The 144,179-nt window shown below is 38.6% G+C and overlaps 3 protein-coding genes across 4 annotated transcripts; 2 read left to right on the top strand and 1 right to left on the bottom strand.

Annotated features, from left to right (window-relative positions):
- Nucleotides 1-27,316: 27,316 nt before the first annotated feature.
- On the top strand, nt 27,317-74,084 carry PALMD (palmdelphin). The gene is made up of 9 exons (XM_088524482.1): nt 27,317-27,508; nt 50,828-50,873; nt 55,799-55,879; nt 58,624-58,754; nt 66,953-67,067; nt 67,950-67,983; nt 68,072-68,182; nt 68,878-69,978; nt 73,973-74,084. The coding sequence occupies exons 1-9, from the start codon at nt 27,465-27,467 to the stop codon at nt 74,014-74,016; spliced, it is 1,707 nt and encodes a 568-aa protein (XP_088380608.1). The 5' UTR covers nt 27,317-27,464; the 3' UTR covers nt 74,017-74,084.
- Nucleotides 74,085-79,518: 5,434 nt separating this feature from the next.
- FRRS1 (ferric chelate reductase 1) lies at nt 79,519-93,468 on the bottom strand. Its single transcript, XM_088524442.1, has 16 exons — nt 93,292-93,468; nt 88,673-88,868; nt 88,299-88,435; nt 87,735-87,829; nt 87,083-87,233; nt 86,009-86,188; nt 85,099-85,197; nt 84,500-84,647; nt 83,907-84,023; nt 83,006-83,121; nt 82,661-82,747; nt 82,045-82,142; nt 81,805-81,863; nt 81,064-81,207; nt 79,947-80,008; nt 79,519-79,849 (listed from the first exon to the last, which is right to left on the bottom strand). The coding sequence occupies exons 1-16, from the start codon at nt 93,334-93,336 to the stop codon at nt 79,757-79,759; spliced, it is 1,827 nt and encodes a 608-aa protein (XP_088380568.1). The 5' UTR covers nt 93,337-93,468; the 3' UTR covers nt 79,519-79,756.
- A 7,204-nt stretch (nt 93,469-100,672) lies between these two features.
- On the top strand, nt 100,673-128,123 carry AGL (amylo-alpha-1,6-glucosidase and 4-alpha-glucanotransferase). Of its 2 annotated transcripts, none has more exons than XM_010213728.2 (33): nt 100,673-100,775; nt 102,306-102,516; nt 103,324-103,490; nt 103,937-104,140; nt 107,582-107,763; nt 107,974-108,085; nt 108,494-108,614; nt 108,807-108,909; nt 109,005-109,102; nt 109,661-109,800; nt 110,466-110,653; nt 111,848-111,971; nt 112,553-112,716; nt 113,257-113,358; nt 113,628-113,780; nt 113,858-114,008; nt 115,206-115,330; nt 115,426-115,538; nt 115,692-115,826; nt 116,299-116,429; nt 117,029-117,165; nt 117,737-117,870; nt 118,840-119,015; nt 120,834-120,936; nt 121,649-121,874; nt 122,357-122,468; nt 122,771-122,906; nt 123,846-123,958; nt 125,130-125,341; nt 125,820-125,917; nt 126,429-126,516; nt 126,607-126,740; nt 127,832-128,123. In XM_010213728.2, the coding sequence occupies exons 1-33, from the start codon at nt 100,694-100,696 to the stop codon at nt 127,947-127,949; spliced, it is 4,593 nt and encodes a 1,530-aa protein (XP_010212030.2). In that variant the 5' UTR covers nt 100,673-100,693; the 3' UTR covers nt 127,950-128,123. The 2 variants fall into 2 exon arrangements, with proteins under 2 accessions (XP_010212030.2, XP_088380633.1); XM_088524507.1 differs by lacking the exon at nt 111,848-111,971 and adding an exon at nt 111,372-111,495.
- The last annotated feature ends 16,056 nt before the right edge of the window (nt 128,124-144,179 follow it).

Genomic DNA, 144,179 nt, shown 5'->3' with positions numbered 1-144,179 from the left:
AAGATGCTATCACTACACGGTCATCTCTTTGCAGATGTAGTTAAAAGCATCCTGAAGTTTTCTTTTCTATAACTAATTCTAAAGGCTCCAAGTCCTTCTGGGTTTAGCTGGGTCATTAGACTGCTACAAGACACACTAGCTATTGCGCACTTCTATATAAAATTAGTATTGCAGATCTGAGCTGAAGGCAATTACACAATTTATCGACACATTTTTCTCCCATTCCCTCAGTGTCAGCCCCAACAACCATAATCTAAGAACATTAAGTCTCTGATTTCCACTGCAAACATACCTGTTTAGCAACTAACGGAGTGCATTCCACTGAAAGAACTGCAAATTTATCACAGAACTGTAATAAAAAGTAGAGCTTTAATTCCCAAAGGACAAGAAAGCAACTAGCACATCCTTGTACCTTCGTTACCTACAATCCCTTCAGCTCAAATTAAGCACTTATCCTCTTTGGCACGTCCTCCTGCCAAAGACCGCCTAATATTTATTTGCTTAGAATTCTTCAATATGCAGTTTGTATCATCTCGCTCCTACGTACAAACTACTGCATTGACACCTTAAAATCCTAGGGAGACACAAGATGATAAAATAACGACTATAAAAACAAGTACCCCTCACAAGTACAGTAAACTGTAGGAGAAGTATCATTTCTTCTCATTCTTGTCTGTAAGGGTTGGCTGGGCAAACACAGGATTAGATGTTTGCTCATAATGGTTCTGCATGAGCTGCTGTGAAACAGGCTCTAGAGAAACCAGAATGAAGCTGAAGTGCTGCAAGAAAATCTCAGGTACTGTATATTTTATGTCTCTGTAGAGCTACCTCCTGGTAATGGCTGGTAAGAAACAGCACACAACTATCAACTCTTTCCTGAATTTTTCATCAGAAATGTCCATCTCAGAGCTATTACTAAATATGGGACAATTGTGTTGAATTCATTTATAAAGTACACTCAGTAAAGAGCATTTCAGAAGACTTACTTTGCCTGGAAAAAGTTAGGGGAAAAAAAAAAAAAAAAGGAAAAAAGTAGAGCACTGTGTAAAACTGTACTACTTGGCTGGAAAGCATGTATATGCTCACCAGTTAAACAAAAAAAAACAACTTACTTTTGTTAGTGTGAAATAAAAGAATGGAAGAGCTCAGGCTCAAGCAATTAGAGAAACCATGAGCTGTATTATACTGCGCTATTGTAGCAAAGGAACACAAGTGGAGACGCTGTACAATTAAAATGAGAGAATATGGACACCATCAAAACAGAACTATTCAATAAGGTTAAAACATTGATTCATTCTTTAGAAAACAGATTGCAGAGCTTCTCTTTGGATAAGTATTTCGGGTTCTGACCACTTATATTCAGTACTCTTGGAGATCAAAAAAATAAACAAGAACTTAGCAATTTCCCACTGCAACCATACCAATGTGAATTTGAGGGCAAAATCCTGCCAAAACCACTATTTTTTTTCTATCTATCTGCTGAAGGAAACAAAGGTTTTCTACCATTCACTGTATAAAGACCTGCAGCAAGAACAATACTGCTGGTTAATGTTCTGCTTAGAATATATTTTTAAGAATCTTTGAAGTGAGCCCTCTTTTACCATGAAATACCGTCACATCACAAAGAGCAGAAAGTAACAAATGAATACTCCAGGAAAAGTGAAGTAGCTCTTCTTGCTGGTTGTGAAGAATAAGATTTGTTTTTATTAGCAGTGTAAAGCTATCAGCACACACCTAAGAACACAAATGAATATGGAGAAGGAACATTAAAGTACTTAAACGCGCCCTGTTTAGGCAGCCATAACGGTGCCTCCGGTGTTTTGTTTGTATTTTCAACAGCCACTATTCCCATCTGTGTAAGATCGGAAGTCTTTAAGAGCTACCTGGTATGGGTCTTCATAACAACATAAATGTGAACAGATGAAATAACTATCTTTGAAGTTCTTACCAGAATTAGGCCTAATATCCAGTCTAGTATAATATGACATCATGGAAAGATATATGGGACTTATTCTCTTTTGTTCTATAGAGAATAGTTAAATACGCTGATCTCCACTTAGCATATGTCTATTGGGAAAGGCTCATGACTTCTGTTGACCTGCACCTTCACTCCATGCCTCAAGGACTGAAGCAGTGTATACATGGTCAGATTTAAGGTATTTCATGGCAATACATATACTTCCTGTACCACTGCAGCCTGACAAAATGTGGAAATTTGGACACATTTTGTAAAAGAAGGGAGCATATGGGCCAGTTTTGTTTTTTCTTTTTTCCAAGAGCATCTCCTAGGGAGAACAGCTTTATGCACACTGCTGTTCTGAACAGTCTGTCCCAGCGAGAAAAGATGAAGCAAGGGAAAACTCATTCACTGCCATATAGAAAAGATTTCAAAGGGAGGCTTTTTAATGTAAGCAATCATAATGAAGAACAGCCAATAAAGATATCCAAACTGACAAAGGCCACAAAACTACTGAATTTAACAGCACATCATTTCTCACAGACTAAAAATGAGTTGGCAGACGTTAAAGGGGAAAAAAAAAAAAAAAAAAAAAAAAGTGATGTGGCATATTGCATCTTGTTTTGACAGATGGTTTCAAATGGATTAATGAGGTGAGTGCTGAATTTCTAGGCTGTGGTTAATGTTTAACCTCCAGCAAGCAGAAACCTCTAGGATTTTTACACCTGAGTAGTAACGAGGTCTTCCTAATTGAACTGCTGGATGCATAGTGCTAATTGGAAGAATCTCCTCCTAAGGAAGAAAACAGATGTTGGGAATTAGAAAAAAAGTAGAGACACTTTGCCACAATATTGGCATGGAACTGTTTTTGTAGATTAACAGATTCTTTAAAGATCAAAAGACATAAATATAGTATTTTGTCTCCTCGGGGGCAGTGGCTGCAAAGGACACAGGCTAGGGGAGCTCATATTATACTGCATCAGTCAAGCGAAGAACGAAAGAAGGACCAGTGAGAGAAAAATAATTTTCTTCATTTCTACATTATTTTAAAATGGAAAAAATACCAAAAAAAAAACCAAAACCAAAAACAACAACAACAACAACAACAACAAAAACACAAGACCCAAAACAAAAGAAGCTTCAGCTGCAATAATTAATCCTGTCAATCCTGACAAATGTCTTTGGAAGGGCAAAGGGACAAGTCTGTTCCCGAGACCTTTAAAGAGTATTACACCTCTGTGTTTCTACCCACCATTTGTTCTACACACTGTATCTGTAAAGATGGTCAGCCTTGGCTAAGTACAGCATTTGCATTTGTTCTTATGAATTGCCTCTTTTTTTTTGTTTGTTTTCAGATAACCTTTGCCAAGATCATCATGGATTCTAACTCCGTCTTCCAACATCCTTGAAGTCTTACCCAACATAATGCTGTCCACAACCTTAAAAAGCATATTAGCTATTACATTTTCCAAATCTGTCCTTCTAATTCTGGTTTAAATGCCAAAGCTATAAATCAAGCGACACATCCCTGGTAGAATGAGAGCAGAATCCATACACCCCTTCAATATCTCCAAATGTTCACAGTTCTTTTGGCTAAGAAGTTACAGAAAAATGTATCGCCTTCCAGGAGGCAGATTTTTTCAGAACAGTTGTGAGAAAGCCCTAAAGTCAGGGCTTGTAATTCACATTGGGTTAATATGTGTAGAGTTGCAGGTTAAACCCTTCACAGTGGCTACTTATTCACTCATTTAGATTTTGAAGTAGCTATTGGAAACACACTGTACAATAATAAATACAAAAAGACAAGATGAATGAGAGTGAACCAAAATAGAAGAAGAAAAAAAAAGGTCTTTATGGAAGTATTTAATATGCTAACAACAACAAAAAAAATCACTTATGAAAAAGTTCATTTCACTATCTTCCTCCTGCATTTAGTCTTTTCCTAGAATACAGATGAAGTAATTCTGAAGTAACTTACTGTAACCTGGCATTTTCTCAAGAGAATGGAGACAACAGTGCTTGATCATGCACTCCTACACCACATTTATCTCCCCAGTTTTATTCATTTGCGTCCCAAAGAACCTGCTTGGGCTATAGGTGACTCCGCAGCATAACCTCTTCTATGAAGGAGTATCAGGAGACATTCACTATTCTGTAACAAAGTAGGGGAAAAGAAATTATGAAACAAATAAGTCTTTCTTCAAAACAGAGTTAACAATGAAAATAAGGCTCTTCAGAGCCCAAATAAATTTGTTAAAATTTAAACTTATCTTTTTCATTATACAGCAACATAAACTTATACTGTGGCAATCGCAGACAGAAAATACACTCATGCAGACCTTGCCTACAGTAAGCTAACTGAAAATATCTGAAATAGCATAAATTGCTCTTGGAAGGACCCATGTCTTCGTCTTACAATTTTCCTAATTATTTGTTTTTAACATGTATTTGATAATTAATAATGACCATACCACCCCTAGATACATTGCCTTTCACATGATTTTCACTACAAGTCAATAAAGGCTCTCAATACTGCAGTCACAATCCTATTCCAGTGCAGTAAGTGGGGGTCCACACCACTGCCTGCCGTGCAGGCTAGGTTACGCATAGCATCAATCAAGTGCCCCTAACGTTTATTTCTCAACTTGAAAAGGTAAGAAACTCATTATACATAATGTCTTTATACATTCATTTCCACAGAAGGTGCTCACAGAATTTTTTGTATATTGTATTTTTGTAACTTCTGAAGACCAAAAAAAAAAAAAAGCATACATATAATGTATGCATAAATGCATAAATATATGCACAAATATATTGTGCATATATTCTTGCTGATTGGCAGTATCTATGGCATTTGCCAGATATGTTTCATGTGCTCCATTCCAGGATTTCCTGGGTAGACATTCATGAGCTAAAATAATTAGCCAAACTGGGATATAAAGTGATTATCCAAATGGTACTTAGAATTCTGCTCTAATAAAAGGTGATGAGATCCTTAATGACTTCAAGCAGTTAAAAGGGGCAGGGGGGAAGAGACTAGAAGCTGTTCTCATTATGAAAACTGACAGCTCTTGGTTCCAGCTTTGTCCCCAGCCGCCACGCAGATTAGCGCGTTTTTCCGAGACGTGGCGTTTTCCTCCGAAAGCGGAGCGGCTCCCTCGGAGGGAGCGGGCTGCTGCCCAGCCGGGCTGCCAGCCGGCTGCAGCGCGGCGGATCTGTGACCTGCACTTCACTCCCTCCAGGCACTAGAAATAATTTCCATGGAAACAGCACTGAAGAGGGTATCTGGAAGCGGAGACGACATCTACCGCACTTCTGTTAGATTTATGTCTTGTCTTTTCTTCCGTCTGTTTTCTCGGATAAACCCACATTAAACATATTTATTTTATAGATTAAACACACAACTGAAGTTATGGAAGAAATAAAAGATACAGGAGCACACAGAGGAGATTCCAAATGCACAACACATATGTATCTATTTATAGATCACGTCCACTTCCTGCAGCCCCATTTCCCCTGAGAAACGAGCACACTGCATCTATCCTGCACTTCTTCCACCCGGGGAAGGCTCGTGCCTCGCTCATCAGCGCCCGGAGCAGGAACTACACGTACGTATGAGGTCTTTAATGAAGAGTGACCTAATTGGTACCTGGAGCCTCACGTGAGTCGCACGTGCTGGCTCTGCGGCTCTTCTGTATCAATCCAGAGCAGAGATGCCTCAGGATCCTGCAGCCTTTCTACTACTAGAACTGACTACCTTGGATACTAACATTTTGCATATTCCTTAATTATCTGTTCCTTTATTTATCACAGTAAAAAAAAAAACCTATCATGTCATAGTTACCAATCTGCCTTCACAGAATCATCAAGAAGGTTAATTAATCAATGGTTGTAAGCACTCTTGAGATTCTCAGATGCAGCACAAATACAAAGGGCTTTGAAGAAAATGTGAATTAATTGTCATAATCACCACTCAAAAGACATATTTTATACTGTTGTTAGTTTCAGATTTTCTTCAGTTTACTATTTATAATATTCTTCCTAAAGTTACCATTTGCTGCAAAGTATCTTCATTAATCCCTTATAATCCCTTATAACGTCTTCCTTTAGGAAGAAAGAGCAAACTGCATCTGCAATACATTCATCACAATTTTATCTAGGCAACATGTGAAGTGAAGCTAGATCACATTTTTGCAATCAGCTCTGTGCAAAGAGATGGTCTCAGCATCTTCCACCTCCTTCTTGCCTGGAGCAGCCACAGGGAGCAAGAGAAAAGGTCTTTTCAAAAGGGTGTGCATAACCATCTCTAACACCAACTAGACACCCCATTTGTACCTGCTTGCTGGAAACAACCACCTGCAATAACAACCACAATAACATATACTTAATTTACCCTGATCTTCCTGTCTCTGTAGTTATGTACCCTAACGTTTAGCCCCTAGTTTTCTCTATCAATCATTTTGAATTAACAACAGAACAGTAACGTAAGCCATTAAAATAATACGGTTCGACTACTAAAAAAAAATCAATAATATGTGGATTAAGTAACAGCAAAAATAGGTATTTTCCCACTAGATTTTGAAAATCAAAGAAAATCTCAGAATCACACTGAGAATTTAAAATTATGAAATTTGATTCATCAGAGATCATAAAATACTAGAAAAAAATATTCTGCCTGGTTTTAAAATTCTGCATAACTGGTATAACATAATAAGCTGCCTTAAAAACAAACAAACAAACAAACCCACACTATTCCAAAATAAATTTCCCAGAAGACTATAATGCAGTTTTGGCCACTGAAATGTTCACCCCTAAGGATGAGCTGCTGCTCTGCAACGTGCATGCATTCAGCCTCCTCCTAATTGTATTTAGGGCCAAGTCTGCGGCAGGTTCTCATCTCTGCTGAATCCAGGGCAACCCTTCAGACTTATTTCACTAACAAGAATCCGATATAACTTTTTATAATTTGGAGGTTAAACTTACCACTATCTAAACATGTTTTAGCCATATTACTATCTTTCATTTTCACTCAACAGAAATTTGTCCAGCATGTAAATATTTACAGGACTCTAGTTCATACACTATGTGATTTAGCTTATTACTTGGCATGGGAATGCAGACAAATTAGAGGGCTTTTGGAATCGTCTTATACTAAAACAGCCTTGCTCTTTGTTCAGTAACCATACCATTTTGAACTCAAATTCTGTGAAAGATTTTGCCAAGAGTCCTTCAATTTATTTTTAACTATTAGCCACTGGCTGCACTTGCTTTGCTTTCTGTAAACAGTTTTAAGCTAGGTTTTTATCTACAAGTATTTTGAGAAAATGCATAGAGCCCTTTGAAACGCAGAAGAAAACCTACTCACAGAAAGAACTGCACAATGCAAACACAAACCTGGGTAAACACTCAGAGACCATTACCATGTCAACATGGGAAATCCATTAAAAAGCCTAAAGCTGCATTTTGGATTACTAATGAAATCTGTTATGAGTTTTATTGTGTTTCATATAGATTCACTTGAGAAAATCCTGACCTATTTGAAAGCATTTTGCATCTCTGTTGCCCACCATCTCAGATATCACTTCTGGCAAAACAAATTTGATATAAATGTTATTATAGATGAATTGCAATCATTTTATTCTTACAAATTTTCCAATTATACTCTTACGTTTGCACAAATGTAAACAACCTTACAAGGCAAAGAGTAGCCTCACAGATCCATACTTGGTTTAATTAATCTAAAAATCTGTAACTTATCACTGAAACAGCTACTCAGCTTATTATAACACATAGTTAACCACTATGAGATTAATTCTTTAGTCCTTGGTAATGAAAGTAAGAGGGGCTGGCTGCTGCCTGTGCTCCTGCAGGCCCCTCTCCCAAACGGACCTTTCTCTGCGCCCACCACGTCCTCCACATTCCTGTATCCTGACCGGCACCTGCATTTTAAACTTGGCTGTTTCAGCCTGGCTATGAAATTTCCCATTAGCCAGTATAAATTCCCACTCACATAAATTCCCAAGTCTATGTGAGGAATTTCCCCCTACATGGCTTTTTTCCCCACTGTTTAGCTCACCCCATACCTTCACCTGCTCCTTGCTAACTGCTCCCCTCTGAAGCGAAGGACTCGATTCCCCCAGGGCCCTTCACTGCAGCCCCTTGACACTGCTGAAGCAGCACAAAAATGCAGAAAAGCCCCAGTTCCCTGAGCCCCAGGTAAGGATGTGGACAAGTACTTTGGGGACAAATCTTAGATGCCACTTTTTAAAATATGTTTTTGGCTTTAGTAGCCACTGAGGAAAGCTTAAAACATGAACAAATGCAACTATAAGCAAAACCAAGGGGAAATAAAAAGAATCTTTATGTTTTTAATCTCATTTTGGGGGGTTGACTCGTGATGTTGACTGAATTCAGGCTGTAATAATAATCTAACTTCTCATTCTCAATCTATTTATAAAACTAGAATATTTTCAGTTCATTAAATCTAAGAGCTAGTTTTCCTCCCTCTTCTATCAGACTAGAGATTTTTGATACAAATGAATACTTGTCTGCTCTCAAATGCAAGTGATTTCTGATGAAGTTTTAATATAGTAATATAAAAATTTCTCAAAGCTCTCTTGACTTGTAAGAAATAAAAATCTATTTATATCTCAGTTTTTAATGACAAGAGATATGAAATAATTTTTAGAAAACTCAATTTTAACTCTATTTTATAGAAGCAAATTGTGACCAAAAAAGAGCTGACCGACTCTTTGAGGGAAAGTGACCATAACCTGAACCATAACCTTGAAGACTCACTTAGATTCTGTTAAAATAGACAGAAAATAACTAGAGATGTTATCACAGTTATAAAAGCACCACAGTCCAGGTGAAAAAAGTGGGCATCTAAGTATTCTCCTCTGTGGCACTAATATAAGCTCTAAGTACAACTTCCCACACATAGCAATTCTGGAGCTTCCCACAATCTGGATTTTTTCCTGTATTTCTTACTTTTTATGAGAAGGAAGCCCAGGGATAAACACGCTGGACATCTCCGTTGGCTTTGGAGGGAAGGGGCAGGTGATCCCCACGACTCGGCGCTGCGGCCCCCCCGTGCACGCGCGTCCTCCAGTGCCACCCGCCAGCGCCGGAGCGCGGCCCCAAGCACGGCCAGTGTGGAAGGCCATCCCACATCTCAGCTCTTAAGGTAACACAGAGATTTTTGCAGGTTACAGCCACTGGTTTCACAGCTCAGCTGTCGATCTGGAGTGGCACAGGGACTAGTTGATACATTTCTGTCTCAGATGATTCATCTCTTTGACAGATATTAAATCCTGTAGTGTAATTACCAAAAAGTCCTTCACGATCTGCATGCGCAGAGATGAGTACTCAGATCATCTGGGACTACGCTGTAAGCAATTAATTATGAACAGTACTCTTTTTACAAGAACAAGTCTAGTTTCTGCAACATTTTTTTTCTACCTAGCAGCTATTTGTCTGATAATTGGGCTAAAGAGTCTGCAGTCAGAGGTCTCCTTTTGTCATTGTAAAAGCAGGTCATTGCCGTGCCTTGGAAAGCAGGTTTCCTTCTGCATTATGCCAAGACACAGGAAACACTTAAGATGTCACAGTCCTCCTGTAATTGGGTACGGCATAAGCCTTAGGCTCCTGTGTTTTCACAAAGGACAATATAATGCTGCAGTCTTGAATTGTAGTATCTAGGACTGAACTTCCCTTTTATTTTCAAATGGTGCTTAGGAAACGTAATAGCTAACATGCTCTAGAGGGGCTCTAAAACAACAGTGCATTTTGCAAAATGGGAAAAACACAAATGTGGATTTGCATAACAACAAAATGCTTGCTCAAATAAATCATGGGGCTTGTGAGTAAGGACATGCAGTATCTTGGATTTACTTCCATATGTAGTGCATATATTCAGGGAAGCCAAAGCCAGTCATTGCTTACAGACAGAAAACAAACAAACAAAACCACCAAAATAAACCATCAAGACCTTACTTTCAATCAGACAAACTGCTGCAACGGCTGCAGTTTTGCAGAAGCTGAAGGAGAAAAACAAAAGCAGGGCTGTTGTTTTCTCCCCCACCATCACTTAATGACTCTCTAATTTTTATCCCGGCCTGCCCCCTTGTGGGAATGCAAACCAGGGCTTTGTTGGCTTCAGAAAAGCAAATTATAAAATGCCACCCAAAACAAACTACATGTCATATACAGCTATTTGTAAGAAATAACGGGCATAATACTTGCTCCAAGGAGGATATAATGAAGTAGTAACGGAAAGAGTACATTAGTATTATGCGGTGAAAGACTCTGTCTGCCAAAAATTAACAGAACACCTGCACGACATTCATCTGCTCTCACTTCGAATCTGCTACCTAAGAAGCAACAATCTTGCTTGCAAAAAACATCCTTTTTATTCCAGATAGACATTTAATATCCATAATTAAATGAGACCATCTAGTAAATATATATATAACTTATATAAATGAACATTAATTTTTCATTGCTGGTGTTTTAGAAAAGGCTTGAAATAGGATTATCTGCAAAGGGATAGAAGGCTTACTTGTTTACTCACAGAGGAGATAAATTCTTCTCTTTCACATGTGAAATGATCAAAGATTACAGATCTTCTAGAGGCTACAGCTTAGTCATGTAAACAGTATTTTACTTGAAAAGGTAGCCAGGACAAAAGCAGACTCAGAGGCCTTTAAAAGGCTAGCATTTGCCATTCATTTAATTGATGCTACTTTGTTCTTACTGAATGGCTCCTCTAAGAGTTATAGAATAAGGCATCACCAACACACTCAAATCCTATTTTTCATCTCTTCAGAGATGTATTCATGTGTATTCAGTCTTGTTTAGATTATCTTTGACATATCTGTAGTGCTAACTCAACTCCTTCAGCCCGTTTCAGCTGAAGACACTTCCACATACTCAGGGGCCCCCCATCTCAGCCACCTGCCACACAGGCAGTTCTCTTGCCCTGAACTTCAGCTGCTACAGCCCCTGCATCCCGCGTGCAGCTCAGTGTTCCTCCCTACACTAGGTCCGCTCTGGGGGTAGGGAAAATCATCCAGCTCCCCTTGGGTCAGTGGAAATACCAGCACTGACGTCTGATCAACCAACTCCACTGGTATTCTCAGGTGTGACAGGGATAGCCAAACAATATAAAAGGGACATTAAATTGGGCAGGGATGGAGCCAAGTGAAAGCGAGATCTGCAGCTGCTGGGGAGCGGTGCTGTGCAGGCTGCTGAGCCCGCTCCTGGCAGACTGCAAGGGGACCGCAGAGATGCTGGTCGAGTCCCAGACCAGCACTCCTCACAATTTCCCTGCACACTGCTGTAGCACTTTCTCAGTATGAACCCTTATCTAGGGAGTGCTAACATACTCTGCAGGAAATTCAGCCTCCAGATGGTCTCAGGACACAACCTCATGCACCAGGCACCTCCAGTGGCAGTAAGAGTGGCAAGGTGAGCATGTTAAACGGAGCTCACTCACCTCCCCACTCTCCAAAAGTGACCAGGACACTCAATGAGCTGGCACAGTCTCAGCAGCAGCAGAGCTCTCTTCACCCTCCTCTCCTCCAGGTGCATCTGCTGTTGTCACCCGTCCAAAAAGCAAATGAATGCTTACAGCCTACCTTGGTTTCCTGCTGTAAATAGCAGGAGTCACTTTCTAACAAATATATATGCAATTTGACAGAAGAGCTCAGTTCTAATCTCTCCTAGATATACAGTTACTATGGACATAAGAAAATACAAAATGCTGAAATACTAGAAAAGAGCAGAAAGGAGGGGTTTTATGATTTCTATACGCACGGTAGCCTGGATTCTCAGCCGGTGTAGATCAGTGTAATTTCCACGGCCTTTAAGTTAACTGCTTTACACTCAGTGAGAACCTACCCATGTGTGACAGCTTTGGGCAAAAGAAGATTAGACATCTTACTGCAGTTACATAACAATTTGCTATGTTGTCAATTTACAAGTTACAATTAGAAAAGCCTATCTTGCAGAAGCAAACCTATGTGAATGTGAAAATGCCCTAGGCTACATGACAGAAAGTTACATAATGTCTCTAACTGATCAAAAATGTCTTAGGAAGAGGTAGGTTGCAGATGAAGATCATCTGCCAGCTGCATATTAAAACAAAAATGTTTAGAGAACAATTTCTTATGGCTCTGAATTAGCACATGGCAATCTTTTCTCTATGTATCAACTCAAGGCAGACTAATTTGTGCTCAGACATTTAGGGATTACATGCTTTTATGAACTGCATGCACTGGGATACAGAGGATTGTGTTTTCAGTGCCATTTGACAGCTTATTTTAATATGTTCTAACCACATAATAAAACCTGATGAGATCTCAGTTTAGTTAAGTTCAGTTAAACTGCCAGGGATACAAGTAGGTGCTATAGGGTCTAATAAATAAATAAACAAATAGCTTTCACTCTGGTTTCATTGTAACAGAAGGATTCTGCTGCATCTCCACTGATTGTAATTGATTTAGTCCCAAATTTATATAAAATTATGCTCTAAATTCAAATGAAGACCTGATTCTGCAACCTCTGCTTGTGTCGAACATACTCGAGCGAATAACAGTATCTATGTTAATATTCTAACTAACCACTGAAAATAACTAAGGAAATAAATGGAAAGAGAGCATCACAAGTGGAGAACACCTCTTATTTTCTGTGATGCTATGGATTATAAAACACTGCCCTATTTAAAATTGTTTGCTTGGGCCATTTGGCTAATAAGCCTCTTTCTTGGCACATCTGGGGAGGGGGTGGATCGAAAAGGCCTGCCCACTCGCAGACCGCCCATGACCGCGGCAGACAGAAGCCCAGCAGAGCAAGGGCAATCTTACTGAAGCAGCCTAGGGGCAACACATCCCTGCCCACCTCCAGACCACAGAAAGGATCCCGCAGGGTTACTTTCTGCTGGACCTAGAATGGAAGAAATTCCACCTAGTGAGCTCTGGGACTTCCAGGGCCTCTGCATTCCACCTCTCCTTACCTGGCAGACTCCCTGGTGTTTTCATGCCCACAAACACCATCAGCAGGAGCCATGGCAGAAAGTCAGCAAAGCCCGTGGGCCCAGCTCCCAGTTAAGCTGCTTCACATCTGTGGTAATGCTGACCAGCTGATCTGACTTCTTTGATCAGACCAAAAGATGCAGCTGGAGAAAGAAACAAGGCTTCAGAGCACAGGGTCCTTAACAGACTTCCTGTGTCCCAAACCTTGTCTTTTTTTCCAATCAACTGACCTGTCTGATGCAAGGTATCACCTCTGCAGGTCAATCTTGCACCTCTACCAAGCAGTTAAAATCATGTAAATGACAGAAAAGTTCGGGCATTAGGAAAGAGATTCTTCCTTTAATGGATAGGGCTGGTCATTACCTGCGTGTCTGGTGGTTGCTGCTGAATGCTGGTGGGTCTCCCTCATCTGAGCAGCAGGCAGCAACTCAGTGAGACACTGGTATCTGTCCCTTTTCACTAACATTGCATCCTAAAGGAGGAAAATGCTCAGTCATCTCAAAAAATGTGTGAAGAACTCCATAGAAAAGATTTCCTCTATATAACCTTTAAATGGCTAAATGTACTCTACAAAAAGATGAGCTGCTTGACATTCCAGTCACCCCACTGTGATACCATTAAAGGGCTTGGTCTATTTGCCCAGAATGCAGGAGTTAGCTAACTCCCAGACAAGGCATTTAAGCTGCTTAAGGGAATGAAGCAAAATAGAGGTTTCAAAAACAGAAAATGGTTATGCATTTTCCTGCAGCATTAAGTTCAGCACAAACCATCAGTGTGTATGTGTGTGCATGTGTGCACATGTGTGGGTACCAGCCGTGTGGATAAAGGGAAAAATAAAACAACTTCTGATTGTACAAATTTAAAAAAATCTATTTGAGCTATAAGTCTGTATCGGACAAAATATGTCACACTGCACAAAGCATATCACAAATATTTGTATTCAGGATATAAAGAAATAAGGCATATCCAAGTATCACGCTTTGATAAAGAAAACAGAGAGCAGGCTGAGGGCTCTCTGCACTTGGCTCAGGAACCAGAAACTGTAACTAAGGAACTTACTTGGTTTCTTGCGCAAGGCACTGATTCTGTTTTGTACTGTGGACTGAGATCTGTGGCAGGGATCCTGCTCTCTACAGCAATTCAGCATCTGGAAGGACTCACTGAAGAGATTGTGCGGCAGTTCTTAAGAGGGCATGGTCAGGTTTTCCATGCCTTTTGACTCCAGTTGAATGCTTTAAGCATTATGACCAAAAATTGTATGACCCAGTTAGAGAATGAAATAGTCATAATTGTGTATTTTCCGTCTCCTAAGCAACTGCATTTGTCAGCTTTCTTGTTTCTGAAGACCTAAAACATAAACACGCACATTAAAATATTAAAGCAAAAAAATGCATTATTATTTCTCTCAGAAAGACATATGCTTCTGGCTACCTGAGGGATTTTTTTTTTTTTAATCATGGCTTATTACTATTAGTTGCTAAAAAGACATTTGTATCATTTCATAAGAGATGGGCAAAAGAACCTGCTGGCTTGTTTTACACAACCCTCATCCCATTCATATTATGTTTTTTTGAGGAGAAAATGCCTTTCACTCTATCTGTTTTTGGTGCCTGATTATTTAACATTTGTTTTCCCTTGACTTTTTCTAAACCTAGAAGACAGTCTTGGAGCCCAAAAGTCTTGAAGAGATCCTCTGGATTTATTGCAGTATAGGAGATCGTGACTGTGGACTGCAAATTCCAACCCGGTTCTCCTAAACCATAATTTTCACCCCAAGAAGGACATGAACTGCTGAGATTTTGTCTTAATTCGGTTTAAAAAAAAAATCTTAAAAAAAAATCATTTGAAAGCTTTCCTGAAGGAAAATTCCCAACCAATAAAAAAGGCCTAGAGGAACCTTTGTAGCACAGAGGTTCATAAATCCTGTCAAGCACCCGGTCTTGACCTAAAGGAGTCAAGCAAGCACTGGATAGCCCAACAGGAGGAGACAGCCTCCTCTCATAGTCTGCTCCACTCAGTAAGCACTCTGACTTACAACAACACCGTTCGCAGCACTACAGAAGCACAGGGTCTTACTGCTGGGAGTCACCCTCTTTCCCGGACAAGGATTACAAGCCGAAACGCTGCTGCCAACAGCGCTGCACATCTGCAGTCCAGCTTCTCACTGCCTGGGGGTAAAGAAACAGCTGCCCCTGCCCAAGTCGAGGTAGCAGACTGGAAACATCACGCTTCAGAAATACACTGACGGCCCCTTTATCCTGGACAAGGGCCCCCGGGGAGCCCACTTTCCCTTTCCTATCTTCACCACGGGTACCACAACTAGTGTTTTTACATTCCTACCAGTCTCATCTTATGTTGCTGTTTGGTACATTTGTGCTTTCATTTGTCATTAGATTTCCACAAGCTATATTACCTGGATATTGGGGCCTTTGCTGTAATAATGAGGCCAATTTTATACCAGTATCCAGCTATTAAAAAAATACAGTTATTTTAAAAAAATAGCTAATAAACCTAGGAATGACAGCAATATTCTTTCATTCCTGAGACACCTCCAAGAGGGAAAAAAAAAAAAGTTAGTTTACTACAGTAATGATTATATACCCCCTGACAGGGGTCTGACTGCTAGGCACAGTAAACACATGAAATAATAAAGTGTCTTCCTGACTCAGAGGTTACACTTTAAGCATACATGACAACAGATGGAGAAAACCCTGGAGTATTAATATTGCATGCACCAGAAGGGATCCTTCTCACAGCACATGAATTACACTGTACACTGTTGCTACTTGTACTAAGAGTCCCTGGTCCAACACCGTATCTTGCAGGACTGGAGGTGGAATTAGATTTTCTTTCAACTTCTGCAGATTGAGTGCTCCTTCCCACACATTTCATTTTACTGCTGTCAAAGTTCATTCTCACTGGTATTGTCATTTTTATTTTGAAAATGTTTTCAGATTTACAAGAGGCTGCAATGGAAAGAATCACTGACGCAAAACCTGGCATGCTTTTCAGCAAGCAGTGGAAGGAAATTGTGCCTGCACTGCAGCCATGGCAATCAGCACAGCTCAGGAAAGATGACTTGTTTCCTTCCTCTGAAGGCAGCACAGAACATGGCTGCAGCAAGAGTCATCAGCCGCGCTGGAGCCTGTGCACCACTGTCAGCAATGGGGGAAAAGGACAGTTTAGCAACATCAAACATGCTGTGCTTGAATATTCAGGGCCTGGAGTGTTTCTGTAGCAAGAGTGTGCCCTGAAAGCCCAGCTGGTTTGTAAGCAGCACCCTTACAAGCATTTGCCATTCAGGTGAGGTCAATTTAAAATCATAGAATGCTTAAGGTTGGAAGGGACCTCTAGAGATCATCTAGTCCAACCCCCTGTACACGCAGGGTCACCTAGAGCACATGGCACAGGACTGCGTCCAATCAGGTTTGGAAGATCTCCAGAAAAAGAGACTCCACAACCTCTCTGGGCAGCTTGTTCCAGTGCTCTGTCACCCTCACGGTCAAGAAATTTTTCCTTAAGTTCCTGTGGAACTTTTGGTGTTTCACTTTCCGGCCGTTTCCTCTAGTTCTGTCGGTGGCCACCACTGAAAAGAGGCCAGCACCATCCTCCTCACTGCCTCCCTTGAGGTACTGACAGGCAGTGATCAGGTCCCCTCTCAGCCTTCTCTTCTCCAGCTGAACAGGCCCAGCTCCCTCAGCCTCTCCTCATAGGGCAGATGGTCCAGGCCCTGATCATCCTTGTGGCCCTGCGCTGGACTCTCTCCAGCAGCTCCACGTCCCTCTTGTACTGTGGAGCCCAGAACTAGACACAATACTCCAGATCACCTCCCTCGACCTGCTGGAGACACTCTTCTTAATGCACCCCAGGCTTTTGCAATACCTCACACACACAGTACAGTGGTTTTCATTTTTGAAAGGTTTTGTTTCTCCTTATTATGTCTAATACATAAGCACTTTTATAGAAGGGCTAATCAAACCAAAGAATACTCTGTCATAGCCTATGTGTGGACCAGATGCACTTCTGTCGATGTTGCTGAGAGATTTCTCCCAGTGGATTTGAATTGGGAAAAGGAACAGGCCATATGGTTGTAAAGATAATTTACATAGCACCTTTTATCACCAAATATCACAAAGCACCTTGCAAATCATCTACTGTATAAGAGGAATTTCACTCAGTACTGAAATGCAAATACCTCTGGGGTAAAACTTGGCAGATACATAATAGCATTCAGTAACACTGAAACAGCTTGGAACTAGTTGAGAAGAATAAAGTCATAGCAAACTGAAACTATGCAAGGAATGTAAGTTGACAAATTACAGGAACAAATGATGCAGTTTTAGTCTGCACAATTTGACTCTGTGTGAAGCAACAATTCATCAAAACTAATTTCTTCATTTTGACACATGCAACTATTGAAGGGATATGCAAACACAGCATTGAAAATAAGACATAAAACTGTGTTACTTCATGTAACATGAAGCTCTGTACTCACTGTGCATAGTGCACTGTGCACTATGAATGCATATACATTATCTTAATCTGAATGTCCCAAAGTTAATAAGCAAACTGGAAACTTAGATTCCTTTAACAGGATTTTGAGATGAAGTTTTCAGAGGGCCCAGGAAGTTCAGCTGCCAGATCCTATCTTTTGAGTTTCTCTTTCTAAGAATTGCTGTCCTTTGCCTGCAGTAATCCAAGCCTGCTAACCCACAGTCACAGCACTCTCAGCATCATGTTTATCCTCATTATCTAAACCTAACCCTGCTGGCCTTTCTCCTCCCAGAAAGGATCAAGATGTATTGACAATGTTACTGATCCTTTGTTAAACGACCAGGCGGCTTGTCCTTGACAGGAGTACCAAGTGCATCAGCTTCCAGCATGAGTAATCTTCTGCAGCCCACACTGCAGCATTTTGAGCATGGCTATGTGACAGCTGCAAAACTTTTCCATATCAAATTAGTTGCTAATTAGGAACAAAGTGTTTTCTTGGAGCTGTTCAAGTGCTTAAAATTGACTGCGACAAGACACAGTCTTAGGGTATTCCTGTTCACTCCAGAGGAATAACAGTTGAGACTATGTACTATGAACACCAACACTTTGCTGTCCTGAAAATCATGGGTCAGAAGAGATGTCAAAGACATCATGAAACCCCATCTCCGAGGGGAAGCCGCGTGCTGGGGTTCTGGTGCTCACGCCGGCCACGCGCCCCGTCAGCACCCTGGGCAAATGCACTAGCAGGATCACTCCACAGTTAGGATGCCCATTTTCATGGTCGTGTTTTGTTCACCCTCCTGACTGTAATTCTTGCAATGAGAGCTGCAGACGAGCACAGATGTGGTGCACTCAATCCCCAGGGGCGATTTGCTTTTTTTTTAACTTTTGAAGTAAAAATCACAAGCACTAAAAGGATGCTAAAAGACTATTATTACACTACCTTTAAAAATGTTTAATGGTACCACATGCTGACTCAAAAATTCCTTTCCTCTAAGCCTATATAAAGTGCAGGGCCTAATTGTGAATGCTTTCATCACTGTATTGGTAAGTGTGCAATATCTTTCATTCTTTTTCAGAAAAAATAATTCTCATAGGCCATTTTTTAATAAAATGTTTTGAAGAGAAAGCTCCAATCTATCTATTTAGAAAAGCAATCCTAGCTTCGGTAGTAAAAATAATAATATTAATAGTACTTACAGTATTTTAGATCTTCCAAGCGCCATATGCATATTAAGCAATTTGTCTCTATAGACAAGATTTGATTTTAATTTGTGCAGGACAATAAATAATAGCAGGATTTCCTTTCTTTTTTTCTTCCATTAAGGTATTTTCCTCTTTCCTGCACAAATGCCAGACAAGGGCTCGGCTTCTCTGGCAACAGGAATTCTGGAGCTCATGCACTGGGGCCACAGCTTGGCTTGAATTGGCTTCCGCCAGCCTGAGGAGCCCACTGACACCTACTGCCTGCAAGGCCTCTTAGGATCAGAAAGGAAAATCCTTCTCCTGGAGCCCGCTCTCTCACCCTAACACTGACCTGTCCTAGGTATAGCTTCACAAGGGAATATCCTAGAGTTCCAGAGCCCTCATCTTTCTGGCTGCAAAGTGCTTAGTTACTGCCAGAACTAAAGGAACAGGAATAAGCCAGAATCCAGCATTAGGGAAACCCATGACGAACACAGTCCCAAGGATTTTTTTTTTTTTTTAAGTGTAATCTAATGAAGCAGGGCCTGACAATTTCTTCTGCACATGGGACACCATTCCCTCTGCAAGTGGCTGGTAATGAAGGTGACATGAGTTAATTCTGCTTCACTCACCAGAGCCAACCCAAAGTAACTGCAGTTTGTAAAGCCAGGGCCTGTCACAGCAGCAGTGAGAGATTCTGCCCCTCCAGAAAACAATTGCACTTAAGTGTCCCACACTCCCACTGCACCCAGAAACTAGGAAGTTGGTACAGTCACTGTTCTTCAATTTCACAGCATCTGCTTTGAAGGGCTTCAGTAACACAAACAGCCCATATTCCTGAAACATCAAACTAAATCATGGAGGTTGAGGGGTCTGCAGAAGTAAGGGACATTAATTATCTCTTTTGGCAGAATAATATGTAATATTCAAGTGTATTACAGACATTCACCTTTTGCTTATCTAGGAAACTTACTTCTGTGAGTTTGCAATTAGACCAGTGCTAAAAGAAATTAAAATAAAACCATCAGGGCAGCCTGGTTTGTAGCACTTCTCCCGCATTTGAGAACTACCAGCAAGCAGATGTATAATCTCACTTCCAAATGCTACCAGATCAGAGGTGAAGCATGTCCAGGGTTCCCAGTGGCTGTGAATGTGCCTGGCCTTATGTTGCTTCACTGTTTCCCCTGTCTCATAACATGTCCTGACACAGCTCAGTTCTGCCAGGATGGTGTGGTTGCCTCTGCAGAAGAAGTTCTGAACTTCTGCAAAACCCTAAGTCCCTGCTGTGGTGGCTGATACAAATATATCCATTATATCCAGTGTGTTCTGAAGTCTGTTTTGGAGGCTGCGCTGTTGCCATTTTGACGGCAAGTTTTGGCAGGGGAGGATTTGTAGAGTCTTGGACTTGTTGCAGGAAACTATATATCTAAGGTCTGAAATAGTTGTGGAAAGTATAAAGCAGAACTATTTATCACAAATGCCACAGAGAAAAGATTTCTGAGCTGATGTATTGCATAGCTCATCAAAGTTCCGCACATGTATGCAGAACAAATTCATTTTTTTCTCTTCCCCAAAGCCAGAAGCCTATGTTTCAAAAGCCTCTGCTGAAGTGTAGGATGAGATAGAAAAGTTGAACTCTAACCCCCTTTCAAGGACAAGCCTCTTGCTACTTAATCCGGGAATTTTTTGTCTTCTGTTGCATTCTATGCTGCCATCCTCTGGCTCTTTTTATAAAATGCAACATTTTCTAAATCTCTTGTCATCTCCAGGCCCATCTGAGTTTTTCCCTGGGTACGAAACTTCAATGCTTTTTGTGAAGATTTTTCACAGTGAGGATTTCCCTTTGCCTGAGCAGCAAGTCTCTCTCTCTCTCTCTCTCTAGCTACCTTCTCCCTGAATATTTTCCCAGACTCTTGGCCAGGCATCCAGCTCCTTTTCCTAGCTTAGCGCTCAAGGTAAAGGAAGGTTGTTGATTTACAAGTCTCCTCATCCACAGACCTACTACTGTAATTCCAAGGTCCGCCAGTCACCTCTCAATGGTTCCCTGATAACAAGCCAGTCAGTTTTGGCCTGCCAGACACCAGAGTCCTGCCAACAGCCCCCAACTCAGGGAATGCAGACATCTCACAGTTGCCTTTCCTCAGTAAGTGGCAGTAAACGGGTGTTGCCAACTCTTCTGGTGATTCACTTAAATATAAACAGGTAATTTATTTACTTTGAGGTAAATTATTTTCTGCCTAGCAGGTCAACGATCAAAGGTGAGAGAATTTTTCCAGTCAGCTTCTACTTATCCAAAGCCACAGAGCTTCCAAGAGATCACAACCTTTACCTCTTTCCCATGTGACTGGCAACCAGTCCTGGGTACAAATTCTGAAACATTGACCTGGCTAGAAAAAAGTTTCCTGTTAGCTGATAAACCTCTCCAGGAGCCATGAAAGCATTTACACTAAAGCAAACATGGGGGAGGGCAACACGTACAGTAACCTTTGCTACATGGGCAGACTGCACAAACCTCTCTGCATCCCCAGTGCAAGGAATACCTTTGATCTCGCAGCGCTTCCAATGCTGCCTTTGTGCTTTGTGTTGGCTCCTGGGGGCTCTGCCCACGCTCCCTGCCTGCTCCTTCAGGTCCATCCGGCGCTCCAAGGAAGCAGCCCGCTCTGCACAACACACTGGCTCCCAGAAAAAGCTCTACTGCTTGTTGGCGCCAGGGGATTCACCCCAACTGTCGTTCAGGGAAGCAGGTGAGGAAGGCAGGTCTGCAGCTGCCCGAGCAGCCCCAGCGGAGCGAGCAGACCAGAGCGGCGCCGCACGCCTCACTCCTGTCACACACGAAGCGCAGGCCCACGCGGCGGCTACGTCTGCACCCAGCGCAGGCCCTGCGGGAACGAGCGCAGCTCTTGAGCAGTCACTCAACCATCGCCATAGGCTGCAACGGGGAGATTTTCCAAAAGGGTTTCCTTCCTTCTCCCTGAAACATTGCCCAGGAGAGTTAGGTTGGAGCTTGGGACACACCTGCTTTGGTGGACACACCCTGCAAAGTTAGAATTAACAGTCTTGTGACAAACCAGATGTGTTTGATGGTGCCAGATATGCAGAAATCAGCATGCCTTCTGCCTGGGCACTAACTTCAGGTCACAATGGGCTGACATTTTCTCCATTCACTATTTATTTTTATACTGACAGCTCAGAGGTGGGAGACAGAGGCTGGAAGCAGCTGAACCAAAGCTTCATTCTGGATTCAAACCTGATTTGGACCTGTATCAGTAAACTCAGGTCCTGAGCAGCACTGTGTGCCTCCTCTAAAAAGCACTGACCGGGATACGAGATGAATCCCACTTGTTCATTCTGCCAGAACTCGGCTGAGATTTTCAAATCCATTTAGGAATTAGTAGAAATGGAACTGGGCTCCCAAGGCTTGAAAGAAGTCTCAGCCTAAAGCAACAGCACAAAGCAAATGCATGGCTATACTCATCTTGGCATAGCTAAATATTACAGGCTTAAGGAAACACCTAAAATACAGGTGTTTGTACCCAAATGAAATGTAGGAAAATCCTTTATTGCTTATATGTATCATCTTTGGCGTTCATTTGTTAAATAGGCAATTTTTCTAGTCTTGACCTGTGTAACTCCTGAGTAAGGAGAACTTGGAAAAGAAATACATAGTACAGAAATCAGTGTGCCACGTGTTCCTCATTTAGTGGCCTTAAAAAACAAAGATGTTTCATTTCATTTTTCAAGCAGTGTCTCTGTGTTTCTGGAGAGGGTTGATGCCCTGTGATATACGTGTAAGATAACGGTAGGACTATACATGCTGTATTCACTATACACCCTGTATTCCTCCTTGCTTTCTTAATAAAAGAATAATGAGCTCAGTTGTGCAGGAGCAACACAACATGCTGCTATGGAGGAGACCTGCTTCACTGGTGTGTATTAAAATTAATGAGTTTCTGTACAGAAGGAGAGAGGTGTCCTTACTTGGGAATGAGATCTATGATCTTTGTATGGTAGCACAACTGCTGAGCAGCATGCAAATCTGCACAGCATAGTCCCAGATAATAAATTGCTGTTATCAAGAGGAAAGTGGGGACAGACTGAAACTACTTACTATTTGTACCGAAAGAGAGGACAGGAGAGCTTTTCATTTGCACCTTAAGCACCTTCCCATTAGTAAAAACTGGATTGCTTCTAGGGCTCGCTTTTTCTCCCCATTTATGGAACTAACAGAGCAAAAAAATGGCTATATTGAATGCCAGCCAGCACCTGAGACTGCTAACTCAGCCAGTACTTAATGGGTCTTAATTATGGAGCCCTCTATTTTTGTGCATGGGAACAAGTATCTAGAGCTCAGCACATTTCATTAATAATTTTAATTAACACATCCTTCACAGTGGTTTTTAGCTTTTCATGCTTCCCAGTTAAAGCAACAGTAAAATTCTGAAGCACCTATTAGCTTAGTACATAATTCAATTTAAAAAAAAAATCAGTTTTATTAAGACTACTTAGTTTTATCCCAAACTCTTCAAGCCTTCGTGCAAATGCGAAGAGGAATTAGTAACACATTGCTACATTGACATCTCTTTAAAGTTTATTTCCTGACTCAAGAGTTCCAGTGCTGCATCAAAAGGACTATTCAAACCAGAATCAGAGATCAGAAGGGACTGGCACCCACCAGATCATTTGCTCACAGTGCAGCAGGAGCTGATGGCTGTTAGAGGACATCCCATCTGCAGCCTGCAGCCTTCTTCCTGAGCACTCCCTCCCCACAGCTTCTCCTGCCTTTGAACATTGACATGGCACACTTTGAAGAAGCCTGACTCCCAAAGGGACCCAGAGGCAGCTCTCAAAAACCAGGAGCTTTTGCTGTGCCACAGTCTGAAGACTTCTAAAGCCTCCTAGACTGAGGCAGATAAAATAAACAGTCATTTCTGGAAAAAAAAAAAAGAAAACTCATGAGTTCAACACGGAGTCTGTCCTGTCTCCATTAAAGCCTGGAGCTCTAGAAAAACAGGTAAGGGCCTTTCAGTTTCAAGTTACAAAAATACCAGGGAAGCTCAATGCAAAACTCAGTCAGAGTTCCCTTGTTTCATACCTGAACAGCGCATCACCGATTTTGTGAGTTCAGCACAAGCTGCTAGCTTGAAGCTCACTTCTAGCTGGAGGATACTTTCACCATAGACACTTCACTTCTTACGTGCACTTACATACACACTAAATTCCCTTGCATAGTTGTATGAAATCTCACAGAAGATCACTTTCTTTTCTTAGATGCCAGAGGCAAATCTATCTCATATAAATCAATGAATGCTAACTCCAACCACAGTATAGAATGGCAAGTACCAAATCACAGTAAAATCAGCAAACAAGCACCGCCTTAAAACTGCCCTGGACAGCAGTCCATAAACAGCAAGCAACCCTGTGCTGCTTAGGTATCTGATCACAAGCTACTCAGATGAGCCATTTCTGCAAATTCTGGTCCAGAGTTCTCTGCCATCTATACAGCATAAATCTAACCAAGCTTTTATATAGAGATAAAAAGAAAAAGAAAGAAAAGCCCTTGGAGAAGCATCAAAACACAATCTGCTAATGCGGGCAGCTTTCCAAATCTGATTGTATTTAGGCTCCTGTGGCTATGATTTATACCTAAAAATCTTTGCTATGCCACTGCTCTTGAACTCAGTGTTTCCACAATAATCTGCCTCAGTCTGCAAACTGCTTCCGCTCTAATTTAATAAAACTCAGCCTATTAATAGTATGATGCAAAGGGCAGTTATTTTGTTTACCTCATTAAAATAAAGAAATTTGCTACATATCCACAGCATTAAATTTCAATCCATCTAGGAATATTCCAGTAGGACAGCATTAATTCATCGTTACATAAATTTTTTTTATTTTGTCTTGCTAGAACTGAGTTCTCACAAAAAGAAGATACTACCTGAATAAAGATGGCATCAGAAGGTCAGCCTCTATTCACTTCATTTTTGGGAAAAGGCTCCTGTGAAGGGAAGGAGAGTGAAAACAAAACCTTTAACATCCTTCTCTGCATCTAGGTTTTGCCACAAAAGGAAACAAAAAACAGAGTGTATTTTGATATGAATAGCTAGAAATAAAGTCTTGTTTTACCGAGACAGAAATGAAATTTAGCTACAAAACTTCAAAATGCAATCTTTACAGCAGTTTAGAAGAAGCTGGAAGACATTAACTACTGTATTTATTTGATTGAAAATCTTTACAACACACTTAAAAAGCAAACAACTAATTAACCCACAGTCCTAATACTGAGAAACAAAATCAAATTCAAAGAGGAACTCCAGAGTTTAAGACAAATATTTGGCAGTTCTTCCCTTAGAAAGGCCAAAGTTCCAATATAAAGGCAAGTTGATGTCGTATGTGGTCTTAATGCATATCTATGTATATTTTTGCATGTCTTCCCAAAACAAAAGCTGTAGAGCACAAAAAAAATGTTTCTGTTTTTGTAACATATAGACACAGGGCATGCTTCCATGAGTAAATAAGAAAATGTTCATAATATAAGGGAAGGGAGATTTTCAAACCATTCACAGCGTGGCAGGTGCCTCTCTCTTTTGTCCATTTTTTTCTAAACATCTGTGTGAATTTGTTACATTCCTATCTGCCTTTGACAGCAATCTTTTTTATCTTTTTTCCCGTGCATCAAAACCATCTCCCTGATGACCTTTGGCTTTACTGTCCTCTTTATTGATTGCTGCTACTGTCCATACAGAGCTGCCCTGGAAATGCGTGACAGCAACCTGGCAGGGCAGAGTTGAGGGCACTTCACTGTGTCCTCTATGTGCTTCTATTTATGCTGCAACTGCCCTCCAATTTCCAAGATTCCAGATACAGGCATTTCCAGCATGGGTATAAGCAGAGATGCAAACTAAGATCCAAATCCTGCTGCCAGTTGCTGCACAGATGTTAGAGAAACACCCATGTTTATTCAGGGAACAGTCTATTCCAGTTTGACCAAATCATGTACAATGTACCAAAAATAAACTCTTGCTACTAATGCTTTAATATGCCACAAAATAAGTCTATATTAAAGATACTACGGAGATGCACACTATTGTAATCTCGTAATTACCCTTCTGACTTTGTAAAGGCTGACAGGCCTTTAGCAAAAAATGACGCAGTATGTGTGTTTTCATAATTATTCAAAAAAGGATACAGAAGTTCAAAAACAAGCAATACTGTTGGAGTAATAGGCATGCACTTTTAAAAAGAATTAGGACTCCTAAGTTGCTCTGAAAACAATTGTCTTAAGGAATTAAGTATATAGCAAATGAGCTCGAGCTTCTCTGCTCCTTTCCTTCGGCTAGTTGCCATTCTGAGGTGCCAAGAAAATAAGCATTTGGGAGAGCCTCTATTTCTGCTATGCGGCAGCAAAGCAGCACTCCTCACTTCTACCTGCTACCCACGGAGCACACGGCCCAGGGCCCAGCAGCTCTGCAGAGCTCGGGGACCCCCGGGGCATCGTGGCCAAGGCCTGGAGGGCAGCGGGCCCTGTGGGCAGAGGGAACCTGCGCCGGTCACCGCAGTACCCGAGAGATCCCGTAAGAGGGAGACTTCATCGCATGAGACACTGTAATGCAGCCTTTAGAAAGTGTTTTGTCAACAATCCTGCTGTAGTCATAAACACTACAGACACCCTCATAAGATGTAAAGTATCTTAAAAGGAAATATTCTGAAAATAACAACACTTGGGTGCCTATGCAATGTAAAAAAGCAAATCCCGCGTAAAGCAGTAGACAAGCTGCAAGTGGGGACTCATTGCAGCAGGAGATACTAAAAAAAAAAAAAAAAGCTTTAATATTGTTGTCTGAGAGAAGAAGCTCAGGGAAGAGGCTTTTAGAGCTCCTCCAGCTGTCTAACATACCACACAGAGCTGCCAGTGCACATTCTTTTGGCCGCATCCTTAGCAGATGCCCACAAAGGAAACGCAGGCTGGATCCTGCACAGTGTGAGACACAGCTCAGAGAGCCACGAACAGGGTCACGTCTCCTTTCATGGGTCACCCACTACATGATCTATAAATCAAGGTGTCGTGAAAGATGGCACAGGAAAATTGAATGGTTGCCATGAAATTATTGCTCACAAAACATTTTTCCATGAACCAAAAACCCTGTATAGCCTTCTCATCCTATCTCTAAGGAAACTGGGATCATGCTGTTCAGATGATGTATTCCTGATCATAGAAGTGCAATTTTAAAATGCATTTGCTGTCATTTTCCTAAAGCTTGTTAATATATTTATTCAATGTACAATAGTTCAAGCGATGGGAGACGTTTTCATTTTTAAAATCGACCTTTACCACCTACCTAATGTTTTCATCATCCTAGAAATTACAGTAAACCACAGTGATCTTTACCTCAGCTGCTAATTTAGTTAGGCTTTGTCCAGAACAAAAGGCGACAGTAAATGCCAACGTTAAGAACTACACCCACTTATAAATCATGCAGCCTCAAGTATCATATTTAGTAAGTTAAATATTTACTAGACTATAACTAGCAAGCAATGCAAATACCTTAGATAACTGGTTTATTAGAGGAAACATCTTTAGCAAGTATTTCTTAGCTCTACCACGGGCATTTCTAAAATATCTTTCTCAATCTACTTTTCTGAGCCCCATGAAAGAAGGTCAAACCTCCGAGGGACGTCTGCATGAATAAAGAACAATAATACACTATCAGTGGGATCTATCATCTCCAGCTGTACTTTTCCTTTCAGCCTCTGCCCTGTTATCATTTGCAACGTGGTGGGGATAAAAGAGATACCAAATGCAGTCTGATGCTCTTGGTTCCGAACACCAAAGACCACAAAGGTAAGACCCCAGCTTCTTAAAGTCTCTCTAGGCTGCGCACTATGCTTAAAATGTGCCTATCAACATTTCTGTTTTTCCATAGTATTTTGATTCTGCACTCCATTCTGATTTTCTATTATTCATTTTAAGGAAAATTTGCCTATCTTATATATCTACAATTATGGTGTGGATGTGGATTAAGAGTTCTTGCAATTTCTGAGATAGAAGAAAAGGATACAGTAATCCAGCATATCATCAATGCTGGGTATGCTGGGTTAATCCAGCATATCATCAATGTCAGTTCACAATAAGAGAGTACTGTTTTCAAAGTCAGAACTATACAAATTTGTAAACTATCTGTATAACTGTAATTGTTCTTGAGAGACAAAAGGAAAGCAGAGAGAGAAGATGGAAAGACAGGTGAAGGAGAGAGGAAAAATGGGTTTTGAAGTGTAGTTAAATTCAATTCGACTGTTCTAAACTTGCTTCTGCCTGTAATTTGGAAAATCAATCTCAGTTTAAAGAAAAATCATTGTGATCACTGGAAGGATGTTACCATCAGTAAAACAGCAAGCACATAATACAGAGACACATAGACCACATGTTTTGGCTTTAATTTGAACTATAATTGTCCACCCTCAGAATTAGAGCTATTTATTTTAACATGACAGTCTAATTAGCCAGCTCTGGTTTGGGCAGGCTGTATAGTCAGGAAAGGCAGCAAAAAGGAAGGGAGGAAAGACATGACTGAGAAAGTGAAAAAGTAAAAATAAAAGTAGACTTCTTTGGGTATCTCCTTAGGGCCTCAGAAACGGGTCCCTTCAGAGTCCCACACATGGGGCTCTGGGTCTCCTGCTTTATGCATCGATTCCATTATCAGAAGTTGCACTCCCACAACCTCATGCTGGACCCAGCTTCAGGCCCCAGCCCTATGGGCTGTAACTTCAGCCCAGCCTGGCTCACTCTCAACACCAGTTATTTCATCCCCAGACACCCTGGCACCTTGCTCTTCTCTAGGCTGCTGAACAGTTGCTCATTAGTCTCAGTCTTTCGATCCTCTCTCTCCGATATCTCTAAATTAAATCCTCAAACCACTCTTTAATTTACATCTCTCCTCAAATTTTCTCTATCATGTTTTCAGTCCACTCCCAATACCACTATCAAATTTCATCTATTTTATCTATCTCATCTATTATTTTTTCTTGAACATACAGGATTTCTTATAAATGCTTGGCAGGGAGGCTCCTTTGCAAGAAAGTGAGTCTCCATTAGCTGCTTTCCTTTTCCTCACATCCCACTTTAATATAGATGTCTGAATTTTCATTTCAAATGAAAGCATTTCAAAATGAACTCTCAGAGGAGTAAATTAACTATAGCTGTATGTGCTATGTTGTGGTATATTATAATCCTGGACATCTACATTTTCAGATTTGTTTTGGTATAGACATTTACCAGCTACACAGAAACAAACAAATGAATTAGAAATTGATTTTAAAAGTACCCAGTTCTTCCCACGCTTTTCTCTCATTCATTTAACTACAGCTGTTAGTGTTCATTACTTTATTTAAATAATAAATATAGCATTATATATTGCCTATTTTTCCTGATATGCTTAGTTAACATTTACTTAGAAGTGTTCCTACATAGACTAGTATGGATTATTATATCTACCTTCAAATGCAGGATCTCAGTTCAATTATCAATAAACATACACTATACACAGCAAAATAAAAAATGAAATGATTACGTGAATGGATCTCATCACATTAGCTGAATGGATAGAATAAGAAAGGAAGATCAAAGTTGATACACTCAAACGTCATTGGGAGGAAAAGGGAGAATTACTACTACACTTGATGAACTCCAAATTAGCTGAATTAGTAGGCATGTTTACCTGGCAGTATTTACTTAATAAAAGGATATAAGCATTATTTTAGACAGATAGTAACAGAGTATGTGCACAACTATAGTGATAAATGCAAAGATGATATCAGAACAAGAAATCATTGGCCTCAATTTGTCTGGAATATTATATGCATTCTATTTGCTGCATCTATGGAAAGGATTTTGGAGAACCAGAAGAGTATGGGGGAAGAGTAAAAAAAAGACATCCCTCCCCAGAAGAAAAGACATCTTTCCCTAGAAAACAGAGACTACTAGGATCATTCTGTCTTAGAAACAACACAGAAAAGAGCAGATGGAAAATAAGGGACATGAGAAACTCCTAATCTATGTGTCTGTTCAAAAGCAAGGAGGCATGCGTAACAGTAAAAAGTGGAAAACCAAGCTTGTACAACACAACACTTCTATACTCCATGTGCAATCAAACTGCATATCTTGCTGTCATAGGAGACTTTCGAAGCCTAGGATTCAATACTAAGAAAGGGATTAGGTAGATATTTCCAAATAGTATAGTTCAGGTACTGGCGATGTAGGAAAAATATTTAATGTTTCCAAATTCAAACCACTCTATCTAATGGAATTGACTGTGAGTACCACAAGAAGGCGGAAGGGTGGCTATTCCCTATCTGCCTGGACCCAGGCAGCCATGGCGATGGGATAACAGTCCAGGTGGTGGCTCTGCTCTGAGATGGCACTTTTATATCCTGCAATTTGACAGTACTCAGTAGCCCAACAGAGCTGACACAACCGAATGCTCATAGGAGGGGAACTGAGAATGTACAGTAATGTGACGACGCAATAAACCTGCCTCTGCTCATATTAAAATGTGGATTTAATACATTTACAAAGTCGGTGGACTTTCATTTCTCACATATTGGAAATATCCTAAACTGAAATTTTACAAGGGACCAAGAACAATGTTTTGCCAAAAGGAAAATAAGCACAGCAGAGAGAGGCTCTGTAATGAGCAGAGGCAGACATGCACTTTTAGAGGGCAACCCATCCATTTTATGTATGGTCAATGTATCCTCTGGATTTGCTCAACTCCAATGATTGCAGAGGGAATCCAGTCCCTATCTTAAATTTGTAGAAAAATTTGTACAATCTCCTAATCAGTATCAGGGTAGAAGTAGCTTATTCTCAAGATACCTGTCTCAAAGTTAGACTTCACTAACTTCCTGCACAAAAAACTAAGCAGATGCCAGTTGATACACACTGAAGGTTTTCACTTACTATGGTTTTAGAAATACCACTCCAAAAAAAAAAAAAAAAAAGGAAATAATTCAGCCTCAGGAACAGTGAAGATTGCAGTCAAAGTCTAGCAGCTTTAGTCCAACAAATTACCACTGATTCCAGTAGCTTTTTTTCTCAAGAAAGGATTTCTGAAGTTTTCCAGGTATCTGCACTGATGCGACATTGTAAATGCCTCTCAGAAATCTAGGGTCTAGATGCATATAAGGCCTTCCAGTTTTTCAGTTGTGCAATAGTGCTGTTCCTCTTCTACTTGGTATCAGAAAAAAAAAAAAAAAAGCCTTTTAGAGATCACCTGCTATTACCTCTCCTGAGTAGCGACAGTCACTGGCAAGCTGTGAGCTCAGTGAAGACTTGTCTCAGACTGGCCCCTCCAGTGAACAGATCCTTGGATAAACCCCAGCACTAAGGAGGACATAGCAAATCAAGCCATAGTATGTTCAGGTCACATAGGACATACTCAGAGGGAATCACAGAGGGAAGATATGACACAACCCAACCTCCAGCAGCAAATCAGAAATGTCTGTAGCCACGAAAAGACTTTAGCAAGACACTCTGGAGGATCTGATTTCACCTTGTAGCTTCCAAGGGGTTCATCGGCTGCTGTCACACCCAAACAGAAACATTTACAGCATCAGGATTGCTGGTGGGGCTGCGGCAGAAGTACACAGAGTGTGGCTATATAGAGCAGAAGTCAGATAGCAAAGAGCAGAGCTGTGATTGCCTAGCACTATCTGTATCACCTTCAGGGTTCAGCCTGGGACTTGCCTAAATCACAACTAACGACACAACTGATAGTGAAGTTTACCTGCACACACAGCAGCAGGAGCCTGTATGATTTCACTAATATAAGTATTTGCAAGCAGCAAAGAAAAGATGTAATAGGTCATGCCATTAAAGTCTGTGAAGCCAGAAGAGTTCAAGAGAGAAGCAGGAGGCTGCGGTGCAGGGGGGAAGTCTGTGCAGACGCAGGGTGACAGTAATAACAGCCTGTTTGGCTATGGGATATCAGTGTGCACAGTTTACAGCAGTGCAGCCTAGCAGGACTCAGCAGCAGTAACCACAGCTCAGCGCCTACCCTGCAGTTTCCACTCAGCACTTTCTGTACAAGTACCAATCAACTTCACATTTCAGTCAGACTATGCTGGTACTTGCAGAACATGCTCATAACTTAGGACTCATGGCGTGAGTTTTTGTATTTGTTTCAGGCTTTGGAACTTCAGAGGGGCTATCGAGAAAGACAGTTCACAGTACAGAAACACAGTCAAGTTTCCCTCCACTGCACATTTCCGTATAGGGCTGTGGACAAACAGCCTAGCGAACACTATAAAGATGTAGTTATAGACCTTGGTATCTACAGCTTTTCACAATGATTCTTCACTTATCCTTTTCAAAAAGTTTCATTTGACATTGTTCTTCTCAATGTCTGTTTCTGCACACCTTAAAATACATCTGGTCATATGGATTACTAACTAGATTACAAGAAACAAGTTTCCCAATTGTTTGTTAGCAAGCAGAGAATATGAAAGGAAAAGCTCTAATGAGTAGCACTTGCATATTAGCCACTAGCTGCGCTGATTCAATAATCATGGCACTTCGCCTGTCGTCTGACAGATTTCAACGGAAAGACAACCCAGATCTGATGAGCAACGCTCCCCGCACAGAAAGGTCTCGTGCTTAATAGATGCTAATCACATTAGTCCAAAACTAAAAGAGCATGGAGCAGTGCAAAGAGGATCAAAAGTATTTGAATATAGAATTACTGTGCCTTAATGAACTAAAATTCAGTTGTGTTAATCATCTAAATCTTAAATTCATATATCATTTTCCACTTTGGACTACACAAATATTGCCTAAAAGGTCAGTGTAGAACTCTGGACAAATTAAATAATGGGACAAGAGGTAATTTTTTTCCCGGTTTCCTTTATAGCACTATACTTACCTTTGGCCTGCGATAAAATCCATGCAATAAGGACAGCAACGCAAGTTCCAGGCAGTTGACACCTGCAGGAAAGGCCCTGGAGGGATCATTGACACAGCAAGCACTTGGGAGGCTTCTTGCTTATTTTCTTATGAAAAATAATACACAGGAGCTACTGCTGGGTTCCTAAATTGCTCAAAATACCTGCTGGGTTCCTGGCCATCAAGTGAAGGGTGACTCGTCATCCGCTATTCCTAAAAACAACCATTTCTAGCATTTACACAGCCTATTTAAATACACAAGTAAAGGAAAAGTAAAGCTAAATAAAGCTTTATGATGGTTTCCTTACTTCTCGTGACATATAACCACAACCAGGATGACAATTCATCCAGTTGATGTTTCATCTCCATTTACTATCCTCATTTCAAGCAAATATGGCCACTTACTTCTATCTGTGGATCTGTTTTCTAAAAAAGGGAGAATGAAGAGAGATTTGCAGCATCATGAAACCCTATCCCAAAAAAACAAATAAGGCCTCTCTTTAAAGTACACTACAGGCATCTGTCATTGCATCCGTAATGCCCGACCACTTCCCATTTACAGAACAGGATCAAACAACTAAAGTTATGCCAGGATATAGGGGTAAGAGTTCCCTGCACTTTAAGAGCTCTACATGGAGGTGGACACGTGGCCCCCATGGCCAGTGCTAAAGTTTCTGCTGATGACTGCAGGGGAATTTGGGCGTGAATCCATTCATATCCCATTTCTCTAGCTAGAATGTGATAAGGCCAAGCCAACAATTCAGGCTATGGTCTGGCTTCTTCCTTAAGTGCCTGCTTTTCCTGGTTGCCATATTTCCTTTTTCAAATGGCCACCTCCTGTGGGAATATTTTGCTCAAGAAGCAAAATAAGAGAACAACCTTTTCCATTTCATGATGAGTCATTTAGAGTATGTGTGTTCCTTCACATTGCCAAATATTTTTCCAGCTCACAGCTATTCCAAAGACATATTTGAGATCGGGGCACAAACAGTGCTTTGCTTCTATATTTATGGCAAGATCTTTCTTCGTATAGGGAGAACACAAATGTTTTCCATTTTCGCATCAATGGCAGTACAACTTCATTCAGAAGAAAGTTTCCATTAGCCTGAAAACAGCTACTGCTGGCAATACTTTGTTGAGGAAACAGCAAGCTGGAAAATACAGCAGCTGTTATACGAAAGAGAAAAAATGGGGAAAACTAATGAAACTTTTGCTTACCAGTTTGGGTTTGCCATCAGTTCAAGTTTAGGTGTGGTGGCCTCCCAAAATCAATATTTGAAGGTAACTACTCGTCTGCTACACACACCAGAATGCCAAGCATTTGTAACTTGCTCCAGCTTGTAAGCTATGTGTGTCAGTCCTACTTAAATCTCTAAAATGTGATGCTAAAGTCATGGTATCAAAATCTACCAGAGGGTAGAAAAGCTAATATCATCCTTCAAAGCAGCTGCCATCCCATATGCAGTGTCCTAGGGAATCACATGGACATTTCTACAACCAACTTCTACCACTTTGTGCATCAGCCCAAGACTTGGACAAAAAAAATCACTCCTTGCTCTGAGGGAGAGGAGAACAGATATCTTTCCTTGCTAGTGATACAGGTTGTAAACTAGGCCTGAAATAGCAAAGATACCTGGCCTATATTTGCTTTTGACATCCCACAGAGGGGATGAAGTCAAGAGAAGACCCTGTTTTCCCATACTGAGCGAGCACTGCCTATATTTGAAATACTCTGTCTATTCTGCAAAAGCAGAATAAACCTCATGAAGTCTTTTGGGCATTTGTACTCTTTGGGCAAGGTAATCATATGCCCCCCTTGGTTAATGCAAGGAATTCAGAGCTCCCAGCTGACTGCAGAATAACCAGACTAACGTGTCTCGGCTGTCAGCTACATGTTCTCAACTACAAACACTTCCTTTTCTGGTGTTCTTTGCCTTCTCAGCCCCTACATAACAAATATCAGCATGCCTGAGGTTGCTCACTGGAGTCCAAAAAAAGCCACCAAATTCAATAAGAGAAATTCCTTACAATGGGACTGAAACATGAGATTTTTTTTTCCTAATTACTCCCTTATATTGCAAGGTGCTCTTTTCACATAGTGAAATGAAAAATAAGCTAAATCTCTCACCAGATTTACCAAAAAAAAAATTACTTAGGAACAAGATTTGGGGAATGCTTGAAGAAATAAGGATGATTGTTATTTTCAAAGATGAACCATGATCCATGTAAGGATATGAGCACAAAGACAGTCCACTCTCCAAATGATATTTTTTGCTGATGTTCAAAAGTTTTCTTTCAAAATAAATAGGTCCTTTCAAAGAGGTTCACAGAACATGTAGAAATTACCTTCTCTGAGGGTAAGAACTCAAGCGCAGTCCCATCACAGAGCAGCTTTCCAAGGGCTCCTGTGCAGAGATAGATCCAGGTTCTTTACAGATAGTATAACTCTACATCTATCAAAGCAACAGACAATGATGCTCAATCTTCCTTATAAATACCACACTAGAGGTATAAAGACTGTGTGACTTTAGAAAGATAATCAGAAGGAAAGCTATTTTAGAAAACTGCCCCCAGGAGCCTATGAATGAGCTAAAAATCTTCTTTTATCTGTCCTGCTGAAAATTACTTCTAGTTTTCCAGTCAATTCTGAACATTACAAGAATAATGTTCTTCTGACTGTCTCCTTTGGTACAAATGAGATAAGCTGTTTAGCCAGCCCTTTCTCCAGCCCAACTTTGGAATATTCCAGGAAATACTACCAAGAAGAGAAATTATATTGCATAGTCAGATGGTCAACAGTGCTCAGAGCTGCTCACCAAGAGCAGGCCTGATTCTCTGCATCATTCACATTCAAATAAACTTTGAGTAACTCTGTCAAGGTTACACATCAGATTTGGAGAGTGTGCTAGATCTATGCTTGTGAACAGATGTAGAGAATCAGGCTCTATATAATGAGATTCAGCTATAATTAAATCCTAGCCACATTAATTTCTTTATACTAATTTCACTACTCTGGAGGATCAGAACCAGGAATCATGAACTATGTGCTAGTGCTCACATGGCTGTCAGAGCCAAGGTACTCAAGCACCTATGAACAATTCCTTGGCAAAACTAGTTATGTCTAAAAATGTTTTCAGCATAAAAATATGCAAAGGGAATCGCTAACAGCTGTCACAGGGAACCACCATCACACCAGTATTCCAGGAGAGGGAGAATTCTCTTACATGAACATCCCAGCTCAGAAACTGTCTCTTTGCTCTGAGTTTCATGCAGCCTGAGGATTGTGCCATCATGTTGTTTCCACGCTAAGACAGTGTGTCATCCCATCCTGACCTGCCAGAACACAATCCAACTCTCCTCAAAGGCAGTACAGATACAGGATCTGATGAAACACGTGCAGTCTCTACCCATCCACTTCAGGCAGCTGACATCTACAAGACCGAGCAGGTTCCACCCTGGAGCAAAGCCAGTTTCTGCATTTCTTTTTTGAAAGTGCTTCCTTTATTCCAGCTGAACCAGTAATACTAGATGTGCTCTCAGTTATCTTTTGTGCACTCTCACTTCTCTTACAAACAGACATCAGTATGGCTTTACTCAATTGTTATTCTTATTAATGCCACAGTAACTCCTGCTCAATGTCCTTCTTGTAACACAATTTATCCGTCAGAATGAGATATCAGCTGACCTAGCCCTGCCTCATTCCTAGCACGGGAACCGAATGGCTCATCAAGGAGCTTTCTAGATTTGTTATTACATACCTGCTGTTGGCCAGTGAAAATGCCAAATTATAAATCACGCTGCTTCTTCAACAACCTACTTTCTCACTTACCGGTCAACTTTTTTCCTAATATTAACCACGATCTCTGATTTTCTTGCTCTCTTCCCTGTTTTCTTGAGGTTACCTTTTCAGCAAGATCTCATCCAGGAGCATGCTCTATTTGAATGTATTCAGAGGTATGGAGACACATTTATAAACTAGTAGTTGACATGAAACAGTGCCAAGAGTAGAATGAAATCAAACTAATTAACAGGAAGGAGCAGGATTCCTGTATGTTTTTCTTTTCTTTTTCTCCTCTGGTTTGCATTTCTCCTTCTGGGACTAATTTTTCCCCCACCTTCTCATACTCTATTCCATTGTCAGTACTTTAGACAAGCCAAATCTCCCACAGTGGGGTATGTTTTTCTGTCAATTCTTAGGATTGCTAATGAAAAAAATCAGTTTTTTCTTATGTTGTGAGTGTTCAGGACCATGACTCCCCATGCCCTACCTTTCCTATTAAGTGCTGTATCCTTTCAGGCAGTGTTCTCTGTCCTTTTCCAATCTGGGGAAGGTAAAAAGCACTTCAAGAACCATAAAACATGCCACAACCTAGAATAAACAGGGACAGCTGAGTTTAAATATGATTTAACTAGTTAAAATTAAAGGAGTGAAAGACTAACTAGGTCCAGCTAATTCTTTATGATCTTTGGTCACACTAAACTTACACTGAATTATGTTATTTATAGGTGTTCTCTAACAGTGTGTACCAGCATAGGTACCCAATATAGCTATGGTCTCTAACACTATCAGGAAGGATTGTTCATAGGAGAGAACATCACCTGCCCAACAGCTAGTGTATCTGGAACACAAAATGCTTCAGCAGCCAGAGAAGCCTCTGTGCAGCCTGTGTTCTGTCAGTGAACAGTTCTTTGCAAGAAAGGGTGCCTGCATATAAGACTATCCAGATGTGTGGATCTTCATAGACCCACACATTCACAGACACACACACTTGGTTGATATGCACAAGCAACTAGAAATAGCTGTCATTTTCTCTTCAGTATTAGACAGTTTGTGCTGCGTATGCATTGTACAACGATTACCACCACTAACTAACACTCATTGAAGTAGAAGGAACTAAATACCACAGTGGAAGCTCAGAAAATGGAATTTTTCAATCACATCTTTCCTTTCTCAAGCCAACAAATAGTCCCTCTGAAAACAAGGAAGCTTGGGCTGCAGCTGCTTGCTGCTCGCAGCAGACACAGCACTGCCGGCAGCGCCAGAGCTGCTCGAGCTCCTCTCTGCTCAGAGCGCATTGCCTGGGGCTTCAGAACACCCTGCCTATGAGCTCCAGAGAGCTGCCCGAATCCTCCTGAAAGCCTGACCCCGGCCACATACACTTAGGCCGATGTGCAAAGCCCTTGCATTTGTAAGGAGCAGTGTTGCCTGGTGCAGCAAGCAAAGACTGAGGGGAGGCAGATACTGCTGCACCTAACAGGGTAGCTGCTTCTGCCAAGCGAGGCAGCGCTATTCTTGCCTTGCTAACTCACATCCTGGCCACAGGGCCGACCCCTACAGGAACCCTGCCCCTGAGGAGACACAAAAGTGAGCAGAAGCCCTGTCTCTTGCTGGCATTTTCTCCTCCATGTCTAACAGGCCAGGAGCCTTGCGCAGGCTGTGACTCAGAAGTACTAGGGCAGCCCCTGGCTCAGCCTCCAGCCTTGCAGAGTGAAAATGCCACCACTCATCACCAAACCAAGCGCTGCTGGCTGCTAACACCTAACATCTGGTTTCCGAAGGGTACCAAAATCAGATCTGAGCTACAGCCCTGACCAAAGCCAGCCAGTCTGCTGTATGCAAGCGGGCTCAGCATGCAGAGAATTGAGAAGTCAGGCAACACTGAGACATTTTTTTGAGCAACACTATATCATAGGACAGAACCTTCCTTTGGCAAACTGACAGGGCCAGGTTGCACTTAGCAAATGCAGCTACTCCTGAAAAAGAATGGTGATATCATAAAAGATTAGCATAGGAGACTCTTCAAGGGCAGATCACATTTGCTAATGATGACTATAGCCTACGACTGGGTCTGCGCCATCCACAATAATTCATCCAAAGTAAGTTAGAGAGACCAGGAGGGCACAGCAGCCTATTGCAACAGAAATAAGATTTGCCATAACAGTTGCACTGATTCCAAAATACTGTTGGAATTCTGTTTAGACCTACTCAGGAATCCTATTTGTATTTCCTAAGATTGCATTAGCCATTCTAGCTACAGGTTTGCCACCAAAGTTAATATTCAGTTGATCGTTCAGTATGATTCTCAACTTCTCCTCAGTACCATTAATTTCCAGGACAGTGAAAACCATCTTACAGTGTTCTTATGCCTTATGAGTTTTTTTGTTCCTAAACATGTAACCCTGCATGTAGGAGCACTGAACTTAATGCTGTTTATGAACATTAATTAATTAAACAACATAATGTTGTTTATCAGTTGGCTAGAGATGCAGATCACCTTATATCGGGGAGCTGTCCCTATTTCCTACCTTTCACAACAAAGGTATCCTTGTGTATCCTTGTGTTGGCTGTATGTAATTTTGGTTTTTAATGAAGATATCAATGAATACATCGACTCTATTACCATCCCCAAAAAAGCATTAAATTTTCCGTTTATTGGTGAGCACTATATCACTTTCCCTTAACGCACTAGTAGGTCCTAGCCAGCACTTGGTCAGGAACTGATGGTGTTAGAGTGGCAAGCCCCAAATTATCTGGGTCATCCATCTACCTCTCAACACCCATGCACATTTCTCTCCAGAATTTTAAACTAGTATATGCTACAGATTAAATCAGTTAGGCTCAAGACTGCAATTCTACTTGCTGTACTAAAGAATGGCTAAGAGGAAATGGTTCCTCTCCATTTAAGAGAAAATGACATCTGCAAAGGATGGAAACCTCATTCAAGGGCTTCAGGTTTTGTGAAAGAGGCTATTACTGTCTTTGACTACCACAGGAGTCCACCTGGAAAGTAACAAGTCGGGAGTCATTAGAAAGTCTGACAAACTCTCTTGTGTAGTAATAGGTGTATGAGCTGCTTCCTGACTGCGGAGCACTAACCATTTTTCACTTATGTAGAACTCTGAATACTTATTCTGAACCCTTATGGTGTCAGGAAAAAGAAAAACAAAACAACAACAACAACAAAATCTCACTTTTCACTTGCATCTTTTAGAAAATGACGTCAATTTATTCCCTGCTTCTCTATCATAATTTTCTCTCACAAAGGGTTTTCCTATGACAGTGAAGATAAATTGCTAGTATTTTTTATTCTCATTTAATATAGCCAAAAAAGAATTTGCAATGATGATCATTCTTCCTGCCAATGTATTAATCCTTAAGCAAGACACGGTCCAACTGAGATAACCATTGCCAACCAAATCCGACCTTTTTAGATTCAGTTCTGTTCAACCAGATCCTATTTTTAAAAACATGTGCCATGGATTAACAAGCTACAGAGCACCATAGAGCTCCTCTTATAATTTGAGTTGCGTAGTCTTCCTATTGCATAATGGCACACAAAAATCTTAGCCACTGTTAATACTGTACCATTACTTTAGTTTTAAGAAAAACTAGTTTTGAATTATAATAATTATAAGCTACTACTGTCATTTACATTATTCCTTTTGTACTGTGAGACTTGAGAAAAACATTAAAATTCCCTTTCTTAGAACTGAAGAACACATATGCAGGAAATATACATATACCTTCTATATGTAGGAAGCCAAAGGAGAACAGAGATATTCAGCTTCTACTGCACAATGCATTACTGTCAATAGATCTTGCAAAACAGAAGTTGAATTAAAAAAAATAAAGCCTGATTAGACAAATCTAATTGTTTTCTAATTAAGCAGATTGGAGGCAGATGCCATTGGTGATTCCCTGTAAATTTCTAAAGTGATGGGATTAACCCAGGCAACTAACGTAGTCCACAGATAATGCATGGCATAGATCTCAAACTGTTTATTCATCACCTTGCATACACATGGAAAAAGATGGCACCTTTTTTAAGAATTGCTGCAAATCTTTTCATTACTCAAACGATTGAATTATTCAGGATGATTAAATGATTAAATAATTGAATAATCAAAGCTGTACAAACCAAAGAATTAAAATAATTCTTATCCCACTTTCAAGTCTGAAAATGAGGATATCTAGGGATTAGAGGTAAGAGTAAACAAACAGAAATATGTTTAAAGAAAAAAAACAAAGTGGATCTGAAAGTGTTGGTTTGCATTAAAGATTTGTATTAGAAAAAGTCTCCAATACATTTGTCTTCCACACCAAATGTCTCTCTCTCTCTCTCTTTTTTTTTTTTTTCCTTTCTTTTTTCTTTCTTTTTTTTTTTTTTTTTTAAACAAGCTATACTACTGGTAGCTTTTATATACAGGAAAAAAAAAAAAAAACCACAAGTGACCCATACTTAAAGGAAAGGTTAACTAGAGAACTTAAAGAAACTTGCTGGAAGAAAAACAAGAAAAAATAAGAGCCAAAAAGTTTTGCTGGGTTGCATTTCCTTTTGAAAGCTTTGCATAACAAGAATAACATTCCAAAAGCTTCATTCATACTCTTATTCTCTTATTATTCATGTCATTTTCAAAACTGGTGTTTAATTTCACCCACTCAGAGAGAGCTCCACAGCCCAGGCAGTTCACAGCCATTACTGAGAATACAATTTAAGGGAAAAGATACTTACAGAAGATTTCAAAGTGCCCTACAAGTGCTTAAAGCTGCTCTGAGGGCTTCCTGGTTACTCAGGTCAGGGATAATTAAACCAGGGGATTCAAGCTGTGGCCAGCAGCCTGTCCATGCAGACTGTGCACACCGCGAGCTGTCTCACCAAACAGACAGATGTAGACAGATTTGCTCAGGGTTTACAGGATTAATGAAGGATAGGAGAAACACTCAGAATTAGGCTAATGTCTACAAGCAGGAGGAGGAAGTGAAAGAGGCTGAGGTTCATAGAAGGTTTTTCTGAAAACAGATGAGTCAGTTTGGAGAAAGTACCAGCCAGCAGCTAGGGTGCTGCTGTCAGCTTTGCTGAAGCTCTCAGAATTCTAAGGCAATTAAGAGAAAAGGCTGCAGTCAACAGAGTTCAGGCTTGGAAGACAAGGTGTTTCCAAGCCCCTCGCAGGAGCCAGGGAGCGGGCCCGTTCCCACGCAGCGTCACAGCTCCGCTTGCCCAGGCTGCGCATCCCCGGCAGCCCCAGCCCAGGCCAGTCACTGCAAACAGGGGATGCTCACACAGAGCAGGGCCCTCAGCCAGCTCTGAGAACGCTCCCACATACACTTCCCACTTGGTTTTCCAGACTGCTGCCCAAGCCACTATCTAATGCAGATAAACTTCTAAGACGTTAGGCAAAAATTGCTTCTTATTTGATCTAGACTGAGCTTAAGAATTCAAGCATTCATCTTTAAAATGTGTTTTAAAGGTCTCTAGTTTCAGAGAATCAATGATCAGCTCTTCCAATAGAGGAAACTAGTTTCTGTAGTCCTCAAATCTTGATAGTTACGAAGCTGCCTCTTGTCAAGGGCCCCAAATCCTTTGATATATCCCTTGAGATATCCTTTAATTGCAGAAGTTGTTCCACTTCCGTGTGGGGGAAATTCTTAAAAAATGCAAATTCATTTTTATTCTATTCAGTCTAATTTGCTATAACTGATATTCTAAAGAGGAGCCTGAACCTATGCTTTATCAATACTTTGAGATATGTAAAGAATTAAAAAAATGTTTGTGGAACTATGTGGAAAATGTGAGATGATCTATATGATTAATAGGCATAAAGTTTTTCAGATACAACTACTATATACAAAATGAAACTTCACCAACCATGATTGATTCCATACACTCTCATTGGTAAAAAGAATCACTCTACAATAATATGACTTTGATGTAGGGCAGGTCCTTCAGCTGTGTTTAAGCCATCATTTCCTTCAGGCTGGTCATTAGGACCCCAAAAGCACATGCCTCTGCTAGCTGGCGGTCTAAACTGATGTTATTAAAGTTGCTTGATAGATCTAACTTCAGCTCTTCAATTTCTGAGCTACTGCATTAAACTACTCAACAATATATCAATGTAACAGTTATTGAGATTTATGGTAAAAATTCCAAGCAATACCAATTTAAGTAGCTGTCTTCCTAAGAGAATCAGGCATCAATATGAACCTACCTGAACATATACTTCATATAATAGGAGAAAGTGTATTTACATAAAGAACATTCTTGAATCTCAGCACAAAAAAATACACATATATAAATAAATGCATTAACTCTCTACTGACACTTGACAAAAAATCTTGCATTACCCAAAATGTGTAAGAGAATGAACCAGCCAAACTAAAGGATTATAGCAGATAAGTACAACTTTTGGAGTGCTCCTGACTTTTCCCTTGAACAGGAAAGCTAACTGCTTCCAAACCAGTCACAAGCAAGAAATGGGGATTGTTTCTAATCCAAATCACAAGAACTGATTTCTTGAAACTTTCTAACTGTATTGACACTGACTATAACGCCTGACAATATCTAACCATCTTATAACAAGCTGTGATAGTACTCTATGAAAAGAGAAAGTACCCGACAAGCCCCTTTTCCAGATTCATACTATGCACCAAAACCCATCTTATAAAGATATTTCACCTACAGGCTAAAAGTAACAGTGATACTACATTTCATTTTTAATTCATAAGAATTAAAAATGCTTTGCTAAAACAACAGCTCATTAAAATGGCTTCCCACACTGTGTTAAACACAGAGTCTCTTTCTTCAGAGGTGAATTTACATATAACAGCCAAGCTTTATTTAACAGCTTCCACCATTTCCTCATCTCCCTACTCATTCATCTGGTTCCCTTGCTCTTTCCTCCTCCTTTGCATTTTCCAGTAACCAGGCAGTTCCACCCTCCACCCTCTCCTTACCACACCTTGCTACTCATCAGACTTTCCTCAGCAACGATTTGAGTTCCTAATTAAGCAATATCCACTTTTTCGCTTGGTTATTTATCTCGCAGTTTAGAGAGCCCATTCAGTGGGCTGATGGCTAAATACAGCTGAATAAGGTATAGGACTGAGGGAGAGAAAGCAGCAGGATGCCCCTCTACAACAGCACACAGTCATTGGAGCAGTCCAAGTTTCCCATGTAATTTCCCTCTAAATGTCTACCACACAAGCAACATAGTGCATTCACATCAGAGGATCCACTCAGATTCAAATGCAACCTAGGAGGAAAATACGACCTTTCCTGTAAGAAAATGTAGCTGTCAAACAAGTCTGAAATCCTGACAGGCAAAAAGAATCTTACAAGGAAATTAAGGGAAACCATATTAAACCAAGCATTCTTTGCCCCTATTTAATCATTACTTCTTTGAGATAGTGGGTTGAGTAAATATATAGTGCTAGGAGAATCAGGAATGAAATAAGTGCAAATCTACTGAATATTCTACGATGACGACATTCTCACAAATAAGCAGCATTCTTAGCGTCCAGTGTTCCTCCTGGCAAGCACCAGCCATTCACTCTGAATGCCCATGTCATTCAGATGACCTATCCAACACTACAAACAAACAGGGAGCAGCTGAACTTAACAGTGGGAATGACTGACAAGTTGAGAGTTATCATCAACCTGTTTAACCACTATTTCCAAATAACAAACTCCTCAGGAAAAAAATAAAAAAGAAAATAGGTCTGAATTTGCAACAAGTGTTATCTGCCATAAATAATCCTATCATCTCTGCTCACCATAAAGTTTTGCATAATCTCATCACATATTTTTTCCATTAATACGTGGAAAGGCTTACGCAAAACAAATTGTATGTGGGATATTTTTTGCCCACCCACAGGGTAGGATACTGAATATCTGAAAGCACAGGAAGGATTGCCAGAGTCTGAAGTCATCATGTTTTCACAGCAGTTTCAAGTTTCAGATAAATAACTATACGCACATGCTTACATGTCGCTGTAAGGTCTCTCGCAGTCGCTGGGTGCTTAGGTAAGGCAAGCCTGAGGCCTGCAGGACAGCTGAGTTCATCTAACCACGCACCACTACCAAGAGAGACAAATTTTCTCCTTCTCTGCACACCTCCCAGGCAAAGCTCGGTTCCTTCTCTCCTGATGCTCACATTGCTCCTCAGAGAGCCTAATCTGCCCACTGACATAGCCAAAGACCTTCACAGAGTTGGGCTTGGGAGGAATTTTTAGACTACTTCCCTGGGAAGCTAGCAAATTAAATTAGTTCACAGAGTAGTTACAGAAAGGAAAGTGGCTAGAAAATGTGGCTAGAAGTACGAGTGGAGGAAATGCAGTTCCCTTTGCTGTGCTGCAAGCTCTCAGAGGAGGTTCATGACTCCCTGCAGAGCTGCCCAGCTCCTCGGGCATTGGGGCCAGAAGAGGCCACATGTGCGGGCTGGTCACAACAGCCCCGTCACGCCTCAACAGGGGAGCAGCCAGGGTGCCTGCCCAGCTTCCGGTCTGGGCAGCCCGCTGACGAGAGATCAGCAAGGAGGGAACTTGCTGAATGGCTTCAACAGGCAGTGCCTTCCCTGCAGCTCCACTGCAGTCTTGTCCCCTCCTCTTGTTCATGTCCCAGCTGCAGAGTAGAAAGGTCTTCGAGGAGCACCAAGGAGCACCTATTTCAGGTGTGCCTCCCAGCACCAGGGACTGCCTGCTCAAGGCCTCCAGCAGCAGCAGAGGAGCAACTCACCTCCTCTGCTGCTCAGGGAAACTACACCTGACATAAGTGCCCACAAAAACACTTCTCCAAGGTCTCACCGCGATTTACTGTTCTCCTTGTGTTCTCCAAGGGCATCTGAGAATGAGAATCGCAAGAGTACATCTTCCAGTCTACATTATTACCATTGGAGCACAGACCTTGTGCAATTCAGACCCCGGTTTTGGCCCTGGTTATAGGGTGCTAGTTTCATTTGAGGGAACATAATTAAACTGCACAACAACTAAAGCCTGGTTCTCAAAGCCCTGCTAAAAATTGCCTGCACAGTTGGCTGGGTAGGATTTAGACCTCCACACTATTCTTAGAAGTGGGTATCTGCAGCACTTGGGAAATGCGAGGCTGCAATCAACACATTCCACTACATGTTTAAGGCTGGGATCCAGAGTACTGCAAACCACCCGCGGTTTTACTTATTTCAGTTTATATTAAGAAATAACCATTCTCATCTACATATCTGAACACATTCTGTTAAGAATCTCACAATTAGTATAACCAGAGTAATTAATTGTAAGTCACTGAGTGAATTTTAACATGTCCTGAATGGCTTAAACAACTGATGGACCACAGCATGGCACATTTTCTTCAGAAAACTTGCCACATTCAGAGTTCCACAAAACGCTTCCAAAATGCATCCGGCCAAGAGCTGGCAAGTGTCTGGCAACGTGCAATAGGCTGCAAGAACATGTTTAGCGGTTTAAAAAATAACTTTGACATAGTCCACCATGTAATTTTAGCAAGTGGGGGAAAGATGATTCATATTTAACACAATAGTTTTATAGATTGACTGCAGTAATAACATGTATCTGCATATAAGATGTCATGGAAAAGCTAGTGGAGCCTGCGATGTCACGAAAACATTATAAGAACTTGTCTGTAATATTGAGAGATACCCAAAAGGCAGATTTAGCATAAAATAAAAATATAACATTTTTAAAACAACTGAAAGCAATGGCCAAGAGCTCTTTCTTCAGTTTGTTTTTCGAGATGTAAAGTATTCATTGTTATGAGTAGAAACAGGAAGGGAGTTGCACCTACAGGAATATAATAGTTCAAAGTTTTTCTTCCCAAAGACTCAGTGCAGTAAAGGAGGCAGAATTTAGGTTCATAAAATTGTACAAATGAAAGCTTTAGATAAGCAAGGGGATGAATGACATCCCACAAGACACACTACTCGTCTCCTAGCCACAGCAACAGAGATGGGCCATCTTCAGTCTTTCAGCCTGGAAACATTTTCAAAGTGGTTAGAAAATGTAATATGCATAAAGTATGCATTTGTATGTGTATAGCTGTTCATTAAGACAACGTAAAATATTTACTAATTGACAATAATTACTTTCATTCCATGGATGACTTTTAATTTCTTTTGTCTCTAGGTTTTCCTCACTCCTTAAAAACTCTTTTTCTCTGCATATTTTAGGCCATTACTGACATGGATATTTTTCAGAAAACACTTTCTGATTTAGCTCAGAATTTGTGACCTGAGAGATACATAAAGTCATACTTAATGTGATGGGTGCTGCTTCTGATTACCAGCCATTCCCTCAAATTAAAGCTTTTCATTTATTGAAGGCTGAGCTTTCCATCACTAAGAGCAGTCCACGCTCTCTTATACCTCTTATACTAAAAGCTAATGCTTATTAGCCAAAAGTAGCACCATACTGAACCCCAGAAGAGTTCTTTAGATGGACACATACTAGATGAAAGCTTCTTTAAAGCACAAGTGACTGAATCGGCTGCAAAACTTTGTAGACTAATGGTGAAAACAGCCTTCAGCTTTGAAGACATAAAACTAGACTTTGAGTGAGACAAGTCTCATTTCTTTTGGGAATGCCGTGAAATAACACAGTCAATGAGTAAATCTGTCCAAAAAGTCCCTTTTCTAAGCAAGCACCCAAAGATTTTAGATGTCTATCCATATGCCTTTCATCTGGAATAAATATTTTTTACATTTTCAATTTTAATTTCTTGATAGCTTATTTTTCACTTTTAAAAATGCAAAATCTAGGTTCTGGCTGTTAAGAAACCACTTGTCAATCAGCTGAGGCATCCCAGCTCCCAGGCTTCTGGTTTAATTGACAGGAGGCTGTGGTAGACATTTGCATTAAGGGACCTTCAATAAAATCTCTCTGCCCTGTCAGAGATTCAAGGCCACATGCAGACAAATGCATAGTGGCAGTGCATTTTCTCACTTTAAGAATACATAATTCACGTTAATACCAAGTGCAAGAAATCCATTTTCTGTTCCAAACACAGCTACAGAAGGCAGCTCACCAACAAGCAAAATAATCAAATTCATTATGATGTATAAAATGGTGAGTCATAAACTCTGAAACAATTCTTACCAGAAAATACTGGCTACCTTTTCAGCTAGTTACAATCTGAACAACCCCACTCCCTTAAGGCTCATTTTTTCAAAGTTTTTTTTTTTTTTTTTTTTTTTTTTTTTTAATGTGAGCATGTCTGGCCTTTTACCTTTCATCAAATATTTGTTCTGAGAAGCAGCTGTTTACTACTATAATAAGCTAATAAATGTGCAATGAATTATAGATTAAGTTACTGACTTGTTCTGAAGAAAGTCAGAGGCTGATGAATAAGTGCAGAATGGAGGATGGTTTTGCTCGCAGACTATGGCAATGACAGCTGCTGCAGTTCTGACACGGCAGAGTATCCCCATGCCAGTATTCAAACTATGTTCTAAAATGGACAACAGAGTCTGTGCTTTCAGTATAAGCATTCTCCTCTGGGCCTACTTGCACATTTTTATTCAGGATGTTCCATTCTCATAAATTCCCACTCACTTCTCTGAGTGATTCAAAACACAGTTCTGCAAGCATTTGCTTTGCATTCTCATTAGGCAATCTGACTCCTGCACTAAGGAACCAACACAAAATGGAAGTGAACAAATGAAGAGGTGAAGCCAAAAAAATACAATCTATATGATAGACCATGAGATACAACGAACATTTTCTGCATAATTCAGACTATCACTTCTACCAAAGGAAAATATACAGTTGGCAAGTACAGATTATACACATTTTAACACGTTTTTCTTCCAAAATACTTTTTCTTCCTTAAACCTGCAGAGTAGGTAAAAAAGTTTCTCTAGATATATTTCTGGCAAGCAGGTTCTGAAAATCTTTTTCCAAGAACCCTGCAGACTAAAAGCACAGCTGTTGGATTTACCAGTCTGACAACATGTAACACGCTGGATGCTGCATCCGCGCTGGTGAAGCAGGCTTAAGGGCAGACAAAATGACAGCTGGGCCATTTCTTCTCTTACATGTAAATCGCATTTAGAATAGGATTAAGTTAACTGGCAAACAATCTACTGACCTAACAGCAAATTCTACCTAGCAAGGGAATAAATGATGCAGATAATTCAAAACATTTAAAGTATACTTTAAATTCTTCCAGAACAATGGTCATTAGAAAAGGGATATAACATTACAGAGATTATCTTCAGGTTATTTCAAATCTGGGGGATAGACTAGGGAAAGACCCATTAAATTTTCTTCAAGCCTGAAAATGGGCAGTTGTCCCCAAGCAATGCTTTTAAAGGCACTAAAATAATTTTTGAGTATAATATTTGGAAAATATTCATACATCATAGAAATTCAATGGAAGGCAAAATCAATCCCATTGATTTGAACTTGAAATACCAGTCTTATTCCTCCATCCCCTGAGAATGGAATCTCACTTATGCTAGAGGATCAATTTTGACCCAAAACACACTTCCTTAGAGGTTATATTATTATTTGCTGGTTTTAATGATACGTGCATTTCTAAACATGCTGGGATTCAGATAAGCCTATAAACCTTAGAATGAGTTCTACAGAATATAAAGATGAAAAATAAATTTTATTGAAAATGTACTAGGCATAGTAGAAGGTAATAAACATTAGTGGAGCTTTAAAGGAAAGCTACATAAACTTATGAAAGATCAAAGGAGGACAGTTTCTTTCTAATAGTTTCTGTAGAAAGAATGCACGTACTTAATTCAGTGGGTTATTTAAACTTCTCAAATCCAAAGCTGAACACACTTAAATTCCCATGTAATTTAGCTCTTGATATACTCTGGTTTATTTACCTTTGAAATTCCCATTTACCTTTCTTGTGACAATGCTTTAATTTTGAGCATTGACCAAATGAAGCACATACTAATATAAAAACAAACAAAAAGAAGCAAACAACAGTTAGCTAGAGAATTGACAGAGGGTCTTTGCAAGTTTGAACTAACCCACCTCAGGGTGGATTTCAACATAAACAAAACCAATGCATCCATAATCAGTGTGGATGGCAACACTGTGCTTGGGTGCACGGGCTAGGAATGTCATGGTAGAAAGGCAGAAATTAAAATAATGATGCATATTTGATTCTGAGGATGTAACCTCACCATCAAGTGTTGAACTCTGTAGCTCTTAGACTTTCCTAGCAATCAACCTGATTTGCCAGCAAGATTCAGGTCATTCAATTCGCATGTAAAGTAAAACCTCTCACTAAATCCCGCTGAGTTGAGTCATCTCAGAGGAGAAAGGAGAGAAAAAAAAAAAAGTGCTGACTGACTCTCATGTTAGTGTCCTTAAAGAGACTAAAGTTACATGATACTGAGGGTACAAAAGGATTCTAGATTCACATTACATTTCAGTGCTGTTTGAATTCAGCTTTATCTTGCTTATCCGCCAGGATTTCTTCCATGACTGGATTTTACTAGAAGCAGCTCCACTTGTTTTGCAAGCTTCCTAGATAGATTGTGGAAGACTGACTCCCACTCATGTAACTGGAAAGGTCAAAACACGCATGCCATCCCTTAAGGAACATAATGCTGTTTCAGGAAAAGTCCACAGCAAAAAAAACCTTCAAGTTGGCTGAACAGAAATCCAGTGCAAGAGCCACTGCATTTTGGATTCACCTAACACAGCACTAGCGTTTTAGACTCATCCTGGTAATGCTGAAGTGGTTATCCCAAAATCCTTACTTAGACAAAGCTTCCACTGAGTCCTGGGTTGCTGAGCAATAATATGCACAGATTAACACTTGCACTTATTGACAGATTGCTTCATTATTATTTCTACTTTATATTAGCGAATCTAAAACATTCTTCCAGCTATGAACATAGAAAATTGATCTAGGAAATTCAGTTCAAAGTGCCATCTCAACAAACGCCAGATATCTGCAGCTCTAACATCACAAGTTAAAACATACAGATAAAATATACCTCTAAGAAAGAGGAATATTTCATGTATTTTTTTTTAACCACAGATACACATGAGGGGAAGAAACAGGAATAGCAACATAATTAAAGTATCCATATGCCATGGTCTTGGAGCATTCTGGTTTGGGCATTTAACAGTTAAAGAGGCTATGGCTCTATGCTAAGCGAGCACACTGAAACAAAGAGTTGGCAGCTTCTGAAGGAAAAGGGCTTGTGCTCCACTGTTCCAACTTGTCAGTCAACTCATGCCAGCGCTCTCCACGTCCGCCTCTTCTACACACCCTCAGTACATGTGTCCGTCTGCACCGATCTGCTCCTCTGCTCAGGGACTCTCTTGATCAGTCAAAAATTCTGCCTTCTGTCTGCTCTGGAAGTGGATCAAATCACCTCTGCGTTTTTGTAGCCCCGCCAAGAGGCTTTTTGCTTATGGTTTCATTCTGTTTTCCTTCACTACCTGTCTGTTTTGATTTCTAGAATGGAGGAAGCTGAATTGCTGAAGGAAAGATTCCAGGCCATAACAGTAAGTGCTTATAGTTATAACTTGCTATTAAAAAAAAAAAAAAAAAAGGCTTAGCAGTAACATATTAATGAGCTACTGCGTGTTTGATGAAGAATCCTTTATCCCATGAATGAATCATTTATATCTGTTTGAAATGATTACTTTTCTATTCTGGTTTATAAGCTATTAATTTACTGATTTTATTGTGGGTTGTATTACATTTTTAAAGTTAAATTCGAAGTAGTGAAAGCACATGTGCAGATCACTACCAGATAGGCTAAAACACATACTACTATCATCATAACAGAATGTTTGAAGGACAGGGGGTCAAAAGGCAGCTAGAGAACTCGGAACAAATCAATTCTCCCATTTCACAACAGAAGTGAAAGGTGAAAGATTTTTCTTTTTGCATTGTAGAGTTAAATAAAATGGCTGGATTACTGGTAATTTGAAATGCTGTTTAAGTAGTAAGAAGGAAGAGCTTGGAATAATCAAATTCCTACCTGTCAGTTTGGGGGGAGTCATCGGGGGGACAGGGAGATACAGCGAGTCAACTTTACTCTCAAAACTTAAGAGAACATTTTCAGTCTCTTTGCTTAAGGGGATAGAGGGTGGGTCTTGGAGGGTTTTCAGAGGTTTTTTTTTTTTTTTTTTTTTTTTCGCTTTTTTAAAAGGAATTCCTAAAATCATATTTTAAAGAAAGAATATATAAAGAATATATAAAGAATATATAAAGAATATATAAAGAATATATAAAGAATATATAAAGAATATATAAAGAATATATAAAGAATATATAAAGAATATATAAAGAATATATAAAGAATATATAAAGAATATATAAAGAATATATAAAGAATATATAAAGAATATATAAAGTTAATGCAACAAAAATGGCTGAGTACAAATCCTCCCCTAATTTTATTTTCCCTGGGATCTATTTGGTCACAGAAAGATTAAAAAGAGAGAGAATTTAGCCATTTAGAATTAAGGAAAAATTGTAGAAGAATAGCTTGCTTATTGACACAGGCAATATTTACAAACATATAATGGATATTTTTTCACTACTCTTAGCATGACAATGAAATAAATACTACTACCTGAATTAGTGAAGAGTTAAAAATAAAAAATCTTAACTCAAATTGAACATATTAGGAAAATGTGAGAACTCAAATGGAAATCTAAACAAGTCAAGCAGGATTTTAGTCTGTTTTTAAACATATGACACTTACTGAAGGCCAGCAGGCCCACTTACATTTACCTGAGACTTGAATCAAATCCACAAAAAGGCAACTGGAAAGTTTTGGGGTTGCAGGACGAGTTTTTTATAACTACAGAGGTGTCTGAACCAGACTCATACGTAACCTGTACTTGGTCTCCAGCGCTTGGGCCCCGCACGTGGGAAGGGCTTTGGAGCTCCGGGGAAGCGCCGTGCCGCTCCGGTGGGAGCGGCGGAGCTTCGGCCGCGCCAGCGCTGGCTCCCGGGCACGCAGTGCAGAGCGCCGGCTCCGGCTGCACCTTCGCCTCCAGGGGAGCACTGGAGAAACATTCTTAAAAAACCTCTGACAGCTTCCACTGTCTTGCAGTACAGGAAACAGAAAATCATATTTGGGCACTAGCCAGGACTTCATTTATTACACTTGCTGCATAAAGTAACTGTTTGCTCTTTTCTTTGGTAGTTGCCTACTTACCAATGTAGACCATTTAGTTGAAATACTGAGTGTACTTATTACAGCGCACTGCAGAAAGGAAGTCCAAAGAAAACGTAACTACCATCAGGTTTCAGAAGCTGCAACAGTGCTGGTCTAAAAACAGACCACAGTTCGATTTCAGGCTACTCAGCGGCTCTGGGAAGGTTCATCCCAAGTAGGCAACGTGCATGGAAACCATAAGCACCACCCTAAAGACATTGTGCTGTGGTCTAAGAAGTATCACTGGGCAGTCAGAGCAGTAAAGAATGGGACTTCTGAGCTAGTTGGTTTCTCTTATTAAATGCCCAGCTCCTTTACTAAACCCAATTCTTGAGGAGTCACTAGGACTTTTCAATTTCTCTTTTTGCATCTTCTTTAAGTAGCAAAGCAAAAAAGAAAACCAATTCTTTTTCCAAGTTTTGATGTTCCCATGGCTCTGAAAATGAACCCTTTTTTCTGTTATGTGGCTTCCCCCTACTGCTAGTGTACATAAGAGGCAACTAGTTAAAAAAAAAATCCAATGCATTTGTTCTTCTAGAGACTGTCAGGTATTAAAATGTAGAAGCTGTAACGTTAGCTGTGTCAAAGAGGAGCACAGGACTTGATTTGATGAAATCCTCTGTTCTATATGAAAACAAAAATTACAGAAACACTTAAGGATCTGAATTATGACATTTCTGCAGTCTTATCCTATCACAGGTGTCCATACCTCCAGACAAGGTCCTCTGTATGACCAATAAACACCTCTGGAAAACTATACAAAAATGTTAATACATTAACGCATTAGTTGCTCTGATGGCCTTTACAGCACGTGGCGTCTGCCATAGGAACAAGCCAACAAGAAAAACCATTGCCACCACAGTGGGCCGCTAACACAACTCACCCATTTGGCACACAGGTTGTCTAGCAAGAGACACCTTTGTAGACACGTTTCCCTTCTCAGAGAGGCCCACCTGGGGACATCATCTCTACTCAGAGCCAGGAAAGACTCCAAAGGATTTCAGTAGGAATGAACATTAAGGCAAACTCAAGTCTCCTTCTGCACTGATAGATCATAGAAAGGGAGGGGATAGGGCGCTCTTTCAAAAAGAGAAAACCTTGGCCACATTAAAAAAAAAAAGTGTGCAGAGAGAAGACTCCCTCTCTGACTTGACTATCTGCCAGGCACAGCACGAGGCTCAGCAGAAGCCCAGATCCTTTGCATTGCTTTTAGTAATAAACATTACTCCCGCCTGTATTCAAGGCTCTGTACAACAAAGGATTACTTGCAAACAAAGCATAGTACAGAGCACGCTGCAAGGAAGTAGCCTAACTTGTCTTAAAAAGTATTCTGGCCACACAAGTTCAGAAAAGTCCCACTAATGCTCTTCATTTCCCTTGAATTCAGCTTCTGGTGTTCAGCCTTCAGCTTTCTTAGGCCAACTGCATGCACAATGGCCTCCTTTACCTGGACAGCCACATTGTGAGCGTGCTAATTAGCAACTAGTGAAATTGAAATATAGTAGAACACCAAAGAATACAAGTGGAAAAATTTAAGATAAACAAAATATGGAATGCAAAACCAACAGACCTTTAAGAAGGGAAAAAAATCATTTACCAAAGAGATTTCTAATTATACCTAGTTGATTTAAAACGCAGTTATTTACAGCTTTTCAGTTTTTTTCTGTGCAATATTTTTATGCACCACTTTTCAAACTGCACAGATGCCTGGTATCAACCTCCACTGGCAAAAATAGAATAAATTACTTCAGAGTATTTTTTTTAATAGTATAAATCAAGTGAGTTCATTCTTCAGCTAAGCACTTTATCCAGAATTTTACCACAGGGAAAAAACTATTTCCTTAAGAACTGTAACCCTCTGAAAACATAAGCTCCTGTCACATTTTGCTCCTCTATCAAGCAGCTAAAGGCCACTCATACGGTGAGATCAGTAGTATTTCCTGGAAAAATAAGCTGTCAAGGTCAGGGACCAGAGATGCTCTGTCCCCAAAATGCAGACTGGCTGAGTAAAATCCAGTATAGCAGCTTTTAGATAAACATTTTCTAAAAAGAGGCATTGAAGAAAAATTGTGTTGTAGCGTTCTAACCCAGGAGATGCATTAAAGAACATGGATAAACCTCAATACCACTACTGAGATGAAGGTAGCAAGTATCTTGAGGAATGATCCCTACTTGCTGAAGTCTAGTGTATTAAAGAGGCAGACACCAGGAAGTAAAAGTTGTAAAATAGAGATGGTCTTTAGAGACTGATACTGGAATTCTTCTGAACTTTCTAGACAGAAAAGGAGTTCACTGAATCCCTAGTAGGAGATTGTGTTGGGCCAGCCTGTAGTCCTGCCCTGCATCTCTGCATGGCTGCATCACTTCTACCTTCTGCCCCTCAGTGTCCCTGCAGCCCCACTGGTAATTTCTGATTTTTAGAATCAGGTGAAGAGACTCAGCTCAAGCATCCTACAGCTCTTCCTCTTTCTGAAGCACAGATTCTAGGAGCTCAGCAGAGAACAAGCCCCAGCCTGGCACTTCTTTTACTGACCTTCCACATTCCATAAGCTTAGCTGGTTCCTCAGGTGCCCTGAAAGGGCAAGAAGCCTCTTCCTCAGCTTGTGAAGGAATTTAACTCTTTCTTAAGCCATGCTTGTTAAAGGAAAAAAAAAAAAAATCTGCCAACTGTCATATGAACAATCCACAAGGATGCTCTGTGGTACCAAGGCAGACATACAAGGGGCTTGAATGTTCCCAGGCTTCAGAGATGGTTCACCCCCTTTTTTTTTCTGTAATTAGTAGTAAAAAGGACAAAGGTGGCACTGGGACGGATCAGCAGTATTTGAGGTTTCTATTTCTAAAGGTCAGCAACCATGACAACAGGATGCAATTTTAGGTCAGGGCCTATTTCAGGACCATATTTTGTAGGTATAATTGTGCTCAAGTATTATTTCTTCCTGTTTTCTTTCCCTCTAACCCCACAAACAGTAAATTCCATTTAATTTGGAGTTCCTGCTTTGTGGTCATTAACATATTTTAAGCAGATTTTGGAAAAAGCACTGGAAACCATACCTGAACAAGACCCCTTAGCTGTGGCTGCTCAGAATTAGGCACAACCTGAGTGCCACCAAAACATCAAAATCCAGCTTTGTTTGCATGAATTGACTTTGCCTTGCTGAATTACATTGCACACAGGTTTTGTATTTTTGTTTGTTTGTTTTTAGCCCCAAGTAATTTTTTGAACAAAGCTTTGTTGTTCTCTTTAATTTGTAGGACAAAAGAAAACTGCAGGAAGAAATTACACAGAAACGTCTGAAAGTAGAGGAAGAAAAACTGAAACACCAGCATTTAAAAGTAAGCGAAAAGTATTATAGTTACATAACTAAAAATAGCCTCAAATTACTTTGTGAGTAAAGTTTTGGGATTTTCCCCTTAAACAGCAGTAACATCCAACAATAATTGGTTAGATTTTCTTCAAGTTTATGAACATTAAGTGAGAGTAGTAAAACTGGCAAGTCTTCCTGGATTTAAGCCATAGCTTTATTATGAAATTTTCACAGCTTTCTGGAGTCTTACCAGGATTCCATTTGACTTTAATAAGCACTGTACTTGAAAAAAAAAATGACACTCGAAGCTAATGCAATTTGATCAGTTCCATGGCATAAAATGAGATCATAACCAGGAATAACTCACAACTGAAAATTAAGGCTTCCATTTCAGACAGGGTGTTTTCACTCTGTAATTACACCACAGCAACTTCACTTGCTATGGTATGCAGCACAAATACAAGATACGATTGCACCTTCTTGTGGATTTTTTTTTTTAAATTAGACTTATTTGACTGAAGCATCTTACCTGCATATTTAATAGAGCTCTGGTGAAACAGATTCCTCTCCCCTTTTAGTACATGCACACAAGGAGTATTGAAATTTGTTTCAAGTTTCCCTGTCAATTAATTCAGAATGACTCTTTTGTCCTTATTTTAAGGAGGATCAACTGATAAGTTCTAGACACACTAGCTAACCCTCACTACTGCCGTATATAGGCAGAGTGGTACAGCTGTTCCTACCAGGTTTAGTTCATCTTTCACTAACATTAATAGGCAGAGTTTTTTTTTTTCCTTTAGTTTTCACTTTTCTAAATAAGTCTCTCTGGCTTCCCAAATACTTTGCTGTTGCTCCAACTAATTTCTTGATAAAGAGACAGATGAGGTGTCAAAACTTAGTTGTCCATTAGAACAATAATGAAGAAGGAGTATTTATTGCCTGCATGCTCTCCTCTCAAGCCACAAGGAAGAGGGATCGCTTTCCAGCATGCAGCCCATTCCAAGGGTCTTATCACATCATGCTGTACATGGACCCTTTTGCTACAGACCACACCAAGGCTAACATGAAAGTGCTTTCATACCAGAGGTACTACACAGAACACAGCATGCACAACTCAGTATCAAGCTAGACACACTTTATGACAGAAGGAAATGCTAAATCTCAGAAACAATCCAACAGCCTCAGAGCAGCTGTTCTTCACTAGCTTGTGTCAGCCTTCTCTGGAAGCAGAATTTGAACAAGGGACAACTTGCAGCTGATTGATAAATTACGCTATGTGCCATTTTTTTTCCAGAAGGGGCTACAAAAAAAATTACTGAGGTTTCATGGCATTTAGCTGTAAGCACCAGCAAACTATTCTAGGAAAAGGCAAGAATAGCCCTATTGTCTTATGCTTATGTTCAGGGAGTTTATTTTTTTTTTTTTGAGTCTAACTCTATACATCCAGAACGGCCGTCACAGTAGATTTGGATACTGGTAACTCCCACTGGGGCCCACAGAAGCTTTGTGCAACTGTCATATAAGGAATTATAGGTTTATTTCTGGGAAAAGCAAGGCTAGACTAACTCAGTGCCAAGGAGGATTAAAATCTCACTTTTCTAAAGTTCTGCCTAAAATTAGTATCAAACACTTGTCTCAGGAGAAATTAACAACTGTGTCATCTCTCATTAGGGAAAGCTGTATTTTTTTTATTATTATTTTTTATTAAGAGTTATGCCAACATCAAACTACATGCACCTACCAGATCAGGTGAAACTTTCCTATTTAAATATCTGCACGCATTTCACTGAAGACTTTCTAAAACACAACTGCCATGAAGATGGAAGGGGCTGCCAAATGATACAAAGCCAGCGTCAAGGCTCAGGGCTTCAGTCTTGGACAGTCCCTATTTGCTGCAGGTTTCCCAGGATCTAGTTTCATGAGAGATAATACAGGGCTAGGGAGACTGTAAACATTGCTCCTGTGTTTTGCAGAAAAGCACTACCAGGGAAGTGCTGCTACTCTACCCATAGTTTCTATCTTAGGTGAGGCAAGTGTGGATCATTAAAGTACACCACATAAATACATTTTACCAACATCTGTGTTAACTGCAATCAGGTCCTAGACACATCTTTGCCATCAGTTGCCGCTCACTAATGACTTCATGTGAAATGCAGAGCAACCAGAAAATGGTAGAGAGAAACATTTTTAAAGACTCTAGGAGCAAAACGCAGGCAAGAACAGTGGCTCCAAGCAGCACTGCGGTCCGTGCAGCCCCGCTCTTGCCTGACACTCCCTCCACAGCGAGTCACTATATGGTGACACCCCCTCTGCCTGCCTAAGGCCTTATTTATAAGGAGCAATGAAAATAAACTTTTCACCTTTTATCCCTCTCTCACAGTATTAATGTAATACCAGGAACCAAGAAAGTGTAGCAGGGCTGTTGAAATAAGACCATAGCACTTCTGACTGGAGCCTTTCACACAAGTCAGTAAAATATATGCGAGCTCTTCTGCTTTACTCAGGGCAGCCACAATGCTGGCTCCTCTTTGAAATATTAAATCTACTATATCAAGTAACTGATTTGTCCACTATCTATCTGCTAGGTAGACTAATAAAACAGGATATTGTCCTTCATGTTATTCTCAAATTAATCCCAAAGCACAAACGTTTAACTCTCCATGTGCTAGGTACAGCACAAAAATGTGCTTCATGCATACACATCCAAAGACAAAAAAAAAAATACCAGTTAGCCTAGTTTCTAAAGTACGCTTGTCTTTATCCTTCCATCAGAAAAAGGCATTGCGAGAAAAATGGCTCTTGGATGGCCTGAGTTCTCTCACCCCAAAAGAGCAAGAAGAAATGCAAAAGCAGAACCAGGATGACCAACAACGGACTCATGAGCTGGAACAAGACATTCTCAGGTAGGTTAGCACTCCTCTGCCTCTATCTGGGTTAGAATGGTACTTTCTAAAAGTCTCATCCTGCTTTGTAAATGACCAAAATGTCATCAAGGGCTCAACATATGCAGGATCACATACAGAGTAAAGCAATCTTGAACCTTTTTTCAAAAAGGTATTTCTTCAAAAGGTATCAGTGGCTAGCACCTCCCTACCACATGGGAGTAGCTTTGAACTGCATAGGCAGCCTACCTGTGGCTTTTTTATTTTTGTAAACTATAGACATAATTCTAAGTGCTTATTAGCACAGTTTGCCTTTTTGAATACTCTTGGCTTCTCTACACATTCAGCTCCTTCCCTGGGTCCAGGCAAACTGGTGCTCTCCATTACCATCCACAACAAAGCTGAAAAGCTTCTGTTTCTTCAGATTCACAGAAGTTTCATCATCCTTTTTTTTTGAGGTTTTTCTCTCTACTTATTTTCAATAGCAGCCTCCTCCATCGTCCCCTCTTCCTCTACTGTCCTCCTCCACAAACTCTTTTGACAGTTTCCACCAATATTTTCTCCTCCGGTTATTTCCCTCCCACTTACCTCCTTACTCCATCTCTACAACGTGAATGAGAACTCTCTCAGCTGACAGGCAGCAACCTCATGCTAGTTTGTCCTGTAATTAAGCTGGCTTCTTGCTTGAAGCACTTTTCTCAGTGGCACAGCTTTTCAAGCACCCCTGTGGATTCCTTTGCTGCAGTGGTAGGAGGTAGACAATGTGCTCTAAAACCATCCCAACAGCTTGTGAGAGAGATCCCTGTGACAGGGTTCTCACTAGGAAAACCATCCAAGTGCAGGAGGACTGGATCAGGAACAAGTCTTAAGTTGTACAGACTAGACAGTCTAAAAGCCCACAAGAATTCCAGCTCTTCTGAGCTAAGGACAGGCTACATTTTCAAAGACCCATTGACTTTGATTAAGGGATAGAGGTTTAGCTAAAATTCCCTGTGAAATTTGTTGATGGGAAGACTTTTTTTAAAAAAAAAAAACAAACAACAACAAAAAGTAATACTAAGAACGTCACAACCAAGTTGAGACCGAGATTTGGTGTGTGGGTGGGTTGAGCGAGGTATGATATACTCCTGACATAATTAACATCTCCACTATTATGGACGTTCAGCAATGCCCTAGTAAAGAACAGGCAATGCTCTTATCTTTGCAGGTTTGCAATTGTTTTTGCCACTAAAAGAAGCTATTTAAATCCAGACAGATTAACTGCTTTGGAAACACCAAAATACCTTAGCAGAAAAGGTTCTTCATCTCTAGCATCTAAATCCAATCTGATAACAAACCTTAAGGGCACTCTGTGCTTGAGTCATTGTAATTGAGCTGTCTCACAGCAACATTGGCAGCAAGTCCCTTCTCTCCTATCACTGGCTAGATTTGGAACAGATTACTTAAAAACCTTCCTACAACACTAGTTCAGAGATCTCAGCAAATCTTTATAGTTTGGATGTTCTCTTTGGAAATGCCTCCACATTGTTAATAGTGACCTCCTGATGGTTATAAGAGGGTGGTTAAGTCACACATGTAATACCAACCCTCATGTCTCACAGAATCTTGGGTTTGTAACGATGGTCTTTTCATATTATTCTTATAATTATTGTCCTACCTTTTTCCTCAGTTCAATGTTCTTTAATTTCTATTTCTCGAGACCCCAAAACTGAACACATATAGAAAATTTTAATTCTCCAAATAGAGCTGTATAAGTTTTCTTCTCCATTTTGCAATGACTAGAAGCACTACATGCAGAAACTCTATGACAGGAAAGGATACACATATAGTAATATAACACATGAAGAAAATCACACCCATTATACCAGATAAGGCTGAGGTTCCCAAACTACATTTAATGCACCCCAAGCCTGTGCCAGTTTAGCCAAAGAAATGTCTGTTCCTACTAGAATTTGTGCAAGACATAATTAACATTCAGCCTTCACTAGAATTCAATTTTGAAATTCCTTTCCCACATACATCTGATGCAGAGATAGCAGTTTTATTTTGGTTTTAAAATAGTTTCTATTTATATGCCTGCATTTAGGAGAAATTAGGTATTAGGCACAAATTCGTTTTTTCCTACACAGGTCCTGCTTCTATCACCTAAAAGCACAAATAACATTATTTGTGTATATAGACAATTAAGACCATAAATCAGAAATGACTTCCTTGCAACCATAAGCACTGCAGTGGAAAAACTGCAGGAACACTGGATTGTCGATGTCTACTGTTATTCTCTTATAAAGTATCATTCGTTTTTCAGAATGTAAGGCTGCTTATTTTACTACACTTGCTTAACAAAACCTAAGAATGGTTCTTTTTGTATTTTTATATACTACCCTTTAATTTTACTCTTTTATGGTGAACTTCGCACTTCCACAACTGCTTGTTGCTAATAGCGTTACTCAGCCAGCTCTGCTGCCCAACTAGCTTTTCTGGCCTGTGACCTTCCCCTGGCAAGTTCCACTAGATTGTTTCCTCGTTAGAACAATTCCTACTTCTCGACATCCATCCAAAACACCCCATGTTTACTTAGAATAAAACAAGTTGGACAAATGATTGTCATTATAAAATGACAAAGTTAGTTGACAAAAAGTACAACACAAAATGACTTACTGTCTTCACTTTTACAGTAACAGCCTCTCATGTATGATGAGGCTGTACTTGCACAGCATACATACTCCTTTTGTTGTGCATGCGTTTTGCAAGAGAGCAGGCAGAAAAAATTCAGTTCTGATACCATCACTACTATTATGAAAAATGCAAGCGACTTTCATCAATCACAACAGAGAATATGAGAGCAGAAACCTGCACTCTGAAAGTGAAGATCAGTGCAGAGATGCTCCTGATCACATCCCCCCTGAAGCAGAGAGAAGACTCACTTCTTCACTGCCTAAGCTGTAGACACAGTTTAGAGATGTATACACCTTGCTATCAAAAATAAATGTTTTCATGATTAAGAAACTTAAGTTTATAACCACACAATCTATACAACCTATACTCTTGAGTTTTTATCCTCATGATACACAGAGGAGCAAGGCGAGGACATTTCATTTCACAGGTGGGGAGCGGAGGCAGAAGAACATACCTGGAATCATGTGGGAACTGGTCACTGAGCTAGGAATTTGAGCAGGTTTGTTCTCCGTAAGCATCTTTTCCTATAAATTATACTTCCTACCACTGTTCAACAGTTGTCTAACAAATGCCTCCAAAGACACATCCATGCTGCACTCCAGGTATTATGTCTTGCTTAGATATATCTAGCCCAATTATTTCAAACCAGCCAGCACAGCTAGAGAAGTCAAGCAATGCAGACTTCAGCATGAATTGGAAAAATCTAACAAAAAGTACAAAATAAAAAGGACTGTGAAGACACTGTGCAGTGCTTCCGTGCCAGTGATAGTATCCAGGCCAGCAAAAGCTTGCTAAGCTACACTTAACGCAGTCACTCCTGTGACCTACCTTGCAAGGAAAGACTGACGTACTGCTCATGTACACACTTGTCGTGCAGTTGCAGTAAGATATTGCTTAGAAGTTGAGTAGAATTCTTTCTACTGAGTATTCAATCATTAAATTTTACTACTGAAGAAACAAATATATTCTGTCCATTGGGGTGGACAGAATTTAATTTTATTTAAAATAAATCTAGAGCATTTAAAAGGTTTTTACAGTGTCCTTATAAGTCTTCTCCACTTAGAGGACAGTCACGTGCAGTTGTAGACATATTATTTAAAATAGTGGCACGTCCTTTCCATTGCTCTCTCAAATGGGATCTTGGTTTTGAAACCCTTATTTGTGTGCAGTAGAGCTCATATAGCTCTGCGATTCGGTTTTGATCTGGTAAGCAGGTTGAAGATTAAAAAAAGAAGAGTTCCATTATTTGTATAAATAATAAAAGAGTTAAGAGTGGACTGAACCACCTTGCAGACCATTAGCTCAGTGGCTACAGACAGGAATAGAATTCACCGTATCTGTTCTGTTCACCTTGTTTACGTGTTAGTAGTTACAGCCTGCCAAGTCAGCATGTTCTTGCTCAGGGTACAAGCTGAATAAAGAATAAGGTATTCTATAATTTTATCATTTAGTTTTACAACAAATAGCACTCATACCTGATGGAATTAGTTGCGAAGCAACACACTTAAAAAATGCACAAACATCATGTTGCTAAGGAGTGCTCAACTAGTTTGTACAGTAACACATGAAAGCAGGCTCAGGCTACATAGACTCCAGAGCTGCCAAAGCATTTGACTCACCTCAAAACATGTGAGGACTTGCTAGGCTGCCTTGTTCTGTCAGTCTGGTGTCCTCCAGGGGACTTTGATCTGCTTTTCATCCTCAGTACCCTTGATTTTTCTTCCAGGGATGGCATTAGTGCCAACCGCGACAGCCCAGTCAGTGGCCATCAACAGTCAGAAATGCACTGATGAATTTCCTAATTCAGCTACTGCTGCAGCAGGGCAACCTGCACTTCAGAATCTCAGCTTCTAAGGCTTGTTCATTAGTCCCCACCTCCGCGCTTGTTACGGCTCCCTCTCAACAGTTAATGCTACCCAAAAACACAGTGACAAATACCCAGAGGACTGTTTCAGTACAGCACCTACTGCAGCACCACTGTCAAAAACAAGCTCTTCAGTGTAACTGCCAGACCCTTCCTAAACAAGGAAAGCTTGTTTAATAATAGCAATATTGATTCAGAATATTTATAAAATTCTGCAGATTTAATTTAAACACTGAGAAGGGATATTCTGTCCTATCTTTATAGCTATACAAAGTAGAAAAAACTCAGATTTCTTTGAATTATGAGAATTTTTGCCTAACCACAAGGATAAATCAGTCCTCTTAATTACCATGTGAAGTGGGTGTCAAAATGGGTGTGTGAGTGTACATAAAATTAAGTAAAATATTTCTTGACATCTTATATAACCATTGTTTTTCCCCTTTGAATTATTTGGCCTTTATATACCTTTTCAGAGTCCTCCTCTTCTTCCATCTACATGTCTAGGTGTGTTTAGACTTAAATAAACCCTTGGTAAAAGTTAATGATTCTTTAGCTCATTATACATCTATGAGCTTTTAATGATTAACTTTTATATTATGACAATACTGCAATCAAATCTTGCGGAATATACTGAAATACTTTTTTTATGCAAATAATTATAATTTTCTCCAAGAGGGGCAAAGATAGGGCATTGCACTAAGTTCTTTTACAGCTCTCCAAAAATATTTATCCCTCTTATCATTAACTCTTAAATACAAAATGATAATCAATACCTTTGAGTAGGGTCCTAAGGGCATCTTGCAAAGTGCAGGGCCAAAATATCAACTGTCATTTTCTGTCTTTTTTTTTCCTTCTCTTCTCTTTAAAAGCTTTTACTTTCATTCTGTTTTTTCTTCACAACTCAGTTCTGAGGACCATGATCAACTCTGTTTCAAAAAAAGAGAAAATTCTCACCAACAGCTTAAAAATTCACACAGTATGATACTACTGTAACTGTATGCATTTGTGAGCTTGAACAGGGCAATAGCCACAGTGCTATTTAGTCTCTTCAAGCAGCACACAGACCAAGATAAATAATGCTCCCCTTCTAGCCTGCATTCAGAATAAGGCAGAACTCATCTTTCTAGCATAAGAGAAATATGGTCCATCACCGCTTTTTAAGTGAGTTTGGGTCAGATTGTTCACTAATAACTCTTGTGTTGATCAATTACAAATACCAGTAACAGTAGTTGTACAGCCATCATTTTCAGAAATGGACTCAAAATATCAATTTTTACTTTATTTTTTTTCTCTAAGCTAGAATGTTCACAAGAATGAGGAGTCTAAAGCTATGGCACTCCCCCTCCTGCATGAGACCCTCCCTTTTTAAGAGTTAAATTCAGACGATTCCAGATGACCTTCATGGGAAGTGATCTGCTAATTACTAGGCTACAGAAAAAAATTCTACCTATAAACCTAACGACTATTTACTTATGCAGAATATAACAGCATTGACTAGAAGAAGTAGGATGTAGGACACCTGCTTAAAGTCACAGCTTTACTCAGATCTGAGAAAAGAATTTCACCAAGATCACAGCTCAGAGGTGTGCTTTTAATTGAACAGCGCTTTCTCCTTCTCTCACAAACTTAGAGATTAAATATTTTATCCTCAACCTTTCCAAGAAGAAGTGTTTCATCTAGTTGTAAGAAAATAAAACTTATTAGAAAAAAATGCCAAAAACATTTTTTTCTGATTTAACATGCAACATAACATTTGACTTCACAGCTTTAATATACAACAAAAATGGCAGGAAGGGGAAGAGAACTATGACATGATTTAAACAACGTGCAAACCTTCAGCATAAGTCAATAGCACTCCTCCCTGCCAGATTCATACTGGTGGGTTTTATCTACCTTTAATTTAATAACAAAGCTTTTTAGAGAAAACCAGCTAAAAGTCTTCACAGACAAGACAATATACGGTATGCAGATTTTTAGTCTTTGTAAGACTCTTATGATAAATTGGTCCTTAAAACCTGCTTCTTGGTGCAGGTAATCTCACCAAAATATAGGTTTAGAATGTGATTGTTATCAATACCTGACATTTATCCTACCTATCTGAACTATCCAGTTTCTCTTACAAATTTTCTAGTAATATGTGTGAGGATATTACTTGAGCAGGTACTACAAATGCTAATTCTCCCAAACTGCTTTTCTTAGGTGCATTTAGCCAGTGTGTCTTGTAACACTGCTGTTCTGCTGAAAGTGAATATTTTCAAAGACAAGGTTACAGCATCTTTCCCCACCACAGAATCAAATATGCAAAGTGTTGATGAGCAACTAGAAAGGACACACAGAAAAGAGGCAAATGGCTGTAAAAACCCTAGCACACATAACATTAAAGGGGGATCCTGTAAACACTGCAGTGATTTTAAATCTGTAGCCACATAACCTCTTGGCACTTACCAATGACACTTACGTATCAATGACACTTTACGCTATGCTAAAAACCCCAGTCTCAATATCCTGCTCTTTTCATCACTTCCCCTCCCTTCCCCTACAAAGATCAAGTTTCAAGCTGACAGTCAGGCTCTGTGACAAAGGTTTTACCAAAGCAAAGAATCCAAACACCCACATCCATGGATGCAAAACCCTGCAGGAAACTGCCTTTGTACAGGGGAGCTGAAAAGATGTCATCACAAAGTCCATCTCTCATCGTAAGTGTTTGTTCTCAGGCCAAAACTAATACACTGGAAAACAACAAGACTTCTGACTAATGTCTCTAGCATCTTCTGCTATGCAGGTTTACAAAAACCACACAATAACCACAGTTATCACTTAAGAAGAGTCTACAAAACATATCACTTCTGTGGTTTCTAGTTGTATTAACTACTTTTAATATGAAAATAAATGTTATCTATTTTAGTTCTACAAAAAAATTCTGTGTGGTTTGCATCAAACGAGCCTGATGTATCATCACAATATTTCTTATTCCTTGGAAACTGCCATTTGTTTCTGTGAACAGAGAACAGCATTCTGTGCCTTCATCTCTTTTCTTCCTTATTGTGGAATTGCAGCCTCTCGTCATCCATGGAGCAGAACTTTCCTCCATGTATGATCCGCCTGAACTCAGTGGGGATACACACAGTGCAGTGCACGAGGTCATAGCCTCCGCCCTTTATGTATCAGCAGTTACAAGAACCTTCTTCTGATACTCTTATTTTCTTCTTACTACAGTAAAATAATGCACTACTTTAAATCTATAGTATAACTGAACATACAGACAAGTGAATAAAGTCATAGCCATGGTTTCTGACTAGATTACTTTTCTGTAATAATCATGTTTGGGGGATAATCATGTTTCCTGAGACAATGCATGAGGAAAAAAAAATCCATTTGAAGATGAGAAAATCCTGCAGGGACCAATGGTCCTTCTTCATTTCCTCTTGAAATGAAATTAATTTCAGTCTCTGTTTTCAAAGTAGTTTGAGAAGAACATGCACATCAGGTACATTTTATAAGACTGAGAATAATTCCAATTTCACAATTATTCTTGAGGTATCTGAAGCTATATACTAATTCCATATTAGAATTAAATTTATCAGAGTGAGTTAAATCATTCTTGCTAAAGGCTGTACTCAAAATGTATTGAATCTACAACACTGTTCATGGTATTTAATCAATGGAATTGTGTTTGCAGACTGGAAAAGGAAATTGAGGCTCTGGAAAAAGAGGAAATGAAAATTTCAGCTAATGAAGAAGCTATTTTAAAGAAACTTAAGTCAGTTGAGAAAACAACCGAAGACATCATAAAGGTTAGTGCCAAACCATTATAGAAATATGAATTTCTTATTCATATTCACAGTGATGTGAATACTTGCAATGTTCAGTAAAACACTGAACAGTAAAAGAGGAACTACCAGAATCCTGAGAGTGTTCAAGAGTTTTTATCTAATGATAGTAGTTAAATAAGATAATAAATAAGAAATTACACTGTTCAAGTACCCAAATGTCTCCATATTCTTGTTTGCAGGGGGGGAGGGTAGTTCATAGCACTACTCATCCATAGTACATCATGAAAAATAGCACTACTGTTGTCACCAATCAGCAACTTTGAATCTCAACATGAGACAGATACAAGTAGTAAGTACAGAGACTGACTGATTTGCAGTCCTTCAAATTAACAGTCCAGCTAAACTGCATTATGTCTTCTCCTGACTCATTGAGCACTTTTAGTCATTATACCCTTTGTCAAAATGTCATTTTGACATTTCAGAATCATCTTAAGCTCTCTTGAAAATATAATGAAGCAGCTTGGCTTCAGTTCTCCAGCTCTTCGTACATACACAAATATCCACTTTAAAAATAAAGAGGGATAAACAAAACTGGGGAGCCAAATTAGAGCTTTGAAAGTCTTTGAAATCAACCACCTTGGCCAAAAGTGTGAGTCTGTATCATTAACATCTTCTAATGACTCCAGATTACAAAGGGAAAGATGTGTTGCCAAAATAGAGGAAAAAAATTCACTTTCTCTCTTGCCATGTTCCAAATATTCCGAGAAGTCTCTGCTGTAGATATCCCTCTGTATAAAGTGTGGTCCACAAAAAGTTATCACTATCAGATAAAGCAAAACACTGTCTAGAAATTATCTTAAAACTGACTAACCATCTATATTATTATATGATTCTCTTTTCTAGTCTGTAAACGCAGAAAAAGCAGGAGTTGAAGAAGGTATGTTTGGTCGAAATCCTAATATGTTTTCTCTTTTGTACAAGTTAGTAAATGCATACTAAAGGTATTGTGAATCTTATTTATTCAGAGACAGCAGACTACATATATGCCAACATACCCGACCTTCCAAAGTATTTCAGACCCTCTGCACTAAAAAGAGCAGGACATGCTGCAACAGACGATGAAGAAAAGAGAAAAGGTATTGTTTGTTACCAACTCCAAAGGTATAACTGACAAAAGCTACTTAAGCACGGAAGCTAATATGCATTTAAGACAAAGGCTACTGATATGAGACAAAAGTTCTTCTCACTTAAGCTGTTTTTATCATTAATGTTGGCAAAATTGAAAGGTAGGGTATTGGTAAAAGCAACATATAATTGACATTGTTTTCAACATCAACACTTTCTTCCAGCACTTCATTCCTTTACCTCTAGCATTACTCAAAGAGGTCCTTCTCTTTTACCAGGTATCACACGTTTTTAATCAGTAATTATGCTTACAATATCTAGTCAGGTTATTTCCTGATTACTACCTCCTAAAGCCTCCTATGCCGAGCGCCCAAAACTCTAATCTTGCAGCACACGGAGCCCTTGCAACTGCTATTGCCCAGAATAGCTCCCGAAGTCAAGTTTAAACCTAGACGTCTCAAAATCACATAACGAAATCTGGCTCCTCAAGTGCTGATTTTCTTTCAGAAATAGATTCAACATAAAATATTTTTTTCACCCCCACTTCCTGAAATTTTGACAGTTTGGAGAGATGATTCAAAATGAAAATCCTATACAACATATCTGATAATTCATTTTAACATTCATTCTCCTCACTAGGACTCTTTCAGATTATTTTTTTTGTCTGCTGCACTACCAGTTTTTAAGTACCTGTTTCTTCCAACAGCACTCTTTGCCATGGAAATTAAAGTTGAAAAAGACATGAAGACAGGAGAAAACACAGTATTATCAACAATACCTCTTCCCTCCAATGAGTTTAAAGAGACAGGAATTAAAGTCTATGATGATGGCAGGAAGTCAGTCTATGCAGTGTCTTCCAATTGCAACCAAACACAAAATGGCATGGATGAACTTGCTCCTGTTGAGGTGGAGGACCTCCTAAGGCAGGCAACTGAAAAAAATTCCAAGTCTCCCACAGAGTACCATGAGCCTGTGTTTGCAAACAAGTTTTGCAGGCCAACGACTCCTCAGAAAGACAAATTAGTCTCTGGACCAAAACTGGAAGACCAACAAAAGAGAGATATGAATGGACTTAGCAAACATCAGACAGAGCTCTTCAGTAAGGCAGAGCCCTCTATGAAGCCACATAAAGAAAACGGTCTTGATCTCCCAAGGGTAACACAACCAAAGTCTCCCTCTCCAGTACTTCCCCAAGCAGAGAAAAGAATACACACTAACACCGAGAACACGATGGTATGTAACGAAAAAAGAAACACTGCACATGAGGAATTAAAACCTTACCACAATACAAGTGAAAAGCATCACGAGGCAAGAGCTTTAAACTCCTGTCATCTTAATGCAGTGTCCCCCACACCTCACGAAGATGAGGAGGACGTCCAGTACAGAATTGTCCAAGCTTTACCATGTTATGTGGATGACTCAGAACCCGTTACGATGATTTTCATGGGTTATCAGCGTGTCGATGAAGATGCAGAAGCAGACCAAAAGTTGTCAAGATACGATGGGGTTATCCGAGCAGAACTAGTTATGATTGATGATGATGAGGAAGATGACAGCAAATCTGAGAAGCCATCGTATCATCCCATAGGCCCCTACAGTCAGGTTTATCAGCCCCTAAACAGGCAGAAAAGCACTGAAGTACCACAGACGGCCCCTGCAAGCAGGCAAGGTGGGAACCTGAACACGGCACCTCACAAAAACTCCATCTCCCTACGAGAACAAGAGGAACGTTTAAGCTCACCAACACACCCAGCTCACCTTCACAGCCAGGGACCCGGAGATGGTACTGAAGATCCCTCATTAACAGGTAACAGAGAAGCAAAGTCATGTCGCTGCTGTTCACTCATGTAGCAAACTAACAGTACTCTATCTGCTAGCAACTGCTTCTCCTTGATTTTTGGATTATTTCAAACTAATATGCAATTACTATTTTTTTTTCTTATTTGTTAAAAAATGCCAATGACATTTAGCTACTGTTGAAGTATTTCATCTTTAGCAATGCACTAGTGTACCATACCAAAATTTTGAAACTATTTCAGAAAATCCATTCCAGTAATCTTCAAAGATTAAAAGAGTGGCTGTCTTTAAAATGGCAATTAAACGTTCCATTTATGCTACCTCATTGAGAAGGATAGTTTTAATTTACTACCAGGTAGCTAACAGCATTGCTTCTTAACACTGTCTCCTTATTAAATTTATTCGTGCCTATCCATATTCTAACTACTTTCTAGATAATCCAAATTGCGCCTTAAATCAGAAAAACTCTTTAATAACCAGCTTTACATTGCATTCTTCTGGAATCAGTGTCCACCTTGCCTTGATAACGTTAATGCAAATTTTACAAGTTTTGTTAACCGGGCATGGTGCTGAAGGGCTTACGGTTGGACTCAATGATCTTGAAGGTCTCTTCCAACCATAATGATTCTATGATTTAAACATGTTTTTATAATTTCTGAATGATGACAAAACAGCTTTCTTCCCTAGGTGCGGTTAGTCAATATATATTTTTTTTATTTCTTAGTATTTCCTTTTAGTCTTTTAGGATTAAAAATGTCTATTTCTTACCGCAAACTTTTATAACAAAAGGTTGGAAAAAACAATAGAGAGGTCTTACAGAAACACAAATCTCTTCATTATAGTTGTATTGCACTTCAATGCATGTAGTTAAAATGCATTTAAGCATATTTACAGAACAGCAGATTTTAGACAGGAGCCACTTTCCATTTTGCATTTGAAGTATAGCAGGATCAGGCATTCTGCGCCCATATCCTCTTCTTCCTCAACTCCCAGACTACATTCCCAGTAATTGTGAAAGTTTCGCAAGAAAAGTGCAAGTTTTGGCCCTGACTAAAGCTACATGGGCAATCTATCATTTATTTACAATACAAGTGTATCCAAAAGACAGTGGTCGTCGGATCCTATAAGGAATTTCAAGCATTTCTGCATCAGCATGCATTACTTGGGAAGAGCTGCTCAGTAAGCATTCTCCAACAATGCTCACCATTTGTCAGTACCTGCCACCTCATTCAGTCATGCACAGCACAGTCTGAAACACCGCAGCAGCGCAGCGCAGCCTTCCTGGCCAGTCAGGTCACTTAGCTTTTCTGTCACCCCTCAGGCCCTTTGCTTCCCTCAGGCTCCAGTGCCACCTTCTGTGCACCTTGCTGTGGTCTCCAGGACCAAGGCTACTGCCAGCAGCTCTGTGTCAGCAACAAGGGGCAGAGTGGGCAAACTGTGGGCAAAATAAATCATTCCAGCAGCTGCTCCAGCCCTTTGTTTTGGGGACACTCCCCCATTCTCCCATCACACATGTACATGCCTATGTGATGCATGCATACAAGAAGGACCCTCCCTGCAAAAGCTGGTTGCTACCAAAACAACTCATTCATCCTGCAGCCTGCCCTGCCCCTCCTTGCACAGCACTCAGGGAAGAAGCTTGCAAGGAGCGACTATGAGCCCACAGAACTGTTCTGGTGGCCACATGCAGACCATGAGATACTAGCTGAGCAAGTGCCAATTTGTGCTTACTGTTGACTTCTGAAAAAAAGCTTCTGAAAATTCTTCCTTCCCTCCAACTAACAGACAACCTCTGAGCAATGCTGGCTTTCATACGAGTAACTATAAATGTAGTAAAGGCATTTGAGAATATGTCCTATTAATTTGTATTTGCTCTTAACCTTTAATTACGCAGAACTCTACCAATGAGAAAATGGCCAACTAAGAAAAAAAATCTCAGACCCAATTAAATCAATAACAGTTTGGCAGTTATCTAAATGAAGCCAAAAATACAACCCGGGGCTCAGCACAGCCTCCAAGCGAACATCTTGAAGCGCCCAGCTGAACATGGAACTAAGCCACACTCCTCCCCACCCCACCCTATTACCAATCTTTGGGACATTTTAATCTGTGGAAAAAAAACAGGAAATGACTCAGTATCTCCCTACACTCTTGTAATCTCATAGGTACTTCTAAAAAGGAAACAAAATCAGGAAAGCCTCTTATCTAGAACAATGCATGACAAAAACCTATTTTTTAAGGAAAAAAATCTGCAGAGCAGGTTCACTCTATGCCAGGGAAAAGAGAAGAGTGAGATAACCATCTTTGGTACCTCATAATTCATTATTAAAATCAAAAAGCAATACAACAGAAATTCAGCAATACAATAGAAAAACAGTCCTTTTACAAATGGAGCTTTTGGAGGCAATTGCAGCATTTGAAATATGAAGAATAGGCACCAAGGGCTCTCTGAAAGAGAACGGGAAGCAAGAAAGCTCAGGACATTACCACGGAGGAGGTCCTTTTATGTAACCATCATGTTTTGGAAAAGCAGTGAACCTTCAGAACAAATTGCTGTAGAAGTTAATGAAGGTCAAGAACAAGTAAGAGGCAGAGAAAATGCTTCAAGTGCCAGTCTATATGCAGAAATCAACAGAATTGCACAAATTAAATATTTCAGTATAACAGTGATTTTCCCTTTCCTATGAGTTTTATGGGGGATCAAGACCTCAAGGTGTGTGTGTGCCTTCAGATACTACATACAGACAAGAACACAACAATGTTATAATTAGGGCACCAGTTCACACATTGTTAGTTTAATTTTTTTTAAGTTTCAGTCAAATGAATTAGTCTACAAGTGTTCTGAAGATTCCATACTTATCAGGGAAAAGTACTTAGGATGGAACAAAGGCTAGACATATTAGAGGGATCAATGAAAAAAAGGAAAACTGAAGCTGAATAGGCAGGAAAGTCTCCTGACAGCATTGAACAGTCTCTCTTGGGAAAACTGAAAGTCCAAGTCTCTTCTCAGGTTGCTAGTACAGATGAACTAATATTTTCCTTACCACTCGAAGCACTACAACCTTGGAAAACACAATAGCCTAAGCTCCATTTGTGCTGAAGAAAGTGATGTGCAGTAAAAGTCTTTCTAATAGAGAAAGCATACCGTGCCAGTTTCTGTAATATAGTGAGCAAGGCATAGCCAACAGTGCAGTGATGTGTTTTTAAACCAAATATCTGACAGATTTTCCTTTCAAACCCAAGGCAGGATCCTAATCCATCAAAATTCCTTGGTCTGCAAGGAGTACACAGAGTCTTTGTAGGAGTGATGGTTTACACCAGCAGTCCTATTATATAAGGTTACACTGAAAAGTTTCCATGATTTGCAACTTCATTTCAGCATTCAAAACATAAAACTTATATATTGAAAAATGGTGCTCCATTGCTGTTCTGGAAGTAACCTCAGTCTGTAATTATCTGCCAGCACCGTCATTTTCAAACTAACCTACTTAACATGACTGTGGTCTGTAACTGTGTAAATGTTTACACTTGCTAAGTTATTCCATCAAAGTCAAATCGGGAATACAACTAACTGCTCTAAGGGAAACATTTTCTGCAGATATTGGCACAAAAGAAAAAGGCTTCTAGCAGTCAGTTTTCCTTTAAGAACTTGGTTTAAAACTAAGTTTTCTTTACTTAATCCTTTTAATCTGTCAGCATCCAGTCCAGGACAGAACCATCTGTCTGTTATGCATTAGTGAAGGTAACGCAAAACCAAAAAAATGCAGAAAAAAAGCTGTACTAACTTTCTAATAGTGATAATGGAGTAAATTCTTAATATATTGCTGTATTGTAAAGTTACCAGAACTAATGCCTTCTACTGATTTCTTTCTGTAACACTAAATCAATGCTTATTCTGCTGGATTAACCACTGGAGGTATGTGTATTCTTCATTATTCTAAATAAGGAGATTTAGCATCAGAAAGTTAGTCATAAAACTCAGTGTCTTTGTTTTCTTTTTGCAGCTCTGAGGATAAGAATGGCAAAACTGGGGAAAAAGGTGATTTAACAGCTATAATGACATGGAAGTAAAGTTTATTACTCAAAGCAGAATAAAGCTAAGAAGAGTTTCTTCAAGTACTTTTTTGAACTCCAATGCTTTTTTAGCTCTTATTTTATGCATCTGCGTTATTTTACCTTTGCATAAACCAATGAACATTAACAGACCTTTAGATCTGACCAACGGCCACACATATGCAAATCAAATCCTGGATTTTGCTGAAGGTAATAGGAAGCCATCCAAGACTATAAATGCAGTATATGCAAATACGAACCTATGTGGATATCTTCACCCCCTAGTAAGGAATATGGTGTTACTGTACACACAAAGCAGATGAACACACACCTCCATGAAACCTGCCAGGACATTCTTTCATTTTCAAGCGTACCAATATAACTTTTAAACAAAAACGTCATCCCAACATTTTTTTCCATAGAAACATTAGTTAATGAGAAACTAGATATGTAAGATAGGAGCAAGGAGTATAACTACAAGAGACAGGTTTCCAAGCATATCACCTTGGCCAAAATTTAAAGCATTCCTTTTTAAGTAACAAACAAACCAAAAATTATGAAGTCTGTATTTAAGTATTTAGATGTTTCTGCAGTACCACAGTTCAGCCACCTTCCTGTTTTAGGCATGAAAATGCAGCCATTGTAAGATCTTTCTTCCTGCCCACATCAGGGCTCTGTCCCCCATCCAAAGCCTTACAGATGCTCCCAATCAGGGCTTCCCCTGCTTTCTCACTACTGAAGGTCCCATGGTTGCCAAGCAGGCATGCTCTTGCCCATCACTAGAAAATACTACTGAGCACATACATTTTGGTTGGCCAGAGGATCTAGAAGTGTAAGCCTCACAGCAGAGCTACCGAGCTGCCTACAGCCCACCCTGCATTGCAGAAGATCTGTCATCGGCTGCTACCACACAGCTCTCCAGCAGTCTCAAGGCTCCCACCAAGGAGGAGGCCAACCCATGACATGAGGGAGCAGCTGCGGCCCTTTGCACAGCCAGTTACAGCTGCACCTGAACACGCCACGTAATTCACCTTATCCCAGACTCTAGTTCTTGGGGGCAGTGGGAAATGCCTCACAGCACTGCATCCCTATGTTCAGGGTGCTAAAGACATTTTGCTAGATCCTTGGCTGTTGCGAATCATTAAACAGATATAGTTCGGCTCGCATAACTCACAAAGAAATGACTCTATACACTAGCAAAAACCAGCTGTAACTTAGTTTTTTTTTGCTGACCTTCTTCATTCCAAAGCAGGAATCTGAAGCTACTACCTCTCAGAGCTGTGATGGTAACAACCAGCTAAGTTGTAGCCTCTAAATAGCTGGTGGCTCCCATGCTGAAGTGAGACAGTGAATCAGGTAAAAAACTCAAAATTTAGAATTTCAGTTGGATGGTTGCCTGGAGAGTGGAAAAACAGATAAGAATAAATGCAACTATATTATACTTCCTCCATGTCTCTCCCCTGTTTCAGTTTCTTTTTTAAAAGTTTTTTTTTCTTTGGCTTTTGTCTTTTTTTGTTGTTGCTGTTTTTTTCTTCTGCTTTGTTTTTTGGGGGTTGGTCTTATCCTGTTATTAGATAGTTTGGAAAGCAGAAAATTACCTTCAACCCATATCCTTTTATTTTTCTCTTTGTCTGAATATTCTTCTCAACAAAGGCAGACCTATACCGTTAATCAACCTCACCATGATCTGGAAAAAAAAGGGGCAAACAGTAGTATTCAAAGCAGGTTAAAACAAAATGAACAGCCAAAAGAAAGAGTGACTATGCACTCAGTTGACAGGGGAAATTCACTACTGATACATGGAAAGTAACACAGCAAATCAGAGGGACTTGCATCCTTACAGCACATAGAACATACATAGCAGAAGGAGCACAGTTAAGTAGATATTACCAACCTCTTGGTGGGAAGAAGGGAGGGATGGAAGGGCTCTATTTTAGGAAATCTTCTGAAAATGTCAATGGAAAATTATGAGCCACAAAAGCAAAGAGAATTTGGGGAAACGCTTGGAAAGGAAGGAAAATACAAACCCAAACATGACTATGGCGTGGCACTGTGTATTTACATCCTGAATAATTAGGTCACCCCATCTCTAAAGAGAGAAATAGAGAAGGCAGTTGAAGGTTATCAGAAGAACAAAATGGCTAAATCAGTAAAGTTGCATGGAAGGGAATGTACATTGTGTAGAGCTCAGTTCACATAAATGGCAAAAGAAAACAAGCCATAATTATTCAAACAAAAGTTAAATATAGACTTCAAGTAAGTACCCATTTCTTTATGTCTCTTTAAATGACCTGTCTTGAATTTAAAGATCCAGTATTTAATAAAGCTTGAGATTATTTATCATTAATTTACAAACACTTCTTCCTCTTCTGGACATCCTTTACACATCTCAATCTCACACTGAAAAATTAAAGACAAAAAAAAAACCCTGCTATTTGAACAAGAGCGCCACACAGCGTTGTAATATATAATAGAAAACAAAAGGTAAGTAGTCCATCTCTAGCCTTTGAACCTGGAAAAAGGAAATACAGTGGCACTATCACACTGAATACAAAGAAGTCTCTCCGTTTTTCTTTCTCTTCTTTTCTTTTTTGTTTGTGACAAGCAACAGAGGAAGTTTTAATTGTCCAATGTGTGAAGAGATAAAAGGTCCACTTTTTTTTTTAGTTTATTATACAGTCCTTATGTCCACTACCAAAAAAGTTGTCATTGATTAAAGCAAAGTAAAAGTCAATTAAATTGCACTCAAGTTATTTGCATCACTTTCATCTGAAGCACATGCCAAAAAATAGGATTTCTGCATAAGACAAAGGCAGATAAGCAGCATATTGAGGCTGCATATAACAACTCAAAATATAATTTGTTTGTAAACTTCTTGTGGTGACGCTAATCCTGAACAAATTTCTGCTTTACTGAAAGGATTCTTCTGTCTAGAAGAACACAGGAAGAGATAGGTTAACGTTGATTCATCATCACAAGGTTACCACAACAGCAGAACAACACCAAAACCTTTCTTCTCCCCCAGAGAAGTCCTATCAACTTCAGCAGGATTCTTTCTATGCAGCAAACACTTATTTTCTCCTGAATAGTATTTTAAGTTACCAGTCAGTGAAGTAGGGGGGAAAGGATATAGCAGCTACCAGGGGCTCCAGAACCAAACTGCCTGTCATCCTTTTTCCTGCTGATATCAAACCCTTCCACAGGTGTTTTTCATTTAGCTTGTTTTTGAGAAGAAACAAGGAATTTGGGGAGCATCCCTAGAAGATTGCTCTCTCTTACTCATCACGCATGCGGAGAAAAACCTCCATGCATACATCATAGTTCACAAAGCTTCTAATCAGATATGGCAGAATACTGCATAAGACTTCACAACCTAGTACTAGGAAAGAAAAACAAAAAAGAGAGCAACTAACAGCTTTTCATCTTTATAGCTGGGATTAAATTTGAAACAAGAATCTTTCCCTCTTGACAAAAAGCAACTGCACAAGAGAGTGTAACTACTTTAACATTCATTTGCAATAACAGTTTCTGCAGGGTACATCTAGATAGCTTTAATTTAGAAAATAAGCATTTACAAAGCAAATGGACAATCCCTGTTTGCTGCTATGCAAAGCTATTCCTTCCAGTTTTTACATGACAGTTTTCGTCCAAGTAAGAGCCAAAATAGCTTCAATTCAGGTATTTTCATTCATGTTTTAAAACTTCTGTATTTATTGTCACAGAAGAACAATACAGCACAACACAATCAAATTACAGAAAGAATTTGGCATTGACTTTAATATAAAAAGCCACCAATCGTGTCCAGGATTCAAAGATTCTCTTCTATAAACTTTCATACAAAACCTTGCTTAAAAAAAAAAAAAAAAAAACACCACATGAGAAAAAATGCATCCACCAACGAAACTCCACATGATTAACCATGTAGTTCTCGCCTTTCAGCCTAGGTCTTGACATAGCTCTTCATAGTATCACCTTCTCTATCTACAAATGATTTTTCCAGCTGAGAGGAAAGAGGACAACTTAACTTATACCCACTCATGGCCTATAGCTGCCGCTTACAACAGGATTAATCACAGCTCTGGACATGCTCTCATACCTACCCTGGTTCCTGGAGCAGCCAAGATAAGAGGACATGGCCTTGGAGCTTGCTGTAGAACTGCTTCTGCAGCTAGCTGCACTGTGGATTTGGGGCAGTGGAGAAAGGTGCAGAAGACAGCGTAATTAAACAGAGAACCACTACCTGACCCGCATGTATCAGTATTTTAGACCAGCTCAACAGGAAGCAGAAGGATGTTGCTGAAAAGGCCCATGCCAAGCCAGGCTCCATCTCCACTATCCTATTCAGCTCCCCCAGCACCTCTTTTCTCCAGTTAGCTCACTAGCCCCTGGCTGAAATCAGATTCCAAGGTGCTACAGCTAAATCAATTAAGAAAGGACAGTTTTATTTGACTGCTGCACTTTCAAGATTAACAAGAATAGTAAGAAAAATGTGGAAGCAAACTGTTTAGGGCTGCAAGAATACCCATGTGTTCAGCTTTGCCTGCAAAGCCCTGTACTGCATGACATATTATGGGTGTGCCTCTGAGATTCTCTGTAAAAAGTTTCCTTAATTGAGCAAATTAAAGAACAGTCTCTTTCCATTCCCTGCTCTTAGTTCCCATTATTTAGATAAAACTTAGTGACTAAAAATGCCCTCCCACATTTTTATAAGGACATTTAAGTCTTCAAAATGTGCCAGCTCAGAGGACTCTCATTGAACACTGCCAGAACTTTTCCTGAAGTCAAGCTAACTCCTAATCTCCATTTTACTCAACAGTACAGTCAAACACAACTGCAACATTACTGAGCAAACGTTCTCCCCTCTGTTTAGGCACCAAGCGGCCTAAGTCCATCGCACTCATTCAGAAAAGTAATTCAGAAATCACAAGTGGACAGACAGAAACGATAATTCCTGATTTTTTTTTTTTTTTTGGGGGGGGGGTGCGGGGCACACAGCTAGGGAGGGAGGAGGGTTGATATTTTTTGTTGTTGTTGTTGTTGTTTTTTTTTTTTTAAATCAGCATAACTAGTTTATACTGCACTTGCACTGCAGATATATTTGCTCTTTATGGTTTAGAAGCACTGGGGGGACAGAGCAGTGTTTTATTAGTGATGCAAAGGGTGGCTTTAATAAAGGACTGAAGTTCCCAAATCCATTTGCTTCTATTTGTACTGCTCTCAGAGCAGAGAGAATAATTTTTGCATTTAACTGCAAAGACACATGACAGTATCGATCTAATGCATCCACCTGCAATTGTCACAGTTTTTCCTCTATTTTTTAAGGCACAAGCAAGTTGTTCCATTACATGCCATTAGAATGCAAGTGAACAGAGATGAACTATCTGGGATGAGTCTTTTCAGTTTTCTCTGTAATATTCACAAAAGGCTTAGAGAACTGTGACTATTAAAACAGTGTTTGTAGCACAACATCTCAGCTTTCTACACTTCTTAACGGTGATCACAAAAATTACTGCATTTAAAATATAAACACTATTCCTTACTCAAGCAAAGACTCACTCTAAAAATCACATAAGGAGACAGCTTTGGCAGGACGGCAGGATCCTTCTGTAGATTTGAATGCAATTCTCCCTAACACTGAGCATGATGCTCATGCACTATTTTTCTTCTATTACATCTTCAGGGGGGAAAAATATTTCTTTGCAAAACTCTTGAAGACTTTCCTGGATGGACTAATTTCAGATTTGGTTGATTGCTATCAGGAAGACAATGAGGAACACTATATTTCCACAGACATAGATGGTTAGCACGATCTGTTTAAACAGGTGACCCTGCAAAAGGAGGGGGAAAAAAAGTCACAAAAGTGTCATTTTTTTTAAACAAAAGACCATATAATCTCAGAGTAGTATTTACAAAATGGTGACTTGCCTCTGCTTCTGCAGATGTGAGCGACTGCAGTATCTGTATTCTGTCATCCTCTATCACTTCAACTGTTAGGGGGAAGGAAAAAAGTAGAGTTAGCTCTCCTCTTAAGAGGAAGTCAGTTTTATATTGCAGAACTCTTGATTCTTGATTATTTCTCAATTAAGTAATTCAATCCTAAACAGCACCTAGTCAAAGAATACATCTTAAATCAGCTTTTGAATAGCATTTGGAAGAAGCATGTTTGGCCTGTCATGATCTCTATTATATTCATAGCAAAAGTGATTAATGCTTTTGAGTTGACCTGAAAAACATTTTGTCTCCTCTTTAACTACAGCAAATAATCAAAACACTTAGCTTTAAGCTGAACAAGGCATTTGTTCCATTAGCAAAGAATAGTCATTGTTCAAACATTTCACACCAAATCCTCTCTTTCTAGGATTGCATTAGTGGAGCCCAATTTAAATTCCTATCTTCTCTAATTGTTCTTTATCCATATGCCACTTTGCACAATCTCTTAACTAATCACTTCAGTTCTGCAGATGTGTCCAGATACAGGTTAACATGTGCACAGCGATCTCCTCTAGACGAGGCTAAGAATTTCCAATGAAATTCTGATCCTTTACTACTAAAGCTGGAGTCAGGCTTTCACCTTAGCTCCCCTTCAATCAGAGTTTCAACTGTTTGTGCTTAATTTCCTGGTCATCTCTTCGCAATATTTCACTCATGCAACATGTTATTCATACCAGCAATCTGTAACAATAACATGCATGTTAAATCTTCATAAATTAACCTATGCTCTATCAACCCAGCCAGCATCAGATAATGGCAAATAATGGCAGATTCTTGGAATAAATCTTCTTACACATAAACATGTTCCATCTGTACTTAAATACTGTGATAAAAAGAGCACTGTTTAAAATGGCATTAAAAAGTCTTCCTGTAATATTTTGATCTTAAAATCACTTTGTACAGAAGCATTACATCATCACTTGAGATATTCCTCTCAGCTTTCAAGGTAGAGGCCAGCAGGCATATTTTGAAATTCATTTCACTGAAGTAATATTTTTGCATTTTGCAATCCTCAGCAAACAAGTCATCAGGAGATTTGTTGGGTTTGTACCTTTACGTATGAGGCAGTAGCTGTGTATTTCCAGAAGAACATCAATTCCAACATGCCAAGCTACAAAACCAAACATTGTATAGGTATCCCATGGGTCTGGGAGGTCAAGTGCTGGTAGATCCATTCCCAAGAACATAGTCACAACTAGCGAGGAAAAATAAGATTAAAAAACAGAGAAAGATTGAGGACACTGCTCCAAATTGACAAGGAGGAATGGAAGAGAATAGATGGAAAGCAGGAGATCAGGACAGTTTTCAGTGATCAGTCCCTTACACAGTCACATCAACACTAGCATTTGTGACTTGTCAACAAGACCGCAGCCACCTGAATTTTAAGTGCTTAAGCTGCTTGGGGATGCTTGTCTCCAAAAATAGAAAGATGTCCAAATTATGGTTTGGTGAGTGAATTTTCCCTCTCCCACTAAATAATCTTGAATTATTGAAGTGTGTTACTGTAAGAACAATACCCACAAATTTTCCAAGAAAGAGATATTTGAAAGGAAAAACAATCAAAACAGGTCCTTGTAACAAAGATTTACCCCAGATTTGTCTGCAATCTCTGTGGTGTTACTGAGCCACTTATATTCCTAATGTCACATCTGATGGCCACTTGAAACTCACAGAGAAGGCAGCCAGCAAGAAAAGAGAACATCTATACTTCATGTTTAGAGGTAGAGGATGTTATGAAAAAGCATCACCCCAAATCACTTAAAAAGGAGTTACAGCTATTACTCCTACTCACCAGCTAGTATTCTAGCTGTTGTACCAGTACTCCAGTGAAACCAGTTAAACAATTGCCTCCTATTAAAAAAGGAAAACATTTCATCCATTACTTAATCTGTAAAAAAAATAACACTGTCAAATGAAAACGTACATTTAAAGTAGATAAGAACAGAAAAGAAAACTTTCACTAAAATGTGGATATTTAAATTTTATCTCTATGATTTAATAAGCTATAATTTAATCAGCTAATTCTGAGTACCTTGGTGCATGTGGAGCCGGTCTGAAACCTGCCATAAGGGGCTGAAAAATTGCCAGAGCCATCACAGTACAGCCGAGGTATGGATGAAAACCTGCTTGCTAAACAGAGGACATTTTTCCTTAGTATCATATCTCTATAAAAACACAGAAAAATATCCAAAATAATTTAGAGTAGAGTTTATTTGTAATGGTGGAACAGCACTGCATTTATATTAGCAGTAGCTACAGGATACAATAAGCTGTCCAGCAGTTGGATGCAGTTAGTTTTCCTTGGCAACAGAAGATGCTTGCAGAAGAAGCCCATGGGCACTTTGTTTCACCTTTTTACTATATGGAGAAATTCTACCAGTTGAACAACAAATAGGAATATGACTGCAGCAGCTGTTGCTCTAAGCTTTTCAACCTCAATCCTGCTTCTTCAGGGAAGGCCTGATTCTTAACAATCAGTAAGTATTGAACTCTGCTCTCACCCTTCATGTTCTAATCATACCTTAATTTATATGCTAAATCCAACAATGAATCTACTACTCTTACTTCAGTAAATGCAAATTTAAAGGTTGGACTAAATTAAAGTTAAAAAAAAAAAAAAAAAAAAAAAGAAGAAAGCCACCACTTACTTTGTTCCATCCTCCTCGGTATATAAAAGGCAAAACAAAAGAAATGCTTGTAAGCATGACTGTGGTCAGCATAAGCATACGATGTACCTAGAAAGTGAAGTTTGCTTTTAGAAACTCCGCAGCTTTCTCAATAGAGTATTAAAATACAATAGATTTGTAAAGAAAAAAAATCCTCTTTAGACTTTGTCTATACTGAAGTAAGTAAACTTTTGTTTGCTACTTATTTAGTTTTAAAAGACTAAGGAAAGATAAATACACACTAAGGTTGATCTCCTGTTTCTTCAATCTAGTAGGTTTTAAAACTGTTTACAAGAGAGCTAGGGACCTGAGGGATATTTTGCCCACCTGAAACCACATCTCCTTTCCAAACAGGTATGAATGAGACCAGACAGGCTTGAAGAATCGTGCAACAATAACACCAATGCTAACTGTAGTAATCCACGCAACAAACATTAGAACACCTGAAAATAGAAGGGGGCAAGAGGAATATGATCAAAGTAAACATAAGTAATTTAGCTGTACATGGCTACAGACCTCACCATTACATACTCTTTGAAATTGTATGCATATGATCAGAATTTACCAGTGTTAAGTTTTTATCACCTGGTTCAGACTACAACTTCATAGCATTCACCAAATCAGAGGGCAGAAATATCCATACAAGAGAGAATTAGAAAATGCCCACACAGTGCAAGAGAGCAGCCCTGACAAATGCACATTTAATGCACTGCAGCACCACCAGCAGGAAAGACAAGAATTGAAGTTGTCACCACCTTTACAAGTCAGAGGATGAAAAACAACATTTACAACAAGCTCTCACTCATAAAGAACGAGTGATAATTATTTCATGGCCTTTGCTCAAAGTCCAGTATCATAAAGAAAAATGAAAAAAAAAACACTCCCATTATCTTCAGTGGCTCCAGACTATCTTTTGAAGTGTTTCTCATTTCAAATACAATTAAACTACAATAACACAACTAAAACAAACAAAACCAGAGAGTGGCAAACAGAAACAAGTCCTAATTATCAAACTAGGAGGAAAGGCAAACATAAGCTCAATTTCCTGGGCAAAGAGAATCTTATAACTCTGTTCTTGAAAAGTAAAACTTACAAATAACAACTTTACTCTGTTCTTATGGTCTCAGATCTTGCTAACCAACAGAATATTTAATGCATGTGCCAGACAGATCAGAGGAAATTCTGGTAGATGTAGAACTGGAAGTAGAAGGTAAAAGTTTCTGCTTACCATGAGTCTTGATAAGTTGAGGTGAGCGGGAGCCTCCAATATCCTGTGGGAGGCCTGTGATATTGTATGTTCCACTGGTGATCAGAGGCTGACGATGATGTTTATGTATTAGTCCTCCTAAGCAGGGATACAGAGAGGTTTATTTACAGCTGATGAACATCACTGCACTTTTAAGACAAACCTACCTCTTATTTATGAATCCAAGTCCTGTTGTGATCACGGATAACAATACCATGTTAGCTCAACTTCTGACATGTAATATAGCAGGAATTTTAGCTTTCTCCACTACATACACAGCGTGTGAAGAATAATCTCCATTTTAGAAAGCTATGATCAGTTCTCTCAATTAGGCAAAGCTTGCTAGCATCAAGTAGGCAAACAACACACATAAGTAAGTCTACTTCAATCTCCTAAAGCAAACCCTTGATTCAGACAGGAAGCAGAGATGACTGGACCAAGTGCTTAACTCAGGCTTAAAACTAGAGTTCTTAGTTCAGATGCTAATTCTCAGGTAAGCCACACCTGACCTTAGCATAAGCAGGTCTTGTTCAGAGCTATTCAAGGAAACCCAAGCATATGCAATGCAAGTTTACCTTCACCAGCTTCCCCATCTGCCAGAAAGATGTAGTAACTGGCATTCAGATTAAACCTCCCTTTATGAGCAGTAAGATGAATATTCCTTCTGAAAGAACACTGAAGAACACCATCTGCAAGCCTCCATGACACATCTTCAAGGGCATTCTGTGAAAGAGCAGACATTAACCATTTAAAACTTCAAATAGGCAAATGGAATTCTTCATTACCTATCCAGCCAGTGTTTGGACTTCGCAACATAAGGTTGGAGCATTTTATGAGCATTTTCCTGCTCACAACAACTATCCCTATTCCACTTCCAATCTTTAATGCAATATAGATTCCATGTTCAACCCTAGTAAAGGAAGACTACTGCACCAGTAATAACATGCACAAAGTTACTCAGCAGCATAAACTTCCCATCAGATGACTATTCTTAAAATAGACTTCCATAGGAAATATTTTTTATGAAGAAAGAGCACGACTATTCTTAGCATAAAGAATTATGAATTCATCTTACTATTTACAGTTGCAGTGTTAAATAAAGACACAAAGCAGCAACATATCACTGGCTACCTCAAATCTACAATCATGAAAGTTTTAGTAGTTTTCAAAATACCTCTGAATCCAAAACAGGAGGACTTCGTTCCTTCAGGTAGCCAGTGCTTATGCTAACATGGTGGTCCTCATTAACACACAGATATGCATCATCATCACCCTGGAGAGTTTAAAAAAAAATGAAATAAATATATGTTTACAGCCCAAAACAAATCTCTAGTGATAGTGTCCAAATGCACTTTGTGTTAATCAATACAGCAAGCACAGAGTTCTAATCAACGATCTAACAAAGACCTAAGAGAATACTCATATTAAGCTATCATTTGCCACCTTTCAAACACACCCATGTTACAGAGAGAACATAAGTCAAACAGATGACACAGGTAAACTACAATTTTCCTTCCCTCAGAGTCTCTTCAACATTATCAGAAGTTTATTTAACCATTTATAGATTCTATTAAATTAACCAAGTAAGACAGAAACAGAGGTTGAAGTTATAAATAAAAATAAAAATCAGTTTTTATTTAAAAAAGGTATTTGTCTTATAGTTGTAAAGGCACAAAAAAACGATGATTCTCATATCAGGAATGTCAACATAGACAGCATTTTCCTCTGCACAGCTGTTACTTTAGCATAGCTGTGACTATGCATTTGTCAACAACATTGTGCCTTCAATTTAATACCAATTAGAGAAAAAAAAAAAAAAAAAAAGGATCTCAAGTTTTGCTTTTAAGACTGGATAGAGTAATTCCTATACAACGGCTCTCAGTGCAACATAGCTTCTGAAGAAGAGTTCAGGGAGGGTTTTTCTGGCTAGGGAATTAAGAAAGGCAAGCTGCAAGCCAGTCTGCTACTGTCAGGTTATGAAGCATTCTGCCAAGACATATTCACAGGGGAACTCTACCACAAAAAAAAAAAAAAAAGAGAGAGTCCTGAGCTTAGGCCATACAGAAGGAGAATGGGACACTCACCATCCACTGGTCATGGGACAATGCAAAGGCTAAATATCCCTCACTGGGACCACTCATTTCAATGAGCACTGAACTCTTCTCTTGTCGGAAGGACAGAAAGAAACAGGATGCACTTTCAGGATCACAGCTTGATGGGTTCCTAACGCAGAACTTGGTATTTCCACAACCTGACGCATTGAACTAGACAATTAAGCAAATAAGCAATAAATCAGATTTTAAAAAAGAAAAGAAAAACCCCACATACATACTTCCCTCTTCCTTTTCTTTTTCCACCCTGTTCTAGAAGAAAGCATATAAGCAAAAAAATCCCCATCAGCATCCACATACCTATCTCAAGTCATTTCTGCAATTACCCCAGGAGCAGCAAATGAAACAATGGTTAATTTTACGTTGTATTTTATTTAAGCTGAATTTTCACTTTAAAGAAACCGTAAGAGAAAGATAATTTTGAAAAGGAAGCCAAAATCTTTGAAGAAAGTTCCCTCAATTTTCTTCTTTAGAGAAATAAAAATGAACTGTAGGATGGGGGAAGAGATAAAGGAAAGATGAGAAAAAAAAATTGTTCTCTTTTTAAAAGTAATAACTCCATTGATAGGCAATGAGATGTTATGTGGATTAATATCATGCTGTGACATCAAATAATAATAATGCTTGATCAATTCATTAAAACTGAATTAAGAATGTGAAATTCAGTGACACAGATAAACTCAAAAAAGGAAGGTTCTGAGGCTGCAGCCACTAAACAGTAATAAATAGGATACATGACTACAGAACTTCACATATCTATTCCCACATATGCCTAACTTTAGCTAATGACTTAAGGGTGGATAAATTGAGATTTTTGTTCTATGAAACATGAGAGTGTTTAACTCGCACAAGTTTGCACAACTGTATTTGAAGAGTAGCTCTGTCTATGCACTTAATCTCTGATACATAGATTATGCATCCATCATCTTTCCCTTTCTGCCATCCCAGAGATAGAGACAAAATCCTGTATTAAAGCCCACTGATATAATTAAATCCCATTGACTGCAAGCATTAAAGACAATATTATTTGGCTTTATAATTACTTACTGGCTTTGTTAAGTAGGAAATTGGATGCGAAGTAGATACAGTCTCTGATGTTTTATGAAAGGGTGTTGTTGGGGATGGTGCATTAGGCTGAGAAACAATGGCACCAGGAATCTTTACCCAGAAAGTCTTGTATTTCTTCACAACTGTGGCTCTAAGAAAAGAAATAAAATAGGGTGGGGGAGAAGAAAGGGTAAGGACAGGACAAAGGTTTTTAGTTTGTACAGCATATTTGTCTGTTTTTAATCAACGAAAAAATCACCAGATGCATACCCGTTAACATAGTGCGATTTGGCCATTTCAAGTAGGAAAATTCCTGAAGCCTCTGTGGAAAAGAAGCTTTAAACACCCCACTACATGGGCTTCTGGATAAAAGAAACAGATTTATCCCTGTGGCACAAGTCACAGCCTCATGAAAAAGTAGCTGTTAGCTTTACCTTTGAGAGTGACCATCACAAAGTGATCACCTCCAAGTTTTCTGTAAGAATGATCTACACTAATTCAGAATTCAAAGTGGGTAAAACAATGTCAACTCTTCAGGCCAAAGGTCTAAAGATGCACCTCAATTTCCAATCCTTATTTGCAGCAGACATAACACTACAGGTTTGTCTGACTTGTTTTTTAATAAATTAGAAGTAATACTGAATTTACTTACAGGAACTGTACATGTTTTGGTGCATCTCCAGGAGCAACCCAATAAACTTTCACAAATTTCTTTTTTGCTTTACTTGTGTGACTGACTGCCGAGTTCTGAAATCACACATATATCAAGAGTTACACAGGAGAAATGCACTAATGAGATTTCAGCTGATTGTCATCAAACAGGCTGCAGATAAATCCTGAACAGATACTGCACTGTTACACCACACAGACCCAGTCCAACTAATGTAACAAACCTGACCAATTTACCCTCAGATAGTTGCAAGTAACTTGGATGAAACCCACCAGCAAGTCTGTAAAAGGACTGATAATTCTCCTTTATCGAGTACAGGGAGCATTAAGAGGGAGGTCCTCCTCTTATTATTAGGCGTAAGTACTGATGATATTGCAGCCCACTAATAATGCAGTGAGCCATGCCTCTACTGCAGCTCATACCGATTCCCCGAGATCCTTACTGAGCTCAAAAAAGATTACACAGCCTAGTTCTGCTTCTCTCTAGATGCAGTCTACTACAAACTCCTTAGAGCCTTAAAAAGGGCTATCAGGCACTATACTGTACCTTCGTACGGCCACATGTCAGAAGTTGAGAAAGTTTCCGGTCAGCTAATATAAAAGAACCAACTGCAGGACTATCCCAGTTTTCTGCATTTCGGGCTTGTATGAAAAATCCTTCAAAATCTGGTCCAGACAGATTAACTGAATCAAGAAGGAAAATAAAAGGAAGTTTAAATATTCTCCAGAGGAAGAATGCAAGATTTCAAGACTGACCAATGAAATGTCATTTTACAAGTACTGAATGGCTGCCTCAGGAATTATCTGAACAAGATTCAACTGCTTAGATAGCTACCTGAGTAAAGACATATATAATGTACTACAACAGCTCTATGACAGAAAGAAACAAATAAATCCCTTCAGCTCTAATGGACACAGTACCTTCGATTTTGTCCCCTGGTTTAAATTCAGTCCCATTTGCTGTAATAACGTGCTCAGGTGACGATCGTGGAGAGCTACCATGATGGGGCATCATGCTCCCACATACTTCTCTTACTTTTCCATTTGGATAACCATACAGAGATCCATAAAGGGAAATAAAAATCCAAACAGCAAAAGTAATGCCAGGCAGCTCCATCTGAAAGAATATAAGTCACAGGCAATGAAACACAGTCAACCTCAACATTATAGATCTCCATTCATCTTTAGAAGAGCTAGTCGAATGCTCACATTTAAAAAAACGCATTCAAAACAAAAATATGCAAAAGACGACACCAAGCTCAGCCTCAGTAGCTCTATGCAAGTAATATATGCTTCCGGTAAGTGTCAGACTTTGTTTACAAAAGGGGCTGAAATGTAGTATTTGTGAACATTCCTGCAAAGTTCTGTAAAACTATCAGATCCTCTTCTCTCACAGGATTTTAGCTATACCACTTTTTAGATTTCCTTTGTACCTCTTTGTTTTACTGAGGGAAAAAAAAAGAGGTTCTTTAACCGTTTGAATAAATACACCAAGCAAATCTTAAAATATACTTTTATTGACATATAAACATTCCCAGAACTGAGGAACTACACAGCTAACGTCAAGTCCACCTGCTTATTAATCATAGCTTCAAAATGTGCATCATTACAGACTACAGTATTTCCACAGTTTGCATCTATTTCTTCAGATATGACAAAGAATTCCCAGGGAATGACGACTTCCCTGAAGAAACTGAAATTGTCAAGTATCAGATCCTCCTTGTTTAAAAATACACTATCACAACAACTTTTAAGGAAACAGGAACACAGAAAACTTGTGGAACGGCCGGTCTGAAGAGCTTAAGACAACGATAGGGCTGCACAATCCTAGCATTCATCATACAGCACTGTTTTCAAGAAAGCCGTTGTGATTGTTTTGCTATTCAACAATATACAGGGCTTGCAATTACACTGTATAAATAGAAAGCCTTAGCCAGCAACAAGAAGTGTTCGCATGCCCAACCAGCTGACAGAACAAAACATATCTTTCCGTGTATCCTAAGACATAAAAAGCAAATTATCAACTCTACTGGTACAGATACTAGGCAAAAAGGTCTGCCTTTCGGAGAAGTCAATTCCATCCTGTACCAAGTGATAAGAAATATCAGGTTATGAAGTTCCCTGAAAGCACACATGGATGTCAAGATAAGAAAGGAACAGAGCTATATCAGACTGAATCCTGATATTTAAAGAGCATTCAAAAGAGAGCAAACCATGCCAAAGTAGCCTTACACACTCATGGATATTAATTTTTCTCCATAGCTTCTATACACAATGTCCCGAGCAATGCCTCGTTCATATTTTAACATAAGATCTCCCTTAATAACTTTATGTCAGCAAATGTAAGAAAATCCATGGCCTTTCAGAAAATTGTATTTCAGGAACTAAGAGGGAATAAAATAAAATAAAAAACTCAGCTTCTTCTCACACATATTCAATATAACATAGTATGTTGTATCTTCTAGTTGAAGTAAATCTTTCTAGCTCCAAATCCTCTCCAAACTGTCAGAAATCTAAGCCAACATGATTTCGTTCTTGCGTTCTCAGTTGCTTCGGCCTCAGAAGGAAGGTTCAGCACAACAGTGGCATTAAAGCAGCTTGCATGAGCACTGATGAGATCTTTAAAACAAGTTGCTGCCAAAAGAGATAAAGCTGCATATCACAATGGAGACAAGAACAAGAGAAGTGCAGCATTCTTAAGAGGATGTGGTAGGGATTGCAAACAAAAGAGATAGGTTCTTTGCAGTCTCATTTGACTTGAACACTGACAGGTGGGAGAGAAAAGGAGAAAAAAAGATGAAAAGAAGAATGAAAGAGGTAAATGTCTGAAAGAGGTATTGTGCTAACACTATAATTTTTAAAGGGTTAAGTAAGTCCTTTAAAGGATCTGGACTCAGGATTGATAAGCAATTATGTCTATTATGAGACGGCCCAGTATTTGCACAATGAATCTTCTGTTTTGCCTAAAAAGTTAGCAAACATGCAAACCAAAGCCCACACACAGACGTGCGCACACAGGACCAGGCACTGCTAAGCAACAATTCTATATATTGCCTTTCCAATATAAAGCAATCGTTCTTTCTTTTAAAGATTATATAGTTTCTCTTTTCTCTATAACTCTACAGACAATAGCCTCCGTTGTTCTCGGGTAATAACAGGAATGACTGCATTTTTAGAAGTTTTGCATGCTATATCCTAGAACAAAGAACCATCACAGAGAATCACAGGAGTACCTGCACTTAAAATCTTAGTATCAGACTAATTACACACACATAAGGGTTAAAGGCATAGAAAAACTTCATTACAGCAGTCTATGTTCACAAACGCCTAAGTGTGATGTGAATCATGCTTAATCTCATCTTGAAGGAAAAAAAATGCCCTTTAAAGAATAAAATAAAAACCAAAATCTTTTCTCATTAAGACAGAGCAAAGCCTAAGCATGAACTGTATTAAAGCCTTAAACCACAAAAGTACAGGCTAGATTCATCAAGGCTAGATTCAAAGTGAGAATCTGAATACTCCAAATTTGAATTAATGTAATCTGTTACCAAAAACATTTGAATATACTCTCAGTTCCTGGTGTGATTTGTTACAAAATGTGGATTTGCTCCTTCCTGACCAACTAAGCTCACGAGGAGAAAGAAACAGCTTTGGCCATAGCAATGTATTTATAACCCTTTGAAACAGGACAGATCCTTGAAGGCATCCAGACTGGTAGACACTTAAATTCCATTCACTAAAAAGGAACAGGAATAACTGACTTTGTAACTGAATCATAATGATGCTAAAAACACACGAAAGCTAATTGTTGCAGTATTTTTTCAACAGGCAACCCACAAGCATTGACCCCAACTGAGCTTTAAGCTTTGTCTGGAAGGACAAAATGGAGTTAAAGAATTTTTGGACTATCCAGTGATACGTTTTCCAAGGTTAAAATGTTACACTGAAATGCATCTGTGTTAACCAAGGCCTGGGGATACATAGAGCTTCCTTGCCTCTCTCCAGCATGCCTGAGGTACCACTCCACGTGGCAGCACGCAGTGACTGCCCCAGCCAAGGGTACAAAAGAGTGCCCCAGAACACAGCAGCCACGACAGCCAAGAGTCCTTTCTCTATAGCTAGATTAGGAACCACAGCGCACTACATCACTGTAGACAGAACACACTTTAAGACAATTATTCAAACCACTACACGTCTCTCTTATTTACAACAGAAAAAAGGCCAGTCTAGAAAAATGTCATCAATATCTGTAATTCTAACTGTTTCAACACTCATTTGACTGGGGGAGAGAGAGGGGGCAAAACTATAAAAGATATTCTTAGCAAAGAGTGAAGTAGAGACCACTTTTTTCAGTTAGTATGGAGAGAAAATAATTAAGTAGCCCTATGACAGGGCCTGACAAGAACACTTCTGTGATCATTTACACATCGAGTAGTTTAAGGCCAAAGTAATTATCTGTGGCTTAACTTCAAGAGATTTTGCCTGCAAAGGCAGATAAAGAGAAGGGAAAAAAGACAGACAGACAGACAGACAGAAAGAGAAAAGATAGGTTTACTCACAGTAGTATCTGCCAGCTTCTGTAAAGTGACACATGCAGTTGTACTGAATTACTTCAGATTGACTGAACATTTGGAGTTATCCTATTCTCCTCCCAAGGAAAGAAAGGAAAAAGCAGCAGCTGGAAAAATGAAGGAGGCAATTCAGCTGTCTTTTAGGTGGATACCTTTAATGCTGGCAGATTTCAGGCAGAAGCCCCTAGCAAACTTCCAAGGCCAAAAAGCAATTGTGTTTTTTCATTAAGGAGAGAAAGGGGGAGAGAAAGAGAACTCATACCTTCAGTTGGCTAATTCAGCAGTCTAATTTAGGTGCTTACTATGTGCATTAAGAATTGACCCCAGAACCACCAAAGAACTAAAATCTAAGGAGCTGTTTCTCATTTTCGTACTTTTTTGTCAGCAAGGAAGGGAAATCCTCTGTATGTACCTAGCACTGGCATGCTGTTTATCTCCGTGTTGTCAGCTCCCTCCCAAAAACATGCTGAAAAAGAAGGCACAAACCGAAGTTGTATACCTTCTGGGCCAATTCAGAAAAGACTTCTACAGTCCCTGCACATACCAACACATAAAGAAGGACAAAAGAAAATAAAGACAACAAGAAAACGAGAGAAAAAAAAACAACACACAATACCAACACACAAACACGAAGTTTCTTCACAGAAATTATCTCCTTTCAGCTGTTTACTAGGACTTCATTAGCTGCAGAAACCTAGTTTCAAAGTGGGAGGGGAGAGGAAAGGCAAGATAAACACACTGCCAACTCAAAAGAGCAAAAGCTATCATGGCCAGAATTCTCTTTCTGAGCACCATCAAACAAGAAGTCGAACGGGAAAGGAAAACAAGCTGTCTAAAGCAGGATAAGCTGTACTAACAGATGGTATTTGTGCACATGAGACTGTGCCATGTCCCTTAGGATTCTTAGAAAAAGCACTATTAAACACCAGAAGTAAGGTTAGTATAAAGTGAGTAGGCTTAAGTACTTACCTTACAACTATTCCTTCTCTTACAGTGACAGAGTGAAGTTGTCATCGTTTTTGCTACTTGTAGTAGGGCAACCTATATAACATTGTAACTTCTATTTTACTTGCATCTAACAGCATTAACTTTTATCATACCCAGGATCAGAGGAAGTTCTTCTGAAACAAGAAACAGTACACACACACACAAATACACGCATTAAACACACACGTTTGAGAGATCCCTCTACTTCAAGGACAAATTTTGAAGTTACTTTCCAAGACAAGCCTACAACACCATACAGTTCATCTAAAGTGAATCAAACTGTAGAGAAGCTATAGCCCTGAAGCATCCCGTGCTTTGACAGGCAAGTTCTTCTACAAACCTCACAGCAGTTTCATGTTAAGTCATTATTTTAAACTACCTTCTGACACAGTTAAGGAGAAAAAAAAAAATCACTTTTGGTACCTTCTTCCTCCAAGCACAAGTTGGTACATCTTCACAGCACGATTTTACACCTTATTACGCATTCACTCCATACCAAACAGGCACTTAATTTTAGAATGGAAATACATAATCTTAAAAAGGTCTACAGAGAACTCTTATTATCTAGGGTTTTCTTCATATATTTCACTAAGAATGAACAGGAGCCAAGGATTTTGCCCTCTTCACCTATTTGCTTTGACTATTTAACTCTCTTGCAGGCAGCTGCTCTGCATGTAATCAGTTAAGAAGCCTGCCTTGCAGATTTTTATCTATACATTGAAGTCTCAGGCAAATAAAGTTGCAGATGGACTTAAAAAATGACATAGTTTTAGTTATCCCAACAAGTACAGGACCAAAACATTACTCTATCAATTGCTGCAGACACGTTCTATACACATTAACTAAGAAAGAAGGTAAGAAAGCAATATTCAGAAAACATTAAGAAGCAAACGAGGAACATGGCCTGGTCTTCAGGGAGCAGTGCTTTTTAACACCTCAAGCCCATCAAGGCAAGTACACCTGAAATTTCTCCCAGGAGCGCCTCGAAGCGTTTAGGTGAACGGCGCCGCAGTTTGATACCGCGCTGAACGCCTCGCCACGCTTTAGCTTGCTTCAGAAGCGGCCCAGGTGCCCCGCCAGGCGCGGACGCTCCCCGCCGCACACGCGCTCCGTGAGCCGAGGGGCTCCCGACCTACCGGCCGCGCCGCCGTCCCGCGCCGCTCCCGCGCAGGGCAGCTCGAGGCGCGCGCGGCCGCGGCTCCCCGCGCGGGGAGGCGGGCGGGGCGGGGCGGGGCTGCGCGCCCCCAGGCGGCGGCCGCGGGAGCAGCGCCCGCTCGGGCCCCGCGCACCCAGCGGGGAGCCGGGGCTGCGGAGCCGCCCTCCTCTGCAGGCCCCAAGCGCTGCACGCGCTCGTGCCCTCCGGCCTTGCCAGCCTCGCTGGCCGGGCTGCTGACACGCCTGCGGTTCATGTGCTTGCAAAACAAGCACGTATTGCCTGCAACTGCAGCTACTTACACAGGCCTCGGTAAGCCTGATTTTCTTTCACTTTATTCTCAAGTCCTCAGTTGCTGACAAAGTAGCACAAAAATTGAATCATTAACTAAAACCGCAACAGTACTACATACAGCTCACCTACATGCGCCCCATATACTTGTGGCAAAGAGATTACTGGGGTTGTCACTCTTTCAAGTTTTTTTGATGATGGATAACTTGTATCTGATAAGTTTTTATTATTAATATTTTATGTTGCCATACTGGCATGCATTTAACAAAAAGTTGCCATAATCTGATTTAAGGCTTTGTCTATATATAGAAATAATTACCTTCTCAAGTATGGTTACTAAGTGGAAATAAAATTGTTATACAAGCCTGAATCAGTACCTACGGAAAATAATATTCTGTGGGAGATGAAAGTTGTTTTATTATCTTTTCTCTAAGAATGCATTAGCAGCATTAATAATCAGAACTAGAAAAGCTTTTAAATTACTATGAATTGTGTGCAGTCAGTGAATACTGTTGCTAATCTTATATATGGACTGATGTTCTTTTCTTCCTACACTACTTCTTCAAGTCTGAGCACTTAGTCTTGGCCCATTACATGCTGGAGACAGGTCTTTCCACAAAGACAATTGTCCTAACATTAAATTGACTGATTTTCCACTTGTGTAACCCCATACATGTTCTTCATGAGTACATTTCTTTTTGGTCTTCATACCTCCCCACTAATCTACCCTTTCTACTTTTACTAGTTTTTCTGTTGTTTTATGTAGCAAAACATACTACATGTTTTTATGTACCAAAATTCACACTGGAAAATGTTTTTATACAAACAATATTTGTTATACATAAAAGGAAAATGAACCAATTTCACTTCCTTTAGTCAATAACCCTAGTTAACCACATGATGGCATTAGCCACTAAGCAGAATAAAGCTTTCCTCTTGTAATGACTACACAGAAACCTACAGAGAGCCACTGCCTTGCACAGAGATAAGATACTCCAAACAGCTGAGCCACAGCAATTCCCAGCTCCTGCAAGTTTGCATAGGAGCCACTGCCTGGCTACGCACAAGTTACTTCTGAGCAGTAATGCTGAGTTGCATCCATAGCTAGCCGAAAGGTATGACTATAACATTAAGATACCCCATTAAGAAGGGGCAATGCTAACGGTTCTACTGAAAACTTTGAGTTGGTTGCACCGCTTGCCAGAAAGGAAAATTTAGATTCGTCAGTCTGAATTTTAGCTTTCTAGAGCAAGCTGCTCTTTAACATCTTCCTGTCTGCTGCTCTTATTTACCTTGTGCACTGTGATAAAACAGAAACACTGATTCTAAGGAGGATTGGAACTGAAAATGATCTGGCTAAAAGAAATTTATTCTAAGGTATGGAGATGAGAAAGAGATGAGAACTACTTTTTAAAACTAATACTTGCTAAAGCCATAAATCTGTCCTTCTGCAATGTAACATACTCTCCAGTAGCCTGATCAAATGCCCATGGCTCCAGTTCCGCGTGCTCTGGAAGACTACAAAGCCAGCCCACTGACCTCCCTGATAGCTCCCACATAACCTTACGTTATGTGAATCTATTACCTAGGTGCCTTTTTTTTTTAATCACATGATCAATGTACACAACAGCCACAAGCCCAATCTTCTTGTCATTTGTGCTTAAAGACCTGACTGGGTAAGATGTAGAAGTTATGTTATTAACGAAAAAGGAAAATATCCCCAGTACTCTATTTTTGATACAGAATAAGGAAGGAGCATCTTGAAGAAACTGGCGTGTGGAATAAGCATTCTTTAAATATTTACTTTTGAGGAAGAAATACCAAAGAGAAACTTAACAAAACAGTATTGCAGTTCTTATAAGCATAGATATTCTGAAATCTCAATTCTCAACGTATCTGAGTAGTGTTAACTGGCAGTATTCAGTCAGCTGGTATAATATGTTCTACTTGAAAATTGAAAATTTGTCCAGTAAATCAAGTTTACACTTATCAACCAAGTTAAACTGTGCAAGAATCCATTCATGCATTTAGTCTAAATTGTTTGCCAAATCATCACATTCTCTGAAGAGCATTAATAGCATATTTATGAAAACCTGATAGCTAAAGCAAAGTCATGAAAAGCTATACAAACAACAAAATTTTAGTTGGACACCCTTATTTATAAACACACTGAGTTTTAAAATTTTCTTAAAAATTACTAATGTCAGTCTAACTTTGCAAGGAACTTAACACAGAAAACATGGTTTGTTTGAAGCTATAAGGAGTGGCACGGCTGAGATTTAAAACAAAACAAAAACATCTCTTCAATCCAAAAATTCTTAATGACACCAGGTTCATATTCGAAAGGTCAAACAGCTACTGCCAAGTAACTGGAGTAAAGGGCATTTACATGTCCAGAGAACAAACTGCAAATGCAAGTGTCCTAGCTTTCCCATTGGATTTCATCTCTTATCTATTTAGATGTTTTTTGTTTCAACCCACTTTACCATACCTATCAGGCTATTTCAATCTGTTTTGGTATTTAAAAGCAATTTAAGAAAAGATAGGCTAGAGATGATTGCTTCTATGTTCGGGCCAATATTGCCTCTCAATACTAGATTCTAACGTCCAAGATCCAAAAGTAAACTCCTGATGGTATACAATGTAATACTAGATTATAATAGTATTTTTTTTCTAATAACATAAATTTTCAGGCACTGCATAATTAAGATAGTCTAAGAATTCTAATAAATTCCAACTCGCTGAAACAGTTATAGTCTAATCAAAATGCAAAGATATGGTTGAAAATAAATAGAAGGAGCTTTCTTTCAAAACCAGGTTTGCACTTCTAAATGAGATCTACCCGTTAGAAGAAAAAGGTAGAAGACTCAACACCTCTGAACCTTCCTGTTTTTTTAGTAGTAACTTCATAAAATTACTGCTGATGGGTATGGGGAATTAACAAAAACTGTGCTATCACCTTAAATGTTATGAAGTTGCTTACTTCCAGCATGCAGGCCAAAAAAAATCTGCTTTTAAGTTAGCTAAGTTCTATTTTGGCTTTTATTATTGATATTGAGATATTGCTATTCAGGAAGATAAAATTATTATTCTGTTATTTATAAATAAAAAAGCACTGTCACTTTAGTACTCAAGTGTGATCACGCATCCAGTGCACAGGCTTCCCAAACTGTGCTGAGGTCATTGATGGAATAAATAGTTCCCTGGTTCTCTTTGCAAGAAAAAGCATTTTGTAATATTGCACAGCAGAACAAAAACGTGGGTGAGGGGGAATGCTAGGAAGGCATATATCAGGAGACTGAAGAATGCTGGTATTTATATGCTTGAAAAAGCCGGAAAACTATTCCTGCTGATGGCATTGATATGGTATCCACTCTTATTTTGAAGCAACTATTGATCCTTTCCTGTTGTGGTGTATAATATCACACAGAAAAGAAAACGCAAGCTAATAGTGAACTGGCACTGTGAAGTGCACCATTTAGGTGCCAGTGTAGTTAAGTGTTGTGCAAGCCTGCTGCAGGCTGCGGTCTACACAGTACCTGTAATGCTAAACGGCAGCACATGGGCACTGCTCTATTTGCTGTAGTGGTTCCTATAAGCAGAAAGCAGCCTCAGTTTACCTCTGCTCAATTAACACAGGCCTGAATGCTGTAAGCAATTTGCCTGCCTACCAGCTGATGTTTGTGGTGGGGGCTGAGGCAGGCTCTTCTGCTTTCCTCATTAAGTTTGCTATGTATGTATTCAGTCTGCTTTGTAGGAGTGAGTTTTTCAAAATTAATTGAAGGGTAATGAGATGAAAATTAAATGTCCACATTAGGAAACTTCAGTGGCAGCAGTGAAACTGCCTTGAGTAATAACCCTTCCGGTTTTCCTTGCTTTTGACAATGTATTCAGCTTGCACTTCAAAGCAGCTACTTACAAAAAGGTCCTATTTACAGGGGCATTATTTGTTCTCTTTTCTAAGAACTCCAAGTGTAGTCTGTGAGATTTCTAAATCCTGCCCTCTTCGTAGTACACAATAGCAGGCCTGGAGGAAGAGGCAATTGTGCAACGTTTGTTGGCAAGGAAATTGCAAAGTCACTTCTGGACAGTGAAGCCTGTTGAGGACCATAGCAAAGAGACAGTCCAGCTGCATGTCAATTATGCATATCTATTTTGTTCCTACTACTATTCTACCTGTTGGCATTTCATGCATTTTCCATGTCTATGTTTTATGTTCTCTTCTAGCACATCTCCAATTCAGGGAAAGCACTTAACAAACTAATAGAGTGGTGCTTCTGGCACCTGCAAGTCTGCCCTGTGCACAAAAGCACGCCAGGCAGAAAACTGACTAAGGAGACTAGGAAGGATAATGAAAGCAAGGAGAATCCCTCTGGATCCCAAAGAGATATCCACTTAAAATAATCCAGTTTCACAAAATCTCAGAAGGATTAAGGTTGGAATGAACCTTTGAATATCTCCAGAGAAGGAGATTCCACAACCTCTCTATGCAACCTGTTCCTATGCCCTCTTACCCTCACAATCATGAAGTTTTCCTCAAATTCAGGTGGAACTTCCTGTGCTTCAGTCTGTGGGTGTTGCCTCTTGTTGTGCTGCTGGCCACAAGACAGCTTGGCCCCATCCTCTGGGCATTCTGCCTTAAAGTTATACACACTGGTAAGATAGATCAATATCAATAAATATCAATAGATAACAAATACAGCTTGAAGTGGGGAGAAGTGTTTCTATACACCTCACTACCTTTGGACTGCCTTAATTGAGTGAACATATCACAGCAAGTGACACAATTATAAGTATATGCATGTGGTGACAGAGTAGTTATATCCAAATTCTGTTTTGCAGACAACTAAGGTACTACCTTTTAAAAAAATAAAGACAGTTTAACACAGCAGGTGTAAACCGAGAAGTATTTTTTTATATGTGTAGTTCTAGGCAATAAAAATAGACTGACCTTCTGTAGCCACAAGGCTGACCTTTTCAGTGAGGTGCAGTTGAGGATTTCAGTGCTGGGAGGCCAAAGCAACCATTACAGGTGTTGTGTTGTTACAGCAAGGACAGGCCATATAAGGGCTGCCAGGGGACAACATTTCAGCTAACACTATTCTTCAAATTAATAGTGTTTTTTCTCCTTAACCTTCTAGACTTGAACCAAAAACATCCCCGCAGAATCAGTGCTTTAGTCCACGTGCTATATATAGCACACAAACTCTAGCTGACGTTACTTTTTTTTTTTTTTTTTTCTTCTTCTTCTTCTTCTTCTTCTTCCTCCCCCCTTTCCTCCTCCTCCTCCCCTACAGAGGAGCTGTGAGACCAGGCAAGCCGAGTCAGCCTGCGGGAAGAGCGTGAGGCCGCATGAGAGGACCCACGCCCGGCGCAGGCCCTCCCAGCGCTCCTGAACGCCGCTTTTTCCTGGCAAAGCACCTTTCCCGCCCGCGGAGCTCCTTAAACGCTCAGGCGGAAGAGCAGGTGCGGGCAGTTGGGCGGGGAAGGGGGCAGGGCCGGGCGCGCTCGCTGAGGCACCGCCCTGAAGTAACGGCCTCTGCGGGCCCCGCCTCCCGGCCCCGCCTCCCGGCCCCGCGCGGCTCTCGCGGGAGCTCCGCGGAATCGGTAACGGCCGCTCCGCGCGAGCAAGAGGGAGGGCGGAGGGCGGGCAAGGGGGCGGGCGGGAGGCTCGGCGCTGCCGCCGCCGCTCCCCGCTGCTGCCGGCAGCCTCCGCCCGCCGCCGCTCACTCCTCGCCGCGACCGCCTGGCTGAGGAGCCGCTCCCGAGCGCGGCGCGAACCTGCTGCCCGAGGCCCCCGCCGCGGCTCCCGCCAGCGCCTGCCCCGTGCCCGCGCCTCGGGCGCTCGCAGGCGGCCGCCGCTGACGCGGGGTCCGCTCGTGCTTCCCCCCGCCCCCGCGCCGGCAGCGCCGCCCGGCGCCCCCCCGGCCCGCGGCCGCCATGCCGAGCACGAAGCAGACGCGGCTGCTGCACCTCGACGAGATGGAGAAGCTGGACAAGACCCTCTTCAGGCTGGAGCAAGGTGGGCGCCGCGGGCGCAGGAATTTACTATCAAACTGATGTACTATAAGAGTTAATATATTGGCTCCTTGTTTGTGTAAATAAAAACTATTTTTAAATGTTTTCACAAGTTTCTTTTTAATCTAAAAAAATAATGCTAGTGTACAAACTGCAGAGTGAAACCTGATCTCTGTTGTTGACTTTGAGTTATGTAAGTTTTCTTGGACAGTCACACAAAAGTGCAGGGATTTCAGACGTCAAAGTTATTCTGCTTGTAGCAGCGTCGGAGAGACCACATGAAATTTGAGCACCGCATTCCCGATGTCAGTATAACTGTTACAGGAAATAAGATATCAGTGGCATATATCCCTGTACTCTAATTTTAGAAATCTCTATAACAAAATGTCAAGACATTACTGGAGAGAATTGTGCTCACCTTCCAAAAGGCTTTTTTTTTAGTTTTCATGTAAAATTTCTGCAGTCAAGTGATCTTTATTTTACCTGAAAGAAATTCAGATCCTAAAAACACTACTGTTTTGCATGACTTCTTTGATGCAGCGACAATTATGTCAACAAGAGAAACTATGAGCTTGTTGAACTTAAATATTTAAATATACTCAGGCAGCTGAACTCTGATATTAGAGCTGCTATGATTCTAGCTCTTAAGCAACTTCCCTCCCGCCCCCGTTTAGGACCATGGAACTTTTGAATTCTTTTAGAAATAATTATTTTGATTACTTACTCTTACAAATGCACCAGTTCTCTTATTCAGAATTCCAATTTGTAGACTAGGCTAGGCAATTACATGAATGACATGTAATTTAGTAAAAGCTTTTGTGCAAACACTTAAACATCTACCTGTTCCAGTCATTTGAAAATATACTGCAATAATTTAGCCGTGTGCTTGATGAAGGCCCTCATATGTGCAGGTGGAAGAGTTTCGCAAGACCTGCTGACTATGCTTAATTCTTTATTTCAACAGAAATGACTGCAATACAATTTTATTCCTAATGTTATAAGTGTATTCTTTCTATTCTGCTTATCTTAAACCTAGATGCTGCTCTTTCTATGTGTGCATGAGCTGCAGGACTTGCACAGGCTCTGCAGAGTTCAGTGATTCAAAGGAAAATGTAGGAGTTTATTTGTACGCTTTAGATACATGCAACTAAACATGATGTTACAGTTGAAAAGCATACATTTAGAAACCTGAGATTTACCCTTAAAAAAAAAGCGTATATCTGCATAGGATTGTGTGTGGTTTGGTGACCATAATCTGCTGTTTTTTATTTTTAAGACTTTTATATGGAAAAGGGAAACAAAATGGAAAGAGTTCCATGTAAGTAAAGGAAAAGGCGTATGTGTAAGCTGTCAGATGTGCCCAGGAAAAGGATAGGAAAACAGGGAAAGAAGATCATGTAGAAATATACCATCCTGCAAAAGTTCTTGAAAGATATATTGGTGCCTTTTTTTCTTAACATAATATCAAATTATGAACTGTTGCTGCAGAATTAAAGACATCCTCCTGATGTCTTTAATTTATTTTCTTCTTTAGGTTTTGAACTACAGTTCCGACTGGGCCCAACTCTTCAAGGCAAGCATGTTACTGTGTACACTAACTATCCAGCTTCTGGAGAAGTGTTCGATCGACGCAAGTTCAGGACATTATCATGGCACAATCCTACAGGAAAAGAAGATGACTCTGACAAATATTGCAAACTGGATCTCCAGATTTCTGGGTCTTATCAGTATTATTTCAGTCTTGGGTAAGAGAAAATTTATACATCTTGACAAATGTAGTCTGCTCCCTATTTCTGCATGCATTTTAGTCCTGAAGAAATACTATTAAGAATAAAAGCTTTTTTTTTTTTTTTTTCCAATGCAAAAGTGAGACCTATCTAAATCTCATGACATCCAAGGTTTGGTGGTTGTCTGATGTTGGAAGGGCAAACCATTTTTACAAAATTTCAAAGTAATCTGCATTCTAAATATCTGAAGGGTTAATTTTTGCTCCCTTCATTGGCCAGGCAAGGCATTGGGGGATTTTCTTTTTTTCTCTCCAGGACAGATGTTCTTCACAGTACTCTTGTTTCAAGAGGGTAAGATAATAGCAGTGTCTGTAATGGCTATAACCTAATGTTGTGAGCTTCTAAAAGATAGGAGCTGATAGTTAAATTCCCTTAGGCTAAAGAGACTTCTTAGCCCAGGTCTCTCTCTTAAAAGGATGATTCTCCAAATGTAAGTCTATAATTGAAAGATGGGCAGTCATTTTTTCTTTGTTTGCAGCCATTTTCTAAAAGCAGGAATCAGTACCTTGTCTCCAAGACAATACCAAAGGCATCTCACTTAAGAGAGAGTTTAAGCTTCTGTATTTTAATTGTATTCCTTCAAGCACTGATGTAAGTCCAATGCAGAGATGGTCTTAAGATGCATGTCTCTGCAGCATTTCTATTCTCTTTAGAACACCTCTGAGTAGCCTTTGGTATTTTTGAAATAGATGCATTTGTGAGCTTCTGTTTCTGAAGCTGACTGGTATTTCCTATATTAATGACAATTTCATTAATTTTTCCCAGAAATGAGAAAAGTGGTGGAGGTTACATAGTTGTGGATCCTATTTTGCGTGTTGGAGCTGATAATCATGTGCTACCTTTGGATTGTGTCACACTCCAAACATTCCTTGCTAAGTGTTTGGGGCCCTTTCATGAATGGGAAGATAGACTTAAAGTTGCAAAAGAAACAGGTAATATCAATATACATACTAAAGGATTTTTTTTTTAAAAAATGTGGTTTAAAAAAAATAAACCAAAATTGTATGGAGTACCTTCAATGTAAACAGTTTGTTTATTGCCTATTTTGAAGTTTAAATATTTCCTACCAGGTTCAACAAATTCAATAGTTTAAGTCAGTGAAACAATTACAATAGTTTAGTAAATGCAGTAATTTGGATTTTTCTTGTATAGGAAATCACTCATTTTATTGACTAGATTTTGAATGGATCTAAAAGTTTATAGAATTGAGACTGTAATTTTTTTTTTTAATACAAGTATTATGTAGAATATTGGTGGGAAGACTCAGAGTAATTTACACATATTACTTCAAACATTATCTTTTAATACTTTTTATGATATAATTTATTATTCTTTTGGCAATTAACTTTTACTGAAATTTATTTTTCTTGTTACTTAGGTTACAATATGATTCATTTTACGCCACTTCAGAAACTGGGACTATCTAGATCATGTTATTCGTTGGCTGATCAATTAGAAGTAAACTCTGAATTTTCAAGCCATAATAAAAAGTGCACTTGGAGTGATATAGGAGCTCTTGTGGAAAAAATGAAAAATGAATGGAATATGCTTTGCATCACAGATGTAGTCTACAATCATACTGGTAAGATTTCCTCGTATGTGTTAATAACCAGATTAGTCTGGTGATTATATTCCATTATTTCCTTAATCTTGATCCTCTTTCACATCTGTTATGGAGACATATCTGCTAAGAAGGCAAAAAAGAATTCTGTATTGTTGAAGAGTGGTTAGAAGTCTTCACAGAGGGCATTCGCGACTGTTTTTCAAAATATTGTGTTTATTTCTATGATCTACAGTGTGCAGCTTGCACATAAATGTATGGCATCTGTTTTACAAATTTATATTGTAGAAAAACTGTATAACTATTCTTATAACTAATTACTCCTGTGGAGAAGAGCATGGTAATGAATAACAGAAAATAGAATGTGGCAAAACTTTTTAAAATTATTTTTAAAAAATTCCCAGCCTCCTTTTTGGCACAAGCAAAAAATTTTTTTGTCTCCTCATTTGCTCTTTTACAACTTTTTGCAGAGACAAATCATAAGCATTTTGAATAGCGCTATTTTGCTAGTCATAAATGACTAGCATGAAATGTAAGACTAAGAAAGCGACATTGAAGATCAGGGGATTTTGAAAAGGAGATGGTGAGCCTGTGTACCTATTTTTTTTCTTTTATTCTAATGGATTATTACACTATTTATTAGTTCTCTGAACTGTTTTTTAAAAAAAAAAAGGGAAGAAAAGCTCTCAGACTTGTTTGAGGATACTGAGTGCACAGAGTGGAAAGAGTTATCAGGTATGTATAGAAAATAGGGAGGGAGTGTTGGGTTATCTGCATAGTATTGGAAATAACTTCAGGGAGTATCTGACCTAAGTGAAATCCTCATAAGAGAAATTCATTAGTTTCAAAAGCAAAGTTGGTTTCAGTTAGTTAATTAGTTTCAGCTAGTTTCAAAAACAAAAACAAAAGCCAAAAAAACAGCTGGGCACTTGGCACTTCTGTATTCTGTGCTAAGAGTAGGTGCTGTTCTCTATATAGTCTCCTCTGCATCTTGAAAAGCATCTTTGCCTTTAGGAGCAGCTTTCTAGATGGAGTTCTGCATGCATATTTAAATTCAGCTTACTAAATATTATTTAAACTCATGGTAAGTTCCAGGGCATTTTGTATTTCAGAAGATCTTAATTTTGTAGATTTTATTTCAGGTAAATATTCCAATGAATAAAATAATGAGAAGTAACAACTCAAATTTGGTTATAGCAAGGAAATAATAAGCAGAATAGGGACAGAACACTGATTAAGCAAGGGAGAAAAAATATAAAAAATATTAATCATTATAGGGGGAAGAAAAGGTGAATAAAGAGGTTTTGTGTTTTGTTTTTGTTTTTTATATTTTCCTGTAGATATGCCAGTGTTTTAAAAGCTTTTTTTCTCCTAGCTATTCATAGCTAAAGTAGGGTGGTGTGGAGTTTTTGTTTGTTTGTTTTTACTTCAGTATGCTGTGATGAAGTTATAAATGAAGAATTCTCCTATTGTAAAGTTAGCCAGCTCAGCGTAATTCAGTGGTTAAGCCAAGGTGCTTGATTTTTGCACTAGACAAGCAGTGAATGCTTGGACTGTATAGAAGGCTGGCATTATGTTTTGATGTTAATGTCTCTGTTAGACTATAAAATAGAGAATAAAAAAAAGTTAATGACTGTCCTAAGTTTAAAAATAGTGATAAATTATATATGCATGCTAAATATGGGTACAGCTTTGGCATGTTTGTAGGGAGATCATTCATAGATTATAGATGAGCTTGAAAGCCTGGGTAACTGGGTAGATTTACACTTTCTGGGCTGCTGCTTCTTTCAAAGTATCCAAACAAAATATTATGTTCATCAGCATTTACTTTTCAGTAATAGGAAGGAAAATAGAAAGTACTTTTTTTTTCCCCTGAATTTTCAATAACTTTATAAATCATAATTTCTGTATCTTTAAGAAGAGGCATCTTCTTAAGTTAACTTAATAACTTGGATTAAAATAATGAATTTTATTTTTAGAATTGTATTTACTGATAGAAGACCTTTGTCTTCTTGAATCATAGTTCTGGCTCAGCTGAACAGAGTAAAGTTTTCTCTTTTTTGGAGAAAAGTTTTTTTCAGAGTAGCATTTGTATTAAAAAAGAAAACAAGAGAGATCTGATTGGCTAAGAATAGGCTTTAATAGCCTCAGCTTTATGTAGCTTGCAAATCAGTAAGATGCTTTTAGTCGCAGATGGCAGAATTCCATGTTTATAAGGTCAAACCATTTGCGGAAATTGAGATCTTCATGCCATGCCCTTAATGGTCTTGAGATGTAATTTAGGAGGGTGTTTAGAAGAGCTATTCGTACTGGAGGCTGAGCAAGTACACTCTTTTCTTTCCTTTTGACATTTTTGTTTGAACTTCTTTGAATAAAGCAAAGTTGTTTTTCACTTCTTAATTGTTCTGCAGTTGTAGGCGTGTTAATGACTCTTTTGATACCTCTTTTTGATAATGTAACTCATTGAATACTTTCTGTGAGTTTGATCCTATTGTTTTTCTTGTGTTTTTCCAAAACAATAGAATGATGAGACGTTTTATAAAAAGTGTCCAAAATTTCAAAAAATACCTGAAAGTAAAATTTGAGTAGTGTTCTTTTTTTGTTCACATCTCCTCTTTAACATTTCGTTTTTTAAATTCAGGGATTTGAAAGAATTTAGGGAAAGTATTTTCTGATTACCTACATGTTTAGGGCAGTTTCATAAACAGAGAAATTAACTTGTTGAGTTTTTTGTTGTATTTTAAAAAATAAAATATTCTCTGCCTCATATGTATTTACCTATGTTGCTGTCTGTACCACTGTCTGTAATAGATTACACCCATTTACAAGTGAATACTCTAACTTCCTTGAGTTAGTCCCTACTATTCAACACAGTCTAATTTTTGGGGGAGGTGGGGGGGTTGCTTTTTCATCTGCTGTTTGGTGCTATAGGGAAAGTTTAGAAAATAGAGATATTAGAGTAGCATCTGATCTGAAAGTGTTAGTGTGCACCCGTCTCCCTGTGTGAGATACATTTAAGCACATTTTTCATTAGTTGTTTCGTGTTTGTGACATCTTGAGGTTACAAACATAAAATAACTTAGGCACCTTAAATCTTGGTACGGAATGTACGTTTAGTCTTGAACACATCCAAGGATTTCACAAGCATTGCTTGATATATTTCCTGTAACAAAAATGTAATTTTTCTCAGTATATTAGAATCAGTGTTACTACTCTGTTGTTTTTACATAACTAACAAGAAGTTTGTCTGCAGTCTGCATGACTGAATATCGCAAAAAAATGGTATTAACAATGCACCCTTACTTGTAGACAAGATTCTTCTATTAGCTGAAATAAACTTAAAACTTAATTAAATGTGAACTAAGTATACATAAGTATCATAAGTTCTTGGTATTAAGATATTTTCATAAAGCAACTAAGTATTCAGGTTATGTATTTCTTTTCTCCCCTTTTTAAAATAAGCTGCTAACAGTGAATGGCTCAGGATGCATCCAGAATGTGGCTATAATCTCGTAAATTCTCCTCACCTGAAGCCAGCCTGGGTATTAGATAGAGCTCTCTGGCACTTGAGTTGTATGGTGGCTGGAGGAAAGTGTATTGATAAAGGAGTCCCTCCTTTAATTGAAAATGATCATCACCTGAATGTAAGTAAATAAGAAGTAAAAATATGTTAATAAACATGAAACAATGTTTAAGGGTTGTGATGATGTGCAAACCATGGTACATAATTTGCAGTATATACTATTTAGTAGAACAACTTTCATCCCAAGCATTTCTTTCCTTAAAAATAATATGAGCACTTAGTGTTTTTTGATCATTTTTATTAATCATCAAAATAATTTTTACTTTCACAGTGTATCCGTAAAATAATCTGGGAAGATATATATCCAAAAATTAGGCTGTGGGAATTTTTCCAAGTGGATGTTAACAAAGCTGTGCAGCAATTTAAAACCCTTCTAACTCAAGGTAAATTATATTGCCAAAGCATGTGAATTAATTTTTTATAATTATTTATCATGTTTCTTGAATTCCAGCGTATATAAAAGCTAGAAAAACAAATAACTCCATTATTTGATATGTGAGAAATCTGCAATGCTGAGTTAAATGCATGTAGATGCTCTGAGAACTAGTAAAGCTTTTGAGGACTTTGCTAGAAAAAAGGGTTTAGTAGAAAGGAATATTTTTTTTCTCCAAATGCAGTATTATAGTTGAGCACAGTTGTTTTTGAACAGCCAGCTCTGAGATACTAGTTTCTTTTCTCTTGCAAGCCTCTAAAACCCTTGTCTTCCTTATGCCAGAATAACAAATGTATTCTGTCTTTTAAAGTTATTTTATATTTTTATTTAATAATGACTTGTAAAATTTTGTCCTCAGGCAAAATGAGCACTAAATCTGATCCACATCAGCATCTTCAAGTAATTCAGGATCCTAACTATAGGCGACTTGGCTGTACTGTAGATATGGATATAGCACTGGCAACTTTTATCCCACACAGGTATTTATTACATTATTGGTTGCAAGTTAAAAGTAGAAATAAAGTTAAATTTGCAGAACGAAACAGGATAAAATTATATTCTGAAACATAAAAAATATATTTTCCCATACATTTTAATTTTGTGTATTTATTATGAAATGATTTTAAATTACCTTTTCTAATTGTTCCCTGATATGATTTCTACCTGCTAAGCAATGGACCAGCTGCGATAGAAGAGTGTTGTAACTGGTTTCGCAAGAGAATTGAAGAACTGAATGCTGAACAATACAGACAAACTAATCACCATCAAGAGCAGGTCTTATAGTTGCTGTGTTTTAATGCTGACTTGTTTTAAATTGTGAATAAATGCCTTTTTTTTTTTTTAATAATGCATAACTGTTTTATTTTTAGGCTGTCAACTGCCTTGCGGGGACTGTCGTTTATGAACGACTGGCTGGTCATGGTCCTAAACTGGGTCCTGTTACTAGAAAATATCCTTTAGTTACCAGGTATTACAACTTTTTTGTTAAATCCTATAGAGGGAAAGTAATTTCAAAGCTCATTAGAACTAAAAACTCATAGGAGAAAAATCATACAAGTGCATGTTTCCTTTTTCATGTTCAATGGTCATTTAATGTATGAATTGAATATTTGCATAGTGATAGTAACTGATAAACGTGAATTTGGAGAGCATGGTAACAGTACTCATGGCACATTGAAGCTTTACATATTGGCTTACTCTTGTAGGCGTGGGGGGGAGGAACTAGGAAAACTTCTGCCTTTCATCTGTTATGTACCTGGTGATGCTTGTATATATGAGGGGTTGGAGTTTTATTTTTACACTATCAGCTGATGCTAAGATAGTGAAAACAACTGTCCTTCCTCCTTTGAGGCGTGTTGCGAAATAGAAAACTGTCCATCATTTATAGTCTAGGAGCTGCTTTTTATATCTGTTTGATCTAAAAGGCAGATTATAGCAGATAACTGCAATTCACTGCCTTTGAAATTAAGAGTATCTTGTATCTGTTTGTTTGGTTTGATTTGCTTTTTGCTTGTGTATTCCATAGATATTTTACTTACCCATTCAAAGACTTGAGTGTGGAGGAAGAAGAAACTATGATACATCAGCCAGATAAGGCTTGTTATTTCATGGCCCATAATGGCTGGGTAATGGGAGATGATCCTCTTAAAAACTTTGCTGAACCAGGTTTGTAAAGGAACTTCAAATTTTTTTAAAAAAATACTTTCATGCTGTTTTAGTGGAAAACTAATGCAGTAGTAAGGTGGATAGTGCTCTGCATCAGTGAGCAAGAGCTGGCTCCTGAAAGGTCCAGTGAATGCCGCAGGTGAAGGCACTGGAGTGGGGACCACATAAAGTGTTGTGGGGTGGGATAGGGAGGGAGCAGGGGAGAGGCAGTGGTGAAGGAATAGGTCGCATCAGCTAACTGTTCTGCTGCACAATTGAGTGGAGTCTCTCACCTTGGCTGTATAGGTAGAACAGTTTTGATAATTGCACTGGCATTGCAAAATTGCTTGTAGTTATACTCCAAAGACAAAGCTATACAGATAAATTTCTAAACTATTAATTCTTAAATAGTACTTTTATGTTTGAAGTTTTTGAGTATGTGGGTGTGTGTGCTTTTTGGTTGTTTTGTATTTTTTTTTTGAACTGTTTAGACACACTGGAGGGTGTAGAAGAGTACAAGCAAATACTTTCTGTGGGTTGTTTTAAGGATAGGAAGAGGGGTTTAGGATGGCTCAAACTGACTCTTAAACTCACAACACTGCTACTGTTCAGCAGTGGAAAGTAAAGTATCACATCTTCATTTTGATGCATGATGCATTCTGTAGTTTAATTATTTGCACTTACAGGCTCAAATGTTTATTTGAGGAGGGAGCTTATTTGTTGGGGAGACAGTGTGAAACTGCGTTATGGTGAAAAACCAGAAGATTGTCCTTACCTCTGGGCACATATGAAAAAGTACACTGAAATTACTGCCAAATATTTCCATGGTGTTCGTCTCGACAACTGTCACTCAACACCTATTCATGTAGCTGAGGTACGCAAGATTAAACACGCTTATAATAAACCAGCTTCTGGCTATGAAATAAGTCCTGCACTGCTGCTACAAAATCTGCAGAATCCACATGGCAGAATTCTGATGTGAATGAAGCTGCCTCACAACCTAAAGCAGGTTTCTTGACTGAGGATATTTAGACATGGTTTCAACTACTGTAAACAGCTAACAAAGATGCTAGAATGGAAATCATACCATTTAAAAGCTGGTAAAAAAAATCTATGCAAAGAAAATTAATTTGAAATTGAGTAGTGCAGCTCACTAGTGGAGTGTCTTAGCTTAGTTACAGAAGATACTTACATCTATGAAGCGCACAGTTGATGAGGCTTATCTCAAAGCCAGGGATATTTTCACCTGTGTTTACTATCTATTGAATGATAACTTTGAAGACTTTGCCTGAAGTCATGCAGAATTTTTTTACCTTAAAATGCATCTGTTTTATCCAACCTCTATTCTTGCACTTTGAGTTAGTTTTTTATTTTTGTGGTTGACTTAGTCTTTTAAGAATTTCCTAGAATAGTCAAACTGTAAATAACCTACAAAATACAAATGTTGTTTTATGAATGTTTTCTCTCTTCATTCTTTAATGCACTGCATATATTAGAGCTCATTTATGTTTTGCTTAACATTCATGTTAATGATTGCACATCCACAAGATTACAATGGACAACTTCCATTAAAAATGTGTTATGATCTATAGGAGATGCTAGCAACAGCCAGATCAGTCAGACCTAATCTTTATGTGATAGCTGAACTCTTCACGGGCAGTGAGTACATTGACAATATCTTTGTCAACCGCCTGGGAATTACCAGCTTGATTAGAGGTACAATAAGCAATTGAAAGTTGCATAGGGTTATGTATGATTGGAGTTGTTAACATGAAACTAACGTTGGTATGCTTTTTTTTTTTTCTTAAATATTTATCATCTTTGCTTATGCAATTATCTTTCTTCTTTCCTGTTCTTTTTAACTCTTTCTCTCTTATATCCTGATTTTTGATTTTTGCTTATATTTGTGTATCATTTTGTGTTTAATTTTTCCTTCTTGAGTTTTGGCTTTCTGATTCTTTGCTGCATGGCATTTTCCCTTTCTCCAATCCTGGCCTAGCTTTGAAATTTGTCCTATTTTGTGTCTACCTTTCCTCTTTTGTGGCTTTTTTGGCTGTGCTTTTTGCAGTACATGCTGGACACAGCTAGAAAATTGCGAGCTGATTTGTATGTAGTGGCTGAGCTGTTCACAGGAAGTGAGGAGCTGGACAATATCTTTGTGAATAGTCTGGGCATTGCCTCCTTAATAAGAGGTAGGCTTGCTGTGTATGTAGTTTTCTTTCCCACCAGAGATTGTAGATTATATGCTCTTTACAGAGAAAAGGTTCCTTCTGGTTATGCGCTTTGATTGCATTCAGTATGAAATTAGTAGGTACAGTTTATGTATTGTGACTTTTTTGTTACTCATCAACAAAGTACAGTATTAGCTGAAGTTTGAGAGGAGACAGCTTGTGTTAGTCTGGAGAAGGTTAAACATTTTACTAGCAAGAGAAAAGAAGTTTGAGCACACCTTTGCAAGTGCTATATCATGTGTCCTGCTAATTAATTTTTGTTGCATGAGTTTCTTAAAGCCTGTTAGGAACGTTTCTCAGATTTGTTTGCCTTTTTCCCCCCGTCCGTTTTTACATTAATACATTATAGCAAATAGCATACTTGCCGGTTGTGTATCCACATGAGAGAATAAAAGTAACACCTTCACACCCACACACACCCCTTCCCTTCTTCCCATTACTGAACACACCAACATACAAATGTAAAATGTTGTGTTATTACCTCTGTGCATGCTCTCCTCTATGGTAGTTATTCTCATGCAGACACAGATTTTTTTCTTCAGAGGCCATGACTGCTTATAATAGTCATGAAGAGGGAAGATTAGTTTATCGTTTTGGAGGTGAACCTGTTGGCTCTTTTGTTCAGCCACGTTTGAGACCTCTGATGCCAGCTATTGCTCATGCACTGTTCATGGATATCACGCATGATAATGAATGTCCAATTCAGGTGAGCACTTCAGTTTAAGTGTTACATTTAATCTTTTCTAAACTGGTATTTTTGAACCCTGGCAGGGCTTCATGTAGTCCAGATTTGAAGTGGTATTTAGGAAGAATGTGGGTCATAACTTTAGGTTTTCATGCACGAACTAACGTTCTGTAACAATTCTAGCTGATTTTAACAATTTTCTCTTTCTAAGCAGAACAGTATAAAGGTCTTGATAATAAAGAGCTGTTTTGATTCTTTCATTCCAGCTGTAAGTGGTTCTCTCTGTGTGTTCATCTGTTCTCCTTGGCTTTTGTCCTGCAGGAGAGAATGGGAGAGAGAATAGTGGGAATTAGAGTCCTTATTTTTGAGTCTTGCTCTTACATTGTTATATATTAAATATCTGTGGTATTTTTTTCAGTATCATGATTGAGAAAATGATGATTGTGTGATAATCAGTTCCTCTCTTAAATTCAGTGCATCTTCTATATGCATACTTACATTTGGGAGGGAATGAATTATATATTGATTCATTTTGTATCTATTTGTTTTTTGTTAACCTAGCATCGTTCTGCATATGATGCTCTTCCTAGTGCAATGATTGTTTCCATGGCGTGCTGTGCTACAGGAAGCACCAAAGGCTATGACGAATTAGTGCCCCACCAGGTCTGTAACTAAAATTAATTTCAAATATATTTTTTTAAATGCAAACTTTATTCTTGTCCTGGGAGATATGTATATGTGTGTGTATATAAGTTTATATATACAAACATATGTATATGTATCTAAATGTTTATTTTGGGTTCCAAGCAGTTGACTAGCCATCATTAATTTGGATTGTCTAATTTTACATGAAACCTGAATTGATTATGTATTTGGAGCCTCCAGATGATTTAGAGTTGCTCATATACATTTAAACATTAATTTCTTTACAGATTTCTGTGGTATCTGAGGAGAGGTTTTATTCAAAGTGGAATCCATCAACGCACCTGAGTTCTGGTGAAGTTAATTTGGAAACAGGAATTTTGGCAGGAAGGTTGGCTATAAACAGGCTGCATCAGGAGCTGGGAGCTAAAGCTTTTAATCAGGCAAGTGAGAATTGCACTGTATTTTCTCAGTATTTATTTTCTAAGTGAGCACAGCTGTTATGGTTTGTCTTTTCTAGGTGTATGTGGATCAAGTTGACGAAGATATAGTGGCAGTGACAAGACATTGTCCTAACACACACCAGTCTGTTGTGGCTGTAAGTCGAACTGCTTTCAGAGATCCTAAAACTTCCTTCTACAGTAAAGAAGTACCTGAAATGTGTATCCCAGGTAATCAGATTTATGCTTAAGAAATTGCAGATGTATAAAAAATTCAATTTATTCCAACCCCGTACTTTGCTTAAATTGATTTTGTATGTTCGAATGATCATTGTGTAAAACACCTTTTAGATACATGTAGATTGTACATCTTAAATATCACAAGTATATAAAGAAAAAAATTGATTTAAATCCTTTAGGCTTTTTAAAGACACTTGTATTCTGAATACATTTCCTGCTTTGAGCTCCCCATGAAAATATACTGTTGTTTACTTTCCTCGCTGTGTACTGGTAAGAACTAACTGCAGAAAACGATTAATTTTCAGGGGAAGGAAAGTGAAATTATTATTTGTGGAATGTTATACCAGAAAAGGCAAATTCATGGTATTTATGGGTATCCTTATTCTTCAGCTTTCTTATCTGCAATATTTTTGAGTTTTAAAACACAGCTTAATAAGGTACAACATCATAGTGCATATGTTAGTATGCAGAAAAAAATCTATATGTAAATACAAAATAGATATATAAAATTATATAGGGAGTATTAATTCACTATGCAATGCTTTTTACAGTAATTTATAGTAGGAATGTATAGCAATTTGTACATTTCACCTGGTAATGTTTTCTGTGTTTTTAAGTATATCTAGTTTTGTGTGTGTGTGTATGTGTGCACATGCATTTTTGTTTTGAAGTGAGTCATGCTTGCATGCATGTTAAAACACAAATGGCTGTAAGATTTGTACCTTAGTTTGTAAATTATTGAAAGGATAGAGAAAATTAGGGTGTTTATATATGGACAGAGTTGTTTGAAAATAAAATATCTATCTGTATTTTGGAAGTCTTTCTAATACAGCGTCTGCTAAAAGGTCATAAAGAAGCCAATAGAGCTAATGATGAGTAAAAGACTTGTCCTAATTCAATCCATGATTAATTTCTTGAGTAATTTATTATGAAACAACAATACTGCAGTTTTAAATGCAAGTCGTGAATGTGTAATAAATGTTTATGGCTTGCTTATAGCACCTCTGCACATATTTTATCACATTTGCATGTTGTTAAGTTGTGCAGCTGAGAACTGTATTTTTCTGCCTCTTTTTGCTTCATATTGAGCTTTCATGTTGAAAGAATCATTTGCTTTCATGTTGAAAGAATCAATTTCTATGTAAAGTATTTTAACAACTACAATATGATTTGTTTAACTTTTTACAGGAAAAATTGAAGAAGTAGTATTTGAGGCTAGAATTGTTGAAAGATATGTTAGTCCTTACAAAAAAGACGAACATTTTATAAACGGATTGCCCAATTTCACGGTGGAACTCAGGGAACATATCCAGGTAATTAGACTCCTCCTTCTATGCTCCAATGTAGCATATTGTCATTTATGATGTTTCATATAAATTTCAGTTGTAAATATGTTTTCTTTTCTAAGATTAAAGACAGTAAAATTATAAAGCAAGCTGGAACTGCCATAAAAGGGCCAAATGAATATGTTCAAGAAATAGAATTTGAAAACTTAACTCCAGGAAGTGTAATAGTGTTCAGGTATGTTACATTAATTGCAAATGTTTTGTTCTAGTTAAAATAGAGCAATAGGATTTCGTGTTTTAAAGGCAGTGAAAACAGAACAATAGGATTTCTTGTTTGGGAAGTTATTGGAGGGACTAGGTTTCTGTAAGTCATGCATTTGTGTTTCAGAGTTAGCCTCGACCCAAAGGCACAAGAGGCTGTTGGTGTACTCCGCAATCATCTGATCCAGTTCAGTCCTCATTTTAAATCTGGAAGTCTTCCTGATGATCATTCGGCACCAATACTAGCAACTCTTTTTTCTTCGTAAGTTTTCCTTAAGTTTCTGAAATAGAACCATGAACATACGATGTAGCTTCAGCAGAAGTGAAGAACAGTATGTACATTTAGAGTGCTATTTTCATTACTGTAGATGGATCTGGATTGTTGGAGTGTAAATAACATTTAGATGCTCTTTATATGTATAATATTAAAAGGGGTCAATAGAAGCTTCTCAGATTCTGTTCAGGTTCTGTTTATTTGCTGCTTTAAATAGGTTTGCCAAGATAGGGTCTTTGTCAGTGTTGGGGTGTGTTTGTTAGGGATCAGTTCTTCATCTCTTAAGTCTCTATTCCTGTATACTCAAGCCTCTGAGCAGAATCCCTTAGAAATGTGAGAAAGACTTTTAAATTTCCAAGATTGAAATGGTAAGTTGTGCATATTTAATTATTTTAACTAAAATATAAAACTAACCTAAATTAATATATTTTTTTTTCTTTACTCTTTTTTTTCTCCCCAGTATTGCCTCTAAACTAACTCTGGCTGACCTAAATCAAGTACTATATAGATGTGAGGCAGAAGAACAAGAAGATGGTGGCGGTTGTTACAATATACCAAACTGGTCACCACTGAAGTATGCAGGTCTCCAAGGTAGTAATTGCAAGATGCTTAGCATGCTTTTTTTTTTCTTTTTTTTTTCCCCTTCCTGTTGAGGAAAAAAGTTTCTCCGTCTCAACTTTAGTGCTGTTTTATGGCTTGTGGTACTGTTTCTTCTCTTGGGATTAAAAAAAATAATTGTTTCTGCTTAACCATGCTAGTCATTGTTATACCCTAAGGAATCAAACTGAGGCAGCATATTAAAACACCCTTTTTTCAATAATCGAGAATGCAAGATAAGTTTCAAAATGTTCATCCTAACAGCAGTATTCTTCCATTTTAAAATAAAACAAAGTGCATCCAGTGAAAAATCACCTTATGTACTACCAGATTTCAGAAGAGTGTTATTTATGAAACATGAATTTCATTATGCTATTTAATCCACAATGGGAGATTTTGGTGACTGTCTTAAGGTTTCCTCAGAGGACATGTGATTCTGTGATTCTAAGTGAGTTGAATCTAACGGTCTCTGTCTCAATAGAAATAATACAATCAAATTAATGCTGCTATTGCTTTAGCTATTTACTTTGAAAATAGCAACTGCTGTTTGTGATAATTACTGTCCTATAATAGGGTTGGGTTTGTATCCTCAGGGTTAATGTCAGTGATGGCAGACATTAGACCAAAGAATGATTTGGGTCATCCATTTTGTGATAATTTAAGATCTGGAGACTGGATGATTGACTATGTCAGTAATCGTCTGATTTCGCGTGCGGGAGCCTGTGCAGAAGTGAGTAAAAAATATATGTTTTAAATTGCTTTCTTTTTCCTTTTCAATTTCCTCTATGTTCTTAAACATTCCAGGCTAACTGTAGTGTTATCATGTAATATATTCACACATGCTTTGTCATCTATAGAGCGTTTATCTGCATGGCTCGCATCTTTGGTGACAATGACTTTGTAGAAGATCGTTGTGTACCTCTAAACAGTACCAGAATTGAAAGAGATAAATATTTCTCAAATGTCAAATACTTGCTAGAGCCACAAAAACAGAGAAGCTCTGGATCCTGGAGTCCCAGACCCAGATCTGCAAGTGGCACAAGAGTGTATGGCTCTAGCAGCTATACATAATTTGGTTTTGTGATAGTTCGTTTAATCCCTTGGTTTCTCTATTTGATCCTGTCTTTTTTAGCAATCCAAAATCTATTTACCATGCTTGGTTCGTAATGTCAGCTTTGGAACTGCAATCTTACTGGGTTGTATAATTTGGATATGTAAACTATGATTAAATTAAGTGGATCCTCAGTACGTTTGCTTTTGAATCCTGGTGTTGTTAACATCTAATAATTTTATTATAATAGGTTGGTGAGTGGTTGAAGGCCATGTTTGTCTACTTGAAGAGAATTCCACGTTACCTTATCCCATGTTACTTCGATGCCATATTAGTGGGGGCATACACAACACTTCTGGATTTGGCATGGCATCAGATGTCCAGGTATGCTTGCAATAGTGGAGGTTTGTAGATACCTGTATTCATTACATCTTTTATATTTTATCTGTTGGAGAATGTATTTAGAATATTTTCATAAACATGTTGCCCAATGGAGAAGGATAATTTTGTAGTGAAAATCGGATACACCTTCTAGTGACAGTGGTTTAGAAGAGTGACAGCTCTGATATCTCGTGTGGGTTTGAATTTACAACCACTAGTGACAGTGCACAGTAGGAAGGTGAAAACTTCTCAGCCAGCATTGATCTGCTGGGTTTAGCAAAAGCTCTTCAATCTCGAACCCTTATTACTGTTTTATGACTTCTTCCCTCTTCAGAGACTTACAGATTTACAAGTGCAAATGCTTTTTAAAGTCTGATGGCTCAGGGGAAATATCAGATTGTGCTTGATTCTGGTGCTGTGTTCAACACTTCTTTACGCAGTTAATACCTTCATTAACTGAGCACTTTGCTTAGTTAGCGAGGTCATTCTTTAATCTTCAATGCCCATTTCTGCTCTGTTTCTTGGAGAGGGAAGGGAGATAGATTTAATGGAGGTTTTATTCTAGTTATGAACCTTCTGAACAAGCTAGCATTGTTTTGAAAAAATAGAGGTGTCAAAAACAGGCCAAGAGTTTGGTATGGCTGCAGTATCATTTGGAAATTAGTCTATTTCGCATGGGGGGAAAAGCTGTGTAGGCATCAAAATTGAATAATTTCCTTACCCTTTTCTAGTAAAGTATTGAAGATCCAACACTTTCATTAGCATTAATAACTTAAAGTTTTAGGCGTAGCTTTGGGCAGCCATTTCTGAAAAAAATTCGAGAGAGACTTACAGATATGAGTGGGCATTCAAAATGGATTAATGCATAATATTCGTACTAACTAATTCTGTTTATTGAATTCTTATAAAATGTATAGAAGTCCCATGTTGCTGAATACAATGCTATTTTAATACAACTACATTGAATTACAGCTTTGTGCAGAATGGATCAACATTTGTTAAACACCTTGCACTGGGTTCAATCCAGATGTGCGGGATAGGAAGATACCCTTGCCTGCCAGTTCTCTCGCCTTCCTTACATGATGTTCCCTATCGGCTGAATGCAATTACACATGAGAAAGAACAGTGTTGTGTTTCCTTGGCAGCTGGTAAGTGAGGACAACATTAAATGTATAAATAACTAAGTCTTACAAAAATAGTAAAACTTACAAAATAGTTAAACTGTTTTCAATAACTGTTAAAATCATATCCATTATGGCTGGAGCCTAACCACTGTGTATAAATGCAAGTATCAGTACTCTTCATTCGTCCTCTATATTTGACTTTTCTTTAGGGTAACGGCTTGTCCATTTGAAAATGTGGAGGTTTTGCCTAGTCATGCTACCTGGGGGCACCTTATTGCTATTGTTCTTAAAGAAAGGCTTTTAAGTATTTTATTTAGTGATAGTTTTAACAGTATCTAATTATATCCTATATGGAGATCTATGTTCTCTTACATTCTGAATGATTTAGTTGATGATTCAGTTTATCTCCCAAAATAGATTTTCCTTGGGTTTCGTATGAATTTAAGAATTGAATTCTAATGGAGTATAATGATAAGTTTTCAGAAAAAAATGTGAGAGCTATCTTCAAAACCCGCTTTGATGCAGTCCTGTGCCACGTGCTCCAGGTGACCCTGTGTGTGCAGGGTGGTTGGACTAGATGACCTCTAGAGGTCCCTTCCAACCTTAAGCATTCTATGAACTACTGATAGTAGACCAGAATATCCTCTGATCTTCAAAAGAGGCGAACAGTGGATACTTAGAGCATAAAGAGCATAAAAGCAGGGTCAGCATATAGTCATTATGCCTTAAATGTCCTGCCAGCATCTGACAGTCTCTCAAATGGGGACTTGCCTATGCCAAAACTATTATCTTCTGTATTTAGTATCTTGGAATGTGTGGGTGTGCGGTTTCCCACACCTCTCCGCAGGAGTTGACCTATTCGTTTTCTGAAACCCTGGACATTTTTGGCATGCACAGATTGTAGGAACTTTGTCTCATAGTGGCCTTTAATTTTCTTTTTGTTCTCTGACTTTGTCACGGAGAAAGAAAATGTTTTTTAGTTACATTCCATTTGCCTATTTTGCTGTTGCATAGAAGTTTGGAATGAGCATTGTTCCCTTAATTTAAATGTAGATTTTAATTAAACTAAAGGGTTTGGGTTTGATAGTCCTGTCACATACTTGCTAGTTTCCTCTGAGATTTTTAACTCTTACATAGATTGTTGTTTCATAAACACTTTAGGCAAATTTGTGCGTAAAAATTTTGTTCTAGCAAGCATGCATGGCAAGTTTTTGTTTTAAAACTACCATGTGGAAATTTTTCTTTTTTAGATTGAAAAGCTTTAATAAATTGAGGGGGGAAAAAAAAATCGAGGATGGACTTTGTAGCGTTTACTATGCTTTTACAGTCAGAATCTTTCTAATAATTACAAGTTATAATGTTTCTCTTAAAATGTAGTTCTTAAAAGCTGATGGGAAAAGAGAACCATGATTCCCTCTGTAGTAGGTGAAAATGTTATTATTTTGAAGAGATTAACTGTCCAGTTTTAGCCTTTATGTGCTATTCAAATGGCATAGCTCTATTATGTAAATTTTTACCAAAAACCTGTAATACATCTTGTCTTAGTTATAGTTTTTTTATTATTAAAGGGATGACGTTCAGTTAATGTATTTTAATCAAAAAAAAGATAAATTCTGCTTGATTATTTTGAATTTTTATATAGATAATTGTTCTAAATATGTGGAGTTTTATTTCTTATTAAAAAGAATATCTAGAAATCAGCTTGTTTATATAGAGTCACACATGGATTACTTCTGTTATTTTTTAACTTCTTTGCTTGGTTTGTACCTAAAAATGAGTTTGGAGAATTTGACCATTCCAATAAATGAGTTGGACAGTGACATTTCTGACATTTCTTCCTAGGCTTACCTCACTTTTCTTCTGGAATTTTTCGCTCTTGGGGAAGGGATACCTTTATTGCACTGAGAGGTCTAATGTTACTTACTGGACGTTACCTAGAAGCAAGGTGAGATTGTCTCACTCTGTTCCTGCTGTTGTCCGAAATCATTCTGCAGGTGTTAATGTAGTTAGGAGAAAGTCATGCTCATAACACCACTGCTTGTCCTTGCAAAAACTGATGTTTCTAGTATGTACTTATGTCATTGCTGTTGAGCAATAATTTAGAAATTATTATTATATGAATTTGAGTTATAATTTTTCCTCAGAAATGTAAGATTGCATATGTATCCTGAAATTTTGGCAACTACTACTATTTGTTCAGTACTAGAGCTTGGCGAACTCTACGTTGTTATAATCTGATATCTTTATAAATGTTTAATCTGCTAATTGAGCAAATAAAATATGAGCCAGCTTTCTTAACTTGATAGTTATACTAATCTTTAAATTTAGATGGAGTTTTCCACAACATATAAAGATAAAAATGAGTTGATTTATATCTACATGGCAGTCTATAAAAAAAGCAAGGTACCTTTTCCATAGTAGCAAATATTGCACTTTTTGTGAAACAAACTGATTTAGATGGATTAACATTGCAGGTTTTGAGGGTGTTTAAAAATATCATTTTATTGTAAATATAGCTCATGCTAAACGAAGTCATTTGTAGCTTTAAACATACTTGACTTGCCTTGGTATTAAAATATACTTGTACTTTGTGGTTGTTCGGAATAATAATGGCCTTATAACTAACTTAAGGCTATATTATTTTTCTTTCCTTCTAGAAACATAATTTTAGCATTTGGTGAGACTTTAAGACATGGTCTCATTCCAAATCTTCTTGGCCAGGGAACACATGCCAGATTCAACTGTCGTGATGCCGTGTGGTGGTGGCTTCAGTGTATCCAAGATTATTGCAAAATTGCTCCAAATGGATTAGACATTCTCAAGTGTCCTGTTTCTAGGATGTATCCAAGAGATGACTCTCCTCCTCAGCCTGCAGACACTATGGTAAAGATTAATTAAAGTTTTTAAAAACCTTTAACACGACTATACATTTTTAGTAGAAGGATGTAATGTTTTAGCAACAAGAACCTGTTTGCTATGTGTTATTTAAGGTTGAAGGATGTTTATAGAATAAGAATTTTGTATTTTCTCTTTGAGGTCTTTCTCATTGTGTCTGCATTACTTTTTAGTCAAGTGCGAATTAGGATGGGGAGATTAGGGATGAAGAAAGAAAAATGCCATTGGCTTTTCTTCCAAAACTTTGCTTTACTTTTTATCTTGAGAAAAAGGTGTACGCTAAAAATTCGCAGAAAGCATATCCCATTGCAGTTGACAGAGGTGGTACCTGAGAATGCTAGATGCTTTTCTTTTGAAGTAGCATAAAATAAAATTTAAGAATTTATTGCTGTTTGCGCATTTGATAGAGCCTTTCTGCTTTTTTTACACTTTGCCTTTCCTATGTCACCCATATCATGCAATCAATCTAGGATCAGCCGCTTTATGAAGTAATACAGGAAGCAATGCAACGACACATGGAAGGCATAAATTTCCGGGAAAGGAATGCTGGTCCGCAGATAGATCAAAACATGAGAGATGAAGGTAACAAATATTTAGAACACTGGATATGGATTTCAGAAGATGATTATTTTATCTTCTCCATCTGCTGACTTTTTTTTGAGGGGAAAAAAAAAAAAAGCTTCTCTAAAGCAGTATTACTGTAAATATACTTGATGTAGACCCACCTCAGATTTTTTGGGGGGGAGAAGAGGGGGATGAAGGGGAGAGAGGGGAAGTCTTTTAGTTAGGAGGTTTGGGTAGGTTTGCATGGGAGTTTTGAGGAGTTTTGTTCATTTTGTTTTGTTTAATATGTAGATTTCACATGTTATGTTCTTTCTTGGCAGGTTTTAATGTAGTTGCAGGCGTTGACCATGAAACTGGCTTTGTCTTTGGAGGAAACCGTTTCAATTGTGGCACTTGGATGGATAAAATGGGAGAGAGCGATAGAGCTCGGAACAAAGGAATACCTGCTACTCCAAGGTACAAAATCCAAGCTTTTTTTTTTTTTTAGTGAAATTCTGCGGAAGTATTTTGAGCTCTGCTAACACATCAGATATGTTCTCTTGAATGTGCTAAATAGTTTTGCAATCATTTGACTAATAAAAAGTTAATTTCAACATTATGTTTTTTGCTCATCTGAAGAGAAAATGTGCTGAAAAAACCTTCTCAGTTGTTGACGTAGACTTAGCTCTGCATGCAGAATCAGCTTTTGAATTCAAGTATTAAAGCATAACTTAATTCATACTTGTACCACATTACTAGGAAATGACTATAGATTACCAAGAAAAGACTTAATAAGGTTCTATAGCAGATGTCAATTGATAATTGTTGTGTAGTCAGAATATTTCCTATTAGGAATTCAAAAATATCTACAACATCTACTTAAGATTAAAGTCAAGATTAAGTATTTTTAAAATAAACTTTTTACTAAATGCTAGTGAACTGCTGCCCTTACTCTGGCGTCAGCTTGATGATCAGTTTTATATCAACTGCTAATTGAGAGTGAGAACCAAAAAGAAAATGCATCGTTTGACTTTTGAACATATCAATTGAGAACCAAGAGAGGTCAATGGACCCACCCTGATGAGGCTAAGCTTCAGTGCCTGAAAAAATGCAGGGAAAAATAAGCATGCTTTAACCTGTCTCTTTTTAGTATTCTGTTTGATGAAAATGATGTTGTCATGCAGAGAAAGTGCTAGAAAAGACATGGAAATGCATGTGCTAAGTACTTAATGGACCTGCTATGAAATTTACAGATAAATAATTAGCTTTTTTTAATCAGGTAGGGTGTAGGCATTAATAAGTAATGGGAAAAATGCAATTTCTAAATACACTGACAGCTGGGGAAAATGCAGGTAAAACTTATATAACAAATAATTCCTAAATAATTCTTGACTTTTTTTTTAATGATTATCCTAGAGATGGCTCTGCTGTGGAAATTGTTGGTCTATGCAAGTCAACTGTTCGCTGGTTGCAAGATTTGTTTAAGAAAAATGTGTTTCCATATGATGGAGTCACCATAAGACGACATGGTAAAGAGGCAGATCTCATAACTGTTTAAACAGAATATGAAAATAAATGAAATGGTGAAATACTGGCTATGTAACATCAGAGATGATTATCAAACCACTCTAAAATGTTTAGGAGGAGAGAAACTTAGGGGAATATCTTATATATCTTATCTTATAAAATCGAGGGGTTAGAATAGATGACCTTGAGGTCCTACCCAGCTTCAATCATTCTGTGACTAAAATATTTCTTAGAAAAAGAGACTTTTAATAGTCGTATTGTCTTGCAGTTGTTACATGTGCTTTATTCCATATTAAGTTTCGTGTTCATAAAAATTTGGGAGCCCAATACCACTTCTCAAGTCAATCTCAGTGATAGGATTACACTTACAATGCAGGAATGAATATACAGGCTGAAGCTGTTTTAGTGCTTAGTAAAGATAATGTTTGGAAACAATCATTCTTTTTACTCAGTTTCTATTCATACTGTCTCTTATAAATGTATAGATTTACATTTTTTACTTTAACATATATAGATTTTACGTATAAATTTACATATTAAATTTATATTTAATATGCATTAATTTTAATGTATATATTATATATAAAAATAGTTCTTAGTATTTCTTTTTTTTTTTCCTTTGCCTACCACTTTTCAATTTTGGTAATATGGTTTGTTTTGTGACTTATTTATTGAGGAAAAAGCAAGTAATACTCTTATCTACTTAATACAAAACCAAGGCTTTCTTCAAAGTCATTGCTATTCTAAGGTCTATGCACAGCTTAGGAGGAAATCTCTAGCACAATTTCACTAATGAAAATATTCTAAAGAAATGTAGATGAATTCAAAGTAAAATTTAGATGAATTCAAAATATTCTGAAATAAACATGCAGTTTTCTTTTGCTAATAGCATTTCTAATTTAAATTACCAATAGTGGTTGTAAGATAAATAATACTTTTTTAAAAATTTCACATTCCAAGCTATTTGGTTCCTTTATATATAGAAGCATTTTGCTGTCTATCTGCTTTCCTAACAACTTGTAGGTAATAACTTTTTGTAATGCTACTCTGGCCTTCATTAGGCAAAACTGTAGAATGGGACTTAAGCTCAGCCTTCGTGCTACCAGAGGTACCACATCTACCACTGTGGCTCTTTCCAAACATAAAACCTGTTTGCAATGTATTGTATTGCAGGAAAGAAGGAGACTATCACATATGATGAGTGGAACAGAAAAATTCAAGGACACTTTGAAAGGTTGTTTTTCGTCTCTGAGAACCCAGCAGATCCAAACGAGAAACATCCAAATCTTGTCCACAAACGTGGAATTTATAAAGACAGCTATGGAGCTTCGAGCCCATGGTGCGATTACCAACTCAGGCCAAATTTCACAATAGCAATGGTTGTGGTAAGTGATACTTTCTGTATTGATCCCTCTTAGAACATCCCCTAAAATACAGCCTCTGATAGACCCTGACTGTATGTGACAGGGTTTGTAATGTGTTCTAAGGTGTGATTTGGGTTCTCCCCTGTCCCAGATTAGTTTAAAAAAAAGCTTCGAGTATTTTGTGTTTGTTTTGGTTTTGTGTTTGTTTTGGTTTTGTGTTTTCATCTCTTTATAGGGCTTCTTTAAGAGATTAAATATACTTAGCAAAAATGCTGAATCAAGAAAAAAAAAGAAATATCACACAGTGACTATCTGCTGTTGTCTTATTTTCTCTGGCTTATGTGTGCTAGAAAGGCAACAGAAAATATATAAATGAATTTTGACTTGGAAATGCAATTTTTGTGTGTAGGGTTGTCTGTTTTGTTTTTATTTTTTCATATAAGCAGTCTTATGTTTGCACATGTAGTGTTTACTAATTAAATCTCAATTAATTTATTAGGCCCCTGAGCTGTTCACACCTCAGAAAGCTTGGAAGGCTCTGCAAATAGCTGAGGAAAAGCTACTTGGTCCATTAGGCATGAAAACTTTAGACCCTGAGTAAGTATAGTAGATATAAGAACCGTGTGTTAATCACACAACTAGACAACAGAAATTATCTAATGATTGGTGGCAATTTGATTTTGTGATAAATACTTCAGGACTATTCTAGAAGTTTGGTGTTCTGAAAGTTCATTCAATTTATTTTACTTACATAGAAATCACTAGGTGTTCATGAATTCCGCATAGTAAGCATGTCAAATTTGGTATTATACAAGATGCTGAATTTTAGTTTAATACATACTTACATATATGAAATTGTATACATGGCTACAGTATGAATAAAAGGAATAAGACAAAATTATGAGTACAGGTCATTCCAAGATTTCCACTAGCTTATTATTGTATTTGAAATTCTGTTTTCATGTAAAATGCACAACTTGATTGATGTGCATAAAGTAACCATCAAAAAATGTAAATGCCATAATTACAGCGAATATTTGACTCATTTCTGTGTTCAGATACTTGTTTAATTTGTCTTAATAATGCTTTACATTTTTATTTCTTGCAGTGATATGGTTTACTGTGGCATATATGATAATGCTCTTGACAATGACAACTATAATGTAGCCAGAGGATTTAATTACCACCAAGGACCTGTAAGAGTCTGTTTTCTTCCATCTCAGAAAAAAATGTCACTTTTTCAAACCAGCAGCTGTAATAATCCTCTGTTATCATTCTTTGCTTAGGAATGGGTGTGGCCTATTGGATACTTTCTTCGTGCCAAACTGTACTTCTCAAAATTGATTGGTCCGGAGATTTACGCAAAAACTGTACTTTTGATTAAAAATGTTCTTTCTCGCCACTATGTTCATCTTGAAAGGTAGGACAATAACTAACGTGTATTCAACATGTTCTTTCAAATTTGTGATATCCAGTAAACTACTTCATGTTAAAAAGAACACATTTTTAATATAAATAGCATCTATTTTCTACATACAGAGCTCACTACTGTATGGACTATTGCATAACTCACACTTTAAGTACTGCTGAAATCTAATGCTTTTTAGATTTTTGAATTAGTAATGTTTATGCATGTGAAAAATACAGAAAATCAAATTTGGAAGTCTAATTTCCTACCAAAAAGTGATTTTCAGAAAGTGTTATGTGTATCTTTGAAATGTTTTAACTATTAAAATAACCTGCAAAGCAAAACGGGGAAAAGGCTAGTAGTGACAGCTTAAAACTATGACAGGTAAGTTTATGCAAAATGTTGTTAGGATTTCATGTGTTATAAATGAGCAAGTTAGCAGGACTTTTTCAGAATCTTAATAGTTAATTATTCAAATAAGACAGAGGAACTTGTTATAGTAAGGCTTGTAGGGTCCTTCCTAAATGTTCTTCTGCATTTTGATTTTTCCCCTTTAAAACGATTTTTTTCTCTATTTGCCTTCTATTATATTCACTTGACAAAACAAAGATACTCTGCTTGGCACCTCTTTCATATGCTCTATATACTGTTCTACGATTACTAACCTCAGCACTTCATATTTGAAGTTCATGCATGTGTTTATTTGTACCTATATGAGTAACTTTTAGCACTATTGCCAAGTTTCAGGTGGTTGAAATACCAGTTATCACAAACATCATAGTTTTGCAGCTGGAAGAACCCATCTCATTAGAAAATAGGAGTTATATTCCAGTTGCAAAAAGAGTGTAGCTTATGTGTTAATAGTATCAGAGTCCACTTTGAGGGAAAAGTATCCACAGAAATAACTACACTTTCCAGTTGCTGGAAAAAAAAGAATGAAAACTCAACTATTGCATGCCATATTGGGTCTGTATGGGAAAAAGGTCTTTTATTTGCAGTGTTCTGCTTCCTACTGAGATTGTCATCTGAAAGGTTTTGTAATAAAGTCTTCTTTTAATTTTGGCATGCAATCTAACAGTAATATTTCATTTTTCTTTAATCAGATCATCCTGGAAGGGGCTTCCGGAGCTGACCAATGAAAATGGCCAGTATTGTCCTTTTAGCTGTGAGAGTCAGGCCTGGTCGATTGCTGCTATCCTTGAAGTCCTATACGACTTGTAAAAGTTGCTTTTGATTGCTTTGAAACTTATGCAGTCTTTTCCATATGGGGCATAAATGAACTCTTGGATCACACTGCAATGGAAACGTCCTGTTCTGCACAATCACTTAAGCTGTGTACCGAATTTTAAAGGTGCTGAATGCCAACAGCTCCTTGCATTAGACCTGTGCAGTTTTGGTGGGAGTTGTTTTTTTTTGAAAATCTGGCCATGACAATAAAAAAAAGCTGCAGCACACACTTCATGCAGGAACTTTTAGAAAAGAGATTTTTAGGAATATGCACAAGCTTGCTTTGGTTTTTAGAGTTTCCAAATTAAAATCTTATATGTAACAGGCAGGATGGTTGTTTCCCAGGCTAAAAATATGAAAAAGAGGTCTTTCAAGCTAGCACTAGTGATGCTTTTTTTTCATTTGTCTGTTCAAAAGTAAAGCAATATTTTGCACACACATGCTTAAAGTGAATAGACTAACCTGTAAGTCTGATTTCAGTATGCTTTGTGCTACAGCATCATAGACTGATGAAGGCAGAATATGTTTGTTGTTGAACTGTGTTGGGAGGGGATTTTGTATATGTTCAATTGAATGCTGTATTAGGTAACCAGAAAAATAAAGTTTAAGAATACTGTAGTAAATTAACCTTACTTTAAATTGCTCTGAGAGTTATAACTATTGAGCAATGATAGAGTAATATCCCATCTTCATGCACTTATAAATTTATGTAAATATTGTGGGCCATGCAGTCAATTTATTTCTTCACTTAATTTTGTTTTTTATGATGAGGAAATCAGAAGGAACATGTACATGTACATGTAGTATGAAGCCTATATATTAGAGGAGGTAAAAGGTCCAGAAGCCAATATTCTTGGCTTAACTTCTATTAATTTATCAAAGACACATGGTTGCCTCAGTCATTTATCCATAGCAAAATCCTGACTCTGTTGAAGCAGGTGGAAATAATTCTCTTAACTTCAGTGGGAAAAGGAATTCTCTTAAATCCACAGTGAAGAGATGAGGTTTGTAGGCCTTCTGAACTTAGATGCTAAAAGTGTGTGTAGTTCTTTGGGAATGGCATTCAGGTAAAATACCTATGTTCTTTTAGTTTTTAAATACGTAAGAGCATAGACCTAATTACAATTCATTGTTCCCAAACTGAGGGGTAGTTGTTGGGAACGCATTTTTAATTCCCAACTCTATCCATTTAAATCTTCTATCTTAGAGCAATAAATAGGAAGAAAGCAAGGTTGAAAAATAACTTTTTCAGCATCGCACTGAGGTGGGGCAGGAGAAGGTGGCAAGACTGATGCTTCATTTTTTAATGCTAAACCACATACGCTGAAAACAAAAACCTGACCTATATGTTATTAGTTGGCTACAATTACAGGCTGTGTATATTTTATTACATTTATATTTTTAGAAATTCCTTTAGCCTATTTAAAGTCTAGTGCAAGTGTGCTACCTTATTCAGGGAAATGTATTTTGGATATACTTAAGGGCAAGTTAATAGGCTGAAGACAGAACTGTAAGAAGTGGCCACGCACTATTTATTTGAAAGATTGAAAAATGGTAAACTTCAGTGTCTGAACTCTCTTGTTAGAGTGTTCAACACTTAAAAGCTACAGTTAAGGGCAATGCATATTTCACCTCATGTTTTGAGCTGCTCTAGCAGATAGCTTGGGAAACTTGCTTTCTTACTTAACAGAATGGAGATGATATGCCATTTAATCAAAAACTTTGCCTAAATGTCATCAGCAGATTGTGGAGTTTTTTTTAATGCTTTTTGTGCATTAAAAATAAATGCCCTGAATCTTTCCAAATTCTTGATATTGAGGTTTATGTCCCACAATATCACTAGTTACCTATTATTTTCTTAGACAATTATTTCTAGTTTCCTATTTCAAGGTACATTTTATTGCTAATATGATTTAGAAATTGGGAAGAATATGGTAGAAGAAATTGTGCTTATTTATTTGAAAATTATTTTAATTTAAAAGTGGAGCCCAAAACTATCACCTTTGAAATATTTCCCCTAGATGTCCACTTCTATGCCCTGACAGTAATACTTTCATTATTGAAAAATCTGGGACAAATTATTAAAATCTCCCTGCTTTATCATGGATAACTTCTGACACTGCACAGCAGATGCAGAGTACGTATTCGCCACAGCTAGTTTATTTTTTTACCTTTATAACATTTAAAAACAGATCATATGTGTTTACACAAATACATGTTACGAATTTCTTAAACATAAGCACGCCCACGTTGCTTCTGCGCCAATCAGCTACACTGCATTTATAATGGATGAATGCTTGGTTGACTGTAGCAATGAAGGTAAGATTCAAGGTTCAACTGTTGTGGGATTTTCTTAATCACAAATCTATTCAATGCTTTTAGTCAAGCTGTACAATTTAAAAAGAAAAAAAAAAAGGGAAGGAAAGGAGAACGGTGTTTAGATTTAACATTTTAAGAGCTGATAGTCATCTAGTATCGTAATCCCCTAAAAAGATGACTATCTTTCGAAATCTTGATCCTGAACTGTATTTTCATTTATTACTATCATTTATATTGCTCAGAATATAAATACAGTTTTCTGTAAAATATTTTTGTAAGCAAACGAAGTAAGAACTGTGGCTCCACTGTGTTGTACAGCTGTTTCTTTACTTGTTTCTTGTGCTCAGTTGAAATAGATGCACTGTTTTTATTCAGTAAATAACTGAATTCAGATACCACTAACTTGAGAATAGAAGTAAAATAATGTATCATTCTAGCACTGCATGTTGAAATGTAAAAGGGAAAGACTTGCATAATTTTACGTGTCTAGCACGCAACTACTGATTTTATTTCATTATTTCTGAACTGCACAAAATAAAATTATTTCATGCAATAAAAGTTAATGTTTTTTTTTTCATTGTAGCTTAAAGGAAAGCTAAATGTTACATGAAGGATTGTGCTAATTTGCAGTTTTATACATGTTAGAAAGCCGAATGGGGACTCCTTGGGTCAACTCCTAACAGGTATTGCCAACAGTAATCAGCTCTTAAAAATGCCACAGAATTATGAGTTACAAAATAACTTTTTAGTAGTTCTCATTTTAAATCATAGTGTTACCAATCCCCAAGGAAGGCAGCAGTCCTAACAACTGCCACAGCCTTAAGTAACTTTCTGCAAGCAATTTCAAGGACATGATAAATTCATACCTCGCTCACCATCTTTAATTCCAGCTCTACATAGGGCTCTTCAGTACCAAATATGAGGTTGCATGCTACATTTTCTCAACTCAGACACGGAGGACATTTTGCATTAAACCTTATGGCTATGTTACTACTTCCTGTTCTCTATCAATATCATCCCCATGTCATCTGCATCTTGGGGCCTGCAGCAAAGGCTCTTGGTGGGGAAACGGAGAGTATTTCAGTGTTTCAGAACTCCTATTTCCTTGCTCAGAAGATGTTTTTGTTTTCTCCTACCCTGTACAGTTTGTGACTGCATTACAGATTACAGCTGGCAGATGAGAAACGGGTAGACTGTGCTAGGTCCATTGGAAATAGTTCATTTTGCCCTGAAATACTTTTCACGGATGCCCTTGCTGCTTGTAAGACAATTGAATTTAATTAGCCTGTGAAGTTTACCAGAAACCCATTGCTTATTTGACACAGAAACTGTTCAAATAGCAGAACCTTTGTAGGCTTTAGCTTTATGCATATATGAAGATAGATAATAGATACAAAGAGTGTTTTAGAGGTAAGCCTTACACTGACATTAATTGCAGTTTACTACTTTGAGCTAGACAAGGGTTTTTTGTGAACTGTTTCCTAAAAATAGAGCTTCATCCCATAGATGGTTTTGTGATATGTTAGCATGTCTTTGTTTTGTTAGAACTGCATTTCATACATTTAAGTCCTCTACTGAAGTGCCTTAGAAAAGTCATTCTTGTTATCCTACTGTGCAATATTTTTAAACTCCATCACCTATAGCAGAAGTGCTGAAATGACATTTCCCTGACCAGCTATTTCCAAGCTGAGGAGGAGCTGCTACCGGACAGCTGCTGCGAGTGTGAAAGCCCCTGTTGTGTCAGAAAGGCGTCCAAGAAAAAGCAGATGAAATGTGGTTACTAGGCCCGATTTCCATTGAAAACTCCCATTTCGTTTGAAAGTACCAATTCAGGAAATGTGTTAGTGGGAAAATTTTGAGTCCCTTCATGGGTCACTGTGAGGTGGCAGGAGGGGCGCTGCATGGCTGCCGGCTGGGCCTGAGGGGACGAGGCCTGTCCAGCGCTGGAGCGGGAGTAGTTGCTCTGTGAGGGGTGACAGTCTGGTACAGAAATAGGCAAGTGGCTGTTGAGCAGCAGCGCCTTGCTGGCCAGGGTGCCTTTTGTGGTGGCTGCACTACAAATCCATGAGGAAACAGGTGAAACTCATCTGGCAGTAAATTGTTTTTAATGTGCCTTTAAAGTATGAGGAGAAGGAAGGTGTGCTGGATGGTGAATGTTTGGGTTGTTAAGCAGCCTTGGGAACTTTGTGGTGCTGCAGAGCTCATGGGCAGTTCCTCAGCGCGCTGGTTGAGGTGCTTCCCTGAAGGCACTCCCCTGAACTGAGAGGGAGCTTCCTAGGCCTGAGCCAGGAAGCTGCCCTTGTACAGAGTCGTCTCTTTTAAGAGGAGCAAGTGTCTACTTAAATGTTTATTGTCTGCTGTCTAAATGTTCAAATGTCCATTTAAAATGTTAAATAAATAAATAAGATCATGGTTTCACACAGGCAAATTCCGAAGCAAAAAAAAAAAGAGAAAGCATGCAAGCTTGCCAGCAGTTGGTGACAGGAAGATCAGTCTGAAATAAATATGGAAAAAGATAAATGGAGATTTTTGTTATTAGTGAGGGATGCTGTTAGTCATCTTTGCTGGTGCAGCCCCTTGAGTTTTGGTGGGCCCTTGCTTGTCCCAGATTCTTGTCTCGATGTCTTTGCCTCACTGCATAATGCCTGTTCTTTGAGGAATCCTTTTCTTTAGCAATGTTTTACCTCACTGCTGTGTATCTGCGCTATCTACAGCGCTTCATCCACAGATGACCATGGACCCTGTACAATAACCTCAGCATACTAATCTCTCAGTTTAACTGTTGTTTTATAGTATTACACCCAAGGACAGCTTGCAGGATTTTGAGAGGCTACTGTATACATTTTGTGGACGTGTGTGGATGGTTGGTTTAAACATTGTGGACCAATGTTAGAAACGGTCTGACATGAGCAGCAATGTGGGCTGGAGGGAAACAGCTCTAGAAAATCAGGGATGCTGTGTTGTGTAAAGACAATGCAACTTTTCACCACAGCTGAAAAATTAACATTTCCAACTTCATAGCAGAAGGTGGCGGCAGTTCGCCATCTTTTTGTAAGACCCGGACAAGACTGGGTAATTCAGTTCTCTGTTTCTTCCGTGTAAGTGTGGAAGTCTGGGTCCTTCTGTGTAGTCACAGTCACTTCTCTGTATTTTAACTGCTGACGTCTTTGTTCTGAAGTCCTGGTTTATTCCTCATCCTATATGTCAAACATGATCATTTCCTTTTTTTTTTTTAATATTTAAGAAGTGTTTCAATTATGTATTCACTTTCAGGGGAAATAAAGCATTTTATCTCTGACAATTTGATGTTTTGAAGTAGTTCTTTGAAGTAGATGAGTAACTTGGAATAATTTTTAAAGTTCAGGAATCTATTAAGGAAAGGGAAATACTAGAATATGAACACAGGCATGAACTATATGCATTCATTTATTATATCCCTTTGCAGTTCATCTAATGATGCTGTAATTGCTTACATGTGTATCTGTCCCCTTACATACTTACGTGTTTTTGCCAAGTACATGTTTATATAAAAATAAATTGGATATGAAAACTGAAAATTATTCTAAGGGCAGACTTTCACAATAACTTGGTTACTTTAACGTAAGTATTGTTATATGAATATTTTTAATGGCATTCAGCTTGCACACAGCAACTTTATAGGACAATAAAATGCAACCAGTGAGGCTAAAAATGATGAGAGAAATATACTCAATTGCGTTTTGAAAATATATAAATCCCCTTAAGTTTCCATCTACTTTTCCATAAAACATTATAGGATAAAGAAACAGTGATTCCACAAACAGAGATCTTTTCTGGCCAAGAAGTCCCAGTCATTATCAGCTTGCCATAAAAAGGTGTCAGTGGCGCTTTTATATCACGAAATTCATAATTGTTTCCTAGAAAAGACACAGTGACTTTGGACGAGATGATCTCTAGAAGTCCCTTCCAACCCTAACCATTCTGTGATTCTGTGAAAAGAGCATCATGCCTAGGACTCAGCTGCGTGAATTTGCTGTGAATGCTTTATTGGTTTTGCCTTGTAGTAAAGATCTGTAGGCAGAGATTTTTGTTGTGATACTATTAAACACAAATAATTCTAATGCTCTAGGAATTAAAATACATAATGGTATAGACAAGAATGTCAGCAGTAGGGAAAAATCTAGCCAGACTTCAGGACTTGGTAAAAGAAGAGTATAAAGAATGGTGTGAAATGATATGTCATTTAAGTGACTCAATGTTGTATGTAAAACAAATTTAAAAAAAAAAAAAGTGTGTGTAGCTGAAAGAAGCAAAGGGCATCTGCCCTACTGTTTTAAGTGCTAGACATTGGTTTTATATGTTTTTCCCAGACTGCAATTTCAAGCAAATTATCTTGATCTCTGACAATGTGTTAGACCACATTTTCCAGATAATTTTTAAATTTGTAAAGCCTGTAATCAGACTTACTGTGACAGCTATTAAAAGATGTTCTTGTTTTCTTCTGAAGTCTGTCCGCCCATCTCTGACTGCTCCTAGGCTCTTCCCAGGCCTCTGAGGACTGTATTGGTACGTCTGCTACAATGTGGTTAGCCCAGAGCTCTTCCTGAGGCTTCCAGGCACCCGTCAGATACCTCTGGCCTGTTCTTCCCAGTGCTCTCCGGGGCCCCTCTCAGAGCCTCTTCAAGGTAGGCTCATTAGCCCATTTATATGTTTGTTGTTTCTGTAAAGTAAAAATGTAGAGAACAGAAACTTTAATTTAAAAGTAATTTCTACCTTGAGATTTTCATAGTAACTGTGGGAATTCAGTTCACACTTTTAATGAGATAATGAAGTATTGTTCTAAGTAGTCTGAGAAGAAATGGCTCTAGGATTTACATGTAAATGTAATGCTACATCTGAGGAATCAAAGTAGCATTCATAAGCTGTGTTTGTCAGATTACTTAGCAATCCTGTGCCTAATTTGCCAACAGTTGCTGTAGGTATTGTACTAGTCAAATGAGAGTGTAACTGCAAGTTTTCACTGTTGTCAGTAAGCATGGCTACACAATGAATATGAATCTTCTCTCCTGTAGGCAACAGCTCTATTCCATTTTAATATTTTAGTGTTTTCTGAGCTAAATTCTGGTCTTTTAAAGAAAATTGCAGTAATTGAAGTATGTATATTCTTGCAAAGTTACATATGTAAAAGAAAAATGTTACTTTATGAAATGAACCTTGTGTGTCGATTTTTTTTTTTTTTTTCATAGCTACGGTACTACTCTGGGTGTTACTATTTTCATTATCTGTAATGTGATAGAATATTTGTTTTTGAAGCAGGTCTGCCTCAGAATTATGAGTGTTCTTTTTTTTTTTTTCTTGTACACTTCTCTGTAGGCAAGAATGAAGAACAAGTAAAATAAGGTTTAAGCAGCAGAAAAGAAATGCTAGTACTTTTCCTATGCTAAAAGTTGATTATATAAACCTTTTAATTAGGTCTTATCTTGAGATGAATATGCTGCTATAGCTAATAGTATAATGCATTTTCATGGATTACTGTAGGAATTTTTGGTGTGTGATCTGTGAATCACTGCAGGGGATGTGGATCATACTAGTCAGGAGATAAAACATTATTTGTAAAACTTGACTTCTGAAATGCTGGCACTATGCTGATATATGCCAATATGTATCTACAAATACCATTACACATCTGTAGCATGACTTCTTTATGGACTGGAAAGTAGTAAATAGCAGTAGTGTGTAATTATCACCTGGGTGTGTAGCGTTTAACCATGAGTCTGCCAGAAAATGAAGGAAAAAAAAAAAAAAGAAGAAGAAGCTGGGTAGTGTTAACAGGGTAGCATTGAGCAATGGTTCTGAGAGTGCCAAATTTAGCTACTCTGTAAGAACATAAAGCAAGTGGATCAGGAGTGTCATGGAGTTCAATTTCTGTTTTTGTCCCAGTTATCTTGCGTCTGGCTGGTGTTTATTGGTTTTTCAGATCTTTGCCTTGACTACTTCGTGTATATTCTATACGGAGAGCTTATAAATCTGTCTATTGTGAGGTTAACAACACCTTGTGCTGCTTTGCCATTCCAGCAGAATACTCTGTGGGTCTGACTGGCCTCCACTAGAGTCACCTCAACCTCCTCCCTCTCCTCTGGCAAAATGGAGGAGAGGTTTATTAGCAGAGGATGCAACACCTCCAATTTGCCACGTACGTGATAATTGCTGCATTCCAAAAAGATTACCACAGCACAACCCTCAGGGACACACGTACCTTAAGTAGAAAGAAAACAGAGCTTCACTTCCAGAGTTTGTTGATATTTGAGTTTTAACATATGTTTAATGTGACACTTGATGCACTTGGTTATTTCAGTTCTCTATCGAAAACTCAAAGAAATAGGTATCTTATCACCTAGGAAGGTCATTTGCTTGCACTACTTTTCCCTATTGGTCCTGATACAAAGTGATTACTATAATCTTGACCATTTCCTTTTTCTCATCTGCCTATTTTTTGATACATACCTATAATTATTATTGATCATACCCAATTAGGATTCATTGTGCTTCAAAGACACAGTACCTGCTCTGCCTCCGAAAGTTGATAATCTCACACTTTGACATAAGATCATGAGTGATAGCAGGTCAGAAGGGGACAATTAGGTGGAACGCTAAGGACAAGAGTGACCACTTCAAAAAAACATAATCTTTGCCATAGTTAACGAGTTCAGTAATTGTAATTAAGTAAGCTGTGAGTTCAAAGCATTTTCAAGGCCAGTACATGGAAGGGAATACCACTAGTTTGAAGTGGTTTATTTATTTCAGATAAATGTGTTAAGGGCAGCTGTATTTCTGCAAGGTATAGAGCATGCAAACCTCTTTACTGTAACAGACATCCTTGCACACAACAGGGACTCCTGTTTTCCATTTCTCAGGCAGGTTTTATATGAATCATGCTTTCTTGTGAACAGGCTCTGCTTGTATGTTTGTCCTGCCCCTGTTTGGAGCTGTGTCTTCATTACTGTGCTCTTTTTGTCTCATTTCTCATGTCTCATTACGCTTGGTCTCTTTCTGACCCCTACCTAGTTTTCAGGGTTCTATAATAACAAAAAATAGCAAGGAATTAGATTTCCCCCTATACTCCCTTCCTGCAGTCCTTCAAAAATAGATTCTCCTCCTCAACAAAGGAGCTGTGTGTATGCCCATGTCTAGGGGCATAATTTTGTCTAGGAAATTGAATGGCACTGCCAAAATCTCCTTCACTTTGCTATAGCTTGAGTTACTCCATGAGAAGCTGAAGTACCTCACAGTGAAGTATGCAAGAAAACAAAGATTCCCAAGTCTATTAACAATACAATTCTGTTATCTTAGTTTTAATCTAAACAGTGGAGAATTTGGGGTTGTTCCAAGGCCTAATTTGTCAGTCCAGACTGAGGTCAAAAGTCTTACCAGAAGGACATGAAGGGTTTCAGTACTGACTCTGCAAGCCAGGAAGACAGCTCACCTGGGAGCACCATTGTCCTTGTGAATCAGATGCCAGTGGTGTCGCAGGGAGCTGACTGAAGAAACTGAAGCAATTAGAGAAGGAAAGGCTGAGAAGCCTCAATTAGTACAAACGTTTGTCTTTTGACTCTGGTCCTTTGTCTGATATCTGAGCTATCTGTAACAAGTAGTCTGGGCAAATCTGGCTCTATAACCACTTGCAACACTGCAGGACATATATCGTTTTTCTGAGGCTTTTTATGATAAACAAGACAGATGCTTTTGTTCTGGAGATGAGAGAATAGAGGTAAGGGAATTATCATGTTAGTAGGCACTAACAGACTTGATGTTAGACCAACAGTTACAGATTGGCAAGTATAGATGTGCCTGTCAATTTTAATAAACTGAGTTTAGAATTTCTCTCTCTCCCCTACAGTTTTTCCTTAAATCAGTACAATTTTAATCATCAATGCCTTGATATAATAGCTCAGAAAAGAAGCTGAGCAGTCCCAAAGTAAAATTACTATCAAGCCCTGGAACAGATTGCTTAGCAAGTCACAATCTCCATTTTTAGAGGTTTTCAAGATCTGACTAGACATAGCTCTGAGCAACCTTGTCCAACCTAATTTCTGGCCCTGCTTTGAGCAGGAGATTGGACTAGAGATTTCCTGAGGGCACTTTCCACTCAAATTATCTATGATCCTTTGACATTTTAACCATTCTTACATTATTATCTGCTGTCATGCAGTGTGAATAAAACTTTCTAGGCAAAATTAATCTTAGAGTGTTAAATCATTGTTTTTCGATTTCTCAATTTTAATTTATTTCAAATAAGCTTCCAGACTTGCTTTATATTTAGAAATAGAATGGACAATATTGTTCTGTCCATGGGAAATGATGGACTATACAAAGTAAGTCAATTTGGTAGAGAGATTTCAAATTAACTGTAAAGAAATGTTAAGAATTCTGAACGAAAATTGCTACACATTTTTTTTTATAGTTTTATTCTGGGCAGGTTTGAAGGGTGGGACTTCCTCTGCTTTTCCGCCTTTGAAAGCAAAAACTTTGGTAGAGTCTGGCTGATGAAGCACCACAAGCACCTCCCACTGTGACTTCTCACTGCCAGGCAGAGTGAAAGGAAGGCCTTAGGAAATGGTCAGTGAATACCTGTGAAAACTAATTGACAGGACAGCTCCTGAGTGGCAAGACACTCATCCAAGTCCTGGCTCACATGAGGAGACCCTTGAACAGGAGTGCACCTTGGCAGTAAATTAGTATTTCTGTCAAAGATGGTGTGATAAAGACAGTAAAGAGGCCATAATTCTTGTAAGTAAGCACATGTGTAGATATATAGAAAAAAATAAAGTCCTTATAGTAGAGACAAACTCTGTAATCACATTCACAGTTCTGAGCATCAAAAATTCTAGAAGGCAATAATCATAGAATCATAGAATCATAGAATGCTTAGGGTTGGAAGGGACCTCTAGAGATCATCTAGTCCAACCCCCCTGCATACGCAGGGTCACCTAGAGCACGTGGCACAGGACTGCATCCAAGCGGGTTTTGAAGATCTCCAGAGAAGGAGACTCCACAACCTCTCTGGGCAGCCTGTTCCAGTGCTCTGTCACCCTCATTGTTAAGAAATTTTTCCTTAAGTTCCTATGGAATTTTTGATGTTTCAGTTTCCGGCCATTTCCTCTAGTCCTATCAGTGGCCACCACTGAAAAGAGACCATCCTCGTCCTCTGCACTCCCTCCCTTGAGGTATTTATATACACTGATTAGATCCCCTCTCAGCCTTCTCTTCTCCAGGCTGAACAGGCCCAGCTCCCTCAGCCTCTCCTCATAGGGCAGATGTTCCAGGCCCCTGATCATCCTTGTGGCCCTGCGCTGGACTCTCTCCAGCAGCTCCACATCCCTCTTGTACTGTGGAGCCCAGAACTGGACACAATACTCCAGATGCGGCCTCACCAGGGCTGAGTAGAGGGGCAGGATCACCTCCCTCGACCTGCTAGAGATGCTCTTCTTAATGCAGCCCAGGATTCCATTGGCCTTCTTGGCCACGAGGGCACACTGCTGCCTCATGGTCAACTTATCATCCACCATGACACCCAGGTCTTTCTCTGCAGAGCTGCTCTCCACAAGGTCGGTCCCCAGCCTGTACTGGTGTCTGGGGTTATTCCTCCCCAGGTGCAGGACCTTGCACTTGGATGCACTTGGACACATAATAATGACTGTAAATCAGGAAAAAGCATCTGTAGGTTTGAGCTATAAATACAGCTCGATATAGGACTTATGCACCTCCATGAAGGTACAATTAGAGATTGTCTTTCCTCCCAAACACTTATACACTGATTTTAAAGCATGTCATATTAGTTTTGTGGTCATATGATGTGGTCCCTTTATGTAGATTAGAATTAGCTTGTACATTGAGGATATAAGGAAATTACTGACTGTCAGCAGTAGCAAATCTTAGCTGTGCTGAGGTGTTCTCATGCCTTAATCTGAAAGGTAAAAATATCTCACACCCAAGAAAAGATCAGTGCTCCAGTTGTAAGTCATTCAGAAATCTTCATCTAAGTAAATGAATTAGTAGAGCTCCCCAGCACACTTTTTTTCTTCTACTTCCACAAGGATGAAGAAGTGGAGCAGAAATGGTTATTGTTATTTTCAGTTACTCACATAAAAGTGGTCAGATATTGATATGCATCAGAATTCTCATAATTTATCAATACAGAATAAGCATACTGCATGTAGTGCCACTGATAAGTGTCACTCTCCGTGTTCTCCATCATTCTCCATCAAAGTACAATTTATGTCATCATACAACTTGCTTTGGGATGAGTCTACCTTTGGAACTGCAAAAATAGTTTTGTTAAAAAGTTGAAAATGGGGTTATGATGCTACCCCACCCAAATAAGCACTTGGAAATAAATTAGTATCACAGGACTGATTTCAGAATAGAAAGCCGGCTGCTGAAGTGATAATACATATTGCCTAATCCTGCCACACCTAATATTTTGTTTCCCAGGCCATGTAAATAAATAGTCATCTTTGCAAATACCTGTATCCACACTTCTCCTGTCCCATTAGTTTTAAGTACAGTAGGGTTCTTCATCTAGATCGACAGATAGATTGAAACAGTCACCCTCCTGTTTTCCTAAAATTAGGTGTCGTTTTGGTAAGCTCACAAGCAGAAAGGGTAATTAGCATTGCTGGAACTATCAGTGATATTGATGGTATTGGTTCCCAAGCCTCCTTTTTAGGAACCTGGTTTAATTCAATCTCAAGAAAAAGAAAGCAAGCAAGCTACTTAAAATTTCAGCTCAATTATGCATTTTCTTTTACACTCTACCTAACTTTATATGTATACATATATGTATATAATGTGTGTGTAAATTGTTTTATTAGGAAAAATATTCTAAGAAATACTTGAGGACTCTATGCTTAGACATTCACTTCTACCCTTTTCAATATGCATCCAGTAGGTTGCTCTATAGGTAGGTTATGTTTTCCAGTCTTGCCAACTGAAAAGTGTATTATAGCATATGTAATTCTGTGATTTTTAGAGCTTCATTTTTGAAATCTGTTTGCTTGCTTTGTTTTAGGCAAACAATTTTTCAGGATTTTTTTTTTTTATGTTAATCTCCAAAATCACAAATGAAGTAGGAATTAACTCAGGAAGTAACCGAAAGTCCAACACAAGACTAATGCTTTGTAGGCTAAGATCTTGTAGTGCAGCAAGGGGTTTGCCTTTTTGAGCCTTGATTAGCTCAGAAAACAGCTGAAGTTTATGGTCTAGACATATCAGCAACTGAGTGTGAGTTTCTGGAGCAGAGTCAGGAAAGAGTAGATATCCTTAGGGTGCTGCAAGATCTGTTCCTAAAATTAATTGAAGGGTGAGCCTAATGCAGCTGTTCAAAACAGGATATGAGGAAATACAGAGCACTCCCTCTGTAAAGAAAAAAAAAAAAACTCCCTCCTCCTATACATCTCTGCATTCTCTATGAAAATAAATAGCTGTGACTGTTGGAATCAGATTGCCACTATTGCTGCACTTTCCTTTTTTAGTTTCTGGATTGCAGTGGTTGTAAGTACTGGAGACAGACTTATACATTTGTTTTCAACTGTCTCAGCTTTTTGCTTTCAGGGACTACCTCAGTTGTTATCCACTACTCCTGTTTACATAGATGGAAATTCAGGGAGGTATTGGACCATTATTTCTTTAGGAGAGTAAGGATTAAACCTGCTCTTGTGTTGCAATACTAAACTCACTCATAGTTGCACCCTATTCCAGACCTGTCAACGTGCTGAAAAATGTCAAGCTCAGCAGTGCTGTGGCCTGCATAAAGTTTCTAGCTGTTGTATTATCTCACAAACCTGCATTTTGTGAGATTGCTGATACACAAGAGAGTTAAAGAGACTCTGATTAGAATAAGAACCTGTCTAAAATATTGTCTCTTGAACAAATCTGAACTTACACTTCCTGTCTTAGCAGTAAGCAGAGAAAATTGTTATAATTTATTATTACTAATATTTCTTAAATAAATTAACTGTTCTAGGAATTAGTTGCATTAACTATTTCATGAATAACATACAGCTCATATAAAAAGAAAAGAAAAGAAAAGGAAAGAAAAGAAAAGAAAAGAAATGAAAAGAAAAGAAAAGAACCTGTCAGTTAGTTTCCTTCAATGAAATTTATCCAGAATTTGTTATATTTTTTTTCTGTTCTCCATTTACAAAAAACTCCCGCAGCCTTCTGAGGAACCCGTATACCACAACTAGTCCCTGTATCTATAATGAGGTAATGAAAATGTAGGTTAACATTAACCAAGATGCCAGAGTATCCTGTGGGTCGTCTCAGACCTCATATAATAATTTCAGAGACATCCCAGTTCCTTAGAGCTCCAAGTCACCACCACACAAGTCAGTGTCAGCCTTTGAACTTTGAGTTGCACCCTTCCAACAGAGCTGCTGTCTACAATTAGAAGACACTTAAACCCTCTTGAAGGATAAATTATAAGTGGGTGAAACTTTAGGTAGCTTGCAGCTAGCCACAAAAGCAATGCCATTTGAGGTTTACTCTGAATATGAATTAGAAAGAAAGTTAAATTAGTTCTGAAATTAGTAACTTCCCACAGATACAGGAAAAAGGCAATTTTCACTCAGAGAGTGTGTTATGCCATTGACTGACATCTCTGTCTTCTGTGACCGTCAGGTATCTGTGACTTGCTCCTTTGACTGCCTGTACTGGGGGCCTTACCTTGGAAGAATGATTGGAAGCTTATGGCTTTCAAGGACCTTCAAGGTCTCAAAGAATTCCCACTGCTATACCAAGAGCCAGGTTTGAAGATTTCAAAACTTTCAGCAGGAAAGCAGGAAAACTTTCAGGTTTCCTGCTTATCCAACTCCTTGCCACCCCTTTTACCTTTCTCATTTCAATCATTATATGTTGCTACCTTCTGAGAAAGGCAATATAAGAGATTCACAGTGTTGGCCCAGTAGTTTCTTGTTGCTGCATACTATGGTGTATTTTCTGGTTTCGTATAGATAGAAAGAGAATCAATAGGGGTGCTTGAGAATGATCCGAGTAATCTATGCAATATTTCCTTTTCTTTTTTTTTTTTTTTTTTTAATGTACAAACTGTACAGGAGCTTTTTGTTCCTGTGCAGCCCTTCACTGAATATTCCTGTAGAGGAAACAGGCCAGATTTTAATAGCCTCCACCTTGCCCATTCCAGTTTATCCACTCTCAGCTGTACATGTCAGAATGCCTACCGCAGTCATGCCAAGCTCACATTTTTCTGCAGTGAGTGTTGGCTCCTGCTGGCAGGCACTGCCTTCAGAATCAAAAGTAGGGCTCAGTCTCAGTTGCAAATGTCTGCGTTGTTGTTATTGGCAATGATAGATTTGTACAGTCCTGTCAGTGATGCCAGTTTATGCAATGCGCTCGGTGCATTTCATCTCCTGGAAGTGAGTGATCTGGATTTTACATGACCTGATTTACTTTTAGAACTGCAGATTTTAGAGTATAAACACATACTGTACAAACTGCATCTTTAGTAGATGATCTGTTCTAGGTGTTATGCTTTGTCACAGTCATTATACCCAGTTTATGGCAGTATGCAAAATAGGTGAATCCTGTTTTTAAAATTTGACCTACAGTTATCCCAGGAGATTTCCTATGACTTACTTTAGCATGACAGCTGCATGACCTGTAGCATGACAGCTACAGCCAGCTGTGGTTTGTCAACTGACAGCTAGTACCAAGCACTTTACAAGGCATAAACATTAAAACAATCCTAGTCCCAAAGGCTTTAGAGAGAACAGAAATGGGGAAAAAAAAAAAAAAAAAACAGTGAAAAAGCAATGAGAAACCAGGAGGAGTCCCTTTCTGCATGTCTGTATATAATTTAGAATTTTAAAATAATAGTTCATCATTTATAATCTACCTAATGTTTCAAAC

The sequence above is a fragment of the Tinamus guttatus genome, unplaced genomic scaffold, assembly GCF_059628265.1.
Source record: "Tinamus guttatus ecotype Peru unplaced genomic scaffold, ASM5962826v1 Tinamus_guttatus_pri_ptg000211l, whole genome shotgun sequence".
NCBI classification, from domain to species: domain Eukaryota; kingdom Metazoa; phylum Chordata; class Aves; order Tinamiformes; family Tinamidae; genus Tinamus; species Tinamus guttatus.
This window is presented reverse-complemented; position numbering and strand designations above follow the sequence as displayed.

Excerpts from the sequence above, each read along its gene's own strand:
- PALMD (XM_088524482.1), top strand. The coding sequence starts at position 27,465 with ATGCAGTCTGATGCTCTTGGTTCCGAACACCAAAGACCACAAAG. Across the intron at positions 58,755-66,952 it reads CTGGAACAAGACATTCTCAG|ACTGGAAAAGGAAATTGAGG; the intron begins GTAGGTTAGCAC and ends TTGTGTTTGCAG. Across the intron at positions 67,068-67,949 it reads CAACCGAAGACATCATAAAG|TCTGTAAACGCAGAAAAAGC; the intron begins GTTAGTGCCAAA and ends TCTCTTTTCTAG.
- FRRS1 (XM_088524442.1), bottom strand. The coding sequence starts at position 93,336 with ATGACAACTTCACTCTGTCACTGTAAGAGAAGGAATAGTTGTAAG. Across the intron at positions 87,234-87,734 it reads CCAAAACATGTACAGTTCCT|AGCCACAGTTGTGAAGAAAT; the intron begins GTAAGTAAATTC and ends TTCTTTTCTTAG. Across the intron at positions 84,648-85,098 it reads CTCCTGTTTTGGATTCAGAG|AATGCCCTTGAAGATGTGTC; the intron begins GTATTTTGAAAA and ends GCTCTTTCACAG.
- AGL (XM_010213728.2), top strand. The coding sequence starts at position 100,694 with ATGCCGAGCACGAAGCAGACGCGGCTGCTGCACCTCGACGAGATGGAG. Across the intron at positions 108,086-108,493 it reads TAAAACCCTTCTAACTCAAG|GCAAAATGAGCACTAAATCT; the intron begins GTAAATTATATT and ends TTTTGTCCTCAG. Across the intron at positions 122,469-122,770 it reads TCAAAACATGAGAGATGAAG|GTTTTAATGTAGTTGCAGGC; the intron begins GTAACAAATATT and ends CTTTCTTGGCAG.